This window comes from Symphalangus syndactylus, chromosome 18 (genome assembly GCF_028878055.3).
Source record: "Symphalangus syndactylus isolate Jambi chromosome 18, NHGRI_mSymSyn1-v2.1_pri, whole genome shotgun sequence".
In the NCBI taxonomy this organism is placed as follows: domain Eukaryota; kingdom Metazoa; phylum Chordata; class Mammalia; order Primates; family Hylobatidae; genus Symphalangus; species Symphalangus syndactylus.
Genome location: NC_072440.2, coordinates 94367845 through 94512023, shown reverse-complemented (window position 1 = coordinate 94512023; position 144179 = coordinate 94367845). Strand labels below are relative to the sequence as shown.

The 144179-nt window shown below is 42.5% G+C and overlaps 1 protein-coding gene across 4 annotated transcripts; it reads left to right on the top strand.

Moving 5' to 3' along the window:
- Nucleotides 1-59449: 59449 nt before the first annotated feature.
- KCNS3 (potassium voltage-gated channel modifier subfamily S member 3) lies at nt 59450-115581 on the top strand. Of its 4 annotated transcripts, none has more exons than XM_063622818.1 (3): nt 59450-59649; nt 99235-99426; nt 113840-115581. In XM_063622818.1, exon 3 carries the CDS (start codon nt 113899-113901, stop codon nt 115372-115374), a length of 1476 nt encoding a protein of 491 aa, XP_063478888.1. In that variant the 5' UTR covers nt 59450-59649; nt 99235-99426; nt 113840-113898; the 3' UTR covers nt 115375-115581. The 4 variants fall into 4 exon arrangements, with proteins under 4 accessions (XP_063478888.1, XP_055109724.1, XP_055109725.1 ...); XM_055253750.2 differs by lacking the exon at nt 59450-59649 and adding an exon at nt 60239-60387; XM_063622817.1 differs by lacking the exon at nt 59450-59649 and adding an exon at nt 82711-82778.
- Nucleotides 115582-144179: the final 28598 nt, after the last annotated feature.

Here is a 144179-nt window from a genome sequence, read left to right as displayed (position 1 = left end):
TCCTGTCTATCATTTGAGGTGGAGCATCTTTATTTTATGTGACCATTGTTCATTTTGGTTCCTCTTCTAAAACTTGCTAGTTTATGTTCTTTGCCATTTTTCTATTGCGTTATCTTCTTGTTAATTTGAGAAAGTTCTTTGTATATTATGTATTGGAATATTTCCTTCCGATCTTTTTATATTGTATTCTTTTTTCTTTTTTATTGATGCATAATATTTATTCATATTTATAGGGTACATTTGATATCTCGTTACATGCATAGAATGTGTAATGGTGTAATGATCTAGTCAGGGTATTTAGGTATTCATCATCTTGAATATTTATCATTTCAGGACCATTTCAAGTCCTTGCTTCTAGCTATTTTGAAATATACAGTTCATTGTTGTTAATTATAGTCACCCTACTCCCTACTCTGCTATCAAACACTAGAATTTATCTATCTAACTCTATGCTTATACCCATTAACCAACCTCTCTTTATCCCCTACCCACCCCTCCCACCACCCACACTCCCTTCCTAGCCTCTGTTTCCTATCATCCTACTCTCTTTTTCCTGTCTTTTTTTCTCTCTGTTGCCCAGGCTGAAGTGCAGTGGTGCAATGATAGCTCACTGCAGCCTCAAATTCCTGGGCCCAAGCAATCCTCTTGCCTCAGCCTCCTGAGTAGCTGGGACTATAGGCATGTGCCCCCACCATGTCCGGCTAATTTTTGTATTTTTTGTAGAGCATGTTGCCCAGGCTATCATTCTACTCTCTACCTCCATAAGATCAAGTTTTTTTTTTAGCTCTCACATATGAGTGAGAACATGCAATATTTATCCTTCTGTGCCTGGCTTATTTCACTTAACATATTGACCTCCAGCATATTTGCTTTGATGATGTCTTTTTTTCTTCTTTTTTTCTGAGACGGAGTTTTGCTCTTGGTGTCCAGTCTGGAGTGCGATGGCGCGATCTTGGCTCGCTCACTGCAACCTCCGCTTCCCAGATTCAAGCAATTCTTCTGCCTCAGCCTCCCAAGTAGCTGGGATTACAGGGATGTGCCATCACTCCCAGCTAATTTTGTATTTTTGGTAGAGATATGGTTTCACCCTGTTGGTCAGGCTGGTCTCCAACTCCTGACCTCAGGTAATCTGCCCACCTTGGCTTCCCAAAGTGCTGGGATTACAGGCGTGAACCACTGCGCCTGGTGATGATGTCTTATGATCTTGATTATGGCATCTTTTTTTTTTAAGCTTTTCATTTTTATATGATCAAATTTGGTTTTTGTTTCATGGCTTATGTGTTTTTCTCCCTTGCTTAATTTTCCCCAGTTCCAAGGTTGTCCAAGTGTTCTCCTGATGTTTTGTAAATACTCTTACAGTTGTATTATTTATTTATGGGTCTTCCAAATACCTGCAATTCATTTTTGTCTATAGTGTGTGGAAGGAATCTAATTTTACTTCTGTGTAGCTTGTCATCAAGGATTGGTGGGTGGTGGTGAGGCACAGTTGCTAAGATGTCATTCTATGTATATAAACTTTCATCAGCTTCTCATATATTTGGTGTTTTAGAGAAAAAGCCAGAAAACATTGAACAATATGAAGACTTTCTCCAAGGAACTTTATCACATGCATATACAGGTGTTCATGTGAGAGTGTATGTGTGTGCACATATATATGTATTTGTTCACCTGTGTATGTGTTCATGCATGTGTATGTGTAGGTTGTGTTTTTTGTGTTGGAGAAGGAGGAGGGTATTGGGGTAAGGGAGAACCAGCTGTTCTAAAAATCAACTTTTGGTTCAAATGCTATTTTCCTCACCATTTTTAAATGAGTGGGACTCAAATGCTCTTGGCTTTGATTTTTCAAGCTCAAGTATTAACAATGGTTTATAAATAGCTTGGGCAATATTGGTTGTCCTGGGCACCAAATACTGTGAATGAATTAGGAGGTATTTCTTGTCCTCAGTTTCAAAATATCCCTTAATGTCACAGACTCACCTATTAGCTGGGTATGCCCTCAGGGCTTCTAAGGGACCCACTGGAGGGTAGGTGTCTGCAAAACCAGGAGAAGATGGCAGCTTCCTGGGAGGGGTCCTGTGGCCCAGAGCCTTGTCTCACCCACACTCCCTTCCTAGCCTCTGTTATCTATCATTCTACTCTCTTTTCCCACTGAGTGTTTCCCAGATTGCCAGGCTGCAGCCACAACTGCTGTACAGGATAGGCAGCTGTATATGAGTGTTTGACTCCTGCCAGTCCCCAGTGGAGTCGCCTCCCTTATCGGGAGGATAGCTGGAATAGGTCCCTCAATCCTCCAGGGAGTGTTTCAAAGCATCTGGCCTGGGCAAAGCTCAAGATTAGGAATAAGTTATTTCTGGTGCTTGGACAGGGAAAGGGTTGCAGAACCACAGTTCACATACGCCTACTCTGGTCAGTACTTCTACATTTATTATTTCATGTAACTCTCCTAACAACCCTAGGAGATGGGTATTATTCGTATTTTGAGGACCAGGAAATAAGTTTAGGCCAGTTAAGCTATGCAAAGCCACTTGGTCAGGTAGGGGCACTTGTCTGATTAGTTAGCTAGTGAGTTCAGCTCTAACTCCAAACTTCAGGCTCCTTCCCTTGGTCATGTCGCCTTCTTTTCCAGCTCACTCTGATGATGCTGCAGGCAAAGGGCTTGGCAGTGGGAGAGCATTCTAAACAAATGCTCACTCTTGGGGCCTCTCCACTTTTTCTCTGCTTCCCTACCCCTGGGCCCTCATCTTTCACCATCTGAAGCATTTCAGAAGGGACTATTTGTCTTGACCTTTAAATTATTTCCCTTTGAACTCCTGCCTCTGCCCTGAACATTTTCTCAGAAATTCTCTTCACTTCCTCTGCTGGTGCCTAGAGTCTTTCTTCATCTGCAGAGGAAATCTGACTTCTGTTCATTTGTGTTCAGTAAAGTGTTCCACAATTCACACCGGGCTGAGGTTTCTTTGTTCTGCTTGTAGTTTCTGCCACATTAGCTAATTGGGAGAGAGGCAAGGGAGAGAGGCCAAATCAGGGGTGGAGGGATTCTCTGCAAATTGTCAAGTCCACGGAACTACGCTTACATTAAAACCGTTGCTTTTTTTAAGCAACAGCAAAAGAAGATGCGTATGCAAATGCACTTGGGCTTCTAAGGTTATTACAATGGCTCAGTATGCTAGGTGCCTACACCAGGGTGTCATTAGATTCCTCTGACAATTCCTACACACTCCAGGCTGCAGGAGGAGCCTTGACCCTGTGGGATCAGCCCACGCTGGCCAGACAGGAACCAGAGCCTGGTTCACTCCTTTCGCCCTCTTGCTAGGAACCTGGGACAGTCTCTCTCTTGCCAGTAAAATAGTGAAGCTGAAGCAGTGTCCTTCTTAGAGCAGCCCGGAAGGTCTTTATCTTGATATTTTGGTCCCAGAGAGACCCTTGAATTCTGAGGAAGGAGAAAGCAGAAAAACTTCTGAGAAGGCTGGAGAAAAAGGACAATTATTTGTTTGTCTCTTGAGTTTGCCAACTATTGACCTTCTCTCCATTAGTTACATTCTTCTCCACATGAATGCTACTGACTCGTGTTTCTTTTCATTAAATTAAGTGGGGAAGCCTGGCAGGGCTGGAGGTCAGAGAGCTGATGAGAGAGAGGTATATTTAGAAAGTACAGCCATGGGCTATTTCCAGTCCAGTAAACAGCAGTGTGGAACTGTCATCTGAGGTGTCAAGGCTCAGTGCCAAGGCCTCTATATATGATTTCTGCTTTAATCTTGATAGCTAATGCTACACAATAGCTAATATTAGCCCATTTTATAAATAAATAAACAGGCTGAAAGAAAAAAAGTAATTATGTGCCCAGGGTCACATAATTGGGTGCAGAGCCCAGAGCCCAGAGCCCAGGTCTGCCTTTTTTTTTTTTTTGAGATGGGGGGTTTCACTCTGTTGCTCAGGCTGGAGTGCAGTGGTACAATCAAAGCTCACTGCAGCCTCGAACTCTTGGGCTCAAGCAATCCTCCTACCTCAGTCCGCTGAATAACTAGGACTACAGGCACATGCCAACATGCTCGAATAATGTCTGACCCATTTCCTTAACAATACTAAGTCTATGGAACAGAAATGCAGCGGTGAACAAACAACAGAAAAGTTTCTACGTTTGTCTTTCCCTCCAGTCTATGCTCTCATCTGAAGAAGCTTTGTATTTGGTGTCCAAACACCTTATTAGGATTTCTATAAACGAGAGCATATTTTACATTGTGATACCCTTTACACTTTCTTCCCACATGGTATGGAACATGAATATTCTTTCATTCTCTCTGGCGCTGTCTATATCGGGTGTGTCTTTATGTTGGTTTAGAGATTACAAAGTATTTCACATATGTTATCCTATGTAATTCTTACCTATACCTCACTATATATGAGGTTAAATGGAGATTGCTATGACCATTTTACAGATGAAGAGATTAAGGTTTAGAATGACCTAATATCATAACTATTAGAGCTGGCACCAGAATCCAAGTTTTTAAACTTCTAATCAGGTTCCCAGGATTTTCCTGGGGAAATGTAAAAGTGCTCTAAACTCTGCCCCCAAAAGCATCCTCAAAATGTGCTCCATGGTACATTTCTTTTTCTTTCTTTTGAGACAGGGTGATATGGCTTGGCTGTGTCCCCACTTAAATCTCATCTTGAATTGTAGCTCCCATAAATCCCACATATCCTGGGAGGGACCTGGTGGGAGGTAATTGAATCATGGGGGCGGGTTTTTCCTGTGCTGTTCTTATGATAGTGAATAAGTCTCACAAATTCTGATGGTTTCATAAAGAGGAATTCCCCTGCACATGCCCTCTTGCCTGCTGCCATGTAAGACATATCTTGCTTTCTTTCCCTTCACCTTCTGCCATGATTGTGAGGCCTCCCCAGCCATGTGGAACTGTGAGTCAATTAAACCTCTTTCTTTTATAAACTACCCAGTCTTGAGTGTTTTTTTTTTTTTTTTTTTCTCTTTTTTTTTTTTTTTTTTCTGAGACAGTCTTGCTCTGTTACCTAGGGTGGAGTGCAGTGGTGTGATCTCGGCTCACTTCAAGCTCTGCCTCCCGGGTTCACGCCATTCTCCTGCCTCAGCCTCCCGAGCAGCTGGGACTACAGGTGCCTGCCATCACGCCCGGCTAATTTTTTGTATTTTTTAGTAGAAACGGGGTTTCACTGTGTTAGCCAGGATGGTCTCGATCTCCTGACCCGTGAACCTCCCGCCTCGGCCTCCCAAAGTTCTGGGATTACAGGCATGAACCACCGCGCCCAGCCTTGAGTGTGTTTTCATTAGCAACGTGAGAACAGACTAATACAGAGGGTCTCGCTCTGTCTCCGACTGGAATGCAGTGATGCGATCAAGGCTCACTGCAGCCTTGGCCTCCTGGGTTCAAGAGGTCCTCCCATCTCAGCCTCCTGAGTAGCTGGGACTACAGGTGCACCAGCACACCTGGTTAATTTTTTTATTTAAAAAATATATTTTTTTACTTTTTTTTTTCAGACTGAAGGAAATAATGTATACAGTGGTCCATCTCCAAGACAAAATGCCTTGAATCGGCTTAGGTCAGCAAACTACAGAAGAAACAGGATATACAAGGCCCCTGCTTGGATAGTAGATGCCTACTTGTTGGCTTTCCCCTTCTTCCCCTCTCTGCTCCCAAACCAAAAAAAGTTTAGTTTAAAAGTTTGCTAGCCTGCAAAATATCTCATTTTTTTCTGTTCCTATCAGCCTGCCCAGCTACTTAGGTCATAAGTCAAATACTTGAAAAGCCCCTAAGCTAACTAGAATTGCAGTGCTTCGTGGGCTGCAACAAAATGCAGCAAGACAACCCTAAAAACAAACGAACAAACAAAAACGCCTAAAGCCTCTATGCAACAATCAATAGGTGACATCTGGGAAGATCGTGACCCCATAGTACTCAGCCTATGAGGAACCAGGGGAGAGACCTGCACAGTAGAGGATAAATCGCTTGTTGAAATTGTGCTGGATGTGCTTGCTCATCAGACACCTGGTCTTGCAAGACCATCATTAAAAGTCTCACTTTCGCTGTTCTCCAGGTCTCTAAGTCCATTCTTTGGGTTTGGACAGGTGAGTTTGTTTCTCACAAGTTCTCACTCTGTTACCCACGCTGGAGTGCAGTGACATGCTCACAGCTCACTGCAGCCTTGACTTCCTGGGCTCAAGTGATCTTCCTGCCTCAGCCTCCCAAGTAGCTGGGACTACAGGTGAGTGCCACCATGCCTGGCTAGTTTTTGTATTTTTTGTAGAGATGGGGTTTCACCATGTTGCCTAGGCTGGTCTCGAACTCCTGGGCTCAAGGGATCTGCCTGCCTTGGCATCCCAAAGAGCTGGGATTACAGGCGTGAGCCACTGTGCCTAGCCAATTTTTTAATTTTAATTTTTGTAGAGATAGGGTCCCACTATGTTGCTCAGGCTGGTCTTGAACTCCTGGGCTCAAGCAATCCTCTCACTTCAGCCTCTCAAAGTGCTGTGATTACAAGCATGGGCCTGTTCTTCAGGGAGGAGTTTGCATTGAACCTTCCGGAATTTTGGATCTAATTAGTATGCACAGGTTAAATAATCAACATCTTCATGTAGTGTAGTGTAGTGGAAATAGAAACCCTTGAACAGAATTTTATTCCCCTTCACAATTCAAGAATTTGCATCCCCCAAGAGATCCCTATCTCTACTTTTACTGCATATTTAATTTACTTCCTAAAAGAGAAAGTGAATACTATTTAAATAATTTAAGTTCCAAGGACATCAGCCAATATCAAAAGGCCTGATATATTCTGTGGAGTGCTGAGAGTCAGACAGTGGGCTGAGGACCCAATCACTGCAACAAATAGAGAAACACGATGATGGTAGGAGCTGCAAGACCAGAAAAGGGGGACAGGGAAGAAAATGGAGTCACATCTCAGCCTTGACTCTGCCAGTGGGCCTGGCATGGTGCTGTGCTGGATAAAGAGTTGCAGAGATGAGATGCTCATGGCCAAATAAGGGAGACAGAGGTAAAGACATGACAGGAACCAATGCTCCCTGCAGGACTCAGGGAAAGCCTCACACAGAAGGAGGCTCTTGAAGTTGTCCTCTGGGCACCTGAGGGAGCCAAGGGCACCCTCAACTGAGGAAACTGCATGTACAAGAGTGTGCAAGTCCAAAAAGGTTCCAGGGCTTGGGGCATCACATGGGCTGGTTTGGCTGAGGCACAGAGTGAGTTTGGAGGAGCAGGGAAAGGCTTATGAGCAAGAGGAGTGTGAAGCTGGGGGCTTGAATAGCCTTCAAGCTGGGGAGAAGCTGACTCTCAACCTGAGAGAAGCCCCTTGCTCACTGGCTAACTCAGGTGCTTCTCAGTCTGGGTCCCCATCAACACACCTGCTGTAGGAAATAACATGCATGCAATGAGCAATTAAGATTGTGACCCACATGGCTCAATTAATACTCAAGTTTTTCCTTTTTAATTTTTTTTTTGAGAGAGTCTTGCTCTATTGCCCAGGCTGGAGTGCAATTGCTCAATCTCGGTTCACTACAACCTCCACCTCTTGGATTCAAGTGATTCTCCTTCCTCAGCCTCCCAAGCAGCTGAGATTACAGGCGCACACCACCATGCCCAGCTAATTTTTGTATTTTTTGTAGAGACAGGCTTTCACCATACTGGCCAGGCTCGTCTCGAACTCCTGACCCCAAGTAATCCACCTTGGCCTTCCAAAGTGTTGGAATTACAGGCGTGAGCCACCGTGCCTGGCTCAAGTTTTTGTTTTACTTTTTACACTGTGCTTCTTTACATGTTCATAAAAGGAAACCCTATCTTTAGCAGTAGCCTTTTCTTCATATCTGTTTTTTTGAGCTCTGCAAACAATTTCTCCCCATTCTATCTGCATGACTCTCATTATTCACCCCTGTCACCTCTCCTTAGGTACCTGCACCCCACTGGCCCTGTTCTGCACCACACCTGGTGTCTCAGGCCCTTCCTGCTGCTGTAACAAAATACCCATGACTGGGTAATTTTATAAATAATAGACATTTATTTCTCACAGTTCTGGAGGCTGGGAAGTCCAAGATCAAGACACTAACATTCAGTGTCTGATGCGGGTGTTTTTGCTGTGTCCTCACACGGTGGAAGGCAGAAAGTACAAAAGGGATGAATGCTGTGTGAACCTCTTTTATAAGACATTAATCCCATTCACTAGGGCAGAGTCCTCTGGCTTAATCATCTCCTAAATGTCCCATCTCTTAATACTATCATATTGGTGATTGTTTCTCAACATATAAATTTTGGGGGACACATTCAGGCCATAGCACCTGCCCAGGACTAGAGCTCTCCTTGAGGGAGGGAAGGTGGAGGAACTAAACAGGCAAAGCCAGAATTCTCTTTTGTCGGCTAGGTTTACTCAATGTCCATTCTATCACATTTGCTGGGAGCACGGCAGCTCTGTGCTGCCTCGGCATGCATTTAAGAGCCCTTTTGTTCTTTTAATTATCTAGATATTGCAGATTATTAACCATATGAGTAGCTAGCTCAGTGCTAGGCCTTGGAGTAACAAAGGGGCAGAGGGTGACTAAGATGCTGCAGATTTCTTTATTCAGAGACAAGGTCTTGCTCTATTGCCCAGACTTCAGTCCAGTGGTGCAATCTTAGCATACTGCAGCCTCAGACACCTGGGCTCTAGTGATTCTCCTGCCTCAGCCTCCTGAGTAGCTGGGACTACAGGCACATACCACCATGTCTGGCTAATTTTTAAATTTTTATTTTGTAGAGACAGGAGTTTCACTTTGTTGCCCAGGCTATCCTCAAACTCCTGCTCTCAAGCGATCACCTCGGCCTTCCAAAGTGCTGAGATTACAGGCATGAGCCACTGTGCCCAGCAATGCTGCCCATTTATTTTTTTCATGTTTTTGTTTCTTTTTCAATGCTGCTGATTTAAACACAAGAAGCATTGTTTTCTTTTTTAACCCATGTGATTGTGTTTAATCCTCATAATAACCTTGTGATGGCAAAGTACAGTTTCTGTTCTCAAAAAGCTTAAAATGTAGTTGAGGGAGCTAGGCCTATATATAATGATGAAAATACAGGCACAAAGAGAAGGAATAATAATTTTTAAAAGGTATCTAAAATGCAGTGGGAATCAGGGATGGTGCTATGGCTTGTATGGATATGTCCTTCCAAAATTCATATGTTAAACCTTAATCTCCAATGTGATAGTATTAAAAGGTGGGGACCTTTAGCAGGTGATTAAATCATAACAATGGGGCACTCATGAATAGGATTTGTGACCTTATTAAAGAGGTTCGAGGGAGCTGTTTGCCTTTTTTTGTCCTTCCCACCATGTGAAGGGGGTAGCATTCAAGGTATCATCTTGGAAGCAGAGGTGAGGTCCTCCCCAGGCACTGAACCTGCTGGTGCCTTGATCTTAGACTTCCGTCCTCTGTAACTATGAGCAATACATTTATGCTATTTACAAATTACTCAGTCTAAGGTATTTTATTGCTGCAGGAATGAACTAAGACAGATGGAGAGAGGCTTTCTGTTTAGTGGGGCACCTGGCTTTGGGGAGGAGCTGGTATTGAACCTGAACTTAGATAAGTCAGATCCTGATACAGGAACAGGGGCATTTCAAGTCACAGAGCAGCAAGAGTAAAGGAACAAGCCAGGAATCAGCTTGTATTAGTCTGTTCTCACGCTGCTATAAAGAACTGCCAAAGAGTGGGTAATTTATAAAGGAAAGAGGTTTAATTGACTCACAGTTCAGCATGGCTGGGGAGGCCTCAGGAAACTTACAACCATGGCAGAAGGGGAAGCAAACTTGTCCCACTTCACATGGCAGCAGGAGAGAGAAGAATGAGAGCCCAGCAAAGGGGGAAGCCCCTTATAAAACCATTAGATCTCATGAGAACTATCATGAGAACAAGATGGGGGAAACCACTCCCATGATTCAATTATCTCCACCTGGTGCCTCCCACCACACATGGGGATTATGGGAACTACAATTAAAAATGAGATTTGGGTGGGGACACAGCCAAACCATATCAATGCTGTAGGGATGAGCAATGAGACATAGAGGGGAAGAATGAGTTTGGGTAGATTCTCAAGGGCGGGAACATGAAGCTAAGGGGATGAATTATCAAACATCTTTGTGTTTGGCTCCTTCTGTGAGATATGTGAAGATGACAAATTTATTCACTGAATGAGAACTCACAAACTGATAGCATGTTTCTTAGCCTGTGCTTGGTTCCTGAGAGAGATATAGGGTCCCTGCCTTCTAGAGGTTTATACTATAGGCTATAGGCGTGGAGGGATTCAGTTCTATAAGTGGAGAGGAGTATGGTTTCACTCCAAAGTTTGGGGATGGAGGAATGTTCTCTGGGGATTGGAAGTGCAGAAGGAGGGGATTTAGGGGTTACAAAATAAACTGAGGCTAGAAGGGTGGGAAGAAAGAAGGCAGGGAATTCCTGATGGAACCAGAGAGTAGGGTGAAAGGGCAGGAGAAGCCGTGAGAAAGCAAGCTGGGTCCAACTTCAAAAGCTCTTGAAGAGCCAGTGCAAAAGACAGCATTTCCAGATTCTGATCAGCCCCTGAGCATTCTGTTCTGGAAGGTTCACTTCAGTGCATAACTGGCACATCCTAACACCTCCAGCAAGGCTGCGAGGTAGACATCACCATCTCCATTTTACAGATGGAACAACGAGGCACAGAGAAGTGAGGTGAATTTCCCGGGGCTCCTGCCTAGTAAAGGGCTATTTGGTTTCAGAGCTTCTCCGAAACCCCTCAGGGGCACTGCCCTCATTCAGGTAAAGACCCCAAACATAGAAGGTACAGAAGGAGGATGTACATATAAGGAATGATTCCTTGGGAGGCTTTTGAGCACAGGTACCGTCTGTGATTAACACTTAAAAATTATAAACTCCACCAGTGGGAGGGAAGAGACAGACTCATTTTCCCATTCACGGCTAATGGACGTATGGCAGTGCAGATGCCTCTGCATTTTGATTGATTTTCTCATATAGGGGAATAACTTTTCAAAGATCCCAGAGGTTCAAATATGAATATAAAAGCAATTTACTGCAACCAAATAATATGCTCTAGTTACTTCTGTGTAGTTTTTAGCCACTGCAAAAGAGGCCCTTTGAGTCCTTCCTACTCCGGTGCTCCCCTGCCAAGCCCTCTCCGCGCAGGTGAGCGTCTGAGGCCTCCTGGAGCCCGCTTTTCACCCTTTAACGAGGCTGGAGGCGCCAAAGTGCGCCCCTGGGGGCCAGAGGGCCAGAGGCTGGGTTATAAAGGGCTCTAGTTAAAAGAGGCAAAAGGTGCCAGAGAAACGCTAGGGCCTTGTTTTTGTTTGTTGGTTGTGCATTTTAATTACTGGGAAGGAATAACTGAGCTTCCACTTCCGAGGCAGGGGCTGGTCTAACAAACCCGAGGACCCTTAGCAATTGGGCAGCGCGAAGTCTCTGCTCCCACCTGCAGAGGACACAGATACCGGAGGCAGATGCTAGTTCCCCCACTTTTTGAAGCCCCTGCTCATCCTATTTGAGAACAGAGGCTATATATTCTTTGAGGAGTTGCCTGTAAGTTTCCCCAGCCACCAAGCATTCAGCCACTGGCTCCAAATCCCGCAACCCTCGGGTGTTCAAGTGCGCGGGGTGGTGCGAGTGCTCCCGCAGCCCGCACTCGGCTTGCGGGAGGCCTCTGGTGCCCCCTCCAGGATTCCGTGCTAACTGCAAAAGATCGCGCTCGCAGGGAGGCCCCAGTGCTTGGAAAACTCCAGGAATCCCTTCAGAGCACTTTATTTCCAGGCCAGCACGCGGCGCTCTGCAGACCTAGTCCTGGGCTGCGGAAAGGGAAGAGCAGAGCAGATGGGTTACGCAGAGGATACTCAGGCTGAGCCTCGCGGTCTGGTGCTCCTGGACTCTGCTGAGGGCTGGGAGGGAAGGACAGGTGCCTTCCTCTGAGCCCGGCTTTGAACAGATCTGGTACCAAGGGGAGAGGAACAGCTTGATGACTCTAATTTCATAAAGGGACAATGAGAAACTCGGGTGCTTTGGTGAAAAGGGCTCATCTGTGTAGTTGCTTAGCAAAATCACATGGTTCGTAAACTCCAGATAATTGTCCTTATCTGCAAAATCGGGGTACAAAAGCTTGCGTCACAAGCCAGATGTGATGATTAGATGATAATTAAACTCCCCACAGTGACTGTTGGAGTCAATGCTGTTTCCTTCCCCTCAAGTTAAGGATTTCTGGTAATTTTTTCCCCCCTCCAAAAGGTCGGAAGCTTAGCTGAGGATAGTTTGCAGTACATGAACTTCTTCCTTCCACTGAGGCAGGTAAGTGGGTGCTAAGATGTCAGAGACTGCAGTCCTATAAAGGGTCCATCCTGGAGACAAAGACTGAAGCTCACTTAAAGAAGCTGTTGCCTTTAGTCCAATCTAGAGATCACAGAATTATAAACATGTTTCAGTTACCTACACAGCAAAAAATAAAGTTCAAAGAATATGAAACAACTGAAAATGCAAAGTAAAGTTATCTTTCCTCCTTGCCTAGACAACTACTGTAGTTGTTCCTTTTAGAGATTACCTTATGATTTAAAGTGATATATATGAAAGAAAGAATGTTTGAAAAGGATAAATGTCAATTTCTATCTCCTAATTATTACTAATTTTTACATTGGAAAAATTTATAAATCTACTTACAATTCACTTTTTTCTGTACATTTATCAGTTAAGTCTAAAAACTGAAAACTGATAAACAGCATTTACAGTATTATTCAGTAATTTTTGTACTGTGAATTCTCAGTTATAGCAGAACTAAATAGTGTGTTTGGAGCCTTATGGAAGCAGTGTATCAATGAGTCTGCACCATGTATAGGTTTAGAGTATGAATGTATACTACCTGCATGGCCTGGGGAAACCCAAGCATAGAAATGGCCATTAAAATTAATATCCCTTAGGTGCTTAGCAGAAGCAGATATAAACCTGACAAAGAGACAAGCTTCAATCCAGGTCTTCCAAGTGTCTTAAGAGGAGAGAATAATACAAATTAACACACACACTATGAACAAGAATGAGCAAACACAACCAACAGAACTAGAAGATAGGATTACAACTCTTCAGATTTCAATAACTGAACAACCTATTCCATAGGATAAAGTTAGTTTCAAAAAATGAAGACTAAGAAGAAATACATGACAGAATAAATTTGAAAAACCCATTAGAACTATTAATTGTGAAAAATATAGTCATGGACACTTTTAAAAAGGCAACAAATGGGTTAAACCTCAGGTTGGTTACAACTGAAGAGAGAGAAATTGGATGACAGATATGAGAAATTAACCCAGATTTCAACACAAAGGGATTTAGGATAAGACACAGGAAAGAGAGGTTAAGAGGCAGGGAGAATAAAAATGCTTAACATATCTAATAGAATTTCCATAAAGAGAGACTTGAGAAAATAAAGAAGGTGCAATATTCAAATATAATGGGGGAGAACATTCGGAACAGATGAAAATGATTTTTCAGAGTTGTGAAACAGTGAAGACACATTCTAGAGAAGGTATAAAATCAAGGAAAAAGGATGATCTTAATAACCAGGAAGAATAACACTCTACAAAGGAATGACAGATGTCAACAGTCGCAGAAGACAGAGGACTGTGGATACTATCTCCGAAGTAGGACAGAAAATAATTATGACTCTTGTTTTAAAACCATAACAACTATAATTAAAATGAGTATTTAAATTTTTTTTTTCAGATTACTAAATTAACAGTACTGTCACTGTCTTCTGGGTAAACTGTTGCTCAGCCTGTATTTGAAGAGGCCAAGATATGGCTCTGGAAGAAATTTGTTCTCTTAAGTGGTGTAAGCCAGTACTTTTTTCTGGAGATAAACAGAGGAAGAAATATGCCTATCATTGCAGGGAAATTCTTCTTAAACTACCCTAGTCGTTGGCTAAAGTTCTGGTGCCTGTTTAACAAAAAGAGTCTACCTTTGGAAAAAATTGCCTCAGTTTTATGGACTTTAGCTTCAGGATTTGCTATTTTAAAAATTTCTATAAAAACAGTTTAATATTCATTTTCAGATGTCTAAATTTCTTGCTCCTTCTAAAGTCAGATCCTTCCTTGAAACTAGCTTTTAAACCAAAAGAAAGTAGGAGATCTGATGTCCTGTCTTGAGCCATAACATTTTTTTTTTAGAGTCAGAGTCTCCCTCTGAGTTCAAGCTGAAATGCAGTGGTGCAATCATAGCTCATGCAGTCAGGAGCTCCTAGGGCTCAAGAGATCCTCCTGCCTCAGCCTCCCAAGTAGCTAGGATTACAGGTGTATGCCACTATGTGTGGCTAATTTTTTAACTTTTTGTGGAGATGGGTTTTCACTCTTGCTCAGGCTGGTCTCGAACTTCCAGTCTCAAGTAATTCTCCCACCTCAGCCTCCCAAAGCACTATGATTACAGGTGTACACCACTGCGCCTGGCCAACTTATTTTATACTTATCATTGGTTGTAATTTCTCAGGTAAGAGAGTTATCTGTATTAGATCTTTTGGTCAGATAGGCCAACTACTTTCAACTGTGGTACTAAATCTGGTTATAGAGAAATATCATGAAGCAACACACCAAGTTTCTGCTTGCCAGAAATGTACTTGTTTTGCATAGCAGGTCTGACATGGGCTTCTTTGTATTACATATTGCCATACTGCAGTGGATGTACAGCTGCAGGAATTAAGAGGCATTTGTTAGTGAAGTTGGCCAGGGTTATAAGCACTATCCTGGTAGGCCAACATTTCCAATGAAATTTGCTTGGTCTAACCATATTCAACTAGAGGCTGCCATTTTAACCTGCTCTATACTATGGGATCATTAACTTAGATCTATTCCTAGGTAATATTAGCTAAATAGATCAAGGTCACGAGTCTGAATTCTTCAGTCTCTTGTGATTTCATTTGATTTATAGGTCTAGTGATTCTAAAGTTTTAGAATATGGTAACAGTTTTATATAATGGTTATATAGCTTAATATGCAAATGTTTATATTGTACTTCTAAAATATAGGGAGTTATAGGCTGGGCACAATGTCTCATGCCTGTAGTCCCAGCACTTTGGGATCCTGAGGTGGGTGAATCACGTGAGGTCAGGAGTTTGAGACCAGCCTGGCCAACATGGTAAAACTTGTCTCTACTAAAAATATAAAAATTAGCTGGACATGGTGGTGTACACTTGTAGTTCCAGCTATTCAGGAGGCTAAGGCATGAGAATTGCTTGAACCTGGGAGACGGAGGATGCAGTGAGCTGAGATGGTGCCACTGCACTCCAGCCTGGGCGATAGAGTGAGACCCTGTCTCGAGGCGGAACTTGTAGTGAGCCGAGATTGCGCCACTGCACTCCAGCCTGGGTGACAGAGCGAGACTCCGTCTCAAAAAAAAAAAAAAAAAAAAAAAAAAAAAAAAGAGTGAGACCCTGTCTCTCTCTCTGTCTCTCGCACACACACACACACACACTATACAAATGTATATATATATATGTATATATAGAGAGAGTTGTAAATAACAGACTTTATGTGCTATATGTATGATAGACCTATCTTGAAAAATTTGAAGTAAAAAGATTATAAGTTAAAATAAAATGGCTGTTTGTTATCTATCTCATCGCTGGAATGAATGACAATGCCTTTTTAGACTAGGCCATTTTATGAAAGAAAGTGCTACAGCCATTTTCAATTAAGATTTGCTAATTCATTCTAGTTTTTCTCTTGTCTAAATATCCACAACTAGACAAATCTGACTTTTTAAAATTAAATTGCTTTCACTTGGTCTTTAACCTGTCTGCTGGCATATTTGAGCAAGTGTCAACACAGTCATAGATGAAGAACCTACTCACATCTTCCATTTTCTTTCTTCATGAAGGTAAACATTTTAACTTCAAATCTCTTCACATGGGAAGGAAACTCACATCCATGAAGAAATTATATCCACAGGGTGGAAGACAGTTTCATGGAATTCTCATCATTTGCATAGCTTTTAAAAAAAACACCAGAAAAGAACTAAGTCTCACTGTCACAGAAGACTCTAAATGAAGCTTTTATTCAAAGAATATATTAAGAGGTAGGATGGTTGGGTAGAGGCTGTAGGGTGCAATGGGATTGGAATTTTAAAACCGGCCAGGCATGGTGGCTCACGCCTGTAATCCCAGCACTTTGGGAGGCCGAGGCGGGTGGGTCACGAGGTCAGCAGATTGAGACCATCCTGGCTAACATGGTGAAACCCCGTCTCTACTAAAAATACAAAAAATTAGCAGGGCGTGGTGGCGGGCGCCTGTAGTCCCAGCTACTCGGGAGGCTGAGGCAGGAGAATGGCGTGAACCCAGGAGGCAGAGCTTGCAGTGCGCCGAGATTGCGCCACTGCACTCCAGCCTGGGCGACGGAGTGAGACTCTGTCTCAAAGTATAATAAAAAAAAAAAAAATTAAAAAAAAAAAAAAAAACCCAAAAAACAAAAGACAAAAAAATCTATTGCTTTCTCGTGTACTGGGTCTGGACAAGCCAGGCAGTGCTTTAGTGCCTCTGTGCCCTTGCCTATGAGATGTTATTGACAACACCTTCACTATGACAGTGGACTAGAATATATAATGGAGGACTATCGTAAACTCACATTGTAGATTATTATTGGAGTGCTGATAAAGCCTACGAGTTAGTGGTAGGGTAAAAGAGAAGAGTACTAGAAAAGAACTCCTGGAGTACAAAGTAAAAACTACAGATTCTCTGAGGAGCGGGACAGTAGTATGGTAAGAACAAGGAACCAGGGGGCAGTACAGGATCTGATCTCCAATCCCATTGTTCTGATCTCATCTTCCCACCTCATTCTATTCCGGACTCATTGGCCTCCTTGCTGTTTCTAGAACATACTGATCATGTTTGGAATAACATTCCATATACCAGCATGCCTTCCTGCCTTCAGATGTCTGCTCAAATGTGACTTCATTGCAGAGGCTTGCCCCTGTGATCCTGCATAAAATGCCTCTCACTCACTCACATTGACTTTCATCTCTTTAACTGTTTTATTTTATTTTACTACCACATGACATTTGCTTCCCATTAAAACAGAAGCCTCATGAGAGCAGGAACTTTGTTTATTACCATAATTGCCAGAATCTATAGTATATGGATGGAAATGAGTGAATAAATTGGAACAGGGACAGAATACCTGGGTTCCAGGCCTTCCTCACTGAGTTAACATGGACAAGACTCTTGTCCTGTCTTGTCCATGTTAACTCAGTGAGGAAGGCCTGGAACCCAGGTATTTCACTTGTCTGACTTGGAAGAGATAATATATATCTTTTGCTTAGTAGTTGTAAAGATTAAGTGAAGAAGGAAGAAACATTTATGAATACCTACTACTAAGCAAAGTAATTTTCATTAAGCTCTATATCAATCTGATAAATATTAGTACTCCTATTTTACACATTAACTGCATCTAAGAGTTTGTGGCTTTCGTAAAATCTAGTGCTATTAAAGTGTGCAAAATAAAGATTAAAGATATAACATGTAAATGCAAGCTATTTTTATAATCAAACTACTTACACTTTATCTTTTCTTTCCTTTTTGTGGAGAACAGGGTCTCGCTATGTTGCCCAGGCAGGCCTTGAGCTCCTGAACTCAAGCTATCCTCCCGCCTCTGTCTCCCTAAGTGCTGGGATTACGGGCATGATCCACCACATCTGAATGATCAAATTTGTAATGAAATTAATAACTACTTATAATAAACCATCTATAATTTACTAGATAAAAATTGTATATAGTTAGGCCATTTCTTCATTTTTATAACTTTAGGCATAAAATAAGAGAAGGAATAAGTAAAACAAAAATAATTCATTTGGATGTATTACCATTGGTATTATCTGATTGTTGAAAAGTTCATGTTTTCCACTTTTTATAGAGATCCATTATAACTTGAGAGTAATAATTTTCTAAACATTTCAGTCATTTAATAATTTTTTTTGAAATAGAGTCTTGCTCTGTCACCCAGGCTAGAGTGCAGTGGTGCAATTGTGGCTCACTGCAGCCTCAACCTCCCAGGCTCAGTAGATCCTCCCAACTCAGTCTCCCAAGTAGCTGGGACCACAGGTGCATGCCACCACACCCTGCTAATTTTTGCATTTTTTGTAGAGATGGGGTCTGTGTTGCCCCTCCAGGTCTAGAACTCCTGGCTTCAAGAAATCCACCCGCCTTGGCCTCCCAAATTTTGGGATTACAGACATGAGCCACTGTGCCCAGCCTAGAAGTTTTGGGATCTACTTATTTTTTTTCCCTTGGCAAAAGAGAAGTTAGGACCAATTACTATGATTATTGACAGCATCTTGAATTTCTACTTCATATACTTGTTATGCATATTGATTTATAGGCCTTTTGTAATAACTTAAAGGTCTTCTAATGTTTGTATCACAAGGCTTGGCAAATGTTTAAGAAACTACATGGGAAGAAAAAAAAACTACATGGAGACTGCATCTCATACTGAAGCATTTTAGGTCAATTTAGGTACACTAAAAAAAAGTGAAGCAAAAAGGTTGAAAAAAAGGTATAGATTTGTATGAATTCAGTGCTAGAGGGCACCTGTTAACATTTGTAGCAAGACTAGATTTTAATCTGTAGAGCACAGCCTTAATGTTTCTCCTTGCTTGAAGTTTTCCAAAAATATACCTCACTATCCAGATATTAGGTCATTTACGTGCTGTAGGAACAGAATAATATAAACCTCTTAATTCTTCTTTGAAAGTTGACTTTATGTACTGTCTTTATGCGGAATTAAAAAATTTGCATTTCAATGATTGATGAGAAAAGATAGATAAAAAGACTGTTGACATAGAAAAGCAAAAGCTACTGAGAGAAAAGTTTAATCCCAGGTAGATAAAATGTTCATTTCTGAGCCTCCTATCAGCCAAGGCAGGAAAGGAGATAGTGTCATGGGATTCATTTCCTGAAGACAAAGTACAGAAGAAAATGTTCCTGGCATTAAGCATCAAAAAAGAACCGATACAATAAGGGCCAGTCCATTTTATTCCTCCATCTTCAACAATAGTTTCCTTGAAGATTCAGAGATGTGATGGTTTCACATTGATTCTCATTATGAGCCAAGGACACAATGTAATTTACTCTCAGAGTAGATTAGCCATAGGCAATGAGTTAAGGTGGCCACATTTCTGAATTTGAGGCAGAAAAGTTAACACTTAGCATATTTTTACTAATTTCCTAGGAATTTGAGATAGCATAGATGATTTGTGATAATGCCTCACTCTTCACTAAATGTCACCTCCTCAGAGAGTGTAACTATTCCAACCATGGAAGTCACCAGTCACTGCAACCTTTTAAAAAGCTTCATGTTCTTCAGAGTATATTATATCTGTGCTTATCTTCCCCAGTGAATATAGGCTTAGAGCAGAAACTCTCTTGTTCACCGCTGTCTCCTGATACGTAGACTGGTACTTGGTATGCTGTGCTCAAAGAGTTTGAGTGAATACATTCTTACCTCTAAGATACCTTCCATTGAAAATAAACCTATTCAGACTAGACTCAAAAAAATCTCAACTTATATTATTCACCACCCTCTATGAGAAAGAAATGAAACATTTCAGATTCAGTTTGTATAAGCTTTGAGGGAAGAAAAAGGCTAAATACAAAGAGAATATGTAGAAGTAGTTTAAGAAAATAAATTAGGACTTATACCCTAAGCATTCTAATGAGTTGAGGGCTCAATTTTCTCACTTGTAAACATCACACAAACACACCTGTTATCAGTTTGAAGTGCCTGTTAATAATGTTTCACTGTGGGATGCTCTTGGGATCTGGGCCTAGGGTAGAGCAGCAATCCTCCAGAAATAACTCTAGTTGTGGATCTTCAGAATACAGAAGCTCAATCTTGAAGAAAACTGCTTCTTTTTATTTTATGACAGGGTATTTTACATTCTTGTAGAATTCTGAATACAGTAAGTCAAATAATGTTCTTATTTGGAATTCTTTTGTTCACAGATTTAATAGAAAGTTTTAGCTTTAAAAATAGTAACTGTGATATAATAAAAATTTAGTTAGAAATAAATTTAGGGCTGGGCGCAGTGGCTCATGCCTGTAATCCTAGCACTTTGGGAGCCTGAGGCAGGAGGATCACTTGAGGTCAGGAGTTTGAGATCAGTGTGGCCAACATGGTGAAACCCCATCTCCACTAAAAATACGAAAAATTAGCCAGGCATGGTGTGGTGGGCCTATAGTCCCAGCTACTTGGGAGGCTGAGGCATGAGAATCACTTGAACCTGGGTGCAGAGGTTGCAGTGAGCCGAGATTGTGCTGCTGCAATCCAGACCAGGGGACAGAGCAAGACTATGTCTTAAAAAAAAAAAAAAAAAAGAAATAAACTTAGGTTTGAGGATTCTTTCTAAATGTGTATGCACAGATGAAAAATCCTAACACCAACCAGAGAGCATTGTTTTTCTAAACTTTTCTGTTATTATTGCCTACAATTTTATTTTATACTATTATCTCCTCACTGCTTCCCCACTTTGATGACTGACTAGTCATTAAGATATTATTTGAATTAACTTAATAGCGAAAACTTTCTATGACCTGATGTACCATAAATCTGAAAAGCCTAAACCTCTAAGAGTTATCTATACAGGGAACATACTATATATTTATGTTAAATATGTATTTGCTGTTACAGATACTAGGTGACAGCATTTGCCTATAAGTCTGAATACATTTTATTTCCTCATATTTCTAAGAGAAGGAATATAAACTCATGCATAGTTTACAGCATAGTATCAAGTTGCATTCTGTAAAGATGCTACCAAATTTTTTCACCATCAGCAGTGTGACAGCTATTTACCACACACTTGCTGACATAAAATAGACATTGCCAAGTATTTAAATGTGGTAAGAAATTATAACTCATTTTTAATTTGTATTTCCAGTTTCTAGTGATAGACTTTTTAATATATAGAAAGTCTGTGTTTTTTGGTGAGTTTTATGTATCAATTACTAATATCTATTTGATATTAGTAAGTTTTCACTCGTAAGATCTGTTCATGTAGGATATTTGCCTTTTGTACTTTGTTGTAATATTCATTGAACTGAGCCTCAGTTTTCTAATTGATGAAACTACAGCGGTTCTTGCCTGTCTCTTAAGGTAGTTGAGGAATAAATGAGACAACAGACACAAGTAAGACTGATATGAAGTGTTATATGAGGCCAAATTATTTTTTTATTGTTGCCTTGAACTGAATTGCCTTCCCATACTGCCAAGAATCATCTATTTTTGGATACCTTCATGGTCAGGGCGATAAGACCAAGTCCTGGCTCAACACTGGGTGCCAGGTTCTTCTTTGGTTGGTAATGAAATGTGACTGCATCATGGAGAAGATACTGGCAGGCACATCTTAATCTAAGGAAAATACAACAGCATCCCCTTAGAAAAGACCCAACAGTTCTTGAATCATCAGGCATCACCAGCTGCAAAGCTTACAGTGGAGTTTCCCCCACTTCCACCCACTTCTGCTGCCTTCTACAAACTCCAGGTGGGGAAGAAAAGGGGGGAAGTATTTAAATCTCCTGCCTAACAAACAGGACCAAAAATTAAAGCTTTCTGGAGAAAGCCCTTTTCTGCTTTGATCCTCCTTTCCCTTCACACCATCTTTCTGGTACATAGGATCAGTTGCTCCAGGTTGGAAGTAAAGGACATCATTTTCATTAGTTAAAATGTCATTTTCAAACTAGTTCAGTGAAGACAATTGTGAACATAGCATTGTTCTCACTGGAAGTGGAGAAGACACATAGGTGTGGTAAAAAAAAATCTTACCTTTCTACAAGTATTCACACTGAACACAAATGTTACACTTGTTTTAGTAACAACTGCAGGTTTGTCCCTTAAAGTGAATTCCTATGGATCCAGGCCTGACACTCCTTTCAGCTTCAGTGCAGTAACTACCACAGAGCCATTGGACTTGCAGTCTGGCAGACATTTAGATAGGTGAGGAGACTCAGGTCCAGAAATATTGTGAACAGAGAAACACGAAAACGACCACTGCATGACAACTAGAAATGTTAAGATATAATAAATACACTTAAGATCAAGGTTGAGATTCCAAAGACCATAAAGGAAATCTTAGACCATGAAAGAAAAACCAAACCTGGAACAATAAATGATGATCTGACACTGCAGCTGCTAGAATGGTAATGGGGGTTAGAGATGGTGCCAATCCCAGTAGCCAAGGACTTGTATTTTAGTACCTGTAGAGTGACAGAAGCATCTCAAGCCTGCAAGAGGCTTGAATTAAAAATAGGACCCTTCAGGAAGTCTAGATGCTCTAGGAATTACATTACCACTGAAAGGGTAACCTAGAAACCTTTTGCTTCCACATAGCAGTGAGAAAAGATAAGTTTCTCCATCTACGATCGAGGTCTTACGGCTGGAAAGTAAGAGGATAGTTTCCCCTGAGAATTTATAACACTAAGCCTGCCCTTACAATTTAATTCAGGGTTTTAGGTTTCTCAATCAGTGTAATGTAGAAAACCAAACCCATTTTCAAGGATGTCTTCCAGTTATGAATAACCTGGGGTACCTTGCAGAAAAACAAAGCTTCTATGGAAACACGTTTTTCAAACCAGGCCACACAGACTATGTGCAAAGCTCTACTCAAGATAAATTCAAAATACAAAGTAACAAAACACACAAAGAAATCTTTGAGTGTAAATCAGTAAATAGGATTGAAATTTCAAATAGAACTGTAGAATTTACAAAGTCGGTAATCTCAGAAATTTATATAAATAGTATCAAACATAAGTCTAAAGCATTATCAAATAAGGAGGCATATATGAAAAAGCCAAATCATTCTAGAGATTAAAACTCATTATTGAACTTAATAGAAGGAAATCAGAGAAATAGAAGCTAAATCTAAGGAAGCTGGTCACGGTGTGCTTTGTTGTTCCCCAGCTGTCGTCCTCCCACTGATGTTCCAGAAGCAAGTTAATACTATCGGTGGCCCCATAGTGCCTGTCTCCCACATGAGTCTAAAAGGAAACAGTGGAGACAAGATAACTGCAATGCTAAGGCGCAGTTGTTTATGAGAATCTCAATTTCTACCACCCTAGGCAGTGACTTTTGAAATTGGTGATAAATTCGTCAGTAACATGGAAATAGACACTAGTGTTAATTGCCACCAAGTTACCAACTTTGTACAAACTCCAAGTTTCCTTCATGTCCTTAACTTCTATAATAATTCAAGGAAATACCCAAGTTTTTCTTCTGTGGTGCTACAAACACCTAATTCCTTTTAGAAAGCTGCTAAACAGTCATATTTTGGTGATTAGAATCTCAAATCCTATATTTGGGGTCTATGTTGTAATGAAGTCTCATGCTACCATTAACTATACTTTCTTAGATAAGTAGTCCATGAAAGGTAGGTATTCCACTGATACTTGTGCTATGGCAGGCCATGTTAGATGGTGTACCAGCATATGGGAGTCCATCTATATCTCACCTACATATTTCTATATATAGGTTGATATCTATCTTTAAGTTTCAATTAAGTTACCAACCTTGTAATAACCACCTTCTGCACCAAGAGGAATCTTGATAGAAATTGTGTTGCCATCACTCTTCAATTCATAGTGCTTAGAAACAATGTCAGCTGTGGACAGTTTGTGAAGACTCACTCCCATCTCTTCAGAGAGGTCCTTGAAGTGGCCAGCCCCATTGAGAAAGGGGCTGACGTTCTTGGGGATGGTCCAAGTAATGGTGTCCGTGGAGTAATACATGCTATCTTAAAGATACATTGTACCCTACTTTTTGTACACGAACATTAGACTTAAGTTAACAGAATTTGGTTGTTGTAGAAAGAAGAAAGGGGCTGACCGTGGCAGCTCAAGCCTGTAATCCCAGTACATATAGAGGCTGAAGTGGGAGGATTACTTGAGCCCAGGAGTTTGAGATCAGCCTGGACAACAAAGTGAGACCTCGTCTCTACAAAAAATAAAAAATAAAAAAAAATTAGCTGGGCGTGGTGGCACAGGCCTGTGGTCCCAGCTACATGGGAGACTGAGGTAGGAGGATCAGTTGAGCCCAGGAGGTTGAGGCTATAGTGAACAATAATTGCCTCACTGCACTCCGGCCTGGGTGACAGAGCGAGACCTGGTCTCGAAGAAAAAAAAAAAAGAATGCGTCAAGCAATGGAGTGTGGACATTGGGAAGGAGGATTATTTGAGAGACAAACAACTAGAAAAATGAGGTCCTAACTCATTTATATGGTTATGACACAATGAGAAAGCTACAATCCGAACTGTTTCCTAGAATAAGTAGGGACATTGACCAGGCCTTAAAGGAAAAACTTAGGAAACTAATGGACTACCAAAAATACAGTTGGTAAAGTACTTTGTATTTTATCGTATTAAGGATAGAAAGGGATGGAAACTGACAGATAGAAGTAAGTGCAGCAGAGGCAAGGTGACAGATCAGCCAGCATGGAAGATACATGGAGGGGAACCATGAGAAGAAGACGGGAGAGGAGAGCCCTAGATTGTGAAAGGCCTCCCATTTAGATTTTTCACCCTATTCATTTGGGTATCTGGGTAGGCATCTGTTTCCTACTTCTGTTGTCTCTGAATTGCCCCTTCCCTGCTGTACTTGCCAGGGATATAACATGGCTGTAGACCCTGCCATGGGAGTTTGAAGGGTAGATTTGGCCATAATGGTTGTTTCAAGGATGGTTAGGTGATAGAGGCTGGGCTAGAAAGGGATCCATAGGGGACTTTTGCTTCAACCGTTGGGACTGAAGCATTTCCCCCAAAATCTTTAGCAATAAAAATGGACTCAAACTGTTCTAGGTTTGTCTTTGCCACAACACAGAGGGTCTTTCTGAGAATAAAGATGAAGGAAAAACCAGTCTAGCCATGCCTTATGTCAACTCTAACCCTGGAATTTTCAATTTTCTAGATGAAGAACTTTTGTTTACCTGATTAGAACTGGGGATCTGTTGATTCCAACTAAGAGCCCTAATGCAGGAATAGTTCCTACCTTGTACAAGTTAAAAAGCCAGATATTCTCAAGTAAGTGCTACCAAAATTCAACTCCATGTCTCTTATCCACAGGGCAAGACATAGCCGTGTCCACCATCAGAATCATCCAGCACTACTTGTAGGAAGTACTTGATCTTACAGCAGTAAAAGTAATACCTTGAATCTGACAGGAATCACAAGTGACTGCAATCCTGGCAATTTGTTTTAAAGCTATATTGGTAAGTACAGCTTAACTACTATAGAGATAGACTTTAAAGCCAGCTTGCAGCAGGATCCTCGTGTCAGTCACGTTGATTCTGTAGCCAGCCCTGTGTGCATCCTGCACCAGCATCAAACACCACATGATTGGTGTATAAAAGATCATCTGCCAGATGGAAGCCACCCCTGAAGTCACCCGAGCCAAAAATCATAGGTGTGAGGACACTTGAAACTTCATAGTGAGAACTCCCAAACTGCATCTGACCATGCTTTTTAATGGGACCTCAAGTTCCCATCCTAGTTAAAGGTGAGATTCAGGGGCTCAATGGAAGAATCTCCTGGGCTTTCCTACCACACACTTGCCTCAGAGAAGGCCGCCGCCGCCGCCCGGTCCTCTGGCTTGTCCTAGAGCAGGTCCACGGGGATTAATGGAACTTCCTTCTTAACAGAGACTTTTGGGAAGAAGATTTGCTTAACCCTATAAATTTAAAAACACTTTAGGCTCCCTAGTCGTGGTACATTTGATCTTCTTTTAACTTCAAATCAATGTGGTTATGATCTCATTCCTAACTCAGTTACCTAGAAGCTATCATCTAATAGGTGACTGAGCTTCTGCATCTTCAACATCATAACTCCTACAAAGAAGGCCAAGGGTAATTCTAGAGTACCTTGAATGCATTTAAGAGGATAGATGGCATAAGATAACTAGCAGAGAGCTGGCATGCAGCTGATACCCAGTAAGAGGTTGCTAGTCTTTCTTGAACCAGTGGAAGCATTGGTTAAGCCAATGAGAGTAGAAAAAAGTGACTCAGAGACAGCTACTCTACATAGCTTTCGAGTGCTTATATCAACCCAGGTATTGCCTCTGGTAACCGATTTAAAAGATTTTTAGCTAGTTTTGTGCAGAATTAAGAGAAAACATGAAACTACAATGTGATTACTTCAACTTTATAAATTATGAGCTGACTTCTGGCTTCTAGAATTATTTTTACTGGCCAAAATATATAATAACAGTAATTCTGTCTTGTAAGAATTGAGGGTAGTAAAGCCACATGTCCGATATTGCCTTGAATCCTACTTCTACTGCTTTCTGTATACGATTTTATTTACTTAGCTCCTAAGCTCAGTTCCCTCATTTATAAAAAAGGCAAAACACCTCATAGGGCTATTGGGAAATTGGGTTCACGCCTGTGATGTTCTTACAGTGCAGGACACATATTAAAGGCTCAGTAGATAGTAGCTCTTATTGACTTCCTCCATTTGCTGGGACTGAGGGTCATACTGGCCACATGAGGATAACAGTGTAGAACTCCAATGCAAAATGAAGAGCTCAAGGAGACAGACAGACCCACTGCTGACTTTTACACTTAGAAAAACTGTGAAACACTAGAAAAACCTACTGGTAAATACATACCTGAATTTCTCCCACTAGCCCAAGTACCTTGAAGACAAGTCTTACTGATTTTCACAGCCTCCCTGAGCACTTCATGCTTGGTCTAACAAGTCATCTACTTGTAGGAAAATTTAAAAGTTCTCTATTACTGACATGGACTAATATGATAATAGATGAAAGATTGACATGGACATTGATATGGCAACATAACTAGTTTATGGATCTATGAAATTAATTGACTCTTTTGGATGGCAAAAGGAAATAGGTAGAAATAGCAAGAGCCACAGTAAGCTTGGATCACTTTCTGACACAGAGCACCGTGGTGCCTTCTTTACTGGGCCAGGGGCAAGCCTTCCTCTTACTTCCATGTAGTTTGTCTCACGTGATCTCTCTGGAAAACCATGAGGTATAGGGGCAGCCCATGCTTTTCTGATAAGAAGCAATGCCAGCTCTGACAGGATCTGTGGCAACATCAAGTTGCACAGTTATGGTAAAGTTGACATCTCTCTGTGGGGAAGAGAATCCTGACCTTATCAGAATGGGATACTTATTTTCCACATGAGGACATACAGCTCATGTGGGAAGTTTTAACTGAACCAAATTTGATGAGCTCTGTGTCACATGGTCTCACTGTATGCAATGCTTTTCCCTCTCCACATGAGAGGCAGCCTGCGAACATAAGCTGCTCACTGCCAGCACCCAAGACAGCACCTGATGCAAAACAAGCACAATTTGAACACATGAGACAAAACAAACCTTACCATATGGCCTTAACCTGCTTATATGAGCTCCAAACTCCACTCTTTCTAGGGACCCTCTTGTGAAGCCACATTTGGGTGTTTTGACAGTAACTTACTTTCTAGGCCTTAAAACTGATGGGGCCTTTGGGACTTCTGGAAGGGGCCAGCATATCTCAGAAAAATAAATGCAACAATTAGCTTGGAAATCCTTGGGTAGATGCCAAATGTTAGCCTTCATACAATAACACTAACTTCATTTATTCAACCAAACCACATAGCTCACTTCTCCATGAATACTATTGTGAAGAGGACCACTCCCCCAGCAGGTTGATTGTCCATGCTGTGGTGCACTTATAATAAGTGTTACCCATTACTAAGATGCAGTACAAGAGAATACAACCTCACTCCTCATGAGCCATGGGATTGGACTTGCTGCAGAGAATCCCTTGGATAGGGGTTTTACTCCAGCCTTAAGAAAGATGCGCTTTTGTTCAGCTCAGCCTTTTTTTCTTTTCCTAAGTGCTTGAGGAAGCCAAGAGTATGATTCTTAATATAATCAGTAACTCAGTGAAGATCCAAAACTCCAAGCTTATCACTTCTTTTAAGGCAGACTGTGTACCAACTGTTAAAGCAAACTAAATATGGCCTGTGAAAGACTGTGTACTTTTTTTGTTTTGTTTTTTGAGCTGGACTGTCACTCTGTCACCCAGGCTGGAGTGCAGTGGTGCAATCTCGGCTCACTGCAACCTCCAGCTCCTGGGTTCAAGCGATTCTCCTGCCTCAGCCTCCTGAGTAGCTGGGATTATAGGTGTGCGCCACCACGCCCAGCTAATTTTTGTATTTTTAGTAGAGATGGGGTTTTACCATGTTGGTCAGGCTGGTCTCGAACTCCTGACCTCGTCATCCGCCCAACTTGGCCTCCCAAAGTGCTGGGATTACAGGTGTGAGCCACCGAGCCCGGCCAGGACTGTGCACTTCTATATTTGTGTCTTTGTGGATGAACTGCAACCTAACTTAATAGGTAGACAAGATTGAAAACCTAACTTGGGAGTGTGTGTCTGTAACAGTGGCTGTGTCTTGGCCAGTCCCAGCAGCCATACTTCAACCACTCATACATACACTGTTGTGTTCAAACTGTGTTCAAATAAAGCAAACGCTGGGCTGTAACCTATCCAAGTTGTTTCTGTGCCTCATTTCTGATTTCTGTATGTCAGTTCCTTTTTTGTCTACAAATCTTCCACCATGTTGCTGCGCTGGAGTTCCTCTGAATCTGCTGTGATTCTGGGGGCTGCCCAATTCGCGAATTGTTCATTGTTCAATTAAACTCCTTCAAATTTGATTTGGCTGAAGTTTTTCTTTTAACACAACAAAACAAGTCCTATTCAGAGGGCATGGGACACTCACCTGTACATAGGTGTAGCAGCTGAGGGGAGATGCCTGAAGCCTACATTTCCCCAGTGGTCAGAGAGGATGGTGTGGCCATACTGGGCAGCCAGGGCCTCATCTGTCTTTCTTCCTGAGCCAAACTGATCTGAAAGAGCCCAAACAGCTTCTTACCAAATGCTCTTCTTCCTGTTTAGCCTCCAGGTGCTAATCCACCAGCCCCCACTTTATAGAGGAGAAAAAAAAAAAAACTAAGTTCACACAGCTGAGAAGAGCTGCAGCCAGGGTGCAAACCCAGGCAACTGAGCCACAGCCTGCATGCTCAACCCCTTTTTTGGGGTTTCAGGTTATTTTTAATTAAAGCAGAAATTTTGGTAGCCCGTCTTATTGACCCATACCCCTAAGCCTCCAGGAAGTGCCTGGCACCCCAAAGGTGCTCAACTGGTGTCTGTTAAAAAATAAGTTACTATAATACTATGTGGCAGGGGTTATGCTGGACACTTGACAACTATCATTTCATCCATGCATCTCACTGCCCTCTGCAAAAATACATGGCATTGTCCCCAACTTATGGGGAAACGGAGGGTCAGAAAGGCTAGGTGCCCTTCAGGGGCACACAGCTATTGAGGAGCAGAGATGATATGATGTTAAGCCTAAGTCCAAAGCTCTCTCCATAGTCATTTGTGGTTTCTAGAAAATGCATGGTGACTTACTGAAGAATTAGCCACCCCTAAACAGCTGTTTCTTCATGGTAGTCAATTCTTTAGATACATATATCCACCCAAATGTGAAATTCACCAATTATGCCATCGCCAGAGTTCTAGGTCCCAGCAAAATACTCTTCAGATGGCACATGGGGCTGTGTTAATGCTATGAAAGCCAGAAGGTACCAAAGATTTATGGGAAACATGAGGACCTTTGGAGTTCTCCCTACACAGGATGGAATCCTTGGAAGTGACCCAGACTAAGAAGAGATCATGTGACCACAACAACCCATGAGAACTGAGAGCAGTTTAAGACTGTACCTGGAAAATCTGTGGTGCTCACTAACTACATAAAAGTCAAGATACTTGTCTCTGACATGGGCAAAGACATACTTGTCTCTCCGGGCTCATTTGCATGAGGATCCCCACACATTCGAGGATAATGAAGTCTGCATCTGTGTGTGCAGAAGCAAAGAGAAGGAGGCAGTGAGCCTCTGGGTGCCACTTTTCCTAGCTCCTCCTTGCCAGGTGGACAAGAAAAACCTTATCACCAACCTGCAGCAGGGGCCCATGTCTGAAAGCCGAAAGCTCCTACAATAATTAATCTGATAAAAGAGCAAACTGTACTGTCAAGACTATACATGGATACCTTTTTCCTTCCTGCTTTGAGAGGTATAAAAAGCTCACCAAACATTCGGAAAGAGAGAGAGAGAGGAGAAAGAGAGAGGGTGGGTACGCAGAGAGACAGGACGAAAGACAGGGAGGCAGGTGCACAGAGATACAGACAGAGATACTGACTAATCCCCTGACCTCTATTGTCTAAAATGCCAGAACCCTTGAGGCCCTGTGGTCTGCTCAGCTCCAGGCCTACAGTAAGAGCCACACAGAATTACCTACCTCACAGCACGATGCAGAGCCACGGCACAACAAGACACTTCTCTGCCTTTTATCTCTGCAGAGAAGCTCTGCTTTCTGCTTGGCCTAGCAGCATGGAACTGGCCTCAATAGGATGTGTGATCATCAAGAGAATCTATTACAGCTGCTTCTCCTTTACCCAGAAGCAAAGCAGGATCCAGGACAGCTGCCCTGCAAGGAGGCCCTGGCCATCAGCTGATTACTTCAGAATGCTTCCCTTTCCAGCCCACTCAGAATGTTCCACAACATTCAAGTAGAGTCCCAAAGAGTTGCCTGGTGAAATACAGGCTGCCCACTTCAATTCGAATTTCAGATAATGCTTGGAGTATTGCAATCTTTGGAATATATGCAACATTTGGAACATACACACTAAAAAATGCCCATTGTTTATCTGGAATTCAAATTGAACTGATATCTTGTATTTTTATTTGTTCAATTTGGCAACTCTACTGGTTTTGCTAAGCAGAAAAGAAAAACTTAGGATGAGTAAGAATATATGTATACATACATATATGTATATATTTCCAATTAAAATATTTTTTTAACCAATATTTATCAGCTGTGCAAATTAAATGGTAACTGGAAAAGGCCTGTAAAATGTTTGGCCAAGACTAAAAATCAGCTAGGGAGTGAGTAAACCTGAATATATTTGTGTACATTAAATCATCTCTCTCTTACTAGAATGGGAATTTTTCCATTGCAGGAATATGTTATTTATTTAAAAACTTTTAAAGAGGACCTGCTATTTACAAAGGACTGTAAATACAACTAGTGTTGTATGAGTGAATAAAACAGCGAATGCCTTGCCTGCTTGGGGTCCACAAATTGGTGTCTTACACACCCGGTAACTCCAGCCCCCAGTCCCAGCATGAGGGGCATTCAGGAAATTCATGCTGATTGGAACTCTCTTTATTTATTTATTTATTTATTTATTCTCAGCTGCCAATCCTGGTTGGGTACCCTGTGCTCAGAGAAGGCTCATGAAGCAGCTTGTGGCTGATGGGCGCTTACCACAGCCCTGCCAATGATGCGGAGGGAGCAGCTGGCTCCGTGATTAATGTGTCACAGAGCCTGGTTTTTCATTTGCTGCCAGTGATGGGCTAAACGCTGGAAGGTTTGCTCTTCCTCCATTTCACGTACCAGAGACTGTCTTAAAGAGCCACCATGAACATTGCAGAGCTGCCTGTGTCTGTAGCCTGCTGAGTGCTCTCCCCTCTGGGCTGGGCTTCTGTGTTGGCCTGGATGATCTCTGAGGGCCACGCTAGCCTGGGTGCTCATGCTTTTTTTGTTAAAGAAATCTTCCTCCTACAACGGCTATGGTCGCTGAGTTGTAGCTTTTGCAGAGGCCTGGGAGGGTCTGGCTGGAGCCAGGGATGGTGACTACTGTAGGCACAGAGGGGTATCTTCTCTCAGCTTGGGACTTCCTGGCAGCATAGCATCATACCTCTTGTTACAGATGCTAAAGTACAACTGTGGGGAGAATTTCCAGGATCTAGAACATCCTTCACCAACTGGGGCCCCAGGAGTGATTTCTTAGAGGGCAATGTGAGTGCCTATCTGGAGACAACTGAGAGTGAGCTGGAGCCATTCTGCCTGAATGTGTAAAATTGATCAAAAATAACTTTGGAAACTGTCCCAACTGATGTCAGTTGATGACACCATTTCCAGGGGTGGGAGGGAACTCTAGCTTGCAGGTCTAGTATCTCAGAGATAACAGCTTTGGGGTCATCAAAGACTGTGCTTAATTCTTGGTCCTAACACCATTAGTTGTGTGACCTTGGAAAGTCATTTCATTCTTCTGAACTGAGGTTATTGATCTGTAAAGTAGCAAGTTTCTTTCTTTTTTTTTTTTTTTTTGAAACAGGGTCTCACTCTGTCACCCAGGCTGGAGTGCAGTGGTGCTATCATGGCTCACTGCAGCCTCGAACTCCCAGGCTCAGGTGATCTTCCCTCCTCAGCCTTCCGGGTAGCTGGGACTACAGGCGTATGCCACCATGCCTGGCTAATTTTTTGTATTTTATGTAGAGACAGGGGTCTCACTGTGTTACCCAGGCTGGTCTTGAATTCCTGGTCTCAAGCAATCCGCTTGCCTCTGCCTCCCAAAGTGCTGGGATTACAGGTGTGAGCCACTGTGACTGGCCTAGCAGGTTTCTACGTCACAAGGTTCTCATGTAAAAAGCACCTGACAAATTTGGGGCACACACTGAGAAGGGCATGTAGGAAACTCCCTGACCTCCTCCCACCCCCAACTCCTACCTGAAAGAATAAAGATTCCCTAAAAATTGTGTGTGCATGCGAGAGGGAGAGGAGAAAGAGAAACTACTGAGTGTAAAATAAGTGACTGTTCCTCAGTATTCCAGCAATGATTTCACTGTTTTGTGTAATATTTACTTTATATTTTAAAAATGCCTGAGTGGCAAAATTGAGTTGTCTTGGGCAGTTAAGTGAACAAAGAGGGATGTAGACTCACATACTTACTGTGCCCATGAAAAGCCTCCTGGAAGTAAATACAGCAGAATGGTAACAGGATTATTTCTGCATGTGGGATTATGAGTCATTTTAATTTTCAGACACTGCGATTTTGTGCAGATGCAATAGCAGAAGATGCCCACATAGGGGAGCCTGTTGCCCTCTAATGGCTTTTGGGAGGCGCTCAGGAAGCCACTGGTGCCCAGCTTCTGTGCTCAGGGGCTCCTGTTTTAGTCCCAGTCCCTGAAAAGTCTCCCTACTGAAATAAAACCTGCCCTAAGCCCTCCTTGATAACATTAGCTGGTCCTATTTGCAGAAGGCAAATAATATTCTCGGGCCTGAAGGAGGTCACATTTTCCTCCACTTAGCAGTGTGCCTCAGGGGCAGGGACAAGGCCCATCTCACCTGCTTTATTGGGTTAGCTATTGGGTTGAGTGGGGCTTTTCCTTTGCTCAGTAGGTATCACTAGGGACATGCATAAGTGAAAGGGCAGAATGGCTCAGCAGAGGAAAGGTGCCCACCACAAGCCCAGGAGTAGGAGGCTCCAGGAGATGAACACAGGACGTTGCAGGAAGGTGACTGTGGTTCCCTGCATGGACACCTGCCCAGCAGGGCTCTTGCAGACCTGCCCCAGCCAACCCCAGCAAGCGAGAGGACTGGGAGGGAAGGCAGAGGGGGAGGAAGGCAGTGACACTGCTCTGCTCCTACCCTTTGGTGTGGCCAGGATAATGACTTTCCCTGCGCCTTGCTGGATCCCTCAGGAGTGCAGGTTTGCCCCTAAGAAACCCTCTGTCAGGGGAGAACACTGAGAGCAAGAGAAAGTGGGAGACAGGGAATCTCCAAGCTCAGTGGAAGGCAGGAGGAAGGCGCTGTCAGTTTCTGTGAGGTGAGCCCCAGCGTGAGCTTGTCCCCCTCATGTCACCAACAAAAGCATGCCCAGCATACACCTGCCATGCAATGGCATTGAGGGCCATTTGTGGAAACTAGAGAAGGTGCGAGTGCTAACAGAAGACCACAGCAGTAGCTGATTCAGTTAAAACAAAGAAGCAGCCCCCAGATAACACATACCCACCCCCACATACCATAAAAGGCTTGTTCCTCTCTCTCCCTCCTTCCTGCCTCAATATCCTGGAGGTCTTCACCTTAAAGAAGGAAAGGGCAGGGGGCTGGGGAAGAACAAGTCCCCTCCACAGCAATGTGCAGCAAGGGGAGGCCCAGACTACACCTGTCCCCCACCCCAGGCCCCCTCAGCCACAGACCACACCTGTCCCCCACTCCAGGTCCCCTCAGCCACAGACCACAGGCACAGACCACACCTGTGCCCTACTGTAGGTCTCCTCAGTCACAGACCACACCTGTCCCACACTCCAGGTTTCCTCAGCCACAGACCACACCTGTCCCCCACTCCAGGTCCCCTCAGCCACAGACCACACCTGTCCCCCAGTCCAGGTCCCATCAGTCACAGACCACACCTGTCCCCCAGTCCAGGTCCCATCAGTCACAGACCACACCTGTCCCCCACTCCGGATTTCCTCAGGCACAGACCACACCTGTCCCCCACTCTAGGTCTCCTCAGTCACAGACCACACCTGTCCCCCACTCCAGGTTTCCTCAGGCACAGACCACACCTGTGCCCTACTCTAGGTTTCCTCAGGCACAGACCATACATGTCTTTCACTCCAGGTCTTCTCAGCCACAGACCATGCCTGTCCTCCTTTCCAAGTCCCCTTGGCCACACACTACCCCTGTCCCCCATGCTAGGTTTCTTCAGCCACAGACCAGCAAGTGACGGGGCAAGTGACGGTTGTGGATGGCTGGGAGATCACTGCCAACATAAAATTTTATTTTAAACCAAACTGGACTTTTAACAACCAAAACGACCTGAAAATTTGTTTAATCTGCCTAGTGTATCACTAAGGGCCAAAAAAAAGCCATTTCACAGTCAGTGAAGTCAGTGATTGGAAAAACAATCCTGTTCCTGTTCCTAGTTTATTCTTTTTTTTTTTTTTTTTTTTTTTTTTTGAGACGGAGTCTTGCTTTTTCACCCAGGCTGGAGTGCAGTGGCGCGATCTCGGCTCACTGCAAGCTCCGCCTCCTGGGTTCACGCCATTCTCCTGCCTCAGCCTCTCCCAGTAGCTGGGACTACAGGCGCCCGCCACCACGCCCGGCTAATTTTTTTGTGTTTTTAGTAGAGACGGGGTTTCACCGTGGTCTCGATCTCCTGACCTCGTGATCCGCCCGCCTCGGCCTCCCAAAGTGCTGGGATTACAAGCGTGAGCCACCGCGCCCGGCCTATTCTTAGATTAAGACTGATTAACAGGCCCCTCTGGATCTCAGTTTTCTCCTCTTTAGTAAGCAAGCAGTGCTGGTCAGCGCTCCTCCAACAGGGGCAGAGTGCTGAGGGGAGGGGAGGCGGAGAGTTGCAAGGACCTGGCTCAGAGCAGTGAGAGGTGAGGGCTCCCAGGCTGAGCCAGGCCCCTACCCCCATTTCTGTTTTTTTTTTTTTTAAGATAATTTCAACGTTCATTACGTTTTTGGGATTTTTTCCAACTTTATTTTAGTTTCAAAGGTGCATGTGTGGGTTTGTTACATGGGTAAATTTCGCATTGCTGAGGATTGGAGTACAAATGATCCCATCACTAAGGAAGTGAGAAGACCACCCGATAGGTAGTTTTTCAACCCTTGCTCCCTTCCCACCATTCCTCCTCTAGTAGTCCCCAGTGTCCACTGTTGCCATCTTTATGTCCACGTGTGCTCAGTGTTTAGCTCCCACTTATAAGTGAGATCATGCAGTGTTTGATTTTCTCTGTGTTATTTCACTTAAGGATAATGACCTCTAGCTACATCTGTGTTGCTGCAAAGGACATGGTTTTGTTCTTTTTTTTTGTGGATATGTAGTATTCCATGGTATATATGTATCACATTTTCCTTATCCAATCCACCACTGATGGGCACTTAGGTTGATTCCATGTCTTTGCTATTGTGAATAGTGCTGCCATGAATATATGCATCCATGTGTCTTTTTGGAAATTGATTCATTTTCATTTGGGTATATATCCAGTAATGAAATTGCTGGGTTGAATGGCAGTTCGGTTTTAAGTTCCTTAGGAAATCTCCAAACTGCTTTCCCCAGTGGCTGAACTATATCGCATTCCCACCAACGGTGTACAAGCATTCTCCTTTTCTCTGCAACCTCATCAGCATCTTGTTTTTTGATTTTTTGATGATAACCATTCTGACTGGTGTGAGATGGTATCTCATTGCAGTTTTGATTTGTATTTCTCTAATTATTAGTGATATTGGGCACTTTTTCATGTATTTCTTGGCCACATGTATGTGTTCTTTTTAGAAGTGTCAGTGTCTTTTGCCCCCTTTTCAAAATGGGGTTGTTGTTTGCTTGTTGAATTAAGTTCCTGATAGATTTTGGATTATTTGACCTTTTTCAGATGCATAGTTTGTATTTTCTCCCATTCTTAGGTTGTCTGTTTACTTTGTTGATAGATTCTTTTGCTGTGCGGAAGCTCCTTAGTTTAACTAGTCCCCATTTGTCAATTTTTGTTTTTATTGCAATTGCTATTGAGGACCTAGTCATAAATTCTTTCCCAACGTTGATACCTAGAATGGTGTCTCCTAAGTTTTCTTCTGGGATTCTTAAAGTTTGAGGTTTTACTAAACAATTATTTTAGATTCAGAGGTATGTGTGCAGGTCTGTTATATGGGTATATTGTGTGATGCTGAGGTTTGGGATGCAAATGATTTCATCACCCTGGTAGTGAGCATAGTACCCAATAGTTAGTTTGTCAACTATTGTCTCCCTCTTTTCTTCTCCCCTCTAGTTGTCCTCAGTGTCTATTGTTCCCATTTATATGTCCCTGAGTACCAATGTTTAGCTCCCATTTATAAGTGAAAACTTATGGCATTTGGTTTTTGGTTCTTGGGGTAACTCACTTAGGATAATGGCTGCCAGTTGCATCCTTTTGGCTGCAAAGGACATGATTTCATTCTTCTTTATAGGGTGAGGCCCTGCTATCTTAGTGTCCTGCTCTTCCTTACTCCTCCAGCATTGAGGAGCACTTGAAGCCATAATGCTTCAGTGTCATTGATCTGGGTTTGAAGGATCAGAAGAGGTAGTTCCTCAGTTAACCAGAGAAGAAACGGGATGCAGGTCATGGAAGAATAAGGTTTCCATGGTTTTAGAGTGAGAGTTGGCCAAACTTCCATAAAAGATAGAAAGTAAAAATTTCAGGCTTTGTGGGCCATGCAGTCTTTGCTGCAAATACCCTACTCTGCCAGTGTGGCTGAAAGGCAGACATAGATAATATGCACATGGAAGGGTGTGGCCATGTTTCAAGTAAAGCTTTACTTAATGGCAGTAACATAGGAATTCAATATAATTTTTATATGTTATGAAGTCATACATGTATTTTTATTTCAATAGTTTTTGGGGAACAGGTAGATTTTGGTTTCATGGTGATATGGTTTGGCTCTATCCCCACCCAAATCTCATCTTGAATTATATTACTTTTGCACCAACTTAATAGTTCCCATAATCCCTACGTGTGGTGGGAGGGACACAGTGGGAGGTAATTCAATCATGGGGCTGGTTACCCTTATGCTGTTCTCATGATAATGAGTAAGTTCTCATGAGATCTCACGGTTTTATAAGGGGCTTTTCTCCCTTTTGCTCAGCACTTCTTGCTGCCGCCATGTGAAGAAGGACATGTTTGCTTCCCTTTCTGCCATGATTGTAAGTTTCCTGGGGCCTCTCCAGCCCTGCAGAACTGTGAGTCAATTAAACCTCTTTCCTTTATAAATTATGTAGTCCTGGGTATGTCCTTATAACACCATGAGAATGGACTAACATACATGGATAAGTTCTTTAGTGGTAATTTCAGAGATTTTGGTGCACCTGTCAACCAAGCAGTGTATACTGTACCCAATGTGTAGTCTTTTATCCCTCACTTCCCTCCTACTCTTCCCTCCAAGTCCCCAAAGTCCATTATATCAATCTTATGCCTTTGCATCTTCATAGTTTAGCTCCCGCTTATAAGTCAGAACATAAAATATTTAGTTTTCCATTCCTGAGCTGCTTCACTTAGAATAATGGTCTCTAACTCCATCTAGGTTGCTGTGAATAACATTATTTCATTCCTTTTTATGGCTGAGTAGTATTCCATGGTGTATATATACCACATTTTCTTTATGCATTCGTTGGTTGGTTGACATTTAGGCTGGTTCCGTATTTCTGCAGTTGTGAATTGTGCTGCTATAAACGTGTGTGCAAGTGTCTTTTTCATATAATGACTGTTGTAAAGCAATATTCTTTAGATTTTTTCAACCTTTCTTAGCTTGTGGCTGTGGCTTATAAACTCCTGCTCTAGATTGTTTTCTAGATTATGTTCTAGATTATGTTGATCAATAAGTATAGCTTTGGGTGCTCCCTGCAAACAGTTTATCTTAAAGACCATGCATGTGGGAAAGCAGACTGCGGAGAATGTTCTAGCTCACTGCAGACTCAAATGCCAAAATCCATGGGCTCTCCTGCTGCACATCCCCCACCTAGGCAGTCCAGCCCAGCTTTGTTCCTCCTCTTCTCTCTTGGTTATGAAATTCGCAGAGGAAAGTGACTGTCAGTCTCAGTGATGACTAATGTGGTGTCCTGCAGAGTATGTGTGTGTAGAATTCACGGAGGAGGTTTTTCATGTTGGAGAGGAGAGCTCATCTCCTCCAAATGTCTCTTTCCTGAGGAGAAGGAGGGAGCTCCAAGAGGAAAGCAATTAACCCAAGACCATGCAGCAGCTCAGTGGCCAGGCAAGGGGTAGGGTGTAATTATGTGTGTATTCAGAATGCGTGTGTTTAAGAGCCATTTGTGGCTCAACACCTTAGGTACTGCAGGAAGACAGATGGAAGGGCTTTCTGAGGACACTCTCATCACTCAGTGTAAACACAGACTCTTTTCTTTCTGTCCTCCCTTTTTCCCTTCCCCCTCCCTCCCTCTCTTCCTTCCCTCCCTCCTTTCTTTCTCTTTCTCTTTTTCTTTCTTTTCTTTTCCTTCCTTCCTTTCTTCGTTTCCTTTCCTTTCCTTCCTTCCTTTCTTTCCTTTCCTTTCCTTTCCCTTTCTTTCTTTCTTTCTTTCTTTCTTTCTTTCTTTCTTTCTTTCTTTCTTTCTTTCTTTCTTTCTTTTCTTTCTTTCTTTCTTTCTTTCTTTCTTTCTTTCTTTCTTTCTTTCTTTCTTCTTTCTTTTTCTTTTTCTTTCCCTTCTTTCTCTTTCTTTCTTTCTTTCTTTCTTTCTTTCTTTCTTTCTTTCTCTCTCTCTCTTTCTTTCTTTTCTTCCTTCCTTCCTTCCTTCCTTTCCTCTTTCCTTCCTTCTTTTCTTTTTTTTTCTTTAGGTTCTCACTCTGTTGTCTTGACTGGAGTGCAGTGGCAGAATCATGGCTCACTGCAACCTAGACCTCCTGTGCTCAAGAGATCCTCCCACCTCAGCCTCTCAGGTAGCTGGGACCACAGGCACTCACCACCACATCCAGCTAATTTTTTATTTTTGTAAAGATAGGATTTCCCTCTGTTGCCCAGACTGGTCTTGAACTCCTGGGCTCAAGCAATCCTCCTGACTTAGCCTCCCAAAGTGTTAGGATTACAGGTGTGAGCCACTGTGCTTGGCACAGACTATTTCTTATAATCACTATCCTCAACTAGCATACAACCAACTCCTCCCTCCCACTTCCTGGGGAGATTTCATAGGTTTTGGTTTGTTTATTTATTAAAATCAGTTGATTCTAGTTTAAAATGCCAACATCATATGTCATTCAAAACTGTTCTTGCTTATCCTAAGCTATTTCCATGCTCCAAGGGCTTGGAGAGACCATTGGACCATGGTCTGCTTTTCTTCCCTCCTCTTTCTCCTCCCCTGCCTCCTTCCTTAGTCAGCTGTCACTCCAGTAATGGGTGGGAGCACAGGTGGGGGCAGAGAGGCAGTGGTGTGCTGGTAAATGGTTGACAAGAGGCTCTCTAGAAAAATGCCCTAATTTGTAGTGTTTACAGGTTTCTGTGGGGTAAATGTCCCATCACAGCTGATTTCAAGCTCCCAGGGTGCTGTTAATGAACATGGAATTGGGAAGAGATATGCATAACATACTCTTACAAGTTGATATGAGTTGGTGAGTGCTGGTGTCAACTCACTGCTGGATGAGGGACAAAAGGCCAGTCTCTAGCTAAGTCAGCACAGGTAATCCTCTGTCTGCTGATTGTCATTGCTACTCTGGCTGAGGGGATGCATTTTTTTCTTTCATGTCTTTTTCTTTAAAGACAATTTCAACTTTTATTTGAGATTCGGGGGGGTATGTGCAGATTTGTTACTTTGGTATATTGTGTGATGCTGAGGTTTGGGGTACAACTGGTCCTGTCACCCAGGTACTGAGCATAATACCCAATACTTAGTTTGCAACCCTTCCACCCACCACCTCCTCTAGTAGCCCCTATAGTCTATTGCTTTCTTTATGTCCATGAATACCCAATGTTTAGCTACCACTTATAAGTGAGAATATGTGACATTTTATTTTCTGTTCTACTGTTAATTCACTTAGGATAATGGCCTCTAGCTGCACCCATATTGCTGCAAAGGACATGATTTTGTTCTTTCTTATGGATGCATAGTAATTCCGTGGTATATATGTACCACATTTTCTTTAAAGAATGGGCTCTTGATGTCCTCTGTGGGCTAGCTCCTTAGTGGGCTTCTAGGGCCTCCCTTTTTGTGAAGGATAAAGCAACTCCATCTTGGATGCTAACCTGCCATGTTGACTTCTGATTAATCCCAGTTTTGGGGATGCCTCTAAGATTTCTATTTTATCTACTGTTACTGTAAATCCTGCCTTTAGACAGATGCCATAGCATTCTTGCCTTTCCCTGAGGGGTCCACTACAATTGTCCTACACATTCCTTCCCTGTGGTATAGAAGCCCTGGGTCTAAAAGATAATGGTGCAGGGATCCACCATCCCATCTTGCCATCCCATCCCGTGGCACCTGGTACATGGCTTCTGTTCATAAATCCTTAATAAAGATTTCTTTCTGAGAAACTGGATGTGTCAGCCTCTTTCTTTGGCCTTTCACCAAAGACCTGCTCACCATAGAACACCCCTGCTTAGTCTCTGCATGTGGGAGACCCAACCCTTCCACTTCCCCTCAGTTCCTGCCACCAGTGCCCAGGCAGGGCCTCTTGTTGTGAGGGTCCTTGTGCCAGATGGGCAGTCTTCCCATGTGAGGTGCCTGCAAGGTGGCCCAACCTGAGCTATGTCCCATAGCGTCCATTTGACCTACGGGGAGTCACACACCCCTGACAACAAATCACAGGATCACAGGCAGCTCAGCCCTGCTATGGTCTGAATGTTTGTGTGTCCCTCCAAAATTCATTTGTTGAAATCCTAACCCCCTGTATGATACCAGACACTTGGCGGGGTGGTTAGCCAGGTGGGGTGGTTGGCACAGTGGCTCATGCCTGTAATCCCAGCACTTTTCAAGGCCGAGGCAGGCAGATCACTTGAAGTCAGGAGTTTGAGACCAGCCTGGCCAACATAGTGAAACTCTGTTCCTATTAAAAATAAAAAAATTAGCCAGGGGTGGTGGCAGGCACCTGTAATCCCAGCTACTCAGGAGGCTGAGGCAGGAGAATCACTTGGGCCTGGGAAGCAGAGGTTGCAGTGAGCCAAGATTGTGCCACTGCACTCCAGCCTGGGCGACAGAGTGAGACTCCATCTTAAAAAAAAAAAAAAAAGAAAAAAGTTAGTTATTATTACAAAGCCTCCTTTCAGTTATCCTAACTTAACATGTGCCTGACCTGACCCAAAGAGAAGGTATCCAAAAATAGGGAACTCAGGAAGAAGGAAGTCAATCATCTTGCTTGTTAAAAATATGTGTTTCCTTATTTCACCAAGAGCACACCAAGGATAGAAACTGTGTTGAATCTAGCTTGTACTCCCATTTCCTCTATCTCTTCCCCTCTATCCTGCCACTGGATTTATTGAAAGCATTTTTTTTTCTACTGAATTGGACTGCTCCACCTTTCCAGAGCTAAGAGTATATGTTACAGAAACTTCTTAGTAATTGTTGAAATGCAGGCAGTATCCTGCCATCCCTGAATCAAAGCATTCCATAGAACTGAGCAAGGAGGGTCTCATTGTAGCATCTTAGCTCCAAGCAGAATGGTGACAGGAGTCTGAGAAGTGAGGGGCTCACCTGGAGAGGGTTCGGTGTCTGCGCACTGGAACCTTGATGAGAATGAACTTTTCAATCAGGAGCCTGGAACTTTTTGCTTTCCTGCATGAATTTATCAGGCTGTTACCTGCATGGAATTGCCTGTAGGGGAAAGTGACCTAGGCATATAATTTTATAAATGTGTGTCTTCCAACATGGGTTTTTTAGAGAAAGTTGGATTTCTTCAGGGGAGAGGAGAGATCATTAGCAATATGACAGAATTGGTGGGAGGACATGAGTAGCCAATAGAATCAGTGGTCATGTAGGGAGCCTAGACAGGTTCCAGGACAGCAGGATTGGATGCTACAGGTTACCTGAGGCTGTGGATTTGTGTACATATGTGGGGGTGGGGTGGGGCAGGGGGCAGGCAGGAGAAGCACAAGTAAGAGACAGGTTGCCAGGTTTAGAAATATATATATATATATATATATATATATATATATATATATATGCGTGTGTGTATACATATGGTACACAGTTAGAATTTTTTGTATAAATGTGTCCAGTGCAACATTTGTAGGATCTTTTGAAAAAACAGTTCTGTCAAAGCAATGATTTAGGGAGCATATTAAATAAATGACGTGTGAGTTTTAAAATTCATACGTATTCCCTCTTGTATTGAGTTAAAAAAATCAGAAAAAATTAAAATATGTGTGAATTATGAAACACTAAATGAATTAACAGTGGTCCCAGATTTGGAATACCTTAATCTGTTCAGTAGTGGGCCAGTGGTTTTCAGATTTGATTTTAGATGTGAGTATTACTACATAAATCCATGGCTGAGGAAGAAAATAAAGAAACAGGCTTAATTTTTTCAGGATGATGATGATGATGATGATGATGATGATGACTTTTATCATTTTGGTCCTCTCCAACATGCCAGCCTTTTTCCAGCTGCTGGTTGAGAGAATGCTTGGGAATATGAACAGTTTGGTGGTGCCTGTACATTTTGTTTTATATAGAAGGAGTTGGAGGGCTATTAGACATGATTCTCTGAGTGCTAGTCTGCCTCAAGAAGATAGGAATATCACTTCCCTGACAAGTGAGAATTCTCTGGCATCTCTGAGAAATAAGTGGCAGACACTTTTCCCACCAGAAGTAAGTCCTGATCTAGAAAGGTGTCCTCCCTTGAGTGGATGAGGATCACCAATAAAGAGAGGTGGATAAATTGGGAGAGGTGTTTAGAGGATAATTTGGACAGTTAGAAAACAGAAAACTAGGATTACAAGTTTCTCACCAGGGAACAGACTGTAAGGTGCATGCAGGGCTGAGATGGATGGATAAATGGGTGGACGGATGCATGGATGAATGAATGAATGGATGAAGAAATGAATGGATAGGTGGGTGGAAGGATGGATGGATGGATGGATGGATGAAGGGAAGGATGGATAGATGGATGGATGGATGGGAATATTAGTCTCTGAACTTGCTCTAGAGAGAGATAAAATGAGGCCTGTGAAAAGCAGTCTGAACTCTGATGAAATGGCTAGATGAGGGTTCCACATCAGTGTTTGCTGACCTTAATGAACCTTTCATATGATGTACTAACACTTGTTTCAAAGGCTTGGCTGTGGTGTTCTCTCAGGAGAAAAGAGGAAAAACATTTGTAGTAATTGTGGAATTTGTAGAATCCATCTAAAAGTAAGGTCCAATATCCTATTTATAATGTGGAACTATTAGCAATAAAGGTAGAGGTGATGTGCCCCGGGTTCCAGCTCTAGTAAACATTAGTTTTAACATTACCATTAATCAGTGTAAAGGCATAGAGATGTGGGTCTTCTGGCCTAGTTTCACCCTCAGACCATTGGCATGAGCAAAAAAAATGAGAGACCATGGGTCTGCAATGAGAGACCATGGGTCATCTGGAATGACCAAGGATCTGGTCTCCTAAAGAAGCTGGTGTGGCTGATGGCCTGGGGATATCATTGAGGCAGGAGGCTAGACTCACAGAACTCACAAATAATGCCATTCAAACCTTCCCAAGATAGGGAAGAGAATACTTGACAAAGAGCTCATAAGATTCAGAACTGCGGACAGCAGCGGAGGGAAAGAAACAGGCCTTTCTGGTGGCAAATTTGATTACATTTCTGGTTGCAAGTAACAGAAAAATGACTGACAAATTTAAGCAAAGGGTAATTTCTTGGGAATTCACAGAGTTCATGAGAGTTGAGAAGATCATAATTGGGAATTGTCAAGAATCAAATGCAGTCTGGATGGTTAAGAAGCAAAAAGCAGAAACATTGCCAATTGATCAAACCTGCTGCTACAGGCACTGCCACCACTACTCTGACAAACCATGCCCACCACGTGCCCCAGGTTTGCATCATCTGTTTTTATACAAAGCCATGGGAGGGAATGGCTAATTGGCCAAATGTGGATCTCAGTTTCTATGAGGTTAAATTGCTCCCTTTTCCTGAGAAAAAGTAATGACTTGGCATTGCTCAAGACACATCCATCTTTTGCTCTGATCAATCTTTTAAATTCAATGAATATGGACAGTAATGACTAGCCTTACATAAAGCCTGGACACAATACTGAAGGGAAAGGAGTTGACAAGAAAGCTTGCCCATTCCAGTTTGGATTCTGGGTGTAATAATTTTTTTCTACTCTCACAGTCACGTTTGGGGTTTGTATTTATACTAGTTCTTATGGTCCACAGAACTACCAAGCCAAGACATTAGCTTAAACTTGATCTCTAGATGGTAACACATTTGAGAAAATGCAAACCTTCTAGTACAACATATTCTGAAACCATGCTTTCTGGACATCTTGGCTGTATGGGTTGAAGTGTCCTTCAGGATGAGTGTGGGGCTCCCTGTGGCTATTGGAAGGAACCAGATGGAAAAGCCAAAGTGTTGGCTCAAGGGCTGGGGACCTTTATCTGAGCTCAGGTTATGGCCCCACAAATATTTGGAATAGAGCTGAATCTATGGGTTGCTTTACAAATCAGCTTTTGCTAATTACAGATCTGGTCAATTGGCCTAACTCACCATTGGGTGAAAATTTCTCACTGACTGTCAGCTTCTCAAGGCAGGGACCATGTGTGGTTAATATGTAGTGAGACAATGTTTTAAAATACCAACCAGAGTGCTTCCCCTTCCACGATTTTTGTACATAATCTTCTACTTAGTCAGAGGCATCCTGTTGCTTCAGGGAGGATTACCGTTGTTGTTATAGGAGTGCAGAAAGAAAGAAGTGTTAGAGTTTCACTTTGGACTTGCAAAATAGGCTCTTGGAGCCCAAAACAATGACTTCGAGAGAAAAGGATTAATTATTGAAGTTCAAGAGTCAAATCCTGGCACAAATGACAGATGGAAAAGAGAATAGTTGAAGAACCAGTTTTTCTACACAGAGCTTGCCATGAGATGGTGGGAAGTCCTTTGGGATTTGGCATTGAGAGAGCTGGCAGAGGCCCTATGAAGGGGAGAAAGCTGGAAATCCCAGGTATGTTTGGAAAAATCCCATGGCAAAGGAGACCAATGCCACTTTCGCAAGCAATATCTGCTTCCAGCATGGCGATGGAACCAGAGCAGTGACAGCTGAGTGAGCTGTCTGGAATTGAGAGGCCAAGTACCTTACACGTGCCTTGAGTGAAGGGAAAGCGGCTGAGAGTTTCTGAACCCTGCAAAGGTACTTTGGAAATGCTGTAAGTGATGGACCAGAAGCACTGGGGTCAGGGCCATGAGGGAACAGTATGCATTCAACAAGCAACTGAGGGACCAGTGAGCAGGAGGACATCAGTGATGAGTCATGGTTGTAGGATGAGCATCAAGCAGTGGGGAGCCCACCCCAGCAGAGGCCAGTGTGGGCAGAGGCCCACTGTGGAGACTTTATTCCACTTACCCCATTGCTGAGTGGTACACAGCCCTCCATGATCATAGATACTTGAAGGGATAAGGGAAGGAAGGGGGCAGAGAAAGAGCCTGAATTAACAGAGTTTAACTCTAGGAATTACCAGATTTACCTGGAATTGCTAAAATTGTTTTCTGCTGCCATAAATTCAGCAATAGAGAAATAAAGACAATTAAGAACTTGTACCTCTAAATCTGTGCCCTTGTAATTCACATTTAATAAAATATCAGTTCTTTGCACCCAGCCTGGTACAATGTTAATATTAGGAAAACATTTGTTGACTGGTGGAAAGAGTGAATGGAAACATAGCTCTTCTGACTGCCAGGAAGACCATATTTGGAAGCCATGTTTCTAGCCCTTTAGCCTAAGGGATTCTGCTTGTCATCATATGACAGTATTTGCTGACTCTGCCCTTGGATAGTTTACATATAACAAGAATTCAGTTCAACCAGATTACTTACAGCCCAGTACTTCATTGTGAGAATGGAAGGGCATGCCTTGAAGTTTATTCAGGATTTATATTGATGCTCTTCATTATCCAACTAGGAATTTATTTTGTTTATGAGAAATTTCTCTTTATATACAGAAAAGGAGTATAGGTACTAAGGGCCAGGAAGAACAGTGAAAGATAATTCACATTTATTATTATCTATTGTGCATGGTGGGGCACTGAAACCTCAAGACAAACTTGTAAGTAAATATTAGTATTATCCTCATTTTAGAATGATTAAATTGTATCTTTGGTTAGTGCACTTGGCACTCAATAGAACTTAAAATGTTGGTTGAATAAATTAACGAATAAAAGTTGAGCTACATGCTCAAGGCTATGCAGGCAGTAAGTGGTCCTGCAACAACTCTGAAGCCTGTAGATTTCCACGAGGCTATGAAGCTCATGCTACACTTGTAAATTAGCTTCTTGGTGATTGTTTCAGTCCATTTGTGCTGCTATGATGAAATACCTGAGACTGGGCAAACTATAAATAACACAAATTTATTTTTCATAGTTTTTCAGGCTAGGAAATCCAAGATCAAGGTACCAGTAGGTTTGGTCTTTGCTTCCAAGAAGGCCCTTGTACGTTATCTCCTCACATGGTGGAAGAGGAGGAGAGTAAAATCACTCCCCTAAGCCCTTTTATAAGGGCTCTAATCCCATCCATGAGGGCTGTCCTCCTAAAGGTCCCATCTCTTAATACTATAACATTGGCCATTAAGTTTCAACACATGAATTTTGGGAAACACATTCAGACCAGTGATTGTTTATTAAAACTCTACTTTTTTTTTTTTGAGATGGAGTCTCACTCTGTCGCCCAGGCTAGAGTGCAGTGGCGCAATCTCGGCTCACTGCAAGCTCCGCCTCCCAGGTTCATGCCATTCTCCTGCCTCAGCCTCCTGAGTAGCTGGGACTACAGGCGCCCACCACCACGCCCGGCTAATTTTTTGCATTTTTAGCAGAGACGGGGTTTCACCGTGTTAGCCAGGATGGTCTCGATCTCCTGACCTCGTGATCCACCCACCTCGGCCTCCCAAAGTGCTGGGATTACAGGCGTGAGCCATCGCGCCCGGCCTAAAACTCTATTTTTTTATGGTTTTGGATTTCTTGGTCATTATTGTTTTGACTCTCCAAAGTACTTGGATATAAGCATCTTTCTTCAAGGCAGGAGAAAAAGGGAGACTTCAAGATAGACAAGATGGAAATTGAGGCGCCATACCTCCTGTGGCCTCTATTTTCTTTCTTTCTCTCTTTCTTTCTTTTTTTGAGATGGAGTCCCTCTCTGTCACCCAGGCTGGAGTGCAGTGGCGCTATCTTGGCTCACTGCAACCTCTGCCTCCCAGGTTCAAGTGATTCTTCTGCCTCAGCCTCCCGAGTAGCTGGGACTATAGGCACGTGCCACCACGCCTGGCTAATTTTTGTATTTTTAGTAGAGATGGGGTTTCACCATATTGGCCAGGCTGGTCTCAAACTCCTCACCTCATGATCCGCCCGCCTCAGCCTCCCAAAGTGCTGGGATTACAGGCGTGAGCCACTGTGCCTGGCCTTTTTTCTTAGTAAGTAGGTAGACAAGTTCTCTGCTGGGAATGAGACCTGGGGATTGAATTGGTATGAAGATTTCCAGGGTTTAGAGTGGGGAAGACTTGGATGGGGTTTTCTGGGAAATGTTGAATAAACTAGAGTTGAGTAAAAGGTTTGCTGAGTAGTAGAGGAAATCCCTAAATAATTTATGAGGGTAGTTTCTAAGCTCACAAGTTTCTGATGGCAGAAGTTATTATTCTTAAGTTGCGGATGAGACAACTGAGAATTTCCCAAGGTTCTACGATTTGTATCAACTCCTGTAATTATCTATATATTTTTATGCAGTTGGCTATCAATATTTATTTCTCAATTATTTGACAGAATGTCACTTCTTGAGAGCAGAGACTGTGTCTTCTTCATCTTTGTGTTTTCTTAAGTCCGGAGCATAGTGTACAGCACTGAGGAGGTTCTCAAAGGACTGGGATCAGAGCTAGAGGGCGAGCTCAAAGAGATCGCAAAATATACAAGCAGTGATTGAATCAATTGAGAATTGCTTGTCTAGAGGAGCAGGCCTGGAGGGGGAGGACAGAAGCTCAGGGAGGAGCTTAACTCACACTGTCATGCAGTATCCTCCATGAAGGTGAGGCCTCTGGATGTTCAGATTGCCCCTGGCTCATGAGGATTCTCCTTCTGACCCTGGAACTTATGTTTGAAGGGAATCTGCCTTTCTCTGCTTTTCCATGAATCCACCTTCACCATCAAGGACTGACCACTAAGCTTTCTTGCTCTTGCTCTTTATGACTCATCACCCCACTTCCAGCCTTGCATAACCAAGTTCTTGAAAATAATAACTCATAATAACTTAGTGTTCTGGTGAAGGGAAAATCCAGGGCCTTCAAAATTGCAGGAAATCCACTGAAGCCTGCTATTGAGTATGGATGTGAAAGTGTACCTGTGTGTGACTATGCATGCGCGTGATGCATAGTGTGGCTTCCTGAAAGTGCGCGTCCGTCCATGCAGGTAAGCGTGTGCATATGCTTGTGAATGAGGGTACATGAGGGCTCAAGTCATGTCTAGCTGATTTATTGTCCTACAAGTTCACCTGCTACTTCAAAAGAAAATATAATTTTCCAGACTTCTCAGTCATCAAGTGACCTGAGCCCAAGCATTGATTTGAATCTCCTAAAGATAGTTGTGAAAATACCTGCATTGCTCAGCACCACCATATCACTTGATATTCCAGAAGTTAAAAAAATTCTTGAAGCATGTTAGTTTTAAAGTAAATCTCATGAGATCTTTAGGAGTTAAATAAAGTAGGGATTATGTGTAATATTAATGTTAAATATTTTCATTCATCAGTTGAAATTGGAATCAGTTGCATTAACACACACATACACACACATCTATACATAAGTTAGCTGTTTGTTTCTCAGGTGAGAGAAGTATAGTGATTTGCAGTATACAACATTGATAAAATAGCCCTGCAAAGAGGTGAGGGCCCCATATTCCAATTAGCTCACACTTTGCCATCCCTAAGGTGTACCCATTTTTCTCATGGCCCCAAATGAGATAGAACTCCAGTCACCTCATCTACATTCTAGGGAGGAGGTTGGAAGACAAAAGGGAAAAGGGCATGGCTCCCCCTTTTAAAAAGACACCCTGGAAATGTAAGAGAATGCATAGGCTTACATCTGATTCTAAAAGTTGGTCTCTCTACACTAGTTGCAAGAGAGGCTGGGAAATATAATGTGTTTAGTTGGGGACATGTCTGCCCCGTAAAAACGGGAGTTCTGTTACTAAGATAGCAGGGCAGAATGGAAATTGAGTGACAAGTGGCAGTTCCTGTCACATTATATAGTGCTTTTATCTCTCAACTCTCTATCCTGCTATCCTGTTATTCTAACACTCTATCTGGTGGATAAGGCAGATGGTGTCAGCCCACTGAATTGCGAGCTCTTACAGGGAGGAACCTATTATTCATCTTTTTTATCGTGTCTCTTCAGCTCCTTTCTTTAGCTTTGTGTCTGGCATATTAGTAAGTTCAAAAATCCCCATTTTACGGTAAGAAAATGGAGCCAAAGGGACATAGTGTGACTTACAATGTGGATTAATGAGACTTGAGAGCAGAGTCAGTCTGCTGTCTCCCAGATGCTGGAGACTTATCACCCATTGCTGCCGTGGATTCCAGAAACCCGGCATCATTTTCAGGTGCTGGGGGATTTGGAGAAGAAAGCAGTCTTATATTACAATCTTATCTTTCAGATCCTGGAAATGCAAAAACGTAGCCTGTCCAAGCAATCACCATTTTAATTCTGAATGACATTTCTCATTGTCCTACAAAAAAGAGCATGTTCATAGGAGTGTATTTTGTTTGAATGTGTTTTTTCATTTTTGGCAATGAAACATGAAGTCAGTTAGCACAAGGTAGGGTCTTTTCAAAAGCACATAAGAGAGATTCTGCTTGATTCCCATCCAGGTTCCGGCAGTGCCTCAACCTCTGGCTGTTACCAACATCCTGTCCTGGCTATGTTCTTGTTTGCTTTTATTTTTGTTTGTATGAGCTTCTACCAGACCTAGGCAAGGTGCTAGGTGCTTTATATATATCATTCCCTTCAGTTTCACAACTCTTTAAGATAGGCATCTGTTCTGATCACGTCCTAGTCATTCCATTGGTAAAGGAGGCCTCCTTTGCCCTAAATAGCATGGGATGACTGCACATAGGACACATGACACTTGACAGGTGGTTCTGACAGCAGTTTACTAGTCACATATACTCGCAGCCCTGGGGTGGAGGATGCTGCCTGCTATGCAGGGCCACAAGGGGTGGCACTCAGGAGCAGAATGAACCAACAAGGACTGTGGGAGGCAGGCTTTGTAATGACAACAGCGTCAGGTGCCTCTTGGTTTCTTTAAGAGGATGTGATCAGCTTTATGAGTAGTTTCATGGGCTGGCAGGGAGGTAAAATCCACTAGGATGAGTTAGGGTTAGGGGATGCAGCTGGTCCAGCTGATAGGGGATCTAGCCAGGCAGGGAGCCTTTACCACTGTGTGGGGGCATATCTAGCGAGAGCATGGGAACTCATGGCTAAGCCTCTGGAGACCTGTGAGGCTCAAAGATGTCAGTGGCAGGTGGAATTTCAGACTTTACAATACAGTATCATTATCCCCATTTTGCATGAGAGGAACTGAGGCACAGGTGGGCCAAGGTGACTTAGCTAGTATAATGCTGAGCCTGACATCATATAGCTTTTCCTTTCCTTTCTTTTGCTCTGTATCATATCATCTTGCAAATGAGGAGGCCAAGGATCAGAGAGAGAAATGATGTGCTCAAAGTCACGCAGCTAGAGAGGGACGGGGTTAAGTTAAAACTCGAGGTGTGGAGTCCAGTGCTCTTCACCTGCTGAGACAACTGCCTCTGGCTGCATTGGTCTGGACATCAGAAGACTAGTTACAGCCTGCTGGCTCCCACATCTCTGGGCAGGCAGAGTGGAACATGACTTTGGCAATGCCGCCTGAAATATCAGCAGGGTTCCTGCAGCTTTACTATTTCTTAAAGGTTGAACTGGAGATTGGACTGGTAAGTTTTTGTTCTTAGCTGTTCTGTAGAGAAATAAGGATTGAGACGATCTTATTGTATCCAGGGATGATATTCAAATATTTAGCAACTGCTAGAAAGACTGTCAGTTCTAGCTGCTCCAGACATTAACTCTTTAGTTTTTGAGAGCGTGGAAAATTCTGAAGTGTCCCTGGGACAGGGCTGGGGCAACAGGATGGATGTTCATGGGGCTTGGGGGCGTGGCTATTTACCAGCCAGTGCAGAAGCATTTCAATATTCTCATATCAGCTCTGTTCGTATTCTAACCAGCAATCCTGCACTGTGTATATATCCCCCTCACATTCTCCCCATGTGGATAAAGTGGCACATGCAAGGATGTTCATCCCAGTGTTGTGTTGGGGGATTTGGGGTAGTTTGGGCATCTGTCCCTGGGGAGTGTTGGGCAGCATGTGGATAACATGGTAATAACGAGGAACAGGCCAGATGCACCCAGAGCAAGAGTGATGGAGCTAAAAACACCACACCGTGTGGAGTGGAACACAAGAAAAGATTGAGATAAAGGACAAATTATCATTTACATAAATTAAAACAGTATGCATTCAAAACAGTCATATACATTTTATAGGGACACATGGAAAAAGAGACTATCAATAAGCATGTTAGAATGGCCACCTATATGGCTGGGTGCAGTGGCTCACACCTGTAATCCCAGCACTTTGGGAGGCCGAGGCGGGTGGATCACTCATGGTCAGGAGTTTGAGAACAGCCTGGGCAACATGGCGAAACACCATCTCTACTAAAAATACAAAAATTAGCCAGGCATGGTGGTGGGCAGCTGTAATCCCAGTTAATTGGGAGGCTGAGGTATGAGAATCGCTTGAACCTGGGAGGTGGAGGTTGAATGAGCCGAAATTGCGCCACTGCACTCCAGTCTGGGCGACGGAGCGAGACTCCATTTATGGGGAAAAAAAAAAAAAAGAATGGCTGCCTATGGATATGTGGGTTGGCCATGCAAGTGTGGAAGAGGGAATAAGCAAAACGAAGAAACAAACAAACAAACCAGGAGAGAGGCCTTGTACGTGCTAATGATGACAATATGCCATAACTGAAGAGTATGGTCAAGTTAACCCTCTGCATCCAAGGGAAATAAAAGAAGGAAAGAAAGATGAATAAGTCAGTGCAGCTGACCAACACTCCTCAATATTTCCAGCTGTTCATAAAGAGGAAGAGTGAGGTGCATTCAAGATGAAATGACCTGTGAGTTACCACTTACAGAGAGTGGGGCGTTCACTGCCCACCGTGCTCATCCAGAAAGACTTTTTGAACCCTTCTCACCACCATATTTTGAAATGGAAGAATTTCCTTCTCATTATTGTGAAGAGAAATGGTGATTTTTTTTCAAAAGAAATTTTAATGGAAAATGAAACAAGACAAAATATGTAGAACAGAAAGACATTCAGAGAAATAGTGTCTAAACACACTTTTTCTTTTTTTAAGCCCTAAGAACGAGTATTCTAGTCCCCAGGCTCCTGGCTGAGCCTGTGCCTGGATGCCTGGCCTTGGGCTCCCTTCCTTGCCCCAGGTGGGCCTCAGACCCTGACCTCGTCTCCCGCCTCCACTTGAGGAGCACATTCAGGGTGGTTACAGCCGACTCCAGGCCCCTTTTCTTTCAGAGGATAGGGGGCAACTTCCTCACAGATGCAGCCTAGTGATGCCACGTGTGGCCCTCTTATATATGATATTTAGTTTAACACAGGCTTTCTGGAACACATGGGACAACCTGGGTGCCTGTGTTGTGGGGTGATGGGTTTCCACTTGAGCACTTAGAGGACCCTTTGTCTCACGATGATGGACACTCCTATTTCCTTGCCTTCCCCAACCCTGGGTCACACTAGACCTGTCGTTCCTCTTTATATCACTAAGAGCAGGGTAGTGAGTTTGCCAGTTCTTTCCCACAGGGCTGAAGGAAGGCTCTGTCCTAGCAGCCTTGATTCTGGTAACATAGGATCTATCTATCTTTCTTTCTTTTTTCTTTCTTTCCTTCTTTCTTTCTTTCTTTCTTTCTTTCTTTCTTTCTTTCTTTCTTTCTTTCTTTCTCTTTCTTTATTTCCCTTTCTTTCTCTTTCTTTCTTTCTTTCTTTCTTTCTTTCTTTCTTTCTTTCTTTCTTTCTTTCTTTTCTTTCTTTCTTCCTTCCTTCCTTTTCCCTTCCTCCCTCCCTCCTTTCTTTCCTACCTCCCTCCCTCCATCCCTTCCTTCCTTCTTCTCTCTCCCCCTCTCCCTCCCTCCCTCTCTCTCTTGCCCACCCCTCTCTTTCTGCCTCTCTCTCCCTTCCTCCCTCTCTCCTTCCTTTCCTTCCTCCTTTCTTCCTTTCTTTCCATTCTTCGTGGGATTCCTTAAACATTTTATTTGAATCTCATTCATAAATATATTTTAACTTTTAAGAACTAATGAAAACCGTCATGAAGACTCAAGAGTGCTCTGCCAAAACTTTAACACACTGAAACTCATCAACAGGTTGAATACTTCTGACACAATCCCCCAGTTTGCTCATGCTTTAGAATAAAACTTCAGCTATGCTTAGCACTTATCAGAATCTCTTCTGGCTTAGAGTTGGGAGCTCTCAGTGGCCTGCACACAGGAGGTGGGAGGAAGGGAACTGACTGCCATTGTCACCTCACCAGACACACAGACTAGGACCTGGTACCTGGGCCAGAAGGTGTGGGCTACTCTTGCCTTCAACATAGAGTATTTTCATAGTACAAGGGACTGGGGAACATGAAGAAGAGGGATCTTCAGAAGCCAGCACCCAAGTGTGAGGGTGACATCTGAATCCCCACTTTTCAGCAGGCAGAAACTCTATCCTTGAAGATGGATGTGAGTGACAGAAACCACAAACAATAACAGCTGAAATGAGATGCTAGTTTCTTTCTTTCATATAAATGAAGGCAGTCCAGTGCTGTTAAGAGGACCTAGGCCCCTTCTAGCTACTCGTCTGACCATCCTTATCATGTGGCTTGTACCTGTGGGTTCAAATGTCTGTCCAGATCCAGTGATCTTCTCTGTGCTCCAGACAGCATGAAGGCAAAAGAGGGAAGGGGAAGGGCACTCCCTCTTCCTGTGAGGACACTCCCCAGAAGCTGAATATGTCACTTCCACTGACATCCCATAGGAAATAAGTCTGGTACCTGCTCTCCTCTCACTGCTAGGATGTGTAGATTTTATCCTAGGCAGCAATATCACTAGGAGGATGGCCAACTATCCTGGTTTGCCCTGGAATTAAGTGGTTCCTGAAATGCTGGACTTTGAATTTTAAAACTGGGGCAGTTTCAGACAAACTGGGAAGAGCTGGTCATTCTAGTACTCAGGTAATACTTGGAGATACTATTACTGAGAAAGCAGAAATGATCATGAGGGTATGCCCAGGATTCTTTGCCATGGGGATACTCTTCATTTGTCTAGTTGGAAATGAAGGCTGTGCCTTAAGTTCCACTCCACAAATGAAGGGCTACCAAAGAGGTGCAAAATGCCCCCAGAGGAACAACCATGAGGATGACATATCTGGTCTTTGCTCCCTCTTGGTTTGCTTTCCTGTACTTTTCCTGTACCTTCCCCTGTTGTCTTTGTTCATCCGTCCATCCAGTTATCTATACAGGCATCCAATCATCCCCCTTTTCATTCATTTTTTTTTTTTTGAGATAGAGTGTTACTCTGTCACTCAGGCTGGAGTGCAGTGGTGCAATCTTGGCTCATGCAACCTCTGCCTCCAAGGTTCAAGCGATTCTCACGCCTCAGGCTCCTGAGTAGCTGGGACTACAGGCACCCACCACCATGCCTGGCTAATTTTTGTATTTTTAGAAAGATGGGGTTTTACCATGTTGGCCAGGCTGGTCTCGAACTCCTGACCTCAAGTGATCCGCCCACCTTGACCTCCCAAAGTGCTGGGATTACAGGCATGAACCACGATGCCTGGCCACTTTTCATTCTTAAAGTATTTGCTGAGCATCTATAATGTGCTCTGAAGATATTGAGATGAACAACACCACTTAGTTCCTGCCCTCAAGGAACTCACAGTTTAATCCATCCCTATAGAAAATGAATGATAGTACAGGAGTCTAACTGTAATTGGAGCTTTGTACAAAGTATAATGGGACCCAGTAGAGCAAGCAACTAAATTTGCTTTGCGAGTCAGAGGAAGCCTCGGAGAATGGGTGAGATATACTGGATCCTGGAGATTAAGCAGGCATTTTCCAGGTGGAGAAGGAAGCACTACAGGAACGAGGCACCAGAAAGGCAAGACTCAGATGGCATGCAGTGAGCACAGAGGAGAGATGGGCCACTTCTGTCGGGCTGGAATGTGAGGAAAGTGCCGAGGAGAGGAGAGGGGAGGGGAGGTGGTGGGGAATGAGTAAGGCAGAGAGAAAGGTGTGAAGAGCTTGAAATGTGGTAAAAATCACGTTGTGACCAGAGTATGAGCAATCTGGAAGGCCATCCCTGGACATATTTTCGTGGGCTAACTTCTCAGACAGAGGCTTTCCTATGCTAGAGTGTTATGAGGACCTGCCAGTGTGATGGAGTAAACACCTTCCTTTCCGTGCCTAGGGTCAGGCACAGGTGTTCTGTGGCACTCACCTTGGGCAATACTCAAGGGCCTTCAGAGGGTGACTCTGAGTACCTGAGGACAGCATTCCTTTGTGCCTGGAGACATAGCCTGTCACAGGGTTTTTTCTTTCTTTAATAATTTATAAAGTGTCTCCTTTTATCTATAGAAACATAAAGCTTTTAGAGTTGGCAAGGGCCTTAAAGATCATATAGTCCCAACCCAAATGGAGGGCCCGAGAGGAAATATCACTGAGCTAATCAGGGACAGAGCTGAATCAGAATTCAAGTCTTTGGACTTGAAGATCATAAAGATTTAAGGAATTTTTCTTTTTCTTTTCTTTTCTTTTTTTTTTTAGACAGGGTCTTGCTCTGTCACCCAGGCTGGAGGGCAATGGCACCATCTCGGCTCACTGCAACCTCCACATCCCAGGCTCAAATAATCCTCCTGCCTCAGCCTCCCAACTAGCTGGGACTACAGGCACGCACCACCATGCCTGGATAATTTTTGTATTTGTTGTAGAGGCAGGGTTTTGCCATATTGCCAAGGCTGGTCTTGAACTCCTGGACTCAAGCAATTTACCCGCCTTGGCCTTCCAAAGTGCTAGGATTACAGATGTGAGCCACCGCACCCGGCCTTAAGAAACTTTTGATATAAAAATAATACCATAGGGCAGTTAGGGTAAGCATACAATAATTTTGTGAAAAGAGCATGATCATTATAGCAATAATCTGAAATAAAAACATCCTAGCTGATTGAGAACTAAATTTAATTTAATGTAAATTTAATTTTGAGCTTCCTGGCAGCCAAGCAAAGACAGCGATATGATGGTTTACATGTTTTATTTTTACCTGGCAAAAGGTAGCATAGAAATAAGGGATTTAGGTTTTGACTAGGAGCAGATGAAACTGAGCAGCCTTCAGTAATTCACTTCACAAACATGCAGATCCAACAAAAGGTCCTGGAAATTCAGTCTTCAAGGAGCTTATTGTCTAGTGGAAGATAAACAGTTAAAATCCCATATGGTAGATTCTATGAAAGTGGGAGGCAAAGGGTGCTGAGGGAGTGTGGAGAGGAGACACACAACACACAACCCAGGATGAGAGAGGCGGCTTCCCAGAGGGTCATGATTATGATGTGACTATCCACTGAATCTCGTGGATAGGGAGAAGGGGTCTGTTGGGCAAAGCAAAGCTTGGTGGTGGGGAACTGTGTTCTTAGCGGAGGAGGCATTGCTGTGCTTTCAGAGAGTCAAGAAAAAGCATGGTGGGTCTGGGGAGTTGCAGGTGTTTCATGTGCTCAGACTAACTGGAGTGATATTCAGGTGGCTGGGTAGAAAGTGGCGAGAGGTACCCACCAAATAAACGCTGCTCATTATGGCTGGACCCCTCACTCCCAATCTTCCCGCCAGAGATGAGCGCATCTTCATTTTCACCTGCAGACCTGTTCCAATTTAAGAAGCTAATGAGCACTTCCCTTTCCTTCAAGACTAAGGTAAGTGCTAATCTAGCTGGATTTCTGTCATTTGGACTTTAGTGAGAATAAAAAGCCGGGGACAGGTTTGGCTGTGGGGAGGGAAGGGAAGATATGGATGTGTGATAGGTGGGTAAGAGAGGGAGACCTCCAAACGAGGCCCGGAAGACAGACTGACATGCATCCCACATTGGTGGCATGTGTCTCCATCCACTCCAGGAGTCCTCTGAAACCACAGAGGAGTGAGCATTATTGTCAATGATGATTAAATGATTGACCCCTCACAGATTAAATGCATGGCTTATCTAGATGCTTCCCTATAGGCACAGTTAATTAAGAGGGAATGGGACGTCACATCACCAGGCATAAAGACTGGGCAGGAGGTGGGTGTGTGGGGAAAAGGAGGCAGTTAGGTCACAGCATGCCCCTGGTAATGGAGACTGGGGTTGGGGAAGGGGCTACATACCATGTGTGTGAATTTACCACTTTGCCTAGCTCAACCTTGGTCAACATTCAAGAGTAAATTTCTGGGGAGCAGACCTGCCTCAGGGGTCATCCGATGTGGTCCTTTTTATTATTTCATTGTCTTCACGTGATTACCCTGGGAGAGAGGAACTTTCCTTAAAGATGACAAAACCAGGGCTGAAAGACGAAGTGGCTCCCTGCAGGGCTCAGCAGGGTAAGAAGTCCTGTCTGTCTCTCTGACTCTCAGATCTGTGGCCCTTCTCTGTGCCCACTCCTACATGCCCACCGTGGAGGCCCATCCCTTCTGTCCTCAGCTCCCGCAGATGCACAGGGGCCCTTACTGGCTCCCACTGTGTGTGCCTTCCCGACTGCTCACATGTGGTGCCCAGACCCCAGGAGAAAGACCTCACTGCCAACTCTTCTGCACTGCAGATGCCTTCTGCAGTGCTTAGAGATTCTGAACATATTTCCTTCTCAAGTAAACCATGCTGGACTTTTTGGATAAACTTAGTGATTTTAAAATGATTAAATAGGTAACTGCTGGGAGAGATCTGGAAGCATTCTTCTAAGGTGTTGATAAAATGTAAATATATTTTTAGAACAATCTTAGATCTTATGCTAAAGATGAGGAACTATGTAAGAAAGTTACCTTCTTCAGCCACTTGTAAATAGCAGTGTAGACAAATGCTTTGGATCCTCTTCCACAGGAGAGGAGACAAGATTGGAGGAACCAAAGAACCATGGAATTAGGGACAAATGGCTCAAAGCAGTGCTCTGCAGACACATGCATCTGTACTTTGCTTCCCAGAAGCCAGATGAAACTGTTGGAGCTTGATGGGCTCCAGGCCTCAGGGCAAAGACCACCTTAGGCTTTAGCTTTTCCTCTGCCCTTCCTGCCTGCTGTTAGCCTCTCCTCTGGACCAAAAATCCCTTTAAGGGGAAAACCTCCTCTTTGAAGCCCACAAGATACTGTGAGGATTACTCCCTTTTTCTGATTTCTAACGTGGGTTTTTCATTAAGCAAAGAACAATCAGAAAACCCACAGATAACACAGGGTATTCAGTAAGTTCAGGAAAGTGTTTTCCACCATCTCTTTGCCCCCATTCCCTCTCCAGCGCTTGGCTCAAGGCCTGGAGCTTGAATCTGCGTCGTCTTCCTAGGTGCTTGCCTGAGGTGAGTGGTCAGCGGGTGCTGGCTTCGGGGCAGCTGGTAGGGCGTATGCTGCGGGTAGGAACCCACGGAACACTGGGAGCCTTAGCTTGGAGCAGCTGGCTCCGAGGAATTATTGCACGTCTGCACAACTTAAAAATCTGCAGTTTGGGGGCGGGAGGGGGAGCGCGGGGGTGGGTCCCGAAGCGTCCCATTTCTCCTCCTGGCTGTTGACTGAGCGCTCTCTCTCAGTGCAGCGTGGCCAGCGATGCCTTCTGGACCACACGCTGTCTTCGCCGAGGTCCTGGTTTGTTCCTCAACGTCGGCTGAAGGCATCGTCCCCTGACTCCCTCTTCCATTCGTCCTTCGGAAAGGGGACCCGACTGGTTCCTCTTCTACATATGAGGCACATCTGCTTGGTGCAAATGTCCAGGCACCTCTTCTGACTCGGTGAGTGGAGGAATGAGACAAAGCATCTTGTTCTGCACTGTGCGTGAGTCTTCACCGACCGGTGGCAAACATTGGCAGGAACTGGAACTATATGTATTCTCCTTCGCACTTTGTTTTAAAACAAGTTTGGGCCTCGCGAGTTCCTGAGGAAATCCAGGCAAATTAGCAAAGTGTCGCTTGGGCCGCGACTTTAGACAGGCGGTTGCCCCAGCCGCCGGGGCCGCGGGGGAGGTCATCTTTTTCCCGCCGGGCCACGGCACTTCCGGCCCAGGAGGGCGCGCAGGTGGGAGGCGCGGGGCGCGTTCCTGGTCCCACCCGGACAACTCCGGCCGCTCCGGGGTGGCTCTGCACTTGGGCCTGGGCGGGGGCGCGCGGCCGGCAGGGCAGCGTCTTGGTCTATCGGTCTGTACGCCTGTCTTGCAGTGGGAACCCCGCAGTCCTCAGCCGCCCGCGCCCTCGGCCCGGGGCGCCCAGCGGGGGCCCGAAGCGAGGGGCTGGCGGAGCTGCGACCAATGGGGCGGCGGCCGAGCGGCGGGCCCCGCCCAGCCCCGCCCGCAGCTCCCGGGTGCCGCGCTCCAGCGGGGCGGGACCGACGGACAGACCGGCCGACGCGGGCCACCCCGCTCTCCTCGCCGCCGCGGCGGCAGGCGCGGGGCCGCGCCGCGAGGCCTCATCCCTGCAGCGCGGGCGGGCGGCGTCGCAGAGCGGAGCTAGCCAGATGCGTCCGGACTCCTGCAGGTACCTGGCTGGCGTCCCCACCTCCCTGCGCGTTCCGGAGACTTCTTCAGGCGACCCTGCAACTTTACCGCGCCTTCCCCCACCTTTTGCTGCCCCAGTCCCCTGTGGTCCAGGTCGCGGGTGCACGACCCCGAGGGTCTACGGCCGCAGAGCACTTTCCGTCCCGCTGGGCGCCTCGCCCGCGGCGCCCGCATCCTCTGGTCCCCAGAGCCCGCCGTCGCTGGAGCCGCAAGGCTCCGCCTGTTGCGTGAACTGCGGGCTGCTGAAGCGGTGGCTGGGTTGTTTTGAAAGCCTCGGGGAAGGTATTTAGGATCAGCTTTCGGGGAGTGGGGTGGGCTATGGTCGGGGGAGGACCACCTGGAGGCGGGAGAATCGATGAGCCGAAGAAAGGCGGCACCTCGCGCAGGGGCATCCCCGGGGCGTTTCCTTGGCCGGGAAGCCGTTCCTTCCCTTCCTCGAGAGGAGGCGCTTTCCTGGCGCTTGTAAATGCTTCACGGGCCGTCTGCTCCGCCTTCTTTGTCATTCCTCCCCTCCACTTTGCCCTGCAGCTGTGCTAGGCGCCCCGCGACAGTTGCAGGGAAGAGCGAACCCAGGGCTCTTGCTCTTGTGCAGCGCTGCTCCCTGGGTGGGGACGGTGTGGGGCTTGCAGCGCAGGTGTGGAGTCACTTGCGGACTCTGCGTTTGGATCAGTGGCAGTGGTGGGGAAGGGCGCCCCGGGGTCAGGAACTCCTCTTTTTTTTTTTCGCGCCCTTCTGGGTGGCTGCCCGACCTCCTGAGGCACCTTGGCTAGCAAGCGAGCCAGTCTTGCCGGCAGGGGCCGCGGCGAGCCTGGCTGGGCGCCTTTCGCATTGCAGGGCTTGTCCTGCACCCCCAACCCCGCTCTGTCCCTTCTCGTTCATTTGGAGAAAGGAACACCTTTTGCATTCTTGATGTCTCCCCCCCGGTTTTGTCTGGGGAGACCGAGCCGAAAGCTTCACTCGGGTGGCCCGCAGCAGGGGCAGAGGACAGCAAAGAGCTACCTCCACCTGCCAAAATGACCCAGGGGCCCTGGTTTGGTGCCAAGGCGCGAAGTTGGGGGGAGGGGCAGTAGGTGTTCCTCACGTTCCTGCCGGAGAGTAGCTTTGCGGTTGGCCCGGAGCCTTCGGGTTTTTTGTCTTTCACCCTACCCTCTGAAAATACTGGAGCAGGTGAGGACAACCAGTTCAGAAGCCTTTCCTGTTTCTTTCCCTGTATTTGCTCAAGCGATTTGCGTAACCATTCACTTAGAACTGTGTAAGTCACTCTTAGTTGCCCCACTTCTTAGACTATTTGCAAATACCTGCCCAGGTAAACAGGAAGCATGCACCTATCTCTTTGCTGAAGGCATATGCCCGCGTGCTTTGTCCTCCCTGCATATTTGGAGCCGAAGAGGTGGCTTTGATTCTCTAGCTGAACTTGGTGTAATGTGCAGGCTCCACTTCTTAACTGGGTTGTGACCTTCTTGAGGAGATTGACTCCAACCAGCCCGCCATGGGCCAGGCCCGAGGATGCACTCGGGGACAGACAGCAAATGGATGATATAATTTCTGCATGCAGTCTAGTCTGTTCTTTCTTTCTCACCAGCTTCCCTTCTTCTCGTTCTAATATTATGTTTGTCATTTCTGAACTAGGAATTGTCAATATTGGGATCCGGAGAAGGTAATATGGAAGTGCCATAGAACTCTGAATCCAAAGCATGTTGTGAATATTCTAAGGAGATTTGCGGGATCTCTTTTAATTGAATCTTTTGTCTGAGCTATAATTGCCTGAATAGAGCCATTGATGAATGCAGCTACGCTAAGGTTTTGCTGGTCAAGCGTATGAGGGCAAATTGGGAGGTCAGAAGCAGTCTTTGTTCTGTTCTGAAATATTATAATATTAAAAATCCAAAGCTCTGGAGCTTGGGTTTGCCAGCAAAGCACCAACTGAGTATCATCATCTTCTTTTAAGAAGGAAGGGGAAGAGTGGGAACTGCAGCTCCCTCCTGTCTTCAGTGGGTTTTGCCCTTCACTGTAATTCTTCACAGATGTTCATCCCTCTGTTCTACCACCCATCTCAATCTGCCCTGTGTCTGGCATTTGCCATTGAAATGTGTGTCAGCTTTGAGAGAGTAGGCACCACAGGGTTTTTCTCCTCCTTGTCCTTCTGTTTTTTAATAGATAACATTTATTGGCTGCATACTATATATCAGATACTCTGCTAGGCACTTTTCCAGGCATTATCTCATTTAATTCTCATAACAACTGCATGAGGATGTGATGCTTGCTTTCTTCACTGCAGTATTGCTATGGGAGCCAGCAGTAGATGGAACCCCCCTGGTGCATGTTGAGTCAGATGGGAGGCCAGTGGGAAATGGTGGGTCTGAGGTCTCACTAGGAGGAAGGATGGCTCTGCAGGGTATGTTAAAGCAGAGAAGGTGGGTGTGTTTATTGACTGCTTATCAGGTGTCAGGAAAGTGGATCTTCCAGAGTGCCACCTGTGTGAAATACCCACAAAGAAACATCATAGAGAAGAGAATAGGATGTGGGGACCCGGTTTCCAGCTCTGATATCTATTTCTTTATGGCTCCTTGACTTGACATGTCATTTTGCTAATCTGGGTCTTGTTCTGTTTAGCTGCACTGATCTAGATCTCTAATATTTATTGTTATGCTGTACTAGGCACTAAAAGCTAAAAGCTTTTACATGTATGAACTCATTTCATCCTGATGACAATCTTAGGATGGTAGGTTCTATTATTACCCTATTTTAGAGAAGGAAAGAGAGACAAACTGAGTAACTTGTACAAGGTCACCCAGCTCGGAAAAGGTGAAGCTAGGATTCTATCCCTGGCAGTCTGACTGCAGAGCCACTGTGAGATTCAGTCTTCCTCATTTATTCCTACACTTCCAACACTGTTCCCTGTGCTTAGTGGTATCTCGGACTACGTTTGTTGAACAGTGACAGAGGGGGGCTTGCAGTTATTCAGTGACTTTTGAGTCCCATGTCTCAGCCTTAAAAGGAATCTTAAAGACTGCATTAGCAAAATATTATTTTTGCCTTTGACAAAATAGTCTGCTTTTCAGTGAAATTCTGCCCAGCTGGTTAGGAAAAAAGGAAGATAAACCATAAAGATCATTGGCCAGGGAAACATTATGGTGATTTTCAGAAAATGTGTTTATCAATATAAGAAATTCAGAAAGACCACAGAACACTTTGCACTCTGACTCAAATTTGTCAAGTAAATCAACCAGTGACCAATTCACGAGTACTTATCGTATGGGTGCTAAGTGCCCAGTACTACAGGCAATGAAGGTAGGCAGAATCTATTACATGGTCTTTGAGCTTGAACTTGTAGTATATCTGGAGACTCCAGATCAATGAGACAAGATAGAACAATACAAGATGCTAAATATTTAAGTCCTGATAAGAATCACAATGACTCGGTCACATTTGTATAACCTATTGTGGTTTGTAGGAACTTTCACATGGGTTATCTCATTCCAGTCCTCAGAGCAACTGAGAGTTATAAGCTATAGGTGGGACAGAAGTTAGGAAGCCCATATTGCTGATGAAGAAATTAAGGCAAAGTGAGCCTTGAACTTGGACACAGTCAGGGGTCTTCTGACTTCAAGTCCAGCATCTTTCTGCCTCACTTCTGTCTGGAGCTAGAGAGCAGAGCAGGAGGGCAGTGAGCTATCGAGAGTCCTTGGGGAGTGGGGAACTGAGTTTGAATTTCATCCTGGACCTGGCCTTTGCTTGCCGATCTTGACTACCCTGGGTGCTTAGTGGAGGCAGGGGATGGGGAGTAAGTACAAGCTGGGGAGGAGGAGAAAGAGGAGAAGAGTGTTGTTGTTTTATTTTTTCAAGGGCCGGCCTGCTGTTTTGTGAAGCCTGGAGTGAATACTCAATTATCATGAACATAATAACAAGGCTTAAAATGTATAATAAAATGTAGAAACTGATTTAGAATTTTCATCCCTGTTTTTCTTTATCATTTCTCTAGATCATCTTTTGAAACTTTTTAGCATACCTGCACATTATTTTTTTTTTCAGTTAAGAGGATCAAAATCTGCACATTATAAAAGTAAATTCTTTAATAAGCTAAAATAGTTACTAGACTAGGTTGTGATATTTTTCTTGTGGGCAAGAGGTCTCACTCTCTTTGGAACCCTGCACAGCCTTGCACTATGATTTGCTGAGGAGATACTGTATAAATATTGTCTTCAGTTGCACAAGTATTGAATGATAAAGGCATAAGATCTGCTTTTAGCCAATAATGTTACAGTTAAGCAGTTAATGTTGGTAGCAGCCAGCTTCAGTGGGTTGGGTGAAGTCCCAAATGAATGAAGTATCTTGCTGACTAGTCTACTAATTAGTCATCTGAGGACTTACCAGATGCTCACCAAAGGTGACATAATGATTAACTTATATAGTCACATATATGTATTCTCATTATATATTCAAATCTGTACATACATTCATTCAACAAGTATTTGAGTACTTACATGATGTTATGTACTATGCTAGGTGCTGGGTATACTGTGGTAAAGGAAACAGGGGTTGGGGTGGGGTGGGGTGAGAAGTGGGAGGGAGACAGGCATTAAACAAACCAATGCAAAATTTAAGTGGTGGTAAGTGCTCTCAAGGACTTCATGGGAGAGAGTAACAAGGGTAGGGAGGCACTAGTTTAGAAGAGAGGGTCAAGGAAGACCTTTCTGAGGAAGAGACATTTCCTTTTGAGTGATCAAAGGAGTCCATTAAGTGAAAAGTGGGAGAAAGAGAATTCCAGGCTGAGGATTCTAAGGCACGAATGAGCATTGAGCCTCTTTTCGTTCTATTCAGGAACTTCAAGAGAACAAGGGTGGGAACAGCTGGGAGGAGGTTGTAGAAGAGGGCCAGGGTCATCCCATTACTGGGTATATACCCAAAGGATTATAAATCATGCTGCTATAAAGACACATGCACACATATGTTTATTGGGGCACTATTCACAATATCAATAGTTTATTGGGGCACTATTCACAATAGCATTTGGGAAACAACCCAAATGTCCAACAATAATAGACTGGATTAAGAAAATGTGGCATATATACACCATGGAATACTATGCAGCCATAAAAAAAGGATGAGTTCATGTCCTTTGTAGGGACATGGATCAAGCTGGAAACCATCATTCTCAGCAAACTATCGCAAGGACAAAAAACCAAACACCACATGTTCTCACTCATAGGTGGGAATTGAACAATGAGAACACTTGGACACAGGAAGGGGAACATCACACACTGGGGCCTGTTGTGGGGTGGGGGGAGGAATAGCATTAGGGGATATACCTAATGTAAATGATGAGTTAATGGGTACAGCACACCAACATGGCACATGTATACATATGTAACAAATCTGCATGTTGTGCACATGTACTCTAGAACTTAAAGTATAATTATATATATATATAAAAGAAGAGGGCCAGGGTCAGATCAAGCTGTGCCCTTTAGGTCAGGTTCAAGGTCTTACGGTTTTATTCTGAGGGCTGTGAAAAATGGATTTGCAGAAGGTGAGTGTCACGAGCCAATTTAAATTTATACAAGATTGCCTGGGAAGGCTGTGAAGAACAGACAGAAGCATAGACTGAAGAGGCACAAGCATGGGAAGCAGAAACCTCGTTTGGAGGTGTGTTGTGTGCAGAAGTGGAACCTAAAGTGAGATTGGACTGGGTTGAAAGATGAATGGAGGTGAGGAAGTGCAGACAATACACATATAGCTTGGTTGTGAAAGGGAGCAGAGAGACAGGATGGGTGTGGGGGCAGGTTTGTGTCTATGTGGAAGGCAGCCTTGGCCGAGGTTAGGGATGTGAGTCCAGCTCGTTGGTAAATTAACACATATATACCTCTGTGTGTAGAGTTATAGCACTTCTAGAAGATTAGACATTTGAATCCTATCTCTGGCTCTATCTCAAAATCTAGGTAACTTTAAGCATATCACTTTGAGTACTTCTAGAAGATTAGATATTTGAATCCTAGCTTTGGTTCTGTCCCCAAATCTGGGTAACTGAGCATATCGCTTGTCCTTCCCTGTTTTTTTTTTTTTTTCTCACTGCCTGGTGATTTTATAATTTTTTAAAAAATGCAATCTTCCTGCAATGTTCTTTAATAGCATTATTTATATGTGTTAATTTGGATTATTTTTTATAAATCGAATTAGCAGAACTATGAATGGGGATGTAGGAATATTTGTGGTGGGATTCTAAGCATTCACTCATTGTTGATCATGGATAAGCTGCTTTCAAATTAGCTCAATGGAGAGACACTAATAATAAAGTCTAGTGGTGAGGAGACAGTAACCCTTCCAATGTAGATGGGATAAGGACTGATGGAGAGCCCTGGGCATGGTTATGAGCTACTTTTTGTGTTTCAGTGGGACTCCTTACCTGGTCTTCTTCATTGCATGAGACGCTTCCTCTGTACGCATGGATATCTGTTAAAAAGATGGTAAGAGAGGTACATCTGGTCTGTTTTCTGAGAACCCATATGTGTTAGGGTTTTCTAGACAAACAGAACCAATAGGATGTGTGTACATGTAGAAAGAGATTTACTATAAGAAATTGGGACCGGGTGCGGTGGCTCACGCCTGTAATCCCAGCACTTTGGGAGGCCGAGGCGGGTGGATCAAGAGGTCAGGAGATCGAGACCATCCTAGCTAACACGGCGAAACCCTGTCTCTATTAAAAATAGAAAAAATTGGCTGGGCATGGTGGCGGGTGCCTGTAGTCCCAGCTACTTGGGAGGCTGAGGCAGGAGAATGGCATGAACCCGGGAGGCGGAGCTTGCAGTGAGCCGAGATCGTGCCACTGCACTCCAGCCTGGGCGACAGAGCAAGACTCCGTCTCAAAAACAAACAAACAAAAGAAATAGGTTCACACAATTATTGAGACTGGCAAGTCCAAAATTTGCGGGATGGGCCAGCAGGCTGGAAACCCGGGAGAGCCAACACTCCACTTCAAGTTTGGAGGCAGTTGCTATACAGCCTAGAAGAGCTGATGTTACAATGAAGTCCAAAGGCAGGCTGCTAGAAAATTCTTTCCTGTTTGAGGGAGGCCAGGCTTTTTGTTCTGTTCAGGCTTTCAGCTGATTTGATGAGGCCCACCAGCATTATAGAGGGCAGTCTGCTTTACTCAAAGTCTACCAATTTATATGCCAGTCTCTTCCAAAATACCCTCACAGAAACACTCAGAATAATGTTTGACCAAATGTCTGGGCACCCTGTGACCCAGCCAAGTTAACACATAAAATTAGCCATCACATCACATTTAACAGAATATACTGTCCTAAACATCAATAATGACCATCACAGATAGCCTGATGGGGCATTAAAGAAGGATAGAGTATCCAGTGATCAATTTCTAGTTGTAGGGAATGAGAGTATAAACAGGGCCATAGAGCCTGGGCGACAGAGCGAGACTCCATGTCAAAAAAACAAACAAACACAAACTAACAAACAAACAGGGCCATAGAACGGAAAGCTATTCCAAAGATCAGTCAAGTCATTTGCTGCCTCTAGACTTTAGGGATGCTGGCTTAAATCCTGACAAATAATTAGTGTATTGAGATAAAAGAATGCCAGCAGACTAAATTTGGGGCTTCAACATGCTTATATATTTTTTACTTTTATTCTGCTGTGGACTAGATTGGCTTTCCTAAGCCCTAATAGACATGCCATGGTGAACCGAAAAGCATTTCCTATGATTTACTTGAGATAAAAATGTAACTGGCCAAAGAGATGGGAGAACTTCATGGTTAAATACTGTTGTTTGTAGATTTGGATTGAGCGGAGATGTTGTAGCAAAGGCATTTCATTATTCTTGTCTTTGAGTTCAAAGACAAAACACTTCTTGGCAGTGTTTTTTTTCGTGGGTTTTTAAGATCTGAGTTTTCTAAGTATGGTACCTTCATGAGGTCACTGATGTAAGACCCCAGTCTTCCTTCCCTTGGTGCTTAGATGTTACAAAGATGAGATTCAGCCCTGAGGCTCAGGCTTGAGCCTCCATGACAGAGCTTGTCTCCTCTGGGATAAAAGGGTAAAAAGAAAGGAAAGTACCATGTATGACAGTGTTCACCTGTGTGTCCCATCCATCCATCCATCCATCCATCCATCCATCCATCCATCCATCCCATTCTTCCACCCACCCATTTAAATGTCCATCCATCCATCCATCCATCCACCCACCCACCCACCCACCCACCCACCTTTGCCACAGTGTAAAAAGGTATCAGGGTCCCCATGCCCTCTCATTTCCTCCTTAAATCACAATTCCTACAAAGTAGGCTCTTTTGAGATGTGAACATAGGAGTCTTGTGAAAGTTTATGCAAAACCTGAGAACTTTGTTTTTTAAGCAGGTTCCCCAGACTTGTTGATGTAGTTAGAAATTGAATGTCAGCATGGTGCATCATTTTGGTGATCAGCACCGAATTTTCTTCTCCCAGCCTCTCTAGACTTAAAGCAGCACACATTGCTTTCTCATGTAATTTTTATTTTATTATTTTTATTATTTTTTCTCTTCTTTTATTATTATTACTGTTTTTACTTTTCCATAAGTTATTTGGGTACAGGTGGTATTTGGTTACATGAGTAAGTTCTTTAGTGGTGATTTGTGAGATTTTGGTGCACATATCACCCAAACAGTATACACTGCACAATATTTGCACTCTTTTAATCCCTCACCCCGCTCCCACTCTTTACCCTGAGACCCCAAGGTCCATTGTGTCATTCTTATGCCTTTGCATCCTCATAGCTTAGCTCCCACATATCAGTGAGAACATACGGTGTTTGATTTGCCATTCCTGAGTTACTTCACTTAGAATAATAGTCTCCAATCTCATTCAGGTCACTTTAAATACTGTTAATTCATTCCTTTTTATGGCTGTGTTGTATTCTATCATATGATCTATCTATCTATCTATCTATCTATCTATCTATCTATCTATCTAGGTATCTATATATATATATCACAGTTTCTTTATCCACTCATTGATTGATGGGCATTTGGGTTGGTTCCATGATTTTGCAATTGTGAATTGTGCTGCTATAAACGTGTGCAAGTATCTTTTTCGAATAACGACTTCTTTTCCTCTGGGTAGATACCCAGTAGTGAGATTGCTGGATCAAATTGTAGTTCTACTTTTAGTTCTTTAAGGAATCTCTGCAGTGTTTTCCATAGTGGTTGTACTAGCTTACATTCCCACCTGCAGTGTAGAAGTGTCCCCTGTTCACTGCATCCTCTCCAACATCTACTGTTTTCTGATTTTTTGATTATGGCCATTCTTGCAGGAGTAAAGTGGTATCACATTGTGGTTTTGATTTGCATTTCCCTGATCATTAGCGATGTTGAGCATTTTTTCATATGTTTGTTGGCCATTTGTATATCTTCTTTTGAGAAGTGTCTCTTTATGTCCTTAGCCCACTTTTTGATGGGATTTTTTGTTTGTTTTTTTTTTACTGATATGTTTGAGTTCGTTTTTGTCATAGATTCTGGATATTAGTCCTTTGTCAGATATATAAATTGTGAAGATTTTCTCCCACTCTGTGGGTTGTCTGTTTACTCTGCTGACTGTTCCTTTTGCCATGTGAAAGCTATTTAGTTTAATTAGGTCCCAGCTATTTATCTTTGTTTTTATTGCATTTGCTTTTGGGTTCTTGGTCATGAAATCCTTGCCTAAGCCAATATCTAGAAGGGTTTTTCCAATGTTATCTTCTAGAATTTTTGTTATTGTTCCAATGCTATCTTCTAGAATTTTTATAATTTCAGGTCTTAGGTTTAAGTCCTTAATCCATCTTATTGATTTTTGTATAAAGTGAGAGATGAGGATCCAATTTCATTCTCCTACAGGTGGCTAGCCAATTATCCCAACACCATTTATTGAAAAGGGTGTTCTTTCCCCACTTTATGTTTTTGTTTGCTTTGATAAAGATGAGTTGGCTGTAAGTATTTGGGTTTATTTCTGGGTTCTCTATTCTGTTCCATTCGTCTGTGTGCCTGTTTTTATACCAGTACCAAGCTGTTTTGGTGACTAGGGCCTTATAGTATAGTTTGAAATCAGGTAGTGTGATGCCTCCAGATTTGTTTTTTTTGCTTAGTCTTGCTTTGGTTATATGGGCTCTTTTTTGGTTCCATATGAATTTTAGAATTGTTTTTTCTAATTCTGTGAAGAATGATGATGGTATTTTGATGGGGATTGCATTGAATATGTAGATTGCCTTTGGCAGTATGGTCATTTTCACAATATTGATTCTACCCATCCATGAGCATGGGATGTGTTTCCATTTGTTTGTCTCATCTATGATTCCTTTCAGCAGTGTTTTGTAGTTTTCCTTGTAGAAGTCTTTTGACTCCTTTGTTAGGTATATTCCTAAGTATTTTATTTTTTTTGCAGCTATTGTAAAAGGGGTTGAGTTCTTGATTTGCTCTCCACTTGGTCGCTGTTGGTGTATAGAAGAGCTACTGATTTGTGTACGTTAGTCTTGTATCTGGAAACTTTGCTGAATTCTTTTATCAGCTCTAGGAGCTTTCTGGAGGAGTCCTCAGAGTTTTCAAGGTAAACAATCATATCACCAGCAAACAGTGACAGTTTGACTTTCTTCTTACCAATTTGGATGCCCTTTATTTCTTTGTCTTGTCTGATTGCTCTGGCTGGGACTTCCAGTACCATGTTGAAGAGGAGTGGTGAGAGTGGGCATCCTTGTCTTGTTCCCGTTCTCAGAGAGAATGCTTTCAACTGTTCCCCATTCAGTGTTATGTTGGCTGTGGGTTTGTCATAGATGGCTTTTTTTACATTAAGGTATGTCCCTTGTATGCCGATTTTGTGAGAGTTTTAATTATAAACGATGCTGGATTTTGTCTAATGCTTTTTCTGCATCTATTGAAATGATCATGTGATTTTTGTTTTTTAATTTTGTTTGTGTGGTGTATCTCATTTATGGACTTGTGTATGTTAAACCATCCCGGCATCCCTGGTATGAAACCCAGTTGATCATGGTGGATTATCTTTTTGATATGTTGTTGGATTCAGTTAGCTAGTATTTTGTTAAGGATTTTAACATCCATGTTAATCAAGGATTATCAGTCTGTAGTTTTCTTTTTTGGTTATATCCTTTCCTGGTTTTGATATTAGGGTGATCCTTGCTTCGTAGAATGAATTAAGGAGGATTCCTTCTTTCTCTATCTTGTGGAATAGTGTCAAAAGGATTGGTACCAGTTCTTCTTTGAATGTCTGGTAGAATTCTGCTGTGAATCCATCTGGTCCTGGATTTTTTTTTTTTTGGCAATTAAAAAATTACCATTTCAATCTCACTGCTTGTTATTGGTCTGTTCAGGGTAGCTAATTCTTCCTGATTTAAGCTAGGAGGGCTGTATTTTTCCATGAATTTATCCATCTCTTCTATGTTTTCTAGTTTATGTGCATAAAGGTATTCATAGTAGCCCTGAATGATCTTTTGTATTTCAGTGGTGTCAGTTGTAATATCTCCTGTTTCATTTCTTAGTGAGGTTATTTGGATTTTCTGTCTTCTTTTCTAGGTTAATCTTGCTAATGCTCTATCAATTTTATTTATCTTTTCAAAGAACCAGCTTTTTGTTTCATTTATCTTTTGTACTTTTTGTTTGTTTGTTTCAATTTCATTTAGTTCTACTCTGATCTTGGTTATTTCCTTTCTTCTGCTGGGGTTGGGTTTGGTTTGTTCTAGATTCTCTAGTTCTTTGAGGTGTGACTTTAGATTGTCTGTTTGTGCTCTTTCAGACTTTTTGAGGTAGGCATTTAGGGCTATGAACTTTCCTCTTAGCATTGCCTTTGCTGTATCCCAGAGGTTTTGATAGTTTGTGTCATCATTGTCATTCAGTTCGAAGAATTTTTAAATTGCCATCTTGATTTCATTTTTGACCCAATGCTCATTTAGGAGCAGGTTATTCAATTTCCATGTATTTGCATGGTTTTGAAGTTTCCTTTTGGAGTTGATTTCCAGTTTAATTCCACTGTGGTCTGAGAGAGTGCTTCATATAATTTCAATTTTCTTAAACTTATTGAGGCTCATTTTATGGCCTATCATATGGTCTATCTTGGAGAAAGTTCCATGCGTTGAATAGAATGTGTATTCTGTGGTTGTTGGATGAAATGTTCTGTGTATATCTGTTAAGTCCATTTGTTCCAAGGTATAGTTTAAATCCATTGTTTCTTTGTTGACTTTCTGTCTTGATGACCTGTCTAGTGTTGTCAGTAGAGTATTGAAGTCCCCTGATATTGTTGCTGTCTATCTCACTTCTTAGGTCTGTTAGTAATTGTTTTATAAATTTGGGAGCTTCAGTGTTAGGTGCCTATATGTTTAGGATCGTGATATTTTCCTGTTGGGCAAGGCCTTTTACCATTATATAATGTCCCTCTTTGTCTCTTTTAACCACTGTTACTTTAAAGTTTGTTTTGTCTGATATAAGAATAGCTACCCCTGCTCACTTTTGTTGTCCATTTGCATGAAATGTCTTTTTCCACCCCTTTAAGTTTCTGTGATTCCTTATGTGTTAGGTGAGTCTCCTGAAAGCAGCAGATAGTTGGTGAATTCTTATTCAGTCTGCAGTTCTGTATCTTTTAAGAGGAGCATTAGGTCATTTACATTCAATATTAGTATTGAAATGTGAGGTACCATTGCATTCGTAGTGCTCTTTGTTGCCTGTGTAGTTTGTTTTTTTGTTTGTTTTTGCTTTTTAACTTGTATTTTTGTTTTATAGTTCCTGTGTGATTTTTGCTTTAAAGAGGTTCTGTTTTGATGTGTTTCCAGGATTTGTTTCAAGATTTAGAGCTCCTTTTAGCAGTTCTTGTAGTGGTGGCTTGGTAATGGCGAATTCTCTCAGCATTTGTTTGTCTGAAAAAGACTATCTTTTCTTCATATATGCTTAGTTCTGCTGGATAAAAAATTCTTGGCTGATAATTGTTTTGTTTGAGGAGACTGAAGATACGGCCCTAGTCTCTTCTAGCTTGTAGGGTTTCTGCTGAGAAATCTACTGTTAATCTGATAGATTTTCCTTTATAGGTTACCTGGTGCTTCTGTCTCACAGCTCTTAAAGTTATTTCCTTTGGGTAACCTGATGACAATGTGCCTAGGTGAAGATCTTTTTAGGATGAATTTCCCAGGTGTTCTTTGTGCTTCTTGGATTTGGATGTCTAGGTCTCTAGCACAGCCGGGAAAGTTTTCCTCTATTGTTCCCCCAAATATGTTTTCCAAGCTTTTAGAATTCTCTTCTTCCTCAGAAACATTGATTATTCTTAGATTTGGTCATGTAACATAATCCCATACTTCTTAGGGGCTTTGTTAATATTTTCTTATTCTTTTTTCTTTGTCTTTGTTGGATTGGGTTAATTCGAAGACCTTGTCTTCGAGCTCTGAATTTCTTTCTTCTGCTTGTTCATTTCTATTGCTGAGACTTTCCTGAGCATTTCACATTTCTAAAAGTGGGTCTGAAGTTTCCTGAAATTTTTATTGTTTTTTTTTAAGCTATCTATTTCCTTGAATATTTCTTCCTTCATTTCTTGTATCGTTTTTTGGATCTCCTTGATTTGGGCTTCACCTTTCTCTGGTCCCTCCCTGTTTAGCTTAATAACTAACCTCCCAAATTCTTTTTCAGGTAAATCAGGGATTTTGTCTTGGTTTGGATCCATTGCTGGTGAACTAGTGTGATTTTTTTGGGGGGTGTTGAAGAGCCTTGTTTTGTCGTAGTACCAGAGTTGATTTTCTGGTTCCTTCTCATTTGGGTAGGCTCTGTCAGAGGGAAGGTCTAGGGCTGAAGGCTGTTGTTCAGATTCTTTTGTCCCACAGGGTGTTCCCTTGATGTAGTACTCTCCCCCTTTTCCTATGAATGTGGCCTCCTGTGAGCCGAACTGCAGTGATTGTTGTCTCTTTTCTGGGTCTAGCCACCCAGCGAGTTTGCCCGGCTCTGGGCTGGTCCTAGGGGTTGCCTGCACAGAGTTCTGTGATGTGAACTGTCTATGGGTCTCTCAGCCGTGGATACCAGTGCCTGTTGCAGTGGAGGTAGTGGAGAGTGCAATGGACTCCATGAGGATCCTCAGCTTTGGTGGTTTAATGCTGTATTTTTTTACTGGTTGGCCCCCTGCCAGGAGGTGTCACTTTCAGCTCTGTTAGTATGGGGAGGAACCAGCAGTGGGTAGGGCCCTAGAACTCTCAAGATTATATGCCCGTTGTCTTCCATTACCAAGGTGGATAGGGAAGGACCATCATGTGGGGGTGGGGCCAGGCACATGTGTCTGAGCTCAGACTCTCCTTGGGTGGGTCTTGCTGTGGCTGCCGTGGGGGATGGAGGTGAGATTCCCAGGTCACTGGAGTTGTGTACCTAGGAGGGTTATGGCTGCCTCTGCTGAGTCATGCAGGGTTTCAGTTAAGTGGGGGAAAGCTGGCAGTCACTGGCCTCACCTGGTTACCACTCAAATCAAAGGACAGGTCCCACTACTACCATGTCCGCTCCTACAGCCCGGAGTCAGTTTTCAGGTGGAGAGTGAGAGGGTCTTGAAAACTTGCCTGAGGCTATCCGCCTCCCAGCTGAGAAAGAAAGGGCTTTAGTTCTTCCTGGCCTGTGAAGTCTGCATGCCGGATTAGGATTCGCACCCTCTCCTGAGTTCTGGCCAGGGGGCTTCTCGCCCCGTTCAAATTGTTACAAAATTTGCCTAGAGAATTCCTTCTCCTTATTGAATTTTACCCCCTGCACCTCTGGCCACCCTCGTGATGGATCCCTGTGGTGCCAGGCAGTAATGGGCTGCTTGGGGACCCAGTGAGCTCCCAGGGCTTTTCTGCTGCTTCCTCTGTATTTCGCTTGGCTCTCTAACTTGACTCAGCTCCAGGTAAAGTTGGAAACTTCTCCCGCAAGCAGACCTTCAGCTTCTCCACTGGGGGTGTGTGTTTTGGGGAGGAGGGTCTACCTTTCCCACTTCCGCAATTGGGGCACTCACAGTATTTGCGGGTCTCCCTGGTCCTGCAGGAGCAGTCTGCTTCCTTCAGAGGGTCTGTGGTCCTCTCAGTATTGCTGGTTTGTCCTTGCAGTCAATCTGAAGCTAAAATTCACAGTGCGAGCCTCCGCATGCTGCTCTGTATGGAGCTGCAATCTAGTCCTGCCTCCCCTCTGTCATGATCCCAGGAGCCAGTTTTATATATATATATATATATATATATATATGGGGGTTTGAAGTAAAGAGCACAGGATGGACAGTTTAAAGTGGCCCTGAATTCCAGTAGATTTGCTTTTAGTTGCTTTTTACCAGTCATCCCTATAACCCACATCAATGGAGTTAAGAATACATAAGCAAGCCCTGTTTTACAGTCCTTCATTTATGTTATGTGAACAACTCAGAAACAATTTCCATGCAGACATCATTAGACACTAGGATTAGGTTTCAGACTGCCCCACCAAGTTAGATATAAGCCCTAATGAGTGCAAATTGATATGTTTTTGAGTACCAGGACCCGAGCACTATATGATGTAGAAGGGAGGAGATGAGTTTTCTCTCCTAGGAAGGGGGCCACACACTTGCACCACACACCCATCCATACAAACACACACCCTAGAGGAGACAGTGCTCACTAATGTGGACTGCTTAGCTAATTTGATGTAAGTAGACAAACCACAAAAGAGCATATTATATTTTTTTTATGTAACAGACAATAACAGTCCTCCACAAACCCCGTTCATGCCATTCTACTGTGACCTTCTTCAGATACCAACAAATAGATTGGGTGTGGAACTATTTCAAATTTCCCTTGTTAAACTGACTTCAGTAGGAAACTCACAGAAACTTTGATTGTGAACATCAGGTAAAGAAAGCCACGTTTTACTCCAGATTGCCTGGGATTTGTTTTTCCCAAGTGTGCATTTGTATTTGCTGTGGAGTGAGAACTTTCCGCATGGCAGAAGGAAAGCCTGCACCTGTTCAGAGATGGCGCCTACAGCCATCTCCTGAGGCTTGGCCCTGAGCCAGCTAACGTCACTGCTGGGCTTGCTGGAGGGTGTGGGTGTTCTTCCAAGGACCTCCTTTTCTTCCTCAGCTCAATTCTACCTTGTTCTTTCTTGTATGGAGAACTTGGAAACTCAGAGAGCTGGGTGTATTTAGAAAATGGGCTGGAGAAAGGATAGGTGTGAGAATTCATTTTAAAAAGTCAAATTTAAAACTTTTTTGACTTGCATTGCCTGGGGATCTCATTATTTTATATTTTTTTTTTATTGATGAAGTGTAGGATTAGTTATAATTGAAAGTTCTGGGCAAAGCATTTAAAAAATCCTCCCAGGATGGTTTCCAGGGACTGGATACGGATGTTTGTGAAGCATAAACACATTTTTACTACCTTCCAAAGAATGGTCTAGATGCTATATAAACCATCATATTTATTATATCTTTTAAAAAGTTAAGTAAAACTTTTCTTTAACCTCATGAAATAAATAGTCACTCTGGCAACATACTACAGCAATAGACACTTGGCCCTCTGAGAGTTTTGCTGTAAATATGCTGAAGATTTATATAGCTTGGCAAAAACCACTCTCTTTTCTTCTAGCAGCAATAAACACTTTTCTAAAATCTTTTGGAAGTGCTACAACATGTCAGGTGCTCAGATGGGGTATAGAAAAACAACAGCTTAGTCAGACATTGACATCACCATGTCTTGGAGTCCCTAGGACAGCCAATATGGTGAGAAGGTACCTCCCAAGCAGCCCTCTCCACAACATTTTGAGCAGGAAAACCCCCGTTTTTTCCTTTAAGTGGAATGTTCATTTAGTAAACTTTCACTGAACATCTCCCACGTGTTTACTGTGTAGCAGGCACTGATGCCACCATATGTCAGTGATATTGCCAAGAAATGCCGTTCTGCAGGCACAAAGGTGAAGTGCTTGTGTAGCATGAGGTGCGTGTGTATGGGAAGGAAGGGAGTACATTGAGAGAAAGTTTCCTGGAAGAGGCGACATTTGGACTGATTTCTTGAAGAAGAACTGGAGTTAACTGGAAAAGAAGGGAAAAGGATACTCCAATCAGAGGGAACAGCTTCGGCGAGGTTTGGAAGGGAGAGTGTGTGGTGCAGCTGGGGGTGGTAAATAATTTGATGGAGTAAGGCAGAGGTATGAGGTATATTGGTGGATGCTGAGGCCAAACAGACAAGATAGAGTTTAGACTCCATCCTGAAGATGCTAGGAAGCTATTGAAGATTTACATACAGTATTGGCGTATTCTGACCTATATTTTTATTTCTTTTATTTGTTTATTTTTATTTTTTAGCAATGGGCTCACTCTGTTGCCTAGTGGAGTGCAGTGGCACAATCATAGTTCACTACAGCCTTCAACTCCTGGGCTCAGACAATCCTCCCACCTCAGCCTCTTGAATAGCTGGGACTATAGGCTCGTACCACCACATCTGACTCATTTTTTATTTTTATTTTTTGTAGAAATGGGATCTTGCTATGTTGCCCAGGCTGGTCTTGAACTCCTGGACTCAAGCAATGATTCTTCTGCTTCAGCCCCCCTAAAGTGCTGGGATTACAGGTGTGACCCATTGTGCCTGGCCTGTGATTTGTAATTTAGAAAAGTCCCTCTAGCCATCCGTGGAGGGGCAAAGGGCATTACAAGTAGAAGCAAGATGATGTCACTGGCTTGTGTACTGGTGTGACTTTGGGGGCATTGGAGAGGGGCCTCTGTCACCCAGATAGTTAATTGGTTTTGTTCCTTGATGGATGAAATTCCTTAGACTTTTTTTTTTTGGAATCGAGAATTCTGGGAAGATTGAGTTGAATTTTTGGCCACATGTCTGTTTCATCTTCCTGAGGTCCCCCTAATTCCCTTTGGGTAATTATACTGCACTGTTGAATATTGACTTTGTAAGTAACTGTTAAGATCTCCCGAGAGGTTCCTTCTGCCAGCTTCTTCTCCCTGCCCCAGTATAGCCATTGGGTGGACAGGTGGTATAGGCTCAGCCTGTCTGACACTGTCAGTTGAGTGACTTGAGAATGGAAGAGACCACTAGAGTGAGTTCTTTCCTGTGGTGGCTCTCTGAAGAGATCTCTTCCTCTATAAATTATTCCTATAGTTTCTTTTTTTCATTTTTTCAACTTTTATTTCAGATTCAGGGAGTATGTGTGCAGGTTTGTTTACATGGGTATATTGCTCGATGCTGAGGTTTGGGGTATGATGGAACCAGTCACCCAGGTAGTGAGCATAATACCAAATAGGTAGTTTTTCAACCCTTGCCCCCCTTGCTACCTCCCCCATCAGTAGTCCACATTGTTTATTGTTCCCATTTTTATGTCCATGTTTACCCAATATTTAGCTCCCACTCACATAAGTGAGAACATGTGGTATTTGATTTTCTATTTCTGTGTTAATTCTCTTAGGATAATGACCTTTTTCTGCATTCATGTTGCTGCAAAGGACATGATTTTGTTCTAATTTACAGTTGTGTAATATTCCATGGTGTATATGTAGCACATTTCCTTTATCCAATCCACTGTTGATAGGCAACTAGGTTGATTCCATGTCTTTGCTATTGTGATTAGACCATGAAGAACATACAAATGCATGTGTCTTTATGGTAGAGTGATTTATTTTCTTTGGGTATACCAGTAATGAGATTGCTGAGTTGAATGGTAGTTCTGTTTTAAGTTCTTTGAGAAATCTCCAGTCTGCTTTCCACAATGGCTGAACTAACTTAAATTCCCAGCAACAGTGTGTAAGTGTTCTCTTTACTCAGCAACCTTGCCAGCATTTCTCTGATCATCAGTGATGATGAGCATTTTTTCATATGTTTGTTGGCCACTTGTTTGTCTTCTTGTGAGAAGTGTCTGTTAATGGGGTTATTTGTTCTTTGTTGTTGATTTAAATTCCTTATAGATTCTGGATGTTAATCTTTTGTCAGATGTCTAGTTTGCAATTTTTTTCTCCCATTCTATAGGCTGTCTGTTTACTCTTTGATAGTTTATTTTACTGTGAAGAATCTCCTTAATTAGGTCCCACTAGTCAATTATTTTTGTTAAAATTACTTTTGAGGACTTAGCCACAAATTCTTTGCCAAGGCTGATGTTGAGAAAGGTATTTCCATTAATAAATGACTTTTAGAAAGAAAACCCAGGTTTTCTTCTAGGATTTTTATAGTTTGAGGTCTTACATTTAAGACTTTAATCCATCTTGAGTTAATTTTTGTACATGGTTATAAGTAGGGGTTCAAATTTGTTCTTCTGCATATGGTTAGCCAGTTATGTCAGCACCATTTATTGATTGGGGAGTCCTTTCCCCATCGCTTATTTTTGTTGACTTTGTTGAAGATCAGATGGTTGTGGGTATGTGGCTTCAATTCTGGGTTCTCTGTTCTCTTCCATTGGTCCATGTGTCTGTTTTTATACCAGTACCATGCTGTTTTAGTTACTGTAGCCTTGTAGTATAGCTTAAAGTCAGTAATGTGATGCCTCTAGATTTTTTTTTCTTTTTTGCTTAAGATTGCTTTGGCTATTCAGGCTCTTTTTTTGGTTCCATACGAATTTTAAAGTAGTTTTGTCTAATTCTTTAAAAATGACATTAATAGTTTGATAGAAATAGCATTGAATCTATCTGTAGATTGCTTTGAGTTGTATGACCATTTTAATGATATTGATTATTCCTGTAATTTCAACTTGCAGGTTTCTCAGAAGGTCCCTGACTCCTGCCTGTTTCCAGGTGTGGCTTTTCAGGCTTCTCTTTGGTTCTAGGAGCTTCACATAGCCATCTGAAAAAATTGCATTTGTTTGAGTTAGCTGCAACCAGTTGCTGCTGCTTGTGTCCAAAGAACCCTAATAGATGTAGGAAACTTCCAGAGGTCTTACTTCACACCAGAGTTTAAAGACTAATCTCCTAGCCTTTCCTACTGGTTTGAAAGGGGCACAAGGAGAGAACGCACGGACATTATTTTCAGAGAGGGAGCAAGGGATGATCTCAAAGGAGCAGAGGAAACTAAATCCCTGCAGACCAACTTTGCTGGCATCCCAGTATTGCTGCAGGCTGGTCTTGCTCCAAGGTCTACCTAGAGTGGGTCAAATTAGCATCAAATAGGTGGCAGCATTTCCTGTGTACTTTCAATTCCAGTTCTTTCTCAGACAGCACTCAGGGCTCTGGCAATAGTTAGTGATAAAAATAACAATAGACTGGGTGCGGTGGCTCAGGCCTGTAATCCCAGCACTTTGGGAGTCTGAGGCCGGTGGATCACAAGGTCAAGAGATCGAGACCATCCTGGCCAACACAGTGAAACTCCGTCACTACTAAAAATACAAGAATTAGCTGGGCGTGATGGAGCACGCCTGTAGTCCCAGTTACTCTGGAGGCTGAGGTAGGAGCATGGCGTGAACCCGGGAGGTGGAGGTTTCAGTGAGCCGAGATCGCACCACTGCACTCCAGCCTGGCGACAGAGTGAGACTCTGTCTCAAAAAAAACAAAAGACAAAACAAAACAAAAAAACCACAATAGTAAATATTGATATAGCACTTATATAATGTGCCAGACACTGTTATAAATGTGATCCACATATTAATCCATTTGTTTCTTATAATCAAATTTTGATGTAGGTACTATTATCTTATTATATTATTGTTATATTACATCTATCTATCTTTTGCTGTCAATCATCTATCTATCATCTGTTTATCAACAGATGAAGAAACCTCAAGGAACAATTTTCATAATTTAGCTACATTATACAAACAGAAAGTGGTAGTTACAGAATCTGTGCTCTTACTCCTGGATTCAAATCTTAGCTCCACTTGTTTTCAGCTGGGCAAGTTATTTAACTCCTGTGGCCTCAGTATCCTCATTTGCAGAATGGGAGTAATAATAGTATTTATTTATCTAGTATTAAGTAGCATAAAGTAAAATGCTTCAAATAGTGCCTGGCACAAAGTAAGCACTACATAAAGGTTTTCCAGAAAAGTTATTTTGTAATGGACACTATAAAGAAGACTGAACATACATACTTTATAGAGATAAGCACATAACAAACTGTGACTCTTCTATTTATCCCTGTGCTTTATAGATGTTTTGTAGCTCTTCACAGAAAGGGCATGAGGTGATATAAGTAATTGGTATTGTTTATACACTCATTTAGGGAGATAAAGCCAAAATACAGTTGAATTTAAGGACATGAGCCTGCTGTGTCAAGACAGACAACAACCACCCCCTACAGATGCAAAGAGTACGATGTGCCTCCCCAATATGGGGCTCACTGGAGAGCGGGCGTGGTCTCTGGGGTTGCTACCTCTGCTTTCCATTTAACTATTTGAAACCTCAATTTCCTCATTCATAAGTGGGGAATCATCTTAATGCCTGGTTTTATGCGTTGATCTTGGGATTAAAAAAGATCGTTTGCTTATTCATTACTTTTGGCTGGGCATTAAGGATGCAAAAATTAAGAAAAAATAGGCCTATCTTTGCAGAGCTCACAGTGCAGTGTGGAGACAATGAGTAAATTGTTCTACTGCATTTCAGCAAGTTAAGTACTCTGATGGAGGCAGGTACTGGTGGGTGGGATGCAGTGGAAGGGAGCCTGGTTTTGAGGTAGGGAGAGGTCTGGGGTCTGGGGTTGGTTCTGGAGAATATGATAGAGCTGAGTCTTGAAGGACATTCTGAGCAGACCAAACAAGTGCAGAGACCTGGAGTTGTGGGAAGTTGGAGCACTTTCAGAGATTTTCATTAATTTTTTTGGGGGTGGGGGATGGAGTCTCGCTCTGTCGCCCAGGCTGGAGTGCAGTGGCGCGATTTTGGCTCACTGCAACTTCCACCTCCCAGGTTCAAGCGATTTTCCTGCCTTAGCCTCTTGAATACCTGGGACTACAGGCGTGTGCCACCATGTCCGGCTAATTTTTGTATTTTTAATAGAGGCAGGGTTTCACCATGTCGGCCAGGCTGGTTTCAAACTTCTGACCTCAGGTGATCTGCCTATCTCGGATTGCCAAAGTGCTAGGATTACAGGCGTGAGCCACTGTGTCCGGCTGTTTTTCACTAATTCTTCATTGTTCTAGAGTTTCAGTTGAGTTGTGACAGGCAAGGCTAATGGATAAGGAATAGTAATAATAATAATTATAATAGCTAACATTTAATTGAACATTTCTATATCCCAAGCACAGAGTGTTTTATTTGTATTATCTCATTTTTAATCCTCATAACTTCTCTGTGGTATCTGATATTTAGTATCCATGCTTTACAAATAAGGAAACTGAAGCTCAAAGAACCTAAATGACTGACCCAAGGTCACACAGCTAGTGAGTGCTGAAGCCAGGATACCAACTCAAACATTCTGGATCCAGAGTTTACCCTGAAGGCCGAAAGAGCCATGTGGGGACTTTAAGTATGGTGAGTAGGGTATAACTTAATCCAATGTGCATGTTAAGGGTAACTTCAGCTTAGTGTGAAGGAAGAATTTGAGGGTAGGGAGTGGAAATAGGCCTAAGGCACAGGGGACAGTTAGGTGTCTGTTGTGGTGATCCAGTGGAAAAATACTGAGTATCTGGATTAAAGCAGATGCAGGAGGGATAGAAAAAAAAAATCGGTTTGAGAGGCAATGGGGCTGTGTATTTGCTTACCCTCAGTGCTGGCTGGCTGCCAGCAGGCCTGCGTGGCAAGGGAAAAGGAGGAGCCTAAGATGATCTCCAGGTGTCTGGCCTGAGTAAGTGGGTATGAAGGGAATAGAGGATGAAGGGGAAGTGTGGATGTGCTTATTGTAAGGCCCCAATGGGACATTCAGAAGGACACATCTGGTAGGCAGCTCTGTGAGTCTGGAATGCAAGAGGGAGACTGGGCTGGAGATGCACATCTGGGCTCCACTGTCAGATGACATTGGCTAATGAGAAGAGCAGAGGCACAAGGAGGAGGCCATGGTGGTGGGTGGTGGGGAGATGACACAAAGCTGGAGGCCTGCAGATTGTGTCCAGGCTGCAGGTGTCTTCAGCCTGGTTGATGATATTAAAACAGAAAGAACCATAGTTGCCAACATTTTAAAAATTGGGGAAGTTTTTTATAAAAATAAAATTTGTTGGTGTTCTTGACAAATTGGGTGATCTGGCCACCTGATACCCACATACAAGGGACAACAGTTGGCCAGTGCCTTCCTTCAGCAGGACCAGTGCTCCCTAGTAGTTACAGTGGCCAGGTGTCCTGCTCCTCTCATTTTGGGCCCCTGCCTTGCTCCTGCAGGCGTTTTATTAATATTTTGTGACCTCAGATTTAAGATTTGGGAAGAGGACACAGAGTTTCGTAGAAAACTAAACATGAGTAGTCAGACAAGTGGGAGAGAATACAGCAAATGGTGTTAATGAATTGCAGAAGCAGGGGAGGTCGGTAGGACAAATGCTATGGACAGATGCAGATATGCAGACTGGGAAGCGTCCTTTGGGTTTGGTCACCTGGAGATGCCCTTAGCAAAAACGCTTAAAAATGGGGTATTAGGTCAAGAATTGTAGAATAAAAGGAAGGGTGAATGTAGAAAATAATTTCAAGAAGCTGTGTTACAGAGGGGAATTTGAGATTGGGAGGCTTTAGTGTGTGTGTGTGTGTGTTTGTGTGTTTTAATGTGAGCGACTTGAGTATGTCTATATAAGGATGTATTTGACATAAAATAGTATTTTATTTGTCCTTGACTTACATTTGATAAGAACTACAAAAAGTCTAGTCTTAGTTTTGGTTGATAGATTATTCTAAAACTGGTGGTTTTTATGAAAACAAAGCCCTCCAGCTTATAGGATGGGATAAAGTGCTTTTTATACATCTATGCAAAGACAGCCCTGCCCCTTTAGATCTTTACTAGTGTTAAATGCATTTTTTACTAGTTTAATATGTAAGCAGCCATGCCTTAAGATGGATAATTTTACATTTTAACAACTGTAGGTTAAGTCAAGCAGTGTCAATGTGGTGATTTGCCACCTACACTTACTCATGAATATGTACACTGTCTGTTTCCTTTTAGTATTAGCCAGGTGGAATCTGTATGATGATCTTATCAGCCAGCATCACTTCTATTACAATCTGGGTTAGTGTGCTTTTGTTGATTTTATGCCACATCCCCAATTTTTCCATGTACTTTTTGGTATTTGTTTTATGATATAATTTGATCCAGCCAATAACTTGTATGTATGTGTACGTTAGAACTTATCTATCTTGTCTTTAACAAAAACTCTCCTAATTAAGGAAAAAAATGTACCTGCCATCTGCAGTGATTGATAAATAAGCGACTTGTCTTCTGTGGTGAACACCATTTCAAAAGCACGTTTGTTGTGATTTTTCTTTCCTCCCAGTTAATGCAGTGGGCCAGAGAGACTTTAAAATTTCATACAGAATGGAAGCAGCCAGTAGCTAAGCTATTGGCAAATGTCAACCAACTCATTAATTCATTAATTCAGCAAATAAATTGTTAAGAATTTACCATGTGTCAGATGAAGTTCTAGGGACTGGGAATGCAGTGATGTGTAAGACAGACACAAATCCCTGCACTCAGGGAGCTCATATTGGAGTGGAGAAGCAAACAGTAAATAAGATAATGAAATTAAAGAGTTTATGTGTAAGTATATTTTTGAAAGCGATAAATGCTGTGGATTAAAAATAAAGCAAGGAAGGGGATCAAAGTTTTAGGGGGTTATTGACATTTTATTTTATTTTATTTTATTTTTTATCATACTTTAAGTTCTAGGGTACATGTGCACAACATGCAGGTTTGTTACATATGTATACATGTGCCATGTTGGTGTGCTGCATCCATTAACTCGTCGTTTACATTAGGTATATCTCCTAATGCTTTCCCTCCCCCCTTCCCCCACGCCACAACAGGCCCCGGTGTGTGATGTTCCCCTTACTGTGTCCAAATGTTCTCATTGTTCAATTCCCACCTATGAGTGAGAACATGTGGTGTTTGGTTTTTCTGTCCTTGCGATAGTTTGCTGAGAATGATGGTTTTCAGCTTCATCCATGTCCCTACAAAGAACATGAACTCATCCTTTTTTATGGCTGCATAGTATTCCATGGTGTATATGTGCCACATTTTCTTAATCCAGTCTATCATTGATGGACATTTGGGTTGGTTCCAAGCCTTTGCTATTGTGAATAGTGCTGCAGTAAACATATGTGTGCATGTGCCTTTATAGCAGCATGATTTATAATCCTTTGGGTATATACCCAGTAATGGGATGGCTGGGTCAAATGGTATTTCTAGTTCTAGATCCTTGAGGAATCGCCACACTGTCTTCCACAATGGTTGAACTAGTTTACAGTCTCACCAACAGTGTAAAACTGTTCCCATTTCTCCACATCCTCTCCAGCACCTGTTGTTTCCTGACTTTTTAATGATTGCCATTCTAACTGGTGTGAGATGGTATCTCATTGTGGTTTTGATTTGCATTTCTCTGATGGCCAGTGATGATGAGCATTTTTTCCTGTGTCTTTTGGCTGCATAAATGTCTTCTTTTGAGAAGTGTTTGTTCATATCCTTCGCCCACTTTTTGATGGGGTTGTTTGTTTTATTCTCGTAAATTTGTTTGAGTTCATTGTAGATTCTGGATATTAGCCCTTTGTCAGATGAGTAGATTGCAAAAATTTTCTCCCATTCTGTAGGTTGCCTGTTCACTCTGATTGTGGTTTCTTTTGCTGTTCAGAAGCTCCTTAGTTTAATTAGATCCCATTTGTCAATTTTGGCTTTTGTTGCCATTGCTTTTGGTGTTTTAGACGTGAAGTCCTTGCCCATGCCTATATCCTGAATGGTATTGTCTAGGTTTTCTTCTAGGGTTTTTATGGTTTTAGGTCTAACATTTAAGTCTTTAATCCATCTTAAATTAATTTTTGTATAAGATGTAAGGAAGGGATCCAGTTTCAGCTTTCTACATATGGCTAGCCAGTTTTCCCAGCATCATTTATTAAATAGGGAATCCTTTCCCCATTTCTTGTTTTTGTCAGGTTTGTCAAAGATCAGATAGTTGTAGATATGCGGCATCATTTCTGAGGGCTCTATTCTGTTCCATTGGTCTATATCTCTGTTTTGGTACCAGTACCATGCTGTTTTGGTTACTGTGGCCTTGCAGTATAGTTTGAAGTCAGGTAGCGTAATACCTCCAGCTTTGTTCTTTTGGCTTAGGATTGTCTTGGCAATGCGGGCTCTTTTTTGGTTTCATATGAACTTTAAAGTGGTTTTTTCCAATTCTGTGAAGAAAGTCATTGGTAGCTTGATGGGGATGGCATTGAATCTATAAATCACCTGGGGCAGTATGGCCATTTTCATGATATTGATTCTTCCTATCCATGAGCATGGAATGTTCTTCCATTTGTTTGTATCCTGTTTTTCGTTGAGCAGTGGTTTGTAGTTCTCCTTGAAGAGGTCCTTCACATCCCTTGTAAGTTGAATTCCTAGGTATTTTATTCTCTTTGAAGCAATTGTGAATGGGAGTTCATTCATGATTTGGCTCTCTGTTTGTCTGTTATTGGTGTATAAGAATGCTTGTGATTTTTGCACATTGATTTTGTATCCTGAGACTTTGCTGAAATTGCTTATCAGCTTAAGGAGATTTTGGGCTGAGATGATGGGGTTTTCTAAATATACAATCATGTCATCTGCAAACAGGGACAATTTGACTTCCTTTTTTCCTAATTGAATACCCTTTTTTTCTTTCTCCTGCCTGATTGCCCTGGCCAGAACTTCCAATACTATGTTGAATAGGAGTGGTGAGAGAGGGCATCCCTGTCTTGTGCCAGTTTTCCAAGGGAATGCTTCCAGTTTTTGCCCATTCATTATGATGTTGGCTGTGGGTTTGTCATAGATAGCTCTTACTATTTTGAGATAAGTCCCATCAATACCTAATTTATTGAGAGTTTTTAGCATGAAGGGCTGTTGAATTTTGTCAAAGGCCTTTTCTGCATCTATTGAGATAATCATGTGGTTTTTGTCTTTGGTTCTGTTTATATGCTGGATTACGTTTATTGATTTGTGTATATTGAACCAGCTTGCATCCCAGGGATGAAGCCCACTTGATCATGGTGGATAAGCTTTTTGATGTGTTGCTGGATTTGGTTTACCAGTATTTTATTGAGGATTTTTGCATCGATGTTCATCAGGGATATTGGTCTAAAATTCTCTTTTTTTTGTTGTGTCTCTGCCAGGCTTTGGTATCAGGATGATGCTAGCCTCATAAAATGAGTTAGGGAGGATTCCCTCTTTTTGTATTGATTGGAATAGTTTCAGAAGGAATGGTACCAGTTCCTCCTTGTACCTCTGGTAGAATTCGACTGTGAATTCGTCTGGTCCTGGACTTTTTTTGGTTGGTAAGCTATTAATTGTTGCCTCAATTACAGAGCCTGCTATTGGTCTATTCAGGGATTCAACTTTTTCCTGGTTTAGTCTTGGGAGGGTGTATGTGTCGAGGAATTTATCCATTTCTTCTAGATTTTCTAGTTTATTTGCGTAGAGGCGTTTATAGTATTCTCTGATGGTAGTTTGTATTTCCGTGGCATTGGTGGTGATATCCTCTTTATCGTTTTTTATTGCATCTATTTGATTCTTCTCTCTTTTCTCCTTTATTGGTCTTACTAGTGGCCTATCAATTTTGTTGATCTTTTCAAAAAACCAGCTCCTGGATTCATTGATTTTTTTGAAGAGTTTTTTGTGTCTCTATCTCCTTCAGTTCTTCTCTGATCTTAGTTATGTCCAGCCTTCTGCTAGCTTTTGAATGTATTTGCTCTTGCTTCTCTAGTTCTTTTAATTGTGATGTTAGGGTGTCAGTTTTAGATCTTTCCTACTTTCTCTTGTGGGCATTTAGTGCTATAAATTTCCCTCTATGCACTGCTTTAAATGTGTCCCAGAAATTCTGGTATGTTGTGTCTTTGTTCTCATTGGTTTCAAAGAACGTCTTTATTTTTGCCTTCATTTCGTTATGTACCCAGTAGTCATTCAGGAGCAGGTTGTTCAGTTTCCATGTAGTTGAGCGGTTTTGAGTGAGTTTCTTCATCCTGAGTTCTAGTTGGATTGCACTGTGGTCTGAGAGACAGTTTGTTATAATTTCTGTTCTTTTACATTTGCTGAGGAGTGCTTTACTTCCAACTATCTGGTCAATTTTGGAATACGTGCAGTGTGGTGCTGAGAAGAATGTATATTCTGTTGATTTGTGGTGGAGAGTTCTTTAGATGTCTATTAGGTCTACTTGGTGCAGAGCTGAGTTCAATTCCTGGATATCCTTGTTAACCTTCTGTCTCATTGATCTGTCTAATGTTGACAGTGGGGTGTTAAAGTCTCCCATTATTATTGTGTGGGAGTCTAAGTCTTTTTGTAGATCTCTAAGGACTTGCTTTCTGAATCTGGGCGCTCCTGTATTGGGTGCCTATATATTTAATATAGTTAGCTCTTCTTGTTGGATTGATCCCCTTACCATTATGTAATGGCCTTCTTTGTCTCTTTTGATCTTTGTTGGTTTAAAGTCTGTTTTATCAGAGACTAGGATTGCAACCACTGGTTTCTTTTGCTTTCCATTTGCTAGGTAGATCTTCCTCCGTCCCTTTATTTTGAGCCTATGTGTGTCTCTGCACGTGAGATGGGTCTCCTGAATACAGCACACTGGTGGGTCTTGTCTCTATCCAATTTGCCAGTCTGTGTCTTTTAATTGGAGCCTTTAGCCATGTACATTTAAGGTTAATATTGTTATGTGTGAATTTGATCCTGTCATTATGATGTTAGCTGGTTATTTTGCTCGTTAGTTGATGTGGTTTCTTCCTAGCATCGATGGTGTTTACAATTTGTCATGTTTTTACAGTGGCTGGTACCGGTTGTTCCTTTTCATGTTTAGTGGTTCCTTCAGGAGCTCTTTTAGGGCAGGCCTGGTGGTGACAAAATCTTTCATCATTTGCTTATCTGTAAAGTATTTTATTTCTCCTTCACTTATGAAGCTTAGTTTGGCTGGATATGAAATTCTGGCTTGAAAATTCTTTTCTTTAAGAATGTTGAATATTGGCCCCCACTCTCTTCTGGCTTGTAGAGTTTCTGCCGAGAGATCCACTGTTAGTCTGATGGGTTTCCCTTTGTGGGTAACCCGAGCTTTCCCTCTGGCTGTCCTTAATGTTTTTTCCTTCATTTCAACTTTGGTGAATCTGACAATTATGTCTTGGAATTGCTCTTCTCAAGGAGTATCTTTGTGGCGTTCTCTGTATTTCCTGAATTTGAATGTTGGCCTGCCTTGCTAGGTTGGGGAAGTTCTCCTGGATAATATTCTGCAGCATGTTTTCCAACTTGATTCCATTCTCCCGGTCACTTTCAGGTACACCAGTCAGACATAGGTTTGGTATTTTCACATAGTCCCGTAATTCTTAGAGGCTTTGTTCATTTCTTTTTACTCTTTTTTCTCTAAACTTGTCTTCTTGCTTCATTTCATTCATTTGATCTTCAATCACTGATACTCTTTCTTCCAGTTGATCGAATTGGCTACTGAAGCTTGTGCATTTAGTACATAGTTGTTGTGCCATGGTTTTCAGCTCCATCAGGTCATTTAAGGACTTCTCTACACTGGTTATTCTAGTTAGCCGTTCTTCTAATCTTTTTTCAAGGTTTTTAGCTTCTTTGCGTTGGGTTCGAACTTCCGCCTTTAGCTCGGAGTAGTTTGATCATCTGAAGCCTTCTTTTCTCAACTCGCAAAAGACATTCTCTATCCAGCTTTGTTCCGTTGCTTGCAAGGAGCTGCATTCCTTTGGAGAGAGATAGGTGCTCTGATTTTTAGAATTTTCAGCTTTTCTGCTCTGTTTTTTCCCCATCTTTGTGGTTTTATCTACCTTTGGTCTTTGACAATGGTGACGTACAGATGGGGTTTTGGTGTGGATGTCCTTTCTGTTTGTTAGTTTTCCGTCTAACAGTCAGGACCCTCAGCTGCAGGTCTGTTGGAGTTTGCTGGAGGTCCACTGCAGACCCTGTTTGCCTGGGTATCAGCAGCAGACCTGCAGAATAGTGAATATTGCTGAACAGCAAATGTTGCTGCCTGATCATTCCTCTGGAAGCTTTGTCTCAGTGGGTTACCCAGCCATGTGAGGTGTCAGTCTGCCCCTACTGGGGGGTGCCTCCCAGTTGGGCTACTCAGGGGTCAGGGACCCACTTGAGGCGGTAGTCTGTCCATTGTCAGATCTCAAACTCCGTGCTGAGAGAACCACTACTCTCTTCAAAGCTGTCAGACAGGGACATTTAAGTCTGCAGAGGTTTCTGCTGCCTTTTGTTTGGCTATGCCCTGTCCCCAGAGGTGGAGTCTACAGAGGCAGGCAGCCTCCTTGAGCTGCAGTGGGCTCCACCCAGTTTGAGCTTCCGGGCCACTTAGTTTACCTACTCAAGCCTCAGCAATGGTGGGCACCCCTCCCCCAGCCTCACTGCTGCCTTGCAGTTCTATCTCAGACTGCTGTGCTAGCAATGAGGGAGGCTCCGTCGGCATGGGACCCTCCGAGCTAGGCGTGGGATATAATCTCCTGGTGTGCCGTTTGCTAAGACTGTTGGAAAAGTGCAGTATTAGGGTGGGAGTGACCTGATTTTCCAGGTGCCGTCTGTCACCGCTTACCTTAGCTAGGAAAGGGAATTCCCTTCCTGGGTGAGGCGATGCCTTGCCCTGCTTCGGCTCACACTCGGAGGGCTGCACCCACTGTCCTGCCCCCACTCTCCAACGAGCCCCAGTGAGATGAACCCTGTACCTCAGTTGGAAATGCAGAAATCACTCGTCTTCTGCGTTGCTCATGCTGGGAGCTGTAGACTGGAGCTGTTCCTATTTGGCCATCTTGGAACTGCCCCTTCTTGGGTTATTGACATTTTAGATAGGCTAACCGAGGAAGGTCTTGTTGTGAAGATATCATTTGAGTGAAGACTTGAGGGAAGTGAGGAGGCAAGCCATGCAGGCACCTGGAGAAACAGCATTCCAGGCAGAGGGATCAGCCACTGCAGAGGCCCTGAATTAGGATGTGGCTCACTTGGCATGATAAGCATTAGCAAGGAGACCAGGATGACAGATGGGAATGACAGAGGGTGAGAGGAGTAGGAGGTAAGATCAGACAAATGAAGTTAGGGGAGGGTGGATGGTGGGCACTTTGACTCTGAGTAGAATGGAAGCCACTGGAGGGTTGAACATAGGAGTGACATGATGTGATGCACGTTTTAACAGGATATCTAGCTAAAGGATTCTTAATCCTTCCTTTTGCCATGAACCCCTTTGGGAGTCTGAGAAAGCCTATGGACCCCTTTTCAGAATAGCATGTTTAAATACAAAAGATGAAACCTACAGGATGTAAAGGAATCCAATTATGGTGAAATGCAATTACTAAAATAGTAAAAGGAATTTATGAGTTAGCAATATATGTGCTTATTAATTCTTTAAATAAAATCTAGCAGTAGGTCTATAACTACTGTGACTCCAAAGTAATAATGAGTATAAGTGATATTTTGAGATCTCTGCAATAACTCTGATAGGATATGAAGCTATTCATACTTCTGTTGGTGTGAAGTCACTGGCACTGGTAATACACACTACCCTGGGCCAATGCCTGCATTTTTAATGGAAGGAATTGCTAAAATTTTAGTTAGAGATTGGTGAAAATAAATATTTTTTTCTGTCTAAATTCAAGGACCTCCTGAATTTCAACACAGACCCCCTACTCCAACTCTTAGGTGAACAGATTAAATGGAATAGAAAAGAGGAGTGGGATGAAGTAATGAAATGTTGCTGTTTCTATTGTTGCCTGCATACCAGTTGGCACTACTGGAATTCACTGCTTGCCATTTCAGATCACTGGGATTCTTGGTGGATTGGCATACCCAGTGGAAGTGTCTACTTTTTTTTTTTTTTTTAAATGTTCTAGGAAAAGCAGTAACTCCAAGAGGTCTTTATAGTTTCTGATTGGTTCCTAGTGGCTAAATCTTTCAGGAGGCCTGGGGTGTGGTCCTTTTGTAGCTGCAGATTCTCTGTATGGCCACAGGCAATCAATCCATTCTCCTCTCCCAGAGACATCTCTTACTTTGTATTTCTAGTTCACAAAGATGTGGATAGTACAGGCAGAGTTCTTCATATTTTAAAAGAAATAATATGTATAAATAACTCTAGGTCATAGGCTACCTCCTATAGCCCCAATACCATTTTCTGCTCTCTGTCCATACCATGAGCTTTCCTGCCACCATGCTTTTGTATGTGTTCTTTCCTCTCCTTGGAGAAGAGCCTTCTTACCCTTACCTGGCTCCTTTACTTCTTCATACCTGACTCGCTCTTCAAGGATTAGCTCCAAATGCTACCTATTCATGTAGCTGTCCCCGCTTCCTTATCTCGAGGGACTCTACCTCTTCTGAGCTTCCTCAATACCTCTCTGTACCTTTTCCCATGCCTGACATACTACTGCACCTTGTATTGCAGTTATTTATTTACCCATTTACCCTCCTTTTTGTTCTTCTCAGCTCCTATAAGCTTTGAGGGCAAGATCCATGTTATCTTTTGTCCTTGGTAGTTCCCAGGATACTGCCCGTCATAAAGCGGTCATGAATGAACAGCAGCAGCTCAGGATAGTGGAGGGCTTTGGCTGGGGGCTGGGGATCCTTTCTCATGTGAATCTATAAGTTCATTTGATATCTATCTCATTCCCCTTTTCCCCTGCCCAAATGCTGACTGGAGCTGCTTATAACTTTTTATTTTTCTATGCAGAAATAACTATTTTCATAAATATTTTATAATACCTATTTATTTAAAATAAGAAATGTACACAATGTTGAGAGGTAGAGAGTAGAAAGCAAAAATCACTTCAAATTCCATTATCCAGAGACAATGAATTTAACATTTTGGTATATATTCTCATTTACTCTAAAAAGACATATTTTACAAAGATAGGATCATGCTATATATTGCATCATAATTATTTCTCTTTTGTACTTAGCATATTGTGACTTTTTAATGGTTTTACACACAGTAGAGCTGTAGTAGCTAAGAGAATGGCTTTGAAGCATTATTGTTTGGGTTCGAATCATGGAGTTGTCACTTAATAGCTGTTGACTCCCTAAAATCAGTTAACTTCTCTATTTACCAGTTTCTCCCTCTACAAAATGAATGCAATAAGAACACCACTTGTCTAAGTGCTGCAAGGATTAAATGGATTTAGACATGTAAAAAGCACAGGGCCAGACTTAGTATAAGGAAGCTGTAACTTCTGTAACTTTTATTATTTCAGCATTTTTAATGGCTACAGAGTATTCATTGCATGGCTACCCCCAGTCTATTTAATCATTCCTCTATTGATGGACGTGCAGGTTGTCTTTGACATTTCACTCTTACAAATAATTAATGATGCAGTGAACAACCTTGTAGATGCATCTTTCAACGCTTCTCTGATTTATTTCTTCAGGACACATGCCAAAATGTGAAACCATGGGATTTTGTGATACACATTGCTATGATGTCCTCCAGAAAGGTTTCTTTAAGAAGTTCTCATTGCTATCATTGTATGATACTTTCCTGCTCATTCCAAAACTGCTTGCTTTCCAGTTCCTCTTTATTGGCCTGTGTTAGTGCAGTCGTTTGATGCATTCAAATAGGACAGCCCTAGCCTCTGTCTCCAGCTAGCCATGCAGTAGGGAGATGACTACAAGGTGGATGGAGCCAGTGCAGTTCCTTTCTGGGGCCAGGAGCAGTTGCATGGACCACTCAGAGTGACCCTAGAGCCTTGTCAACACTCAGTGACTGTGTGGTGCCTCCTTCTATGAGGTGCACACCCTTCCCCAGGGAAGCTGGTCTGCCTGTCTCTCCTTTCCTTTCTCTAGATTTTCTTGCCGAGGCAACACAGCTGCGTCCCTGCTGCCTCCCCTCCATTCCCCAGGGGTAGGTTGTCTAGAAACATAGAGCAGGAGGAAAGGAAGGTGGTGTTTAGTTACCCATGCATCAAGTCTTGGGATTTCTGCAGTTGGTGGCATTTACTCACTCTGAATGACCAAGAAAAACAATTTATACTAACCTTTCAAAAATAATTTAGAGACTTTGCTTTAGAAAGCACTTACTGGTTTGTCCCTGAATATATTAGACCCTGAGAAGTTTTCATTTTCTTTTAGGGACAGATTTTTAAAAATCATGTTAATTCAAGGATTTGCCATATTAACTTAAGGTACCTCTTGAAATTTGACAGTTAAATTTGGACAGAGTGAGTAGTGGAGGGATATTCTTAGTAATGCCCTGTCTGAATCAACTGGAAGATGTTTGATTCTGATTGCTTTGGATTATAGGATTTAAATATCAGTACAATTTTTTTCTAGCACACTAAATCCAATTATGGCAGTATGATTATGGTATTTTAATTTTATTTAAGCAAAACACTGGGTGACAGTTTTCAATAGTTAAGCCAGATAGAGGTAGGGTTGGATTTCACCTTTTGTTATTATTCATATAATTTTATTGCCCTCAGATTTTATTAAAAGTAGGTCTGTGGTTGATGAATGGTAGCAAGACTACAAAACTGACATGAATTTGAGTTTTTTCCAGGGACACCAATTAGTCTCCACAAGGTTGGAGCTTTGGTCAGGAGTGGGTGTATTCAGCAGGCTGAATAGCCTACCTGCAGAAAGCTGCAGCAGGCTATAGATCTGAAACTAGATTAGTGCGTATGCACAGTATATCATTCTGGCACTGAAAATGTTAGAAAATTTAAGACAGACTCACTAACCTTTAGACTCAAATTGCATGAAGCATGGTTTGAGTTTCAACGAAAGGTTAAACTTGCTTTTATCTTTCTTCATTTTTAAAGTTTTGGTTGTATGACACTGGAAATGCCATGACTGAATTCTAAAAGAACAAGTGTTGGGAGAGTATCCCCAGCCCCTGTCAGCAGATGAAGTATTAGTACAATTTGTCATTCCAAGTCTTCTGACCTTCCAGCTCCAAAACAGGTACCTGAGGTTCTTCTCCTGTACTTGTAGAGCATTGGTTCTTAAGTGGGGATGATTTTGATCTCCAAGGGATATTGGCAGTATTTGGAGACATTTTTGGTTGTCACAGCATTGTGATGGGTGGGTGGTGTTCAAGTGGCATCTAGTAGATGAAGGCTAGGGATGCTGCTAAACACTCTACAGTGAATGGGACAGCCTCCGCAAGAAAGAATTACCTGGCCCCACAATGTCAATAGTGCCGAGGCTGAGACATCCTGCTGTAGAAGTTTTCAAGGTCAGGATATCTCCAGATAAGCCAGCCGGCTGCCAGGAGGGTACTCACAGGTCCCATTTCCCAGGTAAGATTATCAGAGGTCGGGTTGGAGTCAGCTATCTCTTAGCCTTGCAACTTCAGAATTTCACCTCAGGTGTCCCAGAGCTGATCAAACTGTAGGAGGTTGACTTGCATTGAAACTCACAGGAAATTGCATAAATACACCTCTTCCTGTCTTACTAAGTTTCAGTACAGTCATAGACAGAACTAGCAGACAGAGTAGACACTTGTGTTGACCGCATAGCTCGTTTGCTCCTGATAGCAAGGTGTGTGGGAACCCAGATCAGCAAGAGGCGCCTCAGGGAGCCTGGAGTCAGAACAATGGGAAGTCTTTGGGGATTATAAAGATACCTGAAACTCCGAGGTCTTGACACTCAAAACCCCACTCTTGAGATGTCCCACCATTTGGGTTGGACATGTTGAGTCTTCAGGGTAAGACTCTTCTGTTTTCACCACTGCTAGGATTGGTCTTGGGAACCAACCTCAGTCTTTCACACTTTCCTTCTCTGCTGCTACTACTTACCAGCTGCCTTTCATTATCCATATTTATTCTTTTCATTCATTTACTCTTTAGTCTTGTTGGCTCAGGGAAGAGGAATTAGTTCAAAAAACGTGCCATGCACTACTCTGTGACAGGGATAATTAATATGAAGATTGATATTAGGACACTGTCCCTAACTGGAGGCTTTCTCAGTCTAGAGGGTGGCGCTGATGTGACAACATTTCAGAATATTGTGGGCAGGACAGTGATGGGGCCACACAGGATTCTGTGCAAGCACAGAGGACACAGACCTACACTGCATTGTCACTTGGAGTGTCTGCTTTGATCTGTCAGGCACTGATTTTGTAATTTTTGGAGGGCAACCTTATTCCTATGATTCTGAGACCTGGGAGAACGGTGCAGGGAGTCATTCTCAGTCATGTGGACTGTCTGCTGTCCATTTGCTTTTCCTTGGGTTCTGTTCCAAGATAGGGTATCAGGTGTCTGGAAGATGAAACAGTCCAATATGCCACTTAGTCATTACCTTTTCCCTCTCAATAATGGAGGCAGTCATTTGTTCACTTTTGAATGCTGTAGTCAACCCACCAGGAAATGCAGCCAGCCTGGGGGGAAGTAGAAGCAGAGAGTTTTGTGAAGAAAGGAGGGAATTCTGCAGAGGTTGGCAATACTCGAGTGAGCTTAATGTGTTTTCCAGGATCGGGCTGAATCACTCAGCAAAGTCAGAAACCTGTTAAGTGCTAAGTCACAAACAATGCTGTCTTCTTTTGAACAGGCCAACACTGATCGGGCTGGTAGGAACACAGAGAAATGGAAACACTGGATGGGACTGTTAGGCAGGAATGGGAGGATATGTTGAATGGACACATTTTTCTTCCCCACTGCCTGCTGGCTTGGGTCATGTTCTGCTCACTACCCTCAATCCCTGCTTGACCTTCCCCACAACTAAGAGGGATCTTGATTTTCCACACTAATTGAACTCAGGCAGATCTACCTGAGTTTAACACCTTAGGTGTAGGACTTTGGACAAATCACTTCTCTGAGCCTCAATGTCCCCCATATAAAATGGGGATAATACCACTTATAATGGCTGATGGCAGAGGAGATGTGTATAAAAATCCTAAAAAGGTACTTGGCTTCTTGTAGGTCTCAGAAGATGCTAGTTATAATTTTATGTTGAGAAGTCACACTTAGAATGTGCATGCTCTTAGAGGGGTGCTAATTTACATAAATTCATAACAAGAGGTATTGTCTGGTATTACAGCTTGTCTGAAAGTCCAGCTTTTTGGATAGGAATCATGGTAATGGAAAATGGGGCAAGTCACAGAAATTCTGAGTTTTGTGGGGAGGGAGGGAGAAAGGGACAGCCTGGGATGTCATTTATTCATTAGACATAGACTAAAGGCCCATTAGGTACCAGTGCTATAAAAAGGATACACTTGGCTAACCTCTCAGTCTGTCCTTGGACCAGCCCTGACCTTCCTGTGGTAAGCCAGTGCAATGAACTTTAGGCAGTGCTTGGGGATTCTTAGAAATGCTGCATAGCCTAAATATTTGGTTATTTTTTCTTTAGTAATTAATATAGTGATTTATTAATTACCTCTCAGCCAGATTAATCCTACCTTTCCTTAAAATGTGCTACAGTTGGAAAGGCATCTGATAGGGAAAGGAAGACTATGTGTGTGCTATATCCTTTTACCAAGGTGCGGCAGCAGTTCTGTGTTTCATTGGAATGCAGAGAACTGAGGCTGACCCAAGGACATGCTACTGAGAGGCCATGAAGGAGGAGGAAGGAGAAAGAAGGAGGAGGAGGAAAGCATGGAAGAGGAAGGAGGAGGAGTTTAGCACCTGAACTAATTTTACTTACCCTGTTGAGATTTCTCTACCTCCTCTGCTAAGTGTTCCATCTTACAAGTTCAGTTTGGGTAGAGCTGCATTTTGCTTCTGGATCTTTCTTCAGTATCATCTCTGTTGGAGGTGGGAATTTGCCCCTCTGCAAAGTCCAGATGTGCTGAAGGATTGCTCTGCTGTTATTGGGACAACTTGGAAACTGTGTTCCTGCTTCATTCCCCTTCCATTGCCCCTTGATGTTGTTAGGATGCTATTCACTTGTTTATTTGGTTTTGGGCCTGAGAGCTCTTGGGGGATTGGGGGCAGGCACTGCATCTGGTTTATAATCCCAGTGCCTAAGATAATGCCCAGCAGATCATAAACCACAGCGAATGTTTGTTTAATGACTGGCCTAGCCAGAGGCACTTTTTTTGATCAGAATCAATATTTTCTTCTTCTTGTTTTTCCCCTCCCCCTTTTGGACCTGGTGTTGATTGAAAAACATGAAAATCAATGGATGGATGCTTAGAAGCTAGTACCAATGTATGGGAATGCATCAGCATGAGGCAAGGCTTACCTGGGTGGAAACTGGAATTTTTTTGCTTTTTAAAATTTATTTAGAGAGAGAAACTGAAATTTGGCTTTTTATTTGTTGTGACAGAAACTTGAAACATCCCACCAACACACACTTCATATACATAACCACACACATAAACTGTGATTGCACCTGTGCCATTTCTGATCTGTGAAATATAATAATGGGCAAATAAAGCAAAATTGAATTTGGCCAGCCTTTGAAATCTATTGATTTCAAATTAGACCAGCAGTGTTAATTCTATTATAGCAGTAATACCCAGAAGTTAGATTTTGAAATGGATTAGAATGCGTTCATTTAGAAGCTTACAAGTATATCCTTGATGAATTAGCTGGGAGAATAACGCTTCTATAAGAAACCATGTGGGCGTAGGTAACTGCAGCCCTAATTCTAGTGCCTGGTTTTATCTTTAGATGTTTTAGTGGCCTCTGTCAGTAGAGGAATCCTAAGACTTTCACTACTGTTGAGTTCTGAGGGTCCTTAAACCTAGCACATGTCCAATGGCAGTGATGGTTCCACAGGGAGAAGAGACCACCCCCCACTTGCTGAGAATTAGATGGGGCTTTCAGATTTGAGTCTCATCAGCAAAGTGCCCAGAGTGCTGATCCCGAGATAGAATGTCTTGGGTGTATTTCTTCCTTGCAGTTACAGCTTGGCCGATGGTTTTTTCTGCAGGTGAGAGTGATTTTCCAGTGATTGCTTTGGCCTGTACAACCAGAGAACAGGATTCTTCCCTTCTTTTTGGCCACCAAATGCCTATGTGCACCACACATTCCAGTGTGCTGAGAAGGGCAGAGCTTCTTGGATGATGATGGACGTCCCGCCGGGCAGGATGAAGGCAGAGCGTGTGGCATCTCCACCTCAAGGGTAAGAGTTGCCATGCTATCTTATTTTCTCAAGCACCCATTATTTATCAAAGGAGGATGAGAATGAGCCTTACGGTGCAGTGAGAAAGATGAAAGTTAGACACTTCTGATGGTCAAATCCACTGGGCAGTTGGGACAGATGACTATGGGAAGAAAAGTGTTGGTCTCGAAGGATTGGATTGGAGTTATATTAAGGGACACCACTGGCCAACTTTAGAAAATGCTGTGGTTCACATTTCCTCCCTCTCCCTTTTTTGACATTTATAGTTTGAGAGAATGACACTACTGTTATTGTAACTAGATTCCATTTGTGTTCATGTTAGCTAGTCTGGCTTAAAATGTGTGTTGTGGACTGGAATTGGTCAGAGTCTGGCTCAGGTCACAGACTGGGTAGCTCATCAGATGTACCTGGCCCAGAGGCACATCTTTGAGCCACATAATGCTTAAAACATGTTGGATCAATTCTAACTAAACTTGAGATATTCTACACAAGGATCAGGGTTTCCAGGTTCTCCTGGGAAGACGGAATGATATGTCTATACTGGGCCTCTTTTCCTAAAAAGGATTCCAGTGCTGAGTAGCCTCTGCCTCTTAGACAAGTGGGGACAGTTCACCACCATCCCCAACCATCTCATTTGTTTGACTCGTTTGGTCACCGGAGGTATTTAATTTTGCCATGCCTGTTCTAGGTCATTCTGCTGGCTCTTTGACAAAAGTACTAATAGCCTTTGTTAATTCCTCCAGATAAAAGCAAGTATCTTTTACTAGATTATGGGCAGCACTTAGCATAAGGGGCTATAGCTGTAAGAGGATAATACATGGTCCCTTCCACAGCGAAGCATGGAGTCTAGAGTGAGCAACAGTCAGACTTGTGGGGAATAAGGAGAATTGTAGATAACATCACAATGCCTTGTGATATGTGCTAAAATCAAGGTGTACACAAATGGGCTATGGGAGAGGGTGAATACAGTGGGGAGGTAGAGAAGGGAGAACCATTAATTTGGCCTGGGCCCAAATTCTCCAAAACTCCCTCCCCTGGGCAATGGAGCTTTCCCATGACAGCCCTCTGGATGTGCATGATTCCAAGCAACCTGGCTCAGCTGGAGATGAGATGAAGTATTTACAGCAGGGCTAGGGGCCCCTCTTGTGGTAAAGTCCAGGTTTTTCCTGTTTCTGTTTGAAAAGCTATCATCTACGATTCTTTGCTTTTTACAAAGAGGGCAGCTTTCTGGCTGTTTGGCTCACTAAATCACTCAGACTTCTGAGCAGCTCTCTGCTTGGAGATGAGCTGTGTGAATTACGGAGATCCCTGGAGTTTCCAGAGAGTAGCAGTCACACTAAATACAGATCCAGAGGGAATGAGTACAACTTTAATGTGATTGTACCAGTTGGTGGGAGTAAGAGAAGGGAAGGGAATCGGGGAAGGAAGTGGGGAAGGTAGAAATACCGTTATATCAATCTTATTTTTGGAACACAGTTTTACATGTGTCTCGTGCTTTATGTTTTCAAAAGACTTTTACATTTGTTATTTTATCCTCAAGGTGGGTTTATAAACTCCTTCTATAGATCAAGACTCTGCCTGCCCAAGGTCATGCAGATAAGAAGAGGCATCTCAGACACAAGTTTTCAGAATCCTAGTCTTTCCCTCTCTTTTGCTAGTTGATGCTGATAATTCAGCATGAATAAGAGGACACACTTTTTGTTTTGTTAAGTTCAACATTTAAACGTTGCATTCAGTTTATGAATTCTTTGAAATAGAGCACCCTGGGACCCTGCAAACTATCTGGACCTGTGTCATTCATGTGTTGTCCGACTGTGGCCCATGCTGTCAGAACGTGTCCAGTGCAGAACAGACCTGGCAGGGAGTTTTCTTGCCTGACTGTTTGGCCGGTGGGACTCACACTTTACAGCAAGCCTTCCTCAGTGGACTGGGCTGCACCACTTGGAAAGCTACTAGAGGTACTGACTCCATGTAGGAGCCTCGCCATGCTCAGACAATGCTGTAAGAGAAGACTTACTGGGGAGGCGCCTGGTAGGAGGGTGGTAAGGAGGAGACATGGGTATGGTTTGAGTTTAGGTTTCCAATTCTGTTCACATTTGCTTGGTTTTCCCATTTTGTGTATCCCCATGTGGCATGACCAGAAATTGAATTTAGCGTGACCTACTCTTTAAAAAAATCGAAATGAGCTTTCTTTTTAAATTTAATAGAATAAAAGAAAACTCTTAGAAGAATGTTCCAAAAAGAAGTCAGTGTTAAATGCTGAAAATGGTGTATTTTTTTCTTTGATGAAAAAGGATTAATGTAGATTTTTGGACATCTACAAAACAAGAAGGAACAACAAATCTGGGTTTTTATTTACTTTTATGAAATTGATACCAAAAAGCAGTTCTGTCCAGCAAGAAAAATTGGCTTGTATTATAATACTTTCATTACTTTTCTGAGCAAAGCAGATGCATTATCAGAGACAGCCATGAGCTTGTGTGTATGTGTATGAGTCAGCCTTGAAAAGACACAATTTTGAGAATATTTTCTTAGGTGAGTTTGAGAGCATGAAGCAACAAGAGCAGGAAGTGGACCAAGAGGAGGCGAATAAGAGGTTAATGGCTTTGAAAATGCTTTACAGGGTGCCAGTTGGAGACAACTGAATCAATGGTAGTTTTTATTTTAAGCTGCCAGGGAGTATCTTGGATTTTTGACATATTTTTCTTTTTTTCAATCTTATAAACACCAAGAGGGACAAGGTGGTCAAATACTGTATATATATAGTGTTCTCACCATGAGTGATGTGGGTTGATAGTAGGGAGGAAAGTCAATACAGTGAAGCTAAGTTTAGCTTTAAGAAGAGAACGAAAATAGCAGTTGGGTCTTCTACTCTGTGGCCAATGCCACTGTACTCTCAGATGTGCCTGATTTTAGACCCCATGTGTCTTCAGCATGTGAATGTCAATATCCTTACAGTATGGCTGACATAATATGCAAATGAGAACATCAGCCAGTCTCTACCTCCTCCCACTTAAAAAAAAAAAAGCTTTAAATACTCATATTTGAGGCATCGTGAAAAGAGTCTGCTCAGTAAAAGCTGGACAACATTGGGCAAATTCTGAGCCTCAGATGTCCCCATTTGCAACATGGGAGTCTAAGGTCTACGACTTAGGGCTGTTAGAGAATTAAAGAAAATGATTCATTCAGTTACGTGCACTCATTGCCTGCTAGTGTCTATGTACTGCACCAGTTGTTGAGAATAAAAGAGTGAATAATAGTGTATATGAAGGTATTTACCACAGTGCATAGCCTGAAAAAAGATGCTTAGCACATTTTTCTTAAAGCATTTTTGATGGAGGATTTTAACATGTACAAAAATAAAATAATACATTAAACTCCTGTGTGCCTACCTGTCACCTGCTTCAACAGTGATTAACTCATAGCCATCTGGTGTGATCAGTGCTCCTGCCTTTCCATGTGTTATTATGAAATCAATCCCCAATGTTTTATAATTTTATCAATATTTTAGTATGTATTTCCAAAAGATAACGGTTTTCTTTTAAGAACATAATTATATTACTATTGGGACACTGAAAAATTAACAATAATTTTTTTATAATATCAAGTATCTGGTTGGTTTTTGTACTAGTTTGTTCTCACATTGCTATAAAGAACTACGTGAGACTGGGTAATTTATAAGGGAAAGAGGTTTAATTGATTAAGAGTTCCACATGGCTTGGAAAGCCTCAGGAAACTTAAAATCATGGCAGAAGGCAAAGGGGAAGCAAGCACATCTTGCCATGGTGAAGCAGCAGAGCGAGAGAGAGTGAAGTGGGAGATGCTACACATTTTCAAACAACCAGATCTTGCAAGAGCTCACTAACACTCATGAAAAAAGCAAGGGGAAGTCTGCCCCCATGATTCAATCACCTCCCACCAGGCCCCTCCCCTGACATTTGGGGATTACAATTTGACATGAGATTTGGGTGGGGACACAGAGCCAGACCATATCAGTTTTCAAATGTCCCTGATTTTCATATATATATATATGAAAAAATAAATATACAGATGTATATATATATATACACATACATATATATATACACACACACATATATATATATACACACATATATATATATATATACACACACATATATATATATATATATATATATATATATATATATATACACACATTAAGCATTTGGCTGGTTAGAATCAGTATCTATACAAAATCTGTACATTGGCTTTGTTTGATATGCCTCTTATTTGATCTGTGTCATTTGTTCTGTATGGTTTCCCAGTCTTGATTTTGCTGATTGCACCCCTGTGGTATTATTGAACATATTCCTCTAAAATATTTATTTTGTTTCAGTAAAATCTAGTTATTTTGTTATATTAGGCTTGATTAGTGGGTTCAGATATTGTAACTCTGATCTCTGTTATGAAATTCCCCATCAGCTTCTTATCCAGATTTTATCAGTCATTGATGATCATTGCCTAGATCTATTATTTTATGAGATTTGAATTCTCTTGTTTCTTTTTTTACTTATTAGCTAGAATCCCTATTTATTTATTCACTTATTTTTATTATAATTTTTAAAAATAATAAATAGAAATGGAGTCTCACTGTGTTGCCAAGGCTGGTCTCAAACTCCTGGGCTCAAGTGATCCTCCTGCCTTGGCCACCCAAATTGCTGGGATGGAATCCCTTTTTAAATGACAGTATTATTGAGATATGCTTTGAATACAGCAAAAACCTACCTTTTTAAAATGTGTTTAATGCAGTTGTTCTTGGTATATTCATGACTGTACAACTTTCCAATTCCAAGACATATTTATCACCCCCAAAAGACACCCAAATCCATTAATAGTACACATCTCCCCTACCCCCAGCCCCCAGCAACCACTAATCTACTTTCTGTTTCTATAGTTTTGACTATTCTGGATATTTAATATAAATGGAATCATACAATATATGATCTTTTATTGTCTTTTTTTTAGTAGGCTTTTTTCATTAGCGTAATGTTTTCTTTTTTTTAAATTATACTTTAAGTTTTAGGGTACATGTGCACCACGTGCAGGTTAGTTACATATGTACACATGTGCCATGTTGGTGCGCTGCACCCATTAACTCATCATTTAACATTAGGTATATCTCCTAATGCTATCCCTCCCCCTTTCCCCCACCCCACAACAGGCCCCGGTGTTTGATGTTCCCCTTCCTATGTCCATGTGTTCTTACTGTTCAATTCCCACCTATGAGTGAGAACATGCGGTGTTTGGTTTTTTGTCCTTGCAATAGTTTGCTGAGAATGATGGTTTCCATCTTCATCCATGTCCCTACAAAGGACATGAATTCATCATTTTTTATGGCTGCATAGTATTCCATGGTGTATATGTGCCACATTTTCTTAATCCAGTCTATCATTGTTGGACATTTGGGTTGGTTCCAAGTCTTTGCTATTGTGAATAGTGCCGCAATAAACATACATATGCATGTGTCTTTATAGCAGCATGTTTTATAATCCTTTGGGTATATACCCAGTAATGGGATGGCTGGGTCAAATGGTATTTCTAGTTCTAGGTCCCTGAGGAATTGCCACACTGACCTCCACAATGGTTGAACTAGTTTACAGTCCCACCAACAGTGTAAAAGTGTTCCTATTTCTCCACATCTTCTCCAGCACCTGTTGTTTCCTGACTTTTTAATGACTGTGATTCTAACTGGTGTGAGATGGTATCCCATTGTGGTTTTGATTTGCGTTTCTCTGATGGCCAGTGATGATGAGCATTGTTTCATGTGTCTTTTGGATGCATAAATGTCTTCCTTTGAGAAGCGTCTGTTCATATCCTTCGCCCACTTTTTGATGGGGTTGTTTTTAGCATAATGTTTTCAAAGTTGATTCAGGTTGTAGTCTGTGTCAGAACTTCATTCCTTGATGGATATTTAGATTATCTCCCCTTTTTGGCTATTAGGAATAATGCTGCTATGAACATTACATATATGTTTTCGTTTGAACATATGTTTTCAGTTCTCTTGGGACTATACCTAGGAATGGAATTGCTGGGTCATATGGTAACTCTGTTTAACTTTTTGAGGAATGGGCTTAAACTGCTTTCTCAAATGGCTGTACTATTTTACATTACTTCCCATGACACACAAGGGTTCCACTTTCTCTGCATCCCTGCCAACACCTGATGTATCATAATACAACACTTGCATTATTACTACTTCTTGACTATAGCCATCATGCTGGTATGAAGTGGTATCTCATTGTAATTTTGATTCACATTTTCCTAATGTCTAATGATGTTGAGCATCTTTTCAAGTACCTTTTGGCCATTTATATGTTTTCATAGAAATATCTATCAAAATTATTTGCCCATTTTAAAGGAGTTTATTTGTCTTTTTATTATTGAGTTGTAAGAGTTATTTATTCTGGATACTATATCCTTGTCAGATGTATAATTTTCAAATATTTTCTTCTGTTTTGTGAGTTGTCTTTTCATTTTCTTGATACTTGTCCTTTGACTTGATAGTGTCCTTTGAAGTGCATTTTACATTTTGATAAAGTCAATTTAACTATTTTTTCTTTATTTTACGTTAATTTTAGTGTTATAGTTAAGAAGCCATTCCCTAACTCAAGGTCATGAAAATTTATGTTAATGTTTTTTTCTTCTTTTTTTTTTTTAATTGTACTTTAAGTTTTAGGGTACATGTGCACAATGTGCAGGTTTGTTACATATGTTTTATAATTTTAGCACCTACATTCAGGCCTTTGATGTATTTAAAGTTAATTTTTGTATATAGTGTGGGATACATATCCAATTTAGATTTTTTTGCATGTGGCTATCCAGTTGTTGCAATACTATTTATCAAAAAGACTGTTCTTACCCCTGTTGAATTGTCTTGACACACTTGTCAAAAATCAATCCAAAAGCCCATATGGGCTTATTTTTCAGTTTATTGATTAATTTTTGACAAGTGTGTCAAGAATCAATTTGTCAATTTCTGAAATTTTAGAATTTTAGAATCAATTGGTCAATTTCTGAAAAAAAGGCAGCTAGGATTTTTATGGGAATTGTATCTAATCTATGAATTAATTTGGAGGGTATTGTCATTTAACAATAGTAAATCTTTCAATCCATGAACATTGGGTGTCTTTCTATTCATTTATTTCTTCCATAATTTTTTCAACAACATTTTGTAGTTTTCATTTTCATGCCCCTTTTGTTAAATTTATTTCTAAATATTTTATTTTTCTGGATGCTATTGAAAATGTAATTGTTTTCTTAATTTCATATTTGTATTTTTTTATTGCTAGTATATAGAGATACAGTTTTTTTGTATATCAATCTAGTATCCTGCAAAATTGCTGAACTTATTTATTAGTTCTTATTTTTTCGTATATATATTCCATAGGATTTTCTATATACAAGATCAAGTCATCTGCAAATAGGAGTAGTTTAACTTTTCCTTTTCAGTCTGGATGCATTTTCTTTCTTTTCCTTGTCTAATTTCCCTGACTAGAACTTCCAGTACGATGTTGAATAAAAGTGGTGAGATTGGACATTCATGTTTTGTTCCTGATCTTAAGAGAAATGCTTTTAGTCTTTTGTCATTAAACATGTTTTTAGCTGTGGGTTTTTCATAGATGCTCTTTATCAAATTGGAGAAGTTCTTTTCTATTCTTAGTTTTTGAGGTTTTTTAAATCATGAAAGAGTGCTAGATTTTTTCAAATGCTTTTTCTGCATCTTTTGAGATGATAATGTCATTTTCATTATTTCTTTAGTATTTATATTACCTTGATTGATTTACACATTAAGTTAACCTTAAATTCCTGAGATAAATCCCACTACTCGTGGTATATAATTCTTTTTATATGTTGCTGGATTTGGTTTGCTGATGTTTTGTTGAGGATTTATTCAACTGTATTCATAAGGGATACTGGCCTGTAGTTTTCTTGTGCTGTCTTTTTCTAGTTTTGGTATTAGGATAATACTAGCTTCATAGAAGGAGCTGGGAAGTATGCCTTTCTCTTCTAATTTTTGGGAGGGTTTGTGAAAAATTGCTGGTGATTGTGGTAGAATTCACCAGCAAAGCTATCTGTATGTGAGCTTTCCATATGAAAATTTTTAAAATTGCAAATTCTATATCTTTACTTGTTAATAAGTAGGTTTATTCAGATTTCCTTTTTCTTCTTGAGTTAGTTTGTGTAGATAATGTCTTTCTAGTGTAAACTAAAAATAAAATTCCAAGCCCTCTTTACTATCTGAATGGACCCCTCCTCTAGGCCCAAGTCATTCCAAAATTAACCTGAAAAATGAGTTCAGATCATGATGAGAAGGAGAGGTCAGACATGCTTCATTATACCCTCCTCTTTTTTGGAATTCAGGAAAAGCTTACCAGCGTTAACATCAACACGAACCTTAGGAGTGATAGTGCAGTCTCTTTAATTCTGATAAGAAACATTTACCATCTATTCTTTCTAAAGTTGCTACCTGGAGGCTTTATCTGCATGATAAAACCTTGGTCTTCACAACTGCTTATTTTAACCCAGACATTCCTATTGATTCTAAGTCTTTAGACAATGTATTAATCTGTTGTCACACTGCTATAAAGACATACCCAAGACTGGGTAATTTATAAAGAAAAGAGATTTAATTGACTCACAGTTCTGCAGGGTTAGGGAGTCTCAGGAAACTTACAATCATGGTGGAAGGGGAAGAGGCATGTCTTACATGGTGGCAGGCAAGAGAGAGTGGCGAGAGAAGGGAAAAGAGCCTCTTATCAAACCATCAGACCTTGTGAGAACTCACTCACTATCATGAGAACAGCATGGGGGAAACTGCCCCCATGATCCAATTACCTCTTACCTGGCCTCTCCCTTGACACGTGGGGATTACAATTCAAGATGAGATTTTGGGTGGGGACACAAAGCCAGACCATATCATTATAACTCTGGCCCCTCCCAAATCTCATGTCCTCATGTTTTAAAACTAATCATGCCTTCCCAATAGTCCCCCAAAGTCTTCACTCATTTCAACATTAATTCAAAAGTCCAAGTCCAAAGTTTCATCTGAGATAAGACAAGTCCTTTCTACCTAGGAGCCTCTAAAATCAAAAGCAAGTTAGTTACTACCAAGATACAGTGGGGGTACAGGCATTGGATAAATGCTTCCATTCCAAATGGGAGAAATTGGCCAAAGCAAAGGATTGTTTTGGCCCCAAAACAAATTGGCCCCAAAGGGGCAAGTCTGAAACCCATCGGGGAGCCATTAAATCTTAACACTCCTAAATGATCTCCTTTTACTCCATGTCTCACATCCAGGTCACAGTGATGCAAGAGGTGGGCTCCCATGGTCTTGGGCAGCTCCACCCCTATGGCTTTGAAAGGTACAGCCCTCCTCCCAGCTGCTCTCTTGGACTGGTGTTGAGTGTCTGTGGCTTTTCCAGGTGCTCAGTGCAGGCTGTCAGTGGATCTACCATTCTGGGGTCAAGAGGACAGTGGGTGTCTCTTCTCACAGCTCCACTTGGCAGTGCCCCAATGGGGACTCTGTATGGGACTCTAACCCCACATTTCCTTTCTGCACTGCCCTAGCAGAGGTTCTCCATGAGGGCTCTGCCCCTGCAGCAAACTTCTGCCTGGACTTCCAGGCATTTCCATACATCCTCTGAAATCTAGGCAGAGGTTCCCAAACCTCAATTCTTACTTCTGTCCACTCGCAGGCCCAAGACCACGTGGAAGTCACCAAGGCTTGGGGCTTGCACCGTCTGAAGCCACGGCCCGAGCTGTACCATGGCCCCTTATAGCCATGACTGGAGCTGAAATGGCTGGGATGCTGGGCGCCATGTCCCAAGGCTGCACAGAGCAGTGGGGCCCTGGGCCTAGCCCGTAAAACCATTTTTCCTCCAGGCTTCTAGGCCTGTGATGAAAGGGGCTGTTGCCAAGACCTCTGACATCCCCTGGAGAAATTTTCCCCATTGTCTTGGCAGTTAACATTCAGCTCCTGGTTACTTATGCAAATTTCTGCAGCCAAATTGAATGTCTCCTCAGAAAATGGGTTTTTCTTTTCTATCGCATCATCAGGCTCTAAATTTCCCAAACCTTTATGCTCTGCTTCCCTTTTAAACAAAAATTCCTATTTCAAACGATCTTTTGTGAATGCATAAAATGGAATGCTTTTAAGAGCACCTAGGTCACATCTTGGACACTTTGTTGCTTAGAAATTTCTTCACCAGGGCCGGGCGCGGTGGCTCACGCTTGTAATCCCAGCACTTTGGGAGGCCGAGGCGGGCGGATCACGAGGTCAGGAGATCGAGACCACGGTGAAACCCCGTCTCTACTAAAAATACAAAAAATTAGCCGGGCGTGGTGGCGGGCGCCTGTAGTCCCAGCTACTCGGAGAGGCTGAGGCAGGAGAATGGCGTGAACCCGGGAGGCGGAGCTTGCAGTGAGCCGAGATTGCGCCACTGCACTCCAGCCTGGGCGACAGAGCAAAGACTCCGTCTCAAAAAAAAAAAAAAAAAAAAAAAAAAAGAAATTTCTTCACCAGATACCCTAAATCATCTCTCTCAAGTTCAAAGTTCTACAGATCTCTACAGCAGGGGGAAAATGCCCCTAGTCTCTTTGCTAAAGCATAGTAAGAATGAGTGTTTGTTCCGGGTCCCAATAAGTTTTTCATCTCCATCTGAGACCACTTCAGCCTGGGCTCATTGTCCATATCACTACCAGCATTTTGGCCAAAACCACTCAACAAGTCTCTGGGAAGTTCCAAACTTTTCCACATCTTCCTGTCTTCTTTGGAATCCTCCAAACTGTTCCAGCCTCTGCCTGTTACCCAGTTCCAAAGTTGCTTCCACATTTTGGGGTATTATTATAGCAGTACCCCACTCTCTGTGGTACCAATTTATAGTATTAGTCAATTTCCGTACTGCTATAAAGACATACACAAGACTGGGTAATTTATAAAGAAAAGACGTTTAATTGACTCACAGTTCTGCAGAGCTGAGGAAGCCTCAGGAAACTTACAATCCTGGTAGAAGGGGAACAGGCACGTCTTCCATGGCGGCAGATGAGAGATGAGCGAAGGGGGAAGAGCCCCCAATAAAACCATCAGATCTTGTGAGAACTCATTCACTACTACAAGAACAGCATGGGGAAACCAACCCCATGATCCAATCACCTCCCATCAGTTCTCTTTCTTGACACTTGGGGATCACAATTGGAGATGAGATTTGGGTGGAAATACAAAGCCCAACCATATCAGACAGTAACTTAACTCTTTCAACCAATTGCCAGTCAGGAAATCTTTGAATCTACCTGTGGCCTGGAAGCCCCCCACCTCAGCTGCCAGTTTTCTGGGCTTTCTGGACAGAACCAATGTACATTTTACATATATTGATTGATTTCTTGTGTCTCCCTAAAATGTATATAGCCAAGTTGTAGGCCAACAACCATGGGTGCATGTTCTCAGGATATCCTGAGGGCTATGTCACAGGCCATTGGTCACTCATATTTGACTTAAAATAAATCTCTTTAAATATTTTACAGAGTTTGACTCTTTTTGTCAACACTAGCAATTTGTACACTTTGTCTAGGTTATCTAATTTGTGGACATATGATTGTTCATCGTATTCCTTTATAGTTATTTGCATTTTATAAGGTTAATAGTGGTATTGTTCTTTCATTGTTGATTTTGCTAATTTGAATCTTCTCTCATTTTTTTTAATTTTCCTTTGTTTTGTTTAAGTTTTGAGACAGGGTCTGACTCTGTCACCAAGGATGGAGTGCAGTAGTGCGATCTCAGCTCACTGCAGCCTCCCCCTCCTGGGTTCAAGTGATTCTCATGCCTCAGCCTCTCGAGTAGCTGAGACTAGACGTGCATGACACCATGCCCAGCTAATTTTTGTATTTTTTGTAGAGATGGGGTTTTTCCATGTTCACCAGGCTGGTCTTGAACTCCTGGCCTCAAATGATCCATCTGTCTTGGCCTCCCAAAGTACTTTCATTTTTTCTTGGTTAGCCTAGTTAAAGATTTGTCAATTTTGTTGATGGTTTTAAATGACCAATGGCTTTGTTGATTTTTTTCTATTTTTAATTTTATTCTCCATTTATTTATTTGCCTGTTAATCTTTATTATTTCCTTTCTTTTTTTTCAGAGGAGGAGTTTGTTGTCTTGCAGACAACCTTGCCTTTCCATAAACATAAGGGGAAAGAGATTCCTTTCTGACCTTTCTGCTCCGTTTAATGGTGTTACTGTCTGCCCACTTTTACAGACTAGAAAACACATCCTCTTTTGGCCTTTCTGCTTCCTTGTCCCTTTTTTTTCCCAATCAGTTACCAAATCCTGTAGATTCTATCTTATAAACTTCTTCTGAGTTTATCACTTCCTCTTTATATGCACTGCCACTGTGTGTGTCCATGTTCTTGCCACCCCTAACCTGTTCTATTGCAGCCCTGTCTTCTTGAGCCCAGCTTTTGCCCCATGCAGCTTTCATGCTGCTGTCATTGGCGGCTTTCTAAGTCACAGTCACAAACCTAGCTATGTCTACTTGTTGATTAAGACCCTTTAGTGGTCTTGCTGACAGAATAAAGTCCAGATTATTATGCAGGGTCCTCCACAATTTGGCTTCTGTCTACCCTTTGATCCCTCTGGTGGGAATGTCCTTTTCCTTTCAGTTTGGTGGTGTGTTAGTCTGTTCTCACATTGCTATAAAGAACTACCTGAGACTGGGTAATTTATAAAGATTTAATTGACTTACAGTTCTGCAGGCTGTACAGGAGGCATGGCTGGGGAGGCCTCAGGAAATTTACAATCCTGGCAGCAGGTGAAAGGGAAGCCAGCATGTCTTACATGGCAGAGCAGGAGAGAGAGAGTGAAGGGGAAGATGCTACACACTTTGAAGGAGCCAGATCTCATGAGAACTCTATCACGAGACAGTACTTGGGGGATGATGCTAAGCCATTAGAAACCACCCCCATGATCCAATCACTTCCCACCAGGCTCCACCTCCAACACGCAGGATCACAATTCAACATGAGATTTAGGTGGGGACACAGAGCCAAACCATATTAGGTGGACTCCACTTGAACCTTTGAGCTGCATATAACCTCTGCTATGAAGCTTCTCCAGCTAAGGTCACTGCTTGTTTCTCAGTAATCCCAAAGATGCTTGACTGACCTCTCGCATAGCATGCCTGACATTGGATTATTAGATTATAAAAAGGAAGAAGGTGGGGGAAGTCTATGTAGTGGAGAGAACATGGACTTTGGAATTAATTCAACCTGGGTTTAAATCTTGGCTCCACCATTTACCTATTATGTACCTAGAGAGGCTAAGAGCCATTTTTCTATCCAGCTACCATATAGTGTTGGAAGGACTGAATGACATTAATGTGTAAAGGCCTCCAGTAGTATCAGGTGGGGACTCAGTATGTGACAGTCTCCTTTTATTTGTATCATCTGTTCTGAGGAGGCATCATTGCATTGGGTGAGGATCAAAAGCTGTTATTTTCTCTGTGAGAAATGGACCTCGTGTATCCTGATTAGTGTCAGAACTAAAAACAGGCCAGGTGCTCAGCCAGTATAGACAATCTATGGAAAGATAATTATAGATTAGGGCCACGTGGGGACTGTCTGTGAGGGGAAGGAGGAGGTGGGAGTGGAGCGCGTTTGTGTCAGGAAACTGATAGTGCAATTACCATAAAGAGGTTTTCCCAAGTCAGGTTCTTTTCATATGGATGTTCCTGAAACACCATCCCATGAAGTGTAATGATACCTGTAAGATATAAGGTACCTAATCACAGGGAGATAATTATATCCTCTTGGTTGTCCACATCCAAACATAGGGAGTAGGGCTTTCTCTTAAAGGAGTAAAACATTGGTATGCAAAGGGAAACTCACATCCTTTGTAAGAGCTTGTCTGAGCCCCCTGTGATGTGTGTGTTGGGGGCATGACCAAGCTCTAGGGATGGGAAGGGAGGAGCTTCAAGCCTGGCAGCAACTAGCCTGTCATGTCTGAATTGAGTTTCCCAAACATGAAGAGCCTGTGCTTGAATCTCTGGAGATGCTTATATTATGTAAGTGATCTAAATTGCATTGTATTTTTGGGGGCAAGGTTGGGAGGTACAGTTTGAATGCTTAATACACAGAGAAATGGCAATTAGGGTTCATACAAATTATATTGCCATCTTTCCTCTTTCCTAAAGAAAATGGGTTCCCAAAATCCTAAGTTTTTTTTGAGAAAAATCTGTTTTGTGTTGATTTTCTTCTGATCAAAATGCATAATAATGTATTCATTTTTATTGCATTTCCTGCTTTGCTTTTAATGTAGCCCATCATCCTGGAAAGGGCAGATTAAAAATAAGCTTGGCCGGGCACGGCAGGACAGAGTGCTAATATCATCTTGTGCTCTTTCCAGGTGCAGCCTGATCTTCCTCGTCTCCCTTGCCAGCCAGCACTCTGCCTTCTGTATCCACCATGGTGTTTGGTGAGTTTTTCCATCACCCTGGACAAGACGAGGAACTCGTCAACCTGAATGTGGGGGGCTTTAAGCAGTCTGTTGACCAAAGCACCCTCCTGCGGTTTCCTCACACCAGACTGGGGAAGCTGCTTGCTTGCCATTCTGAAGAGGCCATTCTGGAGCTGTGTGATGATTACAGTGTGGCCGATAAGGAATACTACTTTGATCGGAATCCCTCCTTGTTCAGATATGTTTTGAATTTTTATTACACGGGGAAGCTGCACGTCATGGAGGAGCTGTGCGTGTTCTCATTCTGCCAGGAGATTGAGTACTGGGGCATCAATGAGCTCTTCATTGATTCTTGCTGCAGCAATCGCTACCAGGAACGCAAGGAGGAAAACCACGAGAAGGACTGGGACCAGAAAAGCCATGATGTGAGTACCGACTCCTCGTTTGAAGAGTCGTCTCTGTTTGAGAAAGAGCTGGAGAAGTTTGACACACTGCGATTTGGTCAACTCCGGAAGAAAATCTGGATTAGAATGGAGAACCCAGCATACTGCCTGTCTGCTAAGCTTATCGCTATCTCCTCCTTGAGCGTGGTGCTGGCCTCCATCGTGGCCATGTGCGTTCACAGCATGTCGGAGTTCCAGAATGAGGATGGAGAAGTGGATGATCCGGTGCTGGAAGGAGTGGAGATCGCGTGCATTGCCTGGTTCACCGGGGAGCTTGCCATCCGGCTGGCTGCTGCTCCTTGTCAAAAGAAATTCTGGAAAAACCCACTGAACATCATTGACTTTGTCTCCATTATTCCCTTCTATGCCACGTTGGCTGTAGACACCAAGGAGGAAGAGAGTGAGGATATTGAGAACATGGGCAAGGTGGTCCAGATCCTACGGCTTATGAGGATTTTCCGAATTCTAAAGCTTGCCCGGCACTCGGTAGGACTTCGGTCTCTAGGTGCCACACTGAGACACAGCTACCATGAAGTTGGGCTTCTGCTTCTCTTCCTCTCTGTGGGCATTTCTATTTTCTCTGTGCTTATCTACTCCGTGGAGAAAGATGACCACACATCCAGCCTCACCAGCATCCCCATCTGCTGGTGGTGGGCCACCATCAGCATGACAACCGTGGGCTATGGAGACACCCACCCGGTCACCTTGGCAGGGAAGCTCATTGCCAGCATATGCATCATCTGTGGCATCTTGGTGGTGGCCCTTCCCATCACCATCATCTTCAACAAGTTTTCCAAGTACTACCAGAAGCAAAAGGACATTGATGTGGACCAGTGCAGTGAGGATGCACCAGAGAAGTGTCATGAGCTACCTTACTTTAACATTAGGGATATTTATGCACAGCGGATGCACGCCTTCATTACCAGTCTCTCTTCTGTAGGCATTGTGGTGAGCGATCCTGACTCCACAGATGCTTCAAGCGTTGAAGACAATGAGGACATTTGTAACACCACCTCCTTGGAGAATTGCACAGCAAAATGAGCGGGGGGTGTTTGTGCCTGTTTCTCTTATCCTTTCCCGACATTAGGTTAACACAGCTTTATAAACCTCAATGGGTTCGTTAAAATCATTTAATTCTCAGGGTGTACCTTTCAGCCATAGTTGGACATTCATTGCTGAATTCTGAAATGATAGAATTGTCTTTATTTTTCTCTGTGAGGTCAATTAAATGCCTTGTTCTGAAATTTATTTTTTACGAGAGAGTTGTGATATGGTTTTAGAATATAAGATAAATGGTATTGGGTGGGGTTTGTGGCTACAGGTTATGCATCATTCTGTGTTTGTCATTTACTCACATTGAGCTAACTTTAAATTACTGACAAGTAGAATCAAAGGTCCAGCTGACTGAGACGACATGCATGTAAGATCCACAAAATGAGACAATGCATGTAAATCCATGCTCATGTTCTAAACATGGAAACTAGGAGCCTAATAAACTTCCTAGTTCAGTATGGAGAATGTCTTGGTTGTATGTTTTTATGTTGAGTAACTACATTTTAGTATGTTCAGGATTGGTTTGGAAGAAAAATGTTCTTTTTGGAGTACCAAGAGCCCTTCTTTTCTTTATGCTTTTGAATTTTGGGTATGTACCAGGCATATGCTAGCTCTTTTTTCAGTAGACTTGATGGTAGTTGGCAGATAGAAGAACATGTCCATGACTAAATTACGCTGTCCAGCATAAACTGATTAAACATGTAGGTGTTTGGGACACACTCACAATTGGCATATATGAATGAAGCGTGTACTCTTACAGATATTTTTCAGTATTTATTTTGAATTTTATAATAATTTATACTGCTAGGACAAAATCTCACTACCTAAAAAATATTGCAGAGCAGAGTAAACCTACACATTCACAGGCAGGGATACTTTCAGTGAATGGAAGAAGGGAGAAATGTTGTACAAACACAGAGGAGTGAAACTTAAATCTCTGGAAAAAGCTATGCCAGCAGCTATAAAATGAGCCAACATTTTCCAATAGCTGTAGAGATGGTAATTTCTGCATCTCATGTAGAAACTTCTCACAAAGAAAGAAGACATACATATGCATTTTCAGACAGTGGCAGAGCAATTCTATCCCATGTGGAGAGAATTTAGCTAAAGTGTTAATTTTGGAGATGTGTGGAGACTCTCACACATGCCACCAGGGGCTGGTTATGGATTCTTTACCTGAAGTCTTTCCAGTGAAAGAGTCACATGGATTTGTTATGTTTGTAGAGGCATTTCATTGAAAGAAGGGCGTTATCAGATATAGGTAACTCTTTGACTCATCGCTCCTCTTAAGGTTTTTATGGCTTCTGAGATGGATATAACTAAACAGGGTTTATGGCCACTTTTAAATCTGGAGGTTTATTACATGCATGTGTGTTACCCCTGCTCACTAAAAAAAATCTTTTCTCCAAAATGCATTTTTGATATTGGAGTAAGTATAGTTTTGAGGCACAGCAATAGAATTTGAGATCTTGTTTTATCAAAGATTTTCTAATTAGTGATGAAGTAACTGAAGACTGCTTATGTAATAATAGTAACAGTAGTAGTAGTAGGAACAAGAACAGCAATAATAATATAATAATAAGCTAACTGTATAATTGCATTTATTTATTACAACATCCCTTGAAGCAAAAGTTTGTTACTGTTCCCATTTTAAGATGAGGAAACTAAGGTTTGCAGGGAAAGTGGCTTGTGGAAGTTCAAGAGTCAGCAGTGGGGTTGGGCTCTGGACCCAGGAGGCTGACTCTAGGGCCTGTGCTTTTCACTGCCCCCTGCTCTGTCGTGTTAGGGAGTGGATTTAAGGAAACATCAGAACAGTGCATCTGAAAGGACAAAGAGCCACAAACACTGTCAGACTTTCACGTTTTGAGGATGTGAGCTGAAAGGGGGAAATGCTAGCTTATGTATCTTTGCTTTCCTAATCCAGACATCAGATACACTTATTTACAGAGACAGTTTTCTAGAATGCCCCTCGAAGCTGGAATAGGCTCTGAGGGTTTGTCCCTGAGGACACTGCATGACAGACACAGCAGAAACTATGGCTCTGTAAGAGCCTAGAAATGTCTTTTCGCCGGTGAGACCAAGTAGAGTAAGGGGAGCTTTGACAGTTGGACCTGTGTAGGACCTGAGTTTCTGCCTGTGTCTCATATTAATTTCTGGAGAGCGGCTTGCTGTGTGGCATGAGTGGTGGTGGTGGCTTCCCTCTGGGCTTGGCCGGCTGCAAACCCTTCCCCCAACCCCTTCTCAGCCTGGTCCCTGCCATACTGTTCAGTTAGAATCCCTGCCACATCCCTAGGCCTCCATGCCACAAGTTGCAGGGCCTTGTGTTTATTTTAGCCTCTCTGAGCTTCCCCATCATCCACACAGGGCTCCTCTTCCTCATTCCCACATGGTGACATGCTGGGTTCCTTCTTTCTCCAAGGCTTGAGTCAGTGGCTGAATACACACTCTCAGGGATGCTGGCCAGTGACTGAGGCACTGCCTGTTTCTGTGTTGATTGGTCCTGGGCATCAGGGTTCATTTGTGGGAGACCCTACCACTTCACGGAGTTTTATCCTATAATTCTTTCCAGTTCTTTGTTCTTTTCCTATGATCGCTTTTTCTCCTTCCAGTTCCTCAGATTTGTTTTCATCCTCAGCAGTACTTTATGGCGGTTTGGAAGGCCATTGACTCCCCAAGCACCTGTCCCACCTGAGTGGATTTTCTCTTTCCCATTCCCTCTGCCCTGGAGATTGTATTCAACTTCCGCTTGTTTTCATTCAGCATTTCCTGAGTGCTTGCTCTGATATATGTTCAGGGCAGCCTCCAGGAATAGCAGACTGAGACTCCATCCTTATCCTCTGGGGGCCTTCAGGCCAACAGGAAACAGGGATCAATTAGCTCACCTCTTTATCTCTCTGTGTGGAGAGAGAGAGCAAAGAGAGAAGAGGCTTCCTGGAGGAGGTGACACCTGAGTTGTTCGGGGCGCCAGTCTCTGAGTCTGGTGAGTTCAGTTTGATGTTAGGGATAAAACCTTCACTGATACTGAGCAGGTGGAGTCTGTTGCCTCCCAAATCCCACTTTCCAGCCATATACACTGCTAATCTCTGCCTCTGTGGCTTCTCTTTTCTCCCATTTTGCTGACCACCCTACTTTAGTTAAAAGATCTTTCACCTTTAGATGTGCTGATCTCTCATTTTTTTTTTTCCTGTGGAGGTTTAAATATGCTGATATAGGTAACTTTGTGACTTTACTTGCCCTTCCTGTTTTTTTTTTCATTGTTTGTTTTTGGTCTCTCAATTGCTTGTGTACATGCCTGAAATCTTCCTCAAGTGTTTATTTTATATTTAACTCGGAGTTTTAGGGGCACTTGCTATTGTTTCTGTCTGGATGGTTATGGTGGGCCATTGTCTTGGGACTTCTATGCTGTGAGACCGCTGTTCTATTTTATAGAGGCTAATTAATGTTACTGGAGAAGCTGTAACTAATGTTGAGAAATGGGTAATTTGTACCATATGGAACTGCCAATATCTATCACTTTTTGATTGAGAATAACAGCAGTTTCAATATGGTTCAATTTATTATTAAAGGTTTGCCTCATGTTAGCACAAAGGTATTTCTCAAGTTCTTAGACAAGCTTGTAGCAGGTCCTGTCTACTACATGTCTGGTTTAAGGAAGAAGTGGGCACCAAGATGCCTGGGGATTTAGGACTAGCACCAGGGCTTGCTGGCTGGGTGAGTAGGAGATGGGGGAGAGCCTCTCTGAGCTTGTTTTCTTAGATTTGAGATAAATATAGGGGATTAATTGCTGGAATTCTTTATATCCCTGACACTTGTATAATTTGCTTTGTTACTGCAAAATGGCTAGTTCCCTTCTAACTGTGCTTACATTATAAATATGCATAGCAAAAACCGATTTTAAACTACTTTCTGATTTTTCTTATCCTCTCAGTAGAATCCTAACCAATGAGGTTTATTTCCTGTTGTTGAGGGCCCAAGGGATTGACTACCTTAAAACTTAGGCTATTAAAAACATTTGCAAAGGATCATTTATTTCCCTATGTCTGGTGGCAAGGAGTGAAGGCCCCTAAAATGCTGGAATGATACTGGGTGAAAGACCTCTCGAACTTCAAAAAGTGCATGATTTTGGTTTGCTTTAAAATCACCTGGTGGCTTAAACTTTGTTCATTTTCAGCATCTGCTGCTTTTCCCTTCCAAGGAAGAATGCCAAAGCATTTAAGAACACAGGAAAAAGAGGAGGGGTGAGCTGAGAGAGAGAAAACTTGCAGGTCCTTGATGGCTAAGCACTGCTTAAAGCCATGGAATGTGACAGTCTGGCCCCATTCCCATTTTATAGATGAGGAAAAGGAATGACTTACCTGAGTAAGGCATGTGTTATAGTTTAGATCTGTGTCTCCACTTAAATTTCATGTTTAATTGTAATCCCCAATGCTGGAGGCAGGGCCTGGAGGGAGGTGTTTGGATCATAGGGTTGGATCTCACATGCCTTGGTGCTGCCTTTGTGATAGTTCTTGCAAGATCTGGTCATTTAAAAGTGTGTGACACCACCCCCTGCACTGCCTTGCTTGCTCCTGCCTTTGTCATGTGATGTGTCTATTCCTGCTTTGCTTTCTGCCATGACTGTAAGCTTCCTGAGGCCTCCCTAGAAGCCAAGCAGATGCCAGGACCACGCTTCCTGTAAAGCCTGCAGAACCATGAGCCAATTAAACATCCTTTCTTTATAAATTACCCAGTCTCAGGCATTTCTTCATAGCAGTGCAAGAACTGCATGGCAAGCCTAATAAAGTGTGCCATGCAGCAACAGAGACCAAATCTAGACTAGAATACAGACACAACACCCTCCCTTCCTCCCTCTCTGCTCCCTTCTTATCCCCTCCCTTTTGCCTTCCCCCCTCTCCCTCCCTTCCTTCCTCCTTCTCTCCCTGTCCTCCCCTCCCCTGCCTCCCCACGTCCCCTTGGCTCCCCTCCTCCTTGATGCCCTCCTTTCCTTTCTCCCTCCCCTCCTTCCTTTTATTATAAAAGAGTGTAAATATATACAGAAGTTGCAAGAATAGTATCGTATACTTCCCTGTGACAATCACCAGCTTCAATAGTTATCAACTCCTGAGAAACTTGTTTCATCTCTGTGACTCACTTCCTCTTCTCCCCAGTTTATTTTGAAGCAAGTCTCAATCATATCATTTAATCCATAAATATTTCAGAAAGTATCTTTAAAAGAGCAATCTTTTTCTAAACATGATTACAATGCCATTAGTAAAACTAAAAATTAATGATGACTCCTTAATGCTGTGAAATAGCCAGCCTTAGTATTGCATAACCATCACTTTCTAGTTACTTGGCATTTCTGAACAACCTGGTTTGAGTAAGAATTTCTACAAATGTTATGCTGAAGAGTCACAGAAATGTAGTGAGCCTCAAAAAGTAATTGAAATGATGTCTGCTTAGAGTCTCAATTATTCTCAGTGTTTCAGGACCTCCAGAGGCTGAGAGAACACACCTTACAGCTGACATTTGACTTAAATGTTGCTAATGGCAGTTTCAAGTCCGTTTGTCCTTATTTCACACTCACTGAAGGTAAAACCAACTACTAACTGCCCTCTTAATAATGAATGTCTTGAGTTCTTCAAGTTATTCGGTTTCCATTTAGAGCTCCCTTCTTCTGCTGTAAAGAATCCCTGTTTTTAAACTTTTACTCAGTTTTTTTTTTTTTTTCCAGGAAAGTAGGAGAAGAAAGAGAAAATATTTTTTAGGTGCTACCCAATTTAATCAACTTCCAAGTGTGATAGGCGTTTTAGTAGAGAGCTTAAATGACTTTCCCAAGAGTATTAGTTTCAGATGGCTGCTGTGACAAGTTATCACAAACTTGGTGGCTGAAAAGATGAAAAATTTACCCTCTTCCAGTTCTGGAGGCCAGAAGTTTGAACTGAATCTTAGGAGGCTAAACCTAAGGAGTTGGCAGGGCTGGTTCTGGCTGGAGGCATTGGGGGTAGAATCTGGACCTTGCCTCTTCTAGCTTCTGATGGCTGCTGGCACTCCTTGGCTTGTGGCCACATCATTCCAATCTCTGCCTCCACAGTCTCATTGCTTTCTCTTCTGTGTCACATCTCCCTCCGCCTCTCTTATAAGGACACTTGTGATTACATTTAGGCCCACCTGGATAATCCAGGGTACTCTTCCCACATTAAGATCCTCAATTTAATCACATCCTCAAAGTCCTTTGTTGATATAATATTCACAGTTTCCAGGGATTACAACATGGATGTCTTCAGGGGCCATTATTCAGCCTACTGCACCAAAGTTACACAGCTACAAGGTTTAATGTTAATAGTGTACTAATGTATTACAACTTACTGGTTGGGAAAAAGGGATAGTGGACAAAAGCATGCCTTTTTGCATCAAGCTTAAGTTCTAATCCTAGTTTTGTCTGTGATCATGGGCAAACACTTTAACCTTTCTGAGCCTCAGTCTTCTCATCTGTGTATGGGGATGATATCAACCTTCTCATAGGACTAGTGTAAGTATGAAATTGGCTAATCTATATAAAGTATCTGGTGCAGTGCCTGGCATATAGTGCACATTCCATAAATGAGCTCCCATATTATTATAATGCAAGACTCCCTTTGGCTTATCTTGTGTGATACCCATGCAGAACCAGGTATTTTCTGTTTGCAATATATTAATGAAACCAAAAACAATTTGATGTCAAGACATTTACAGTAGTCAATAGAAGGGTAATTTATAAAGTATTATTGTGTGAAAAGACGATGATAATTTTGAATTAAGAAATAAAAATCCAAAATAGCAGAATCATAGAGCATATTGGAGCAACTTTGAAGTGAAATTTGTAAAGATTTTTGCAAAACGAAATATGTCACTGATTGGCAAGGGATTTGAAGATGAGAAGGAGCACTGGGTCTGGAGTCGAAATACTTTTTTTTTTTTTTTTTTTGAGACAGAGTCTTGCTCTGTCACCCAGGCTGGAGTGCAGTGGCACCATCTCAGCTCACTGCAACCTCTGCCTCCCAGGTTCAAGTGATTCTTGTGCCTCAGCCTCCCAAAGTAGCTGAGATTACAGGTGCACACCACCACACTGGCTAATTTTTGTATTTTTAGTAGAGATGGGGTTTCAGCATGTTGGCCAAGCTGGTCTTGAACTCCTGGCCTCAAGTGATCTGCCTGCCTCAGCCTCCCAAAGTGCTGAGATTACAGGTGTGAGCCACTGGACCTAGCCAAGAATACCTGTTTGTGTTCCAGATCTGTTTATTTCTCTCTAGATGGGCTTGGGGAAACTACTTACTTTAGCTTTCTAGGCGTCAGTGTCTTAATGTATGAAAAGGAAAGAACAAGATCATGGCTATAAGTATGTAAAAATTTTTCAAGTATGTCCCATAAGCACTTCATAGTAAGGAGCCATCGGGGTCCCTCTTCCCTGATAAGAAAGATAAAGAGGAGAAGCAACTACGTGTGTGTCCACGATGGACTTTATTACATCATTAAAAAAATCAGTGAGCAGAACATTTGTTTCCTGAAGCATTGTGTAGCTTTGTTTGAAGATAGTTTTCTTTCCAAATGAATCCTGCCGGATATCAGCATGGATATACATTTTACTGCAAAGTTCCATGGTGCTGTAAGGCCAGCTGTATGAAGCACACACAGAGCTCTTTTTCCAGTAGCAATTATCTGATGAAATTGTGCCTTGTTGCAGCAGACAAGCCAGCTATATTCCCACTGGAGTAGGGAGCACGTGCTATGGTATTTATAAACTGTAAAAGCTGTTTGTCAGCATGCACAGCACATGCATTCATCCCTGAGTGCTGGCAAGAAATAGCCTCATTGTTCCTGAAGAGCTAATGATGGATTTATAAATTCTGTCAGCAAATCTACTGCTGCAAGGGATTCTCTCTATAGATGATGTTGACTCCAGCACGTGCAGTTTTAATCATGGACTGAATACATTGTAAGGCCCTGGGTCAGACAGCCCATTCTTTTCTGAGCCAACCCCAACAGATTCCAGATGCAAAGGAAGAGTCATGGTGCAAAGAGCATGGTGTCACAGAGGAGATGAAACATGGGAAGTCAGCATACTCAGAATCCTCAGAATCACCCTTCACTGCCTAGCAAGAGAAAGATTTCAGAACCATTGCAGACACCATCTTACCCCATTGCTGGGGTCTGCACAAGCGAAAACTTTAGAATCCTTTCCAGGCTCCTGCTGTTGGCTTTGCTGGGGATGGGTGCAGGAATGGTTCATGTTTTCTTACAACCTTTGTCTCTGGGCCAGTCAGACAGCCTAGCTGCCCATAGAAGTGAGCTGTAACCCTCCCCAGGGTTCACAGCAGTATACCCAGGCTCTCTTCATTGGCCCATTCTGCTTCCGTTGGATCGGGTGTAATCTGGTTCTTGACTCTCAGCTTTGGTTTTTATCCACCATCTGCCTTTGCGTCTTGGCAAATCATCTCTCTGTTCATTACTAGAATTACGATTCATACCCTCCGTCTATGTGTTTCTGCATTTTAGAGCATTTTCATGTAAGCCTACCCCAAGACAGCCTCTAAGGACAAGCCTAAGCCTCAGCTAGCTGAGGTTTAGTCCAACTTCTTGAAAGCCCCGCAGAGAGAGAGACCTGGATGTTTCAGGCTATTGGAGTTCATGACCTCAGGTGACAGACACAAGCCTGATCAGACTCCATTCCAAGTTTCTTAGTAAGAGTTATCAACTCCCACTGGAAGCTTGGGGTCATTTCCACATAAGATACTGCATGATATATAGTAGGATTTTAAATGGACCATGTTTCACTTGCATATTCCTGGAACCTCCAGTATAACTGCCCCTCTTTTAATCAGCCAGCCCCAGTGGCTCTTGGTAGTTTGTCCATACGGGACTTTGTAGAGTTGTGTGGTTATTTGTGATAGCTTCCCAGAGGAATAGGGAAGGACCCTATAGCTTTTACTGTGAGTGATTGATTGCCTTTGAGGATCAGATTATTTATGGTTTTGTCTCATATCCAATTTCATTTGTTCAATAAAAATATATTAAAGGCTACTCTATGTTATGGTTCCATTATATTATATATTTATGCTCTGATATAGTGGTGAAAAAAAAACACAGCTCTTGCTTATAAGATGCTCATAGTCTGATGGGATCGACATCCAGGGCTGGGGTGCTTAAGGGTAGCAGAAAAGGAGCACAGGCCTTGGAGGTCAGACCTTGGTTCAGAGTCTAGCTTCACCACTTACTTGCTCTGTGACCACAGTCAAGTTACTTAACCTCTCTTGAAGCCTCCATTTTCTCAACTGTACAAAGGGGACTAAGGCCCATTTCACAAGGTTGAGATAACACACATTAAGGACACATTGTAGGTGCTCAACAAATGTTACTCTCCTCCTTTTTTTGTTGACTAATATTGCATTCTTGGCTAAGGTTTTATTACATAAACTGAATTGATACTAATGTAAGTCATTGACTAATGGTCATTTAGAGATTCAATTGAAAAGATTTTGATTATCTCAAGAGGCTGAGTTTTTGATGTTTACCATTAGTATGGCCCCAAATTTCTAAGCTGAGAATTGATTACTCATGATTTCTTGACATTCCTGTTATTACTGAGACCCTGCTATGTGGTAAGGACTTTCTTGGCTACTGGTGAGAAGAGTGGGGAATTATTATTAAACATGATCTTGTCAAGGACTGTGAAAGATCTGAAGTTTTCCCTACTTGTATGGTTGTAAGTTAGTCTGGTACAGATTCATGGAAGCTGGGAAAGGCACATGGTTTCTGGGTTGTAAGAAACAACAGGCACTTCATTACAGCAACAGCAGTAACCAGAGTATTGTCATTTATGCTTGTTCTCTGAGCCTCAGTTTCCACCTCGTTCCAAAAGAAATTTGGGGTGGTTACAGAATTGATCAGGACTCTCTGGAATAGAGGTGACAGGAACAAGAAGATAAGAATGAATTAGGGCCGGGCAGGGTAGCTCATGCCTGTAATCCCAGCACTTTGGGAGGCCGAGGTGGGTGGATCACTTGAGGTCAGGAGTTTAAGACCAGCCTGACCAAAATGGTGAAACCCCATCTCCACTAAAAAAACAAAAATTAGCGGGGTATGGTGGCACGTGCCTGTAATCCCAGCTACTCAGGAAGCTGGGGTGGAAGAATCACTTGAACTCAGGAGGCGAAGGGTGCAGTGAGCTGGAGATTGCGCCACTACACTCCAGCCTCGGTGACAGAGTAAGACTCCATCTCAAAAGAAAAAAAAAAAAAAAAAAAAAGAATTAGATGAGAAAAAAATGTGGCAAATGTGAAATAAGTTGGAAAATATGCACAGCTATCCATTTCAAAATATATATTATTTAGTTACTTGTGCTCTGACTTGTTTCAGGAGGGTTTTTAAAGTAGTTTCAAAGATATGCCCATCTAACATGACAAAATGAAAATAACTGGAATATATGCATTTTTGTGCCGACTGCTTCCCCAAAGGACTTTGTTAAACTTAGGAACTGAAAAACAAATACCAGGAAATTAATAGTAAAACAAACAAACAAACAAAAAAACCAAAAAGGAATTCACAGAAGAAAAATTGGATAGAGCCCCAAGTTCTAAATGTGTGGTTTCCATGCACAATGACTGGCCCTAGGATCTATCCTGGGATCTGTCCTGACCCTTTGTCTCACATGCACGAAAACTGAGGGCAAACTTGAAACACCCGAGCACGGTCTTCTGCAATCATCCAGTTTTGCCTACTTTACTTTTGATCAGGTCCTCTTCTGCCTCTGCCCTGACTCTCAATTTTGACTCCTCTTTTTAGTTCTGCTCCTGCCCTGTGGTTTCTGCATTGGACACTGTCCTCGCGTGGTGACCTCAGCAAAGCGTTTCTCAGGATGTTGGCTCAGGGCTGCTCTAGTGCTTTTCCTGACTGCCACAACTTGTGTGCATGGAACCCAAATCCCCATATGGGCAGGTACTGTCTGGGTTAATGGGACACACTGCACCAATTGTTGGCCCCATACCCACAGCAGTTGACTACTTTGCTCGGTTGTTTCTTTTGCATAAGTGTCTTTTTCACCCAATTAGCTACCTGTCAATGTGGAGCCTGGGCTTTCTGTCCTTCATGTCTTCTCTGACTGTGTATCAGACTACTTTATGCATGTTTGGTGGTTTCAAGAAGTTGCCAGCTGGCTTCTTAATTTGTTGATAGGACACTGTGTTAGCACACCCAGGGACAGTCATTTTATAAAATAGTCTCAGTTTTCTGATAAATAAAATATTTAAAAATATTTAAATACTTCTCAGCTGTAAAATAATACTTAAAAAAATATTTAAATACTTCTCAGCTGTAAAATAACAACAACATCAATGGCACAAGCAATAACAGCAATCATATCATCTTCAAGTTTTGAGCATTCCTGTGGTAGACACTTTGCTCATTCTCAAAAAATCCCATGAGTAAAGAATAATTTTTAGCACCATTCTATAGAGAATAGATTCAGATACAGAGAGTTTAGGTGATTTTCCCCAAGTCAAATGAGTAAGTTAAGTAGGATTAAACCTGAGTCTTCCTGACTTCAAAGACCAGATTTCCCCACACTGCTACCTCTGGTTTATTCAGTGGCATCCATGATGGCCAAGGGACAGCTGCCAGGAAAAATCAGGGGGATCTCATTTGGGGTCACCTTGTGACAAACACCTCAATCTCTCAACACTTTCCACCTCCAAATAGCTAATGAGGTAAGTCCTTATTCAAAATGGAAGCTTTTTGTAAACAAATTGTTTAATCTTAGTGATCACCCCATACCACCACCAATTCACTTAACAGTTATTTGTAAGTCTATCAGCTTTGTTCTGAAAAACAAAAACAAAACAGCTGATTAAACTCGTGAGCATGGCATTAAAAAACAAATAAAATGGAAGCTTTTGCTGCAACACTAGTCATAATCCGTAGCAATTTACTTACACCATCACCCATTTTGCGTTGTTTCTAGCCTGGGAAAAGAAAGTCAGTCTTTCTCAAAGCCAGCCTCATCACTTATTTCTATCCATTGTTTATTCGTTTGTCATTCATTCACTCGATATTTATTGATCATCTCCTGGGTGCCAGATGCAGTACCAGGCTCTGGAAATTAACAGTGGTTTGTCCTTTCATGCCAGTCCTTCCACTGTCTTCAGACCTTCCGTGTGTCTACCATTCCCTTTCCTGTCACTTATACCCACTCCCTCTTTTGCTGGTTTGTTCCAACTTAGCCTATAAAAATGCCCAAATCATTTCCATCCTCTTCTTCTTATCACCTTCATTCTGCTCTTCTAAGCCAAGCTTCCAAAGAATTGCCTTTAATTACAGCTTCCCCTTCCTGTCGCACATTCACTTGCAATCTTCGTGGTCTGAAACTGCCCTTACCAAAGTCACTCCATTGAACACTTCTGTGTCCACACCATCCTGGGCCTCTCAGCCACCTTGTACAGTGTTGACCCTTCCCTCTTTCTGGAAGTGATTCCTTGGTGTCTTTGACCTCATTCTCTGGATGTTTGTAATCCTGAACATTCTGTCTCTGTCTTCCTAAAGGCTTGTTCAGTCTTTACCCAGAACTGAAGTATGGGCTCTTTGCAAGCTTTCCTCTGGTCTACTGCTTTTCTTTCTCTGCTCTTTTTTTTTGTTGTTGTTATTGTGCAATTGCATCCATTCACGTAGCAGTGGCAGACAGGCATTTATATTTCAGTTTTTGCTTGTTCCCCTGAGCTTCAGATAGACAAAAAAGTCCTGTGGAACCCCACCACTGGGATGTTCCACAACAAGTCCTAAACTGAGCTCATCATCTTCCCGAGATGGTGATCTTATGGTCTTGTCTGTTTCACGGGATGGCAGCACATCCACCCTGTCACTCCAGTCAGATGCCCAGAAGCCACTTCTCAAGTCAGGGTTTTCGTTCCCTTGCTTCCCTTCCTTCCCTTTCCCTCCCCTTTCCCCCTCCCCTCCCCTCCCCACCCCTACTCTCCCCTTCCCCCTTCCCTCCCCTCCCCCTCCCCCTCCCTCCCTTCCTCCCTCCCTTCCTTCCTTCCTCCCTCCTCCCTCCCTCTTCTTCCTTCCCTCCCTCTGTCCCTCTCCTTCATTCCCTCCCTCTCTCCCTCTCCTTCCCTCCCTCCTTCCCTTCCCTTCCCTCCCCTTCCTTTCTCTTGTCTTGTACCAGTTAGTGGGAAAATAAAAGTAAGTAATAAAACAAAGTCCCATCCTTTGCTCTTATAAATTTATACTGTAATGGGAAAGACTGACTTTGATCAAAGAACTGCAAAAATAAATGGAACATTTTATTTATGATCAAGGTTGGTATAAGAATATGCGATAAGAATTCTTCCCATAGGACCTGAGATTCAAATTGAGATTGAAGGAAGAATATGAGTTAACTAGTTAAAGGATGGATGATGGTATGTTCTCAGCAGAGGAAATAACACATGCAAATGCCCTGGGAAGAGGAAGCTGGGGCATTGAAGGAACAGAGACAAGGCTGGAGTAGCTCTACAGGCAACAGTGGGGCCTGAGTGAGGCTGGGAGATGACTAGGCAGACCATGCAGGGACTGGTGGGTCAGGTGACAAGTTCTTGTTTATATCCTACATGTATAAGGGCAGTTGTTTGAGGGTTATAAGCATAAAGATGATATGATCAATTTTAATTTTGCCTTAAAATGTGGAGAATGGAGAAGAAGGGAGAATGCATGGCTGTGTAGGTGCTAGTTAAGAGGCATGAGATGATAGTGGCTTATTAGTATGGCTGCCAAGGATAGAAAACTAGAGGTCACTTTACAAAAAGTCTATCAGTTTGATTTAGAATAACTCAATTTGCCTCTCGGAGGAGAGTAATATAAGTGTTTAGACTTGAGGTTCAATTATGTGAGCCCTGTTTCTTCCTAAGTGCAAGAGATTTCATTAAATAATTTAACTTGAGTCCTGAAGAAGTGTCTTTGCTGCCCCATAAGGCCATTTCTGTAGTTATTCTTCCAACAAAACATGGGTCAGTTGTACTGCATAAGCCAGGAGGCTGCAGTCACCTGTCATCAGTGCCCCAGAGCTCTGTTTAGAAAAAGTTACAGCAGCATCTCCCTCCAGGCAGCCAAGGAAGGCACTCCAGATAGCACCAGCACCTTGCAAATGGTGGTGGCCCTTTCCCTGTTTGGTCTAGCATGACACAGCTGTTGCATTTGTGCTGAGGCTGTGACACCAGCATCCCACTGGGGTCATGTGCAGCTTAGGTTAAATGAGGGCATTTTTAACTGCCAACTGGAGTATTGTATGTGTATATGTATTTCTTTTTTTTTTTTTTTTTTTTTTTTTTTTGAGACAGAGTCTTGCTCTGTTGCCCAGGCTGGAGTGCAGTGGCGCAATCTCGGCTCACTGCAAGCTCCACCTCCCGGGTTCACGCCATTCTCCTGCCTCAGCCTCCCGAGAAGCTGGGACTACAGGCACCCGCCACCACGCCCGGCTAATTTTTTTTGTATTTTTAGTAGAGACGGGGTTTCACCGTGTTAGCCAGGATGGTCTTGATCTCCTGACCTTGTGATCCACCTGCCTCGGCCTCCCAAAGTGCTGGGATTACAGGCGTGAGCCACCGCACCCGGCCGTGTGTATGTATTTCTACTCATTAAATTTTAGAAATAAAATATGAAATGGGGCTGGAATTGGAATGGGATATGCATCTTGCATTTTCCCAGTGGCATCCTCTTCCTCCCAGTTATAGGGATATGGTAAGAGCTTAGTAAATATTTGTTGAATGACGTGTAATCTGCCAAAATTCTAGGAAGCTGCATCTTGCAAGAAAACCAGAGCAGCAAGTAGATGACCAATGGACTTAGGGCATGCTGGGGAAAATCCTAATCACATGTAAGGATTTGAAGGAAATGGCTTGGGTGCATGGGCAAGGGGGGGTGCATGGGCAAGGGGGGTGCATCACGCAGAGAAGGGAAGAAAATTGGAGAGTATTTGGCAATGAAGACGCTGCATGGAGAGTGAGAGGTGGAATAGCTGCTTCATCTTATCGAATGAAAGATAATCAAATAATTGGAAGTGTCTGGACTGCCTCACTGCTCTGTGTTTCTGGTGGGATTTTGGGATTGGCACTGAGATTCATCAATATTGATCAGTGGAGTGACTTTAAACAAATATATATATTGGCTTATTCTGAGCTCTCAAAAAATCATAGGTTGTCAGAATTGGAAGGCATCTTGGAAATCACTTAGCATTTTACAGACGAAGAAGTTGAGATCACAATGGAATATCACATAATATCACACAACTTTGGTTTAATAGCCTTAATGGAGTTGAACAAGAAACTCTGTGTCTGTTAAGACTCTTTTGGTCGCAAACAACAAAAACTGCTTCTAGCTAACTTAAAAAAAGGGAAGATTTAGTAGAAAACACAGGAGAGACTCACAGATCCAAGGAAGTGCAGAACACCAAGCTGTAGGAGGACACAACAAGGCGGCTGCTGGACGCTGCAATCTTTTCCTCAGGGTACGCCCACTGATTGCCTTCAGTGGCTGGGTTTTTGGACCATAGTAATCACGCAGTTCTTTCAAAATAGTTTTTTCTCCTTTTTAAAATCTTCAACTGGAAGCATTTTAAAGAATCGAAAATGCTACAATGATTCTTATCTGTTCAAGACAGAACTTTTTTGATGACAAAGATAGTTTTTGCCACTTTGTGGATTAAATATATTACGTCCTTTATGGACTAAATGTTTGTGTCCCACCAAAATTCATATGTTGGAGCTCTAACCCTCAATACAATGGTATTTGGAGATGAGGCCTTTGGGAGGGAATTAGCGTTAAATAAGGTCACGAAGGTGGGATCCTCATGACGGCATTAGTGCCTACATAAGAAGAGAGACTTCCGAGAGCATTCTCTTTCTTTCTTTCTGCCGCGAGAGGACTCAGTGAGAAGGTGGCCATCTGTAACAAGGAAGGAGGCTCTCATCAGGAACAGAATGTGCTGCACCATGTTCTTGGACTTCTTGGGGAAAAGGGATATCTTCAAAAAAGACTTTCGAGAAATCTTGCCATGGGTCCTATGGGAGTAATTTCTCTTTAAGTTCCTTCAAAAGCCTACTATAATCCTACATTGTTCTTCAAGGTCCTTGTGATTAGATTTGTGTCTTTATTACATGAATCGAGGGGACAGAGGCAGCCTCAAGGGAACCCAGACATTTCAGTTTACAAATAATTGGCAGTGTCTGGACTGCCTCACTGCTCTGTGTTTCTGGTGGGATCTTGGGATTGGCACTGAGCTTCATTGATATTGCAGGCTGTGGGTGGAATGATCAGTAGGAATCCACCCACAGCCTGCAATATGGGTGTGGGTGGAATGATCAGAACTATGAGAAATAAATTTCTGAAATTGGTTATGTGAAAGTGGCACTGTGGTCAATTTAGTGGTTAAACTGCAGCCCCACTGATGCCAGGGGAGTTAAGGAACTAGTACTCAGGCTCTCATCCAAGTGGCTGAGGGACTTGCTAGTTCTCTGACCTGAGTTTTGCTCACTCCTTGCTTGCTCAGCAGGATGACAACTTACACCTGGGGACAATGTCGATTTTCTGGTCTCTCTGATCAGTTGGGCCAGCAGGTGTGATCGAGCGTGCAGTGTGTCTACACTCGACCTATCAGCCCTTCAGAGGGACAGAAGCTTCTCAGCTGGATCCTCCCTGCAGGTGCTGGGCTGCGGAGGAGGCAGGCAGTGCAGCATGGAGTCCTTCCCTCTTTCTTCTTGGGGGCTGTGCCTCTGCTATGATTCCCCTGAACTTTTTAATATTTGTTTTTTTATTTTTTATTGATACCTAACAGATATAAATATTTTGGGGCTACATGTGATATTTTGATATTTATATAGTGTGTAAAAACAGACTCTCTACTGAACTTCTACATTAGCTTCATAATTTGTCTATCTGCCTCTGGCTTCTCCCCAGTCAATGCAATTGTTTATACTGTCATATCCTTTATGTCTTCCTGATCATGTTGGGGTTTTTTAAAGTGAGAATTAAAAAAAAAACACTTTAATTGTGGTAAAATAGAGATAACATAACATTTGCCATCTTAATCATTTTTAAGTGTTTTAAGTTTAGTGATGTTGAGTATATAGGAAGTCCTTACTTAATGTCCTTGGTAGGTTCTTGGAAACTGGCTTTAGTAAAAGACAGGCTCTCAGACACTGTGACTTTAAGCAAAAGACATACAGAAGGTCCTCAAATAATGTCGTTTTCTTCAACATCCTTATAACAGGGATAAGGAAAAAATGGCTTTGTTATACATAGTTTCCCTTAAAGTTGCAGTTCCCAGGAACCTATTGATGAGGTTAAGCAAGGACTTACTCTATTCACATTATTGTGCAACCAATCTCCAGAACTATTTCCATCTTGTGAAACTGAAACTATGACCATTAAACAACTCCCCACTCCTTCTCCCTTCAGCTCCTGACAATCACCATTCCATTCTCTAATTTTGATTACTCTCAGTACCTCATAGGAATGGAATAATGACTACAGTATTTATCTTTTAGTGATTATCTTCTTTCACTTAGCATAATGTCTTCAAGGTTGATGCATATGTTATGGCATGTGTCATGAATTCCTTCTCTTTTAAGGCTCACTAATATTCCGTTGTGTGGATGTGCTGTATTTTGTTTATCCATCATCTGTTGATGGACTTGGGTTGCCTCTGATTTTTGGCTATTATGAATAATGCTGCTATTCACATGAGTGTACATGCCAACAGTGTAATTTTTTTGCGTGAAGTCCTATCTCCTGGGCTCACCCCTACCTTTCTTGCATCTAGGGAGCAACACCATGGTAGATTTCCCTACAGATTTCCATCCAGAGGGACCAGAGGAATTTCTGTTCCACAGCGACATTCCATGTAGTTTCACCTGCACTGTTTATCCCATTTCCTTCAACTCACCACCATTTTTTTCAAGGGGAGTCTGTGAATTGTTTCCCAGAGTTTTGCTTCTCGACTTTCTCCCCCTTGTTCACTTCTGGGGGAATCGAGCAGGAGCCTGCGTGTGTAATGAAGGGAAAAGCTGCCTGAGGGTCTCTCATAAGGAAAACAGTCAGAGCAACAGAAGAACTACTCAGCAAAGGAGGCCCTAGTGGCTTGTGGGTGGGGGAGTCAAGGTAGATAAGGGAGGTATGAAACTTCTGGCTCCTTCAGCTCTCTTGGATTGGAGAAACATGACCAATTGTTAGGAAAGGCAGTCCCAGGAATGTGCATGGGCTGGGTGTCAGAATGACTTGCTGCATACATATGAAGAAAGAAGGGACTAGGAGAGGGGAGTGTTGGGGTGTGGGACCTGCATGCAGGTGGGGTGGGGGAAGAGGAAACAGTATCTGAAGCTATTTTTGGGAAGTTTTGTGGGTGCTCAGATGTGTAAAGAAGATGCTCTTCTCCCCTCTTAAAGACCTGCATTTTTCCTTAATGCCACTGTGATCCACTTTACGTTTCCTTTGACTGTGACTCCATGCAGAGGCTGGGCCACGTGAGGCTCTCCAGGGATTATTGAAGTTAAATGTTGATTCTTTGGTTACCTGTCTTTGATCAACATTTCCTTAGTTTGAGTTTTGTTGGTTGTTTCTTGTTTTTGCTCTTAGATTTGGAGTGAAGGTAGTTTGTGACTGGGTGCAGTGGCTCATTCCTATAATCCCAGCAGTTTGGGAGGCTGAGGCGGGCAGATTGCTTGAGGTCAGGAGTTCAAGACCAGCCTGGCCACTATGGTGAAACCCCATCTCTACTAAAAAAAGGCAAAAATTAGCTGGGGTGTGGTGGTGCCTCCTAGCTACTCATGAGGCTGAGGCTCGAGAATTGCTTGGACCCTGGAGGTGGAGGCTGCAGTGAGCCGAGATTGTGCCACTGTACTCCAGCTTGGGTGACAGAGCAAGACTCAGCCTCAAAACAAACAAACAAACAACCAAACCAAAAACCCAAAACAAAAGAGTGAGGATAGTTTGTGATTTTACGTCTAAAATGTCATCCTTCTCTAGGACCCAGGAAAAGTGAAATGAGATCTTCAGAGAAATACAAACAAGAGGAAGGCAATTTTGTTCTTTATATAAGAATTCAGGTTTCACAAGGGAGAAAAGTGTTTCCTTGAATAATATGCTGAGATATCTTGAAATGTGATTTCACTCAGTTTTTTCCCATATTACGTATTATAAACACATGACTATTTCTTCTAATTATAAAGTATAATATTTTCTGTACTGTATTTTTATAAGCAGTTAGCTTGAGAAACATTTCCTTACTGTTGGCCTGGTATTTGAGATCACATATACCAAATGCTACTAAAGAAAAACTATTCTCATTGGCGGAGAAACCCTGTAAGACTTGGGAGAAGGATTTAGGATGCAGAACTGGAATGAACCCCGGGATTCCCACATTTTTCTGTGCCCTTAACTGCTGCCTTCTGCACCACATGTTCTCGCTGTGTAATGCTCCCTTCACAAAAGTCACAAGGCATTTTCTCTGCTCTTTTGCAAGAGGTATCTGTGGATCAAACCTTAGCAATCACTTACCTGGATTCTACCATGAATTCCAATTAGTATGCCCTTTGAGATACAAAAGATTCCCTTCACTAGCTTCCTGGCCTCTATGTCTAGCCATCATTTTGAACTATTTGTTTGAGTTCAGGGCTGACTGGTCACCGGAAATGTTGTTTCCATTAAAGCAAGTAATTTCAAGCTTGCGACATTTAATAATTATTGAATTCTTCCATTCAGAAAAATCTCCCTAGGATACAACTATTAGATTAGGAGAAGGCAGCTTTAGAAAAGCTGACATCTATAAAGCCATGCATTTGTGGGAGTCAGGCCATCTTATGAAAACGTTTAGACAGGCACATAAATGCTTTCTCACTTGGTGAGAAATCTGACTTCAGCGCCTCCTTCTGTTTGACAGTAATATGTGTTTAGTTATCGTTAGTAGCCTTGGTGGAACCCTGAGATTACTTTGTTTTCTACTAATGACCAATAATTTTTGGAGACTTTTTCCCCTGTCTATTTTATCCCTGTATCAGGTAGACTGATAAATGTTACTTTATTTCATTATTTCCTTGCCCCTGTACACGTACTAAGTATTTTATTCAGATAATTGTAGGCCACGTGTTAGTCATCCATCATATCCTTCCTTTGATTTCTTCCTTCTACTATTCGTGATTGAGTAACAGTAAGAATCTCTTTTGTTATTGAATATTTGACTGACTAACAAATTTTATTGAGCAACACAGTCATTGTAGATTTTGCATCCCCATGCATGTTTTCTTTTTGCCAGTTCTTTTGGTGGCCAAGACCATGTCTCTTTTGTCTTTCTTTTGGAAAACCAATTCATAGGCTCTGCTGGGGCTAATACTTCCACTTGTCAGTCACAGGATAGTGCAATGATCAAGGGTCTTGAGTCCGCCATGATTTGAATGTGTCCCCCCAATTTCATGTGTTGGAAACTTAATCACCAAATTCATATGTTGATGGTGTATGGAGGTGGGATTTTGGAGAGGTAATTAGGATTAGATAAAGTCATCAGGGTAGGCCCCCATGATGGGGATTGGTGGGTTTATAAGAAGAGGAAGAGAGACTTGAGCTGACACGCTCTTCCTCCCTCACCATGTGTTGTCTTCTGCCATGTTAAGATGCAGTCAGAAGACCCTCACCAGATGTGACCCCTTGACCTTGGATATCCTACCTAGTCTACGGGGCTGTAAAATATATGTATATATATTTTAAATAAATCACCCAGTCAGTGGTATGATGTTACAGCAACAGAAATTTGACTAAGATAGAGTCTTTTCTGAGCCTTTTGCAAAGACAAACAGGAGAGAGGCAGAGTTCTTTTTCTTCCTAGGATCATTGGTTGTAACGATGACGTAAGCTGAAATTGCTGGTTGCCACCATACGGGGAAGGGGTGTCTGAGAATAAATAAAGACAGAAAAGCGAAGCTGAGAGGTGGAGAAAAGGGATTTTCTTAATGCCATCATTGAACCCTTTCATCTTGACACACGTAAGTCAGCTGTATCCCTTGCATTTTCAGCTATGTGGGAAATACATTCCATCTTTTGTATACACTAGCATGAGGTGGGTTTCTGTCATTTGCAATTGAAAGTGTCCTGAGAGATATAACTTCTAGGCATTTTATCCATGAAAATTTCTCTTTATTTGGTTTGATCACCTGTGTAATTTACTTCTGTATCCTTTGACACCAGCCACTCCCGTGGTCTGCAGAGAGTGGACAATGTATACCTCATTTGCATGTGGGGGAAGTAAGCAGGTGATTTTCAGAGAGATGAGGTAGTCTCCTAACATGGTCACCAGACAAAATACAGAATTCCCAGTTAAAGTTGAATTTCAGATAACTAAAAAAATTTTAGTACAAATTTTTATGTCCTACGTAATATGTGGGACATATATATACCAAAAAATTTATTGCTTATCTGAAATTCTAATTTAAGTGTCTTGTATTTATTCATCTAATTTAGGCTCATCAAATAACCATATTTTAAGAATGCACTTAAAATAGTATTATGAGGTTCCTAAATTTAGGAGAGCATCTTACCTGAGTAATATTTTATACATAGAATATAAAATTCAGATTTAACTGGGCTTTCTGTATTTTGATTTGCTGAATCTGGCAACCGTATCCCCTATCCACTCCAATTGTTTTTCTGATCCAGACAACATGGTATCTAAATTGTAGTCTCTAAGAGCCATCCCGTTTGCCAGCTTCATGGATCAAAGGAGAAATGTCTGGGTTTGGGCCTCTTCAGTGAGCACCCTTTGCACCAGATGTGGGTGTTTGTAGGTGAGAGACACTACAGAATGCAGGGCAATTCCCTGGCTGTGTGGGAGGAGAAGGGAACTCAGGAGAATTAACATTTACTGAGGATCTCTTGCTTGTCAGTCACTAAGGAGAAGCTTTGTGTCCATTGACTCATTTAATCATTATGATGGGTCTGTGAAATAGATTTTATCTATGCCCATTTGAAAAATAAGGAAACTGAGACTCAGAGAGTTGAAGTAATTAGCCCAAAAAGATGTAGCTAGGAAGTAGTGCCAGGTTCATCTGATTTTCAGCCCATGCTCTTTCTACAGGTTCAGTTTTCTGGGTAGAGGACAGCCCCTGGTGTCTGTGAGCAGAGTGGGATGTTGCCAGGGCACTGAGAAAGAGCCAGCAGAGGGACAGTGGCTGCCTATGTCTGTAGCCTTTGTACTGGAGACTCTGTGACCTTCATTCTCTGCCTGCACCTAGCTGAATGGATGGACATTTTGACCAAGGTTGTCTTTTGTGCCTTTCCTTGGGATAGCTAATAAAGCAAATCGGTTGGGCCTCAAACAAATGGAAAATGTTCAAGATCACTCATCATGAGAGAAATGGGAATTAAAATAACACAAGATACCATTTCTCACCTATCAGATAAGCAAAGATTAAAAGTCTAATAATACAACCTGTTAGCAAGACTGTATAGAAACAGGTGCTATCACAGTTGCTAGTGGGCACACGAATTGGTTTCACTCATCTGCAGGAGAATCTGGCAATAAACCCTCGACAGACTATCTATGTACTTACCTTTTGATCCAGCAATCTCACTTCTAGGAATCTACCCTGAAGAGCTACTTCAATATTAGGAAAATGCATATGCACCAGTTTCTTCACTATAACATTGTTTGCAATTGCAAAATATTGGTCTGTAGTCCAGTTAATAGCATTGTAGCAACGTTGATTTCCTGGGTTTATAATTTTAATATGGTTGTGTAAGATGTTAACATTAGCGCAAGCTGGGCAAAATGTACTATTTTGTAGAATTTTACCACTTTTCTGTAAGTTTAAATTATGTTGAGCTAAGACTTAAAACAAAAACAATGACATAATTAACAAACCTATTTTCTCATCACCTGATGTGGGGCACGAAGACCGGGCTGGATTAACAGTGAATGGCCATAGCTGCCCAAGTCTGTCCTCTTTGGTCTAGCATATTCTGGAGAATGGGGTAGGGCTGGCCAACACTGGATTGTCAGAAGTCTCAGCCACGGGAAAAGGGAATGGAGGGGTACAGACAGTCATGGCTACATCCTTACTGACACTTCACTGAGCAGTACATTCCTGTATGTGAAAACTTGTCCAGACAGCTGGTGTCCACTGTTCAAATTGGGTCTGTGAAGGATGTCCTTGGAAACCGTTCCATTACTTTAAAGTTTCATTTCATGTGTGTGAGAAATTTACTGTCTTTTCCCAAATCACTGGTTATTTGGACTGTATATTCAAATACCTTGAACTATGTGACCTCTCTCTTTATGTGGTATTTTCAGTTCTACAAATAGAAAAGCTATGAAATGCTTAAGATGAGGAATCAGTTCTGTCTCCTAAATGACTTGCTCAAAATTGCAAGGTTCCCATTTTTAAAAGATTGTAAAATTGACAAATGCATCAGAGTGTCCTTAGTCAAAATGACTTAGGTGTCTCCTAACAGTTTGATCATTTCTACTTTACACTTTACAGGAAAACACAGATTAGCTGCTTTTTATTTGCTGCTCTAAATTATTTTACCAGAGCATGGGCTTCAGTGATACCGCACCAAAATATGAAACCCTTGATCCAGTGGAGATAGAATGAATTAATGGGTGTTTGGGGAAAGTTTTAACCATGCAGTGTCCTGTGCACTCTACTGCCAGCTTCCTGGGGTCAACTCAGGGGCAGGGTGGGTTCAGTCAAGGTGTTCCTCCTTGCAGTGTGGCAGTGCATCTGCCTTGAACACCTGCGTGAGATAGATTCCATGATAAGGCTGATAATTCATTTAATTGCCCCAGTAACTCTGTTAAGGCTCAGAGACATGCAGTGTCTTTCCCAAGTCACAAAGCTAATAAATAGTGGAGCTGGGGTTTGAGTCTGCCTTGCTCCAAGTCCAGAGTACCTTTTACTGAGCACACTACCCAGCCGAGAGAGACCACTTCGGCCAACTCTGCCACTTTGCTGAGGCTGGGCTCTGCCTATGCTTGGGGTGACAATAGCAGGTGCCGTCCTTTCTGTCAGTGCATTGCACCTCATCTCTAAAAGCTGGAGCTGCTTTCCGTCATTCCTTCTCAAGCTCTACAACGCTTTCCTATGCATAGAAGTCATTGTGAAAGAAACCTCATCTAGCCAGGCACAGTGGCTCATGCCTGTAATCCCAGCACTTTGGGAGGCTGAGGCGGGCACATCATGAGGTCAGGAGATCAAGACCATCCCGGCTAACACAGTGAAACCCCATCTCTACTAAAAAAATACAAAAAGAATAGCCAGGCCTGGTGGTGGGCACCTGTAGTTCCAGCTACAAGGGAGGCTGAGGCAGGAGAATGGAGTGAACCTGGGAGGCAGAGGTTGCAGTGAGTCGAGATCGTGCCACTGCACTCTAGCCTGGGCGACAGAGCGAGACTCTGTCTCAAAAAAAAAAAAAAAAAAAAAAAAAAGGCTCGTCTGCCAGCTCTTATAAGCTTGGTCTCTGCAGGGAGCCTCACAGCAAACCCAGCCTCCTCACCTTTCCAACTAAGAACCCCATGACCCTGCTACACCAGGGTGGGAAATGCCGAGTATTTTCCTCCCTTTTTTTTTTTTTTTTTTTGAGGGTAGTTTCAATTTGTGTTTTGAAAAGAGCATGGTCTTGGAATCACACCAGAGTGTGAATTCAGTCTCACTGCTGAGTCTCTGTGGATAAGGGGATTCACCTGTTTATACCTCAGGTTTTTTTTTGTCTGTTTGTTTTTAAATAAAGAAAGTGGGGATGGCCGTACCTTTCTTAGAACTATTGTGAGGATTTAATGACATAACAGAAACAGCATCTAGCATGTAGTAGGCATTGAATAAGTGGCTGTTATTATTTTGACAAGCACTGCTAATTCTCAACATAGCATTTTCCCCATATGTCCCCTCCATTGGGCTCAGGCTATTTCTAATGAAGAAGAACAGAGTTGCAAAGCATGCTGCCTTTTAGAATCACTTTTATTTCTAGAGGACAGAAACTCTGCCAAGGAGGAAAATGGAAGTTATCCCAGGCTTTTGTGTGGGTTTTATTTGTATGCAAAAGCTAGCAAGTCTTCTTTGTTCAGAAGATGAATTTCATTCTAATGGTGCCAAAGAATCTTCTAAAATTTCATAATTGCCATTCCTAGTGTGCTCCAAGCTGAAAGACAACAAAAGAATTAGGTGGCCGGTTCAGATTGGATTTGAGGAGGGATGCGCATTTGAAAATGCTTCAGCTGCTCCTGAGTCATCCCGGTCTACTGAGATGTGCAGATGAGTTACACTGAGGAGTCAGCAGCATCAGCCCAGTGTTGCCCAGCCAGGGGTACTGGGAATGGTGACGAGATGTGGGTCAGGCCTGAGGAGGTACCTAGTTTGAGTGCCCTGGCCACTATCCTAGGTCTGCCTTTTGTTACCTATACATGCAAATGCGTGGAGCACTTTACAACCTGCCAAGCATTTTTTTTACACTTTTTGTCTCTTGTAACTCTCTTAAAAATCCTTGAAAACAGATATGGTCAATGTTATTATCCCACCTTATAGATGAGGAAACTGAGGTTCAGAAGTCCCAAACACACAGCTGGTAAAAGGCAGAGCCTGGAGTTGAATTCATGGTACCCAACTCTAAAAATAATCATCTTCCCTCTAGATTTATATGCCTATTACGGTACAGTATAATTATCCAAGTTTGGATTAGTGATGCTCTTTTTTTTTTTTGGGGGGGGGCAGTCATGTAATACTGTGTAAATCACCAAAGCCTAAGTTTTCTACTCTGGGGATTTGGCACAATGATGATAACTGGGTACATTCTAGGGGTTCAGCCTCCATCATCACAGACAGCAAAAGTCTCAGGGGGTGTGGCAGGGCCCTCTGCATTTTCTCCTCTGCCATTCGTTTTCTTCTTCTTCTTCTGTGTGGAACCACACAGAGCTAACAATCTTCTTCTTCTGTGTGGAACTACACAGAGCTAACAATCATGGAGTGTAAGCTAAGACAGAAGAAGAGAAGGTGATCCTGACCTAGAGGCTCTATGGTGGGAGGAGCTGGGTCATGAGAGGGAGGCTCCTGCCTTCTGCGGAAGTATTTAGTTCTTGAACAATGCAGAGATCACTTTTCAATAACCAAAGCAGCTTGCATGGTGTTTCTCAATTTCAGCAGTATACAAGCCACTTTTAAAGGAAAAAATCATTCTTGGGGATCTCTAGGACACTTACATTGTTTTTATTTTAGTTACTTGAATACATAAAACATGAAAACTGTTGTAAATTTTTAAGCTTATAGCTCTTATGCAACAATAAAATGAGATTAAACAAGATTTTGTTTAATTTCTGATGATCTAAAAAATTAATGAAAGGATATTCTGCGTTGTCTGCCCCCCAAATTTCAGTGCCCTCATGTGAGGTAGAGTTACGAATGAGTGCAAACAAGGGTCCAGTAATGTTTTCAGTAATGTTTTGGCACAGTTACTCAAACAGAGAATAACTGAGAGAATTCAGTTCCCACATAGCGCCAGGTGATAAATGCATCAGATCGACTTCAGGGCATATCTGTTCTAGAGTCACTGAGAGGGACCTGTGACTGATGATGAAGGAGAAATGATCAGTCTATAAGTACCTGTTGGTTGCCTGGGATGACAGAAACGATCTGCCCTACCTTATTCTTCTTCTGGTTAACTCCTATTCATCCTTCAAAACACAGCTCAGTTGTCCACAACTCCAGGGAGCCTTTCCCAGATGCTTCCATGTGGTCAGCCTTTTGCTTACCCTGTAGGACCTCTTGGATCACTTTTCTTCCTGAATACCTTGCTGGGCCTACTGGCCCTAATGGGTAAGACGCTCTTCTCTTTATTGTCCTGTCCTTGTATTTCCCACAACACCATCGACATAAAGCTAAAATGTAATAGGTTTTACTAAACACTTGGGGTAACAAGACTGTAATATTGAAGCTGGAGGTTAAATATTGCACTTGTATCCACAGGAAAAAGAGAAAGGTTAATATTTTCACAGAGGCCCCCTCATGGGTGCACCCCAGATGTTGCCTTACTTTGTCTGTCTCCTAGAGAAAGCCTTTTCTTCCATCCTTCACAGTATAAATCTCTACCACCTCGAAGGAAACCACCCTTCCTTGTTCATAGAAGTTGATTTTGTCCAAGCATCTGTCCTCGCGAGCTGCTCTGACACAGGCCAGCCATGGACAAAATGTTTTTTTAACAGTTCATTGTCCAAATGTGGTTGTGTGAGTGGGGAAAAGGTCTTGGCTCACTGACTCTGCTTTGAGGTCTTTACTAGTGCCAGATGAAGTTGGGGCACGCTCTTCCTGCGGCCTGCCAGCCACCTGAGGACAATTCATTGACGCAGAGCCATATCTGGATGCAGACACTTGCACACCTGCCCCAAGCACATGCACAGATATTTGCAGGCAGTTCAAACTAACTGTAGGTCGAGGTTGAGAACTGTTTTCCTAAAGGTGATATAATTTGCAATTTTTTTTTTTTGAGACGGAGTCTTGCTCTGTCGCCCAGGCTGGAGTGCAGTGGCGCAATCTTGTCTCACTGCAAGCTCCGCCTCCCGGGTTCACGCCATTCTCCTGCCTCAGCCTCTCCGAGTAGCTGGGACTACAGGCGCCCGCCACCACGCCCGGCTAATTTTTTGTATTTTTAGTAGAAACAGGGTTTCACCATGTTAGCCAAGATGGTCTCATGATTTATAGTAAACAAATAAGTAGGAGATATTTTATGATGCTATTATTATAGTTAGCAGATACATGCACACAAATATTATAATTTAAGAATGTCAAAACAGAAATGTCTCATATAAAAGTATTGAGGACATAAGAATAGCAGTTTTCAATTTTATAAATAAACATGAGATTTTAAAGAGATGTATTTGAGAAGTGACATATTACCCTTCTATCAAATGAACAGAGACAGTTACTATTTTTCCTGCAATAAAAAATGTATAAATGTCACATTCTTTTTTTTTTTTTTTTTTTTTGAGACGGAGTCTCGCTCTGTCACCCAGGCTGGAGTGCAGCGGCGCGATCTTGGCTCATTGCAAGCTCCGCCTCCCAGGTTCACGCCATTCTCCTGCCTCAGCCTCTCCGAGTAGCTGGAACTACAGGCGCCCGCCACCACGCCCAGCTAATTTTTTTGTATTTTTAGTAGAGACGGGGTTTCACCGTGGTCTCGATCTCCTGACCTCGTGATCCGCCCACCTCGGCCTCCCAAAGTGCTGGGATTACAAGCGTGAGCCACCGCGCCTGGCCTAATTTGCAATATTTTTTCTTCCCATCCTTCTGCTTTTAAGTTCACCCACAGGAGGCTTTTTGCTTTTTTTTTTTTTTTTAACCCTGTGCCTAAGAAGTGGGAGGTCCCTTACAGTGCCCCTGCCCACCTTTTTTTAAACTGAGTTTTGGTCTTCTGCCCGGGCTGGAGTGCAGTGGCTTGATCTTGGCTCACTGCAACTTCCGCCTCCCGGGTTCAAGTGATTCTCCTGTCTCAGCCTCCTGAGCAGCTGGGATTACAGTTGCATGCCACCATGCCCGGCTAATTTTTTTGTAATTTTAGTAGAGACAGGGTTTCACCATGTTTTCCGGGCTGGTCTCGAACTTGTGGGCTCAAGTGATCCGCCTGCCTTGGCCTCCCAAAGTGCTGGGATTACAGGCGTAAGCCACGGCGCCTGGCCCCTTACGGTGCCTTTTCAAATAGCAGTGCTATCTACCTCTTCTTCTACCTCTGGCTACACAAATAAACAAAATGACAGAAACTTTGAATTAGATAGAGTTTGAGCA

What these genes read in the sequence shown, in the direction of transcription:
- KCNS3 (XM_063622818.1), top strand. Translation starts at nt 113,899, where the DNA reads ATGGTGTTTGGTGAGTTTTTCCATCACCCTGGACAAGACGAGGAACTC.